This window comes from Euprymna scolopes, chromosome 1 (genome assembly GCF_053919585.1).
Source record: "Euprymna scolopes isolate OS-2025 chromosome 1, ASM5391958v1, whole genome shotgun sequence".
Taxonomy (NCBI): Eukaryota; Metazoa; Mollusca; class Cephalopoda; order Sepiida; family Sepiolidae; genus Euprymna; species Euprymna scolopes.
Genome location: NC_136482.1, coordinates 33,504,542 through 33,648,720, shown reverse-complemented (window position 1 = coordinate 33,648,720; position 144,179 = coordinate 33,504,542). Strand labels below are relative to the sequence as shown.

The following is a 144,179-nucleotide window of genomic DNA, read 5'->3' as shown; positions in this document are numbered from 1 at the left end:
ATAAATTTTTTTAAAATCATACTTTATAAATGTAATTTATAATCTGTTTCAATTTTTAAACTATAGGAAAAATATAATAGTGTTAATATACTAGGAAAATCCATTAGGCTAGATAAATACTCACTTCGCCAAACCTTGAAAGAGTTGAAATTTTTAAATAAATTTTTAAACGTATTTCGAAATTTTTAAATGTAATTCAATATAATTAAACGAAACTTCGAATTTTTAATCGATATAAATGTTAAGTTTGAATTTTTATATAAAAAAATAGATTTTTAAATTAAATTTTTTAAAATTAAAATCGTTTTATATATATACAAAAATTTTATAGAAAAAAAATTTCAATCGAAATTAGATTTTAAAATTAAAATAACTCAAATTTTAAAGTTAATGAAATCATCAACCGATAAATAAACAAAACGAGAGTTAAACGTGAACTCATGAGGTATATATATTTTCCACTTCCGGTTATAAAATACATGAGTATTGGCTGAAGAGAGCTTGATATGGATATCTTAAATGGTCCTAATCATCGGGCTTGAAACCGACGGTACCAATGACTTGGAAGATATTCTTTGTATTTTTATCTCAGTTATTTATTGTCCACGAGCTGTCAGTTCAAGTCTCCATGTTCTCACTTTATTTTCAAATTGATAGTCTTATCTGGTATTTTGTACATTTTCAGGCATTCTATTATTTATGCTTGTGAGATCCCATAGTACGCTTTCTTGTAGTCGATCCATGCCATGGCTATATTCTTTTTACTACTTTTTACCTCTTTCAGGATCTTTTGATTTCTGTATAGTAGATAATGTGTTCATCTTTTCCTTTTTGCCATCCTTTCTAGTCCACGATTATTAAGGAAGTGGTAAATTTGTTTTCTCTGTTGTTCCCTTTTCTGTCTATTTGTATCATCCATTCTGACACTTCTCTTTTGTGAATGCATCTTTCATGTAGTGTCGTGAATTTTTTGAACCAGTTTGCGTGTATTCCGTCATGATCTAGCGCTCTCCAGTTTGCCATTTTTTTGTAGGGTTGTCTTAAGGGTTTCCTTGCTGATTTCATAGCAAAGAAATGATTTTGACAATGAAAATTGTATTGCTCCCAAACAATGCCGAGTAAAACAAAAGTGTCTATTACCTTCATCGTCATTAATAAATATAATACTTTAATGTCTGTAAGGATGCCTACACAACACTGCCAAAAGTACGGCTACAATCAAAGTATATAGAGAAATAATGTTGATAATGATTAGTGATTCCGGACAACTCCAATTAAAATAAACAGTCTTCAATGCTTAGCAGTCTTTTCCCCCTTTTTTTCTTTTTTATTATCATCCTTCAGATAAAGTGCATTTCTCATGATCATTAGTTTCCTGGCTCTTGAGTTCTTTTTTGTGTTCGTCCTATAAAGGTTGAAACAGAAATAAAACAAAAATGTTTTCTCCAAATAAACTGAGTCCAATTGATAAACTGAGTCCTGTTGATAAACCGAGTCCAATTCATTGAGTCCAATAAAACAAAAATGTTTTATCACTTGAGTTCAATAAACTGAGGTATGTGCCATGCTATGCCAAAAAAACAAACAAAAATATGCATAGAGTGGCATAGGCCTCGGTTGATACCGGATAAAATGGTTGTAAAAGGTTGATAAAGATGTAAAAACCAAGGAAAAACAGCGCCAAGCAGACCTTCATTGGAAGTATGCCGATAATAGTCGGATATAGGGAAGATGTAATGCCACCCAAATTCCAATGAAGATCAGTGAGCAATTAGTGGTAAGAGGCTATTTCGATAATGCAAGGTTATTTACAAAGAGATGCAGAGTGCTGGAAGTCTGGAGAGCATTGTTGTCACTCAGACTTCAGAGATCACAACTTGCTGTTGTTAGTGAGCAATCACTCACCTAGTCTGTTTTGTTTAGTCTGTGAAGGAGAAATCCTTCTCTACTGTGACAGTTTTAATCTTTGTTCTAATAGAAAGTGTCCCTTTGTAGAAAGCTGGATTGTCTCCACATTAAAAACAAACTTCATTGGCTAACTTGGCCCTCATGGGGAGGTAAATGATGATTGTAAAAAATCGAATGAAAATTAATATTTACGTGAATATTCTAAGGGAGATAAATAAGATTTACTTATTTTTTCTATATTAAGAATTACCTCCCTTGGAATGTTATTGCATCATCCGCTATTGCAAATAACTGCCTATATGGCGGTTACTATAATGTAATTCTTGTTGGGTAGGTCACCATTTCGGCGGGTCCCCCTTTTGGGGAGTCGTCGAAATTAATAACGGGAGTAGAAACCGACCTGGTAATAATAAAGAAATAAAGGAACTTCCAAGCGAAACGGTTTTATATTCATTTCAGCGTACAAGTGGTATCGGGTTATAGAAAGTTCGTGATTTTCAGTTTTGTCCCCTGACACTGGAACCTCTCGCGTCTCCGTCTTTTTACTTCCAACACTTTTTGTATCTCTCTTTTTGTCTTTCCCACCAGACCTGTTCTCCGTCCTGATTGGTTACAACCTCTGGTCACATTTTTGAGGAAAGGAGAAAGGAAGGAAGGAAGGAAGAGAAGAGTAGAGAGAAAGAAACATGTAATGGAGAAATAGTAGTCTTGGCTTCACTACACCTACTATTAATATGTGTTTTTTATGATTATTATTATTATTATTATTATTATTATTATTATTATTATTATTGTTATTGTTGTTGTTGTTGTTGTTGTTGTTTTTTTTTGGGGGGGTGTTTGTTTATTTTGTGAAAACAAAATGTTAATGTCGAATTGAGTTTGTTCCATTCTGATGATTTGGTAAAAAAATTTATGCTTCAAGTTCTTTATGCCTTAAAATATTTATTCATGGTTATTGGGTTTGGTTATTTTGAAGAGGAAAATCTATGTTTTTGTTTTTGTCTTTAGAGAACATGGTTGAGTTTTGCAAAGAAAAAATAAAATAAACAATAAGATCAATGTTTGGTGCATTTTAGGTTAGGAAGCCGGTATTTTCAGACATTCTGATCTGATAGCACCAGCATTTTTGATAGACGATGTACACTCGTTTTGATATATTGTAAGACCAAGATTTCTGTAAATATCGATAACTTTCTTATCGATTATTGAGGTATGTGCGTTAATTTTAAAAATTTCTATTGGAAAACATATAAAGTCATTTGTTGTTGAAAAGTGTTTTTTAGTTAATTATTAAGTCAGGGCTAAACTGTTTGAATCAGAAAAAGATTTTGCAGAGGAAAGAGGTCCACGATCTACTACAATTCCTCAACATTCTCTACAACAATTAGGAATATTCTGAAAGATTACAAAAATAACATGAATAGATTTGGCAACATTTTTAAGAAAGAGACCAGGCATGTTTTAGATTGCTAGAATGATAGCGAGAATTCTCCTGGAATCACCTGGAGGTCACCATTTATAAAATTTGGTCTTGTCAGTGAGGTGTTTAAATCAACTTCTATATTTTATTAGTATATAACGAAAACCGTCACACAAAAGACCGTGGGCAAATACTGCCGAAGCAATCACCTGGTTTAAAAATATAGAAAACAAAGATAAATGTACGTTTATACAGTTCGACATCATAGACTTCTATCCATCGATATCCGAAGAACTTTTTAACATTGCCCTAGAATTTGCTGAGGCATTCACTGATATATCTTTGGAAGAAATCAACATCATTAAAAAATGTAGAAAATTAGTTCTAATAAATAACAATAACCAATGGATAAAAACTAAAATGACAAATTCGTTCGATTTGGTGATGGATGCCAGGGATTCTGCAGAGGCATCAGATCTTGTGGGATTATTCATTCTATATACCCTCACAAGCATATTTGATACTAAGGATATCGGCCTATATAGAGATGATTGACTAGCTATAATAAAGGACTCCAACAAAGTCAAAGGAGATAACTTTAAGAAAATCATACACAAGGAAATGAAAAAATTAGGCCTAAAAGCAGACGTATCAGCTAACATAAAAATAACAAACTTCCTGGACGTCACGTTAAATTTAGATAAAAACACATATGAACCCTACTTAAAAGATAACGCTACCCCAATATATGTAAACCCTAAGTCCAACCACCCACCATCAATTATAAAACAGATTCCTAACTCGATCGTAAGTAGACTCAGCAATAACTCAAGCGATCAAAATGCATTTAACAGGTCAACCAATATCTATGAAACAGCCCTAAAAAATAGTGGATTAAAAAATATCGATATCAAATATAAGGAAGAAAACACCAAAAGTAAAATTAAAAATAGAAGAAAAAGAACTATAATTTGGTATACGGCCCCATACAATCAAATGTTAAAAACAAAACTTGGCAAGAAATTTCTAGATCTAATTGAAAAACACTTTCCCGCAACCAACCCCTTACACAAAATTTTCAATAAAAATACCTTAAAGTTATTCTACAGCTGCTGTGAAAATTTAGAGATTATAATTAAAGCACATAATAACAAAATATTAAATAATAACAATGTAAATAACAACAAAATAAACAATAAAAAAGTAGACACCATGACAAAAATAAAACTAACACTAGCAGAAATAATAATAATAATAATAATAATAATAATAATAATAATAATAATAATAAACCAACCCCAAACATCAACCATACTAGAAATAAAAATAAAAATACTAATAACGAACAAGATAAATGCAACTGTGCACACTACACACTTTGCCCACTTCCAAATAAATGTCTAACCAAAAGCGTAGTTTACCAGGCCACAATATTTGCAAAAGAAAACCCAAATAACAAGAAATATTACATAGGTATGACTTCCTTAGATTTCAAAACTCGATATTATGACCACAAAAGTACATTCAACAATAAAAAACACCGTATGAAAACAACGCTAGCAAATAAATACTGGGAACTCAAGGAAAGCGGGCATTTGCCGGTAGTCGAATGGAAAATAATAAGACAAGCTACCACATGTAGAGAACTAGACGACCCATGTAGATTATGCCTTCATGAAAAATTTGCTATCCTGTACTTTAAAGAACCCCAACATCTATTAAACTAGAGAAGAGAAATAGCAAACACCTGTGTTCACATGATGAAATTTACTCTAGGATAGCAATACCAAATAATTTTAAAACTAACAAAAACAATAGAAAATAAACAAATTAAATAAACATAAATACACATAAATTATCACACATATATGTATGCATATATGTATATATATATATATATTTAAATCAAAAAGATCAAAGAAACAAAAAAACGGGCAGGTGGGATTGTTAAAATTTCCTTAAGGCCTTATCGTCTGACCCTCCAAGAGGAAACGTCAGAATGATAAATTAAAAGCTAAGAATCGAATGAGGAAAGAGGGAAATTGGTTTCAGTTGGAAAACCAGTGAGAGAAAAAAAAACTATATGATTCAGGTGGTTTTAAATCAGTAAATATTTCCAACTGATGTTTCAAAATCTTTTGTCTACACAGGCTAGGTCGAGAGTTATTAATGACTAACGCCTCAATGATATTGAGATGATAGTTCGACCTAGCACTGTATAAAACAGAAAACCAACCATCGGAATATTGGTCAGAACACCTATTTATACTTATCAGGTGATTACCGATGGCAGACTCATGAGCTTGGGAGTGCCCGGATGTTCTCGAAACCTGGTGTAATCGAATATCCCGAGGGATGTGTTGGGATATTCTCATTTCCAATCTTTGGGATGTCTTGCCAACATAGTCGGCTCCACACTGACAAACAAATTTATAAACAACAGAATTCTTTTGAATGGTTGGCAAAACATCTTTACGAAAAGAAGAGAAAAAGGTTCGAGTTGTGTAAACTACTCTAAGCATAGTAGCTGGAAAACAACGTTGAGTAGCAGAAGAAATCCTTTCAACAATATGAAGGCCATCAGGACCTAACCATGGTAATTTTAAATAAATAGGACAACGTGATGGACCAATACGTTTAACACTATTAAATGTAGCAATTTTACGTTCAATAGTAGTTTTTATTATATTTATGGAATATCCATTGCTGAGAAAAATATTTGTGATTTCACCAAGTTCCGCATCAAGACGGTTTGGTGAACAAATCATGAGTGCACGATGTGTAAGAGCACTAATGAGGTTTATTTTTCTAGACTGAGGGGCAAAGGAAAACCAATTAAGATAGAGCCCTGTAAATGTAGGTTTTCTGTATACAGAGGTCTCAAACGTAGAACCAACTTTAGAAACGCGAACATCGAGGAATGGAAGAGAGCCACAGTCCTCGACCTCCATAGTAAATTGTAACGATGGATGCAAGTTACAAAGAAGATGAAGAAACCATTGGTATTTGTGCTGACTATCTATATCATGGCCCCTCAAAATCTCCACAATTTCCTGAACGAATTTTCGTTGAACTGATGGAACTTGCCACTAAATCAGTTTCCTTCAGTTTCAACAACATTATGTACCGGCAAATTGATGGGATATCTATGGGTAGCCCTCTTGGTCCTTCGCTAGCCAACATTTTTGTTGGATTTTTGGAAAACGAATTACTTTCCAAAATTACTAAACCAACATTCTATACACGCTACGTTGATGACACTTTTGCATGCTTTCCCTCACGTAGTGAAGCTGAACAGAGGCCCAGAGTATTAATGCTGGAGTCCCTCAGGGGTCCATCCTGTGCCCAACTCTCTTCCTGATCTACGTCAATGATCTCCCTAAACACATACTAAAATCTTTCATTGACATCTATGCTGATGACATGACCATCTATGGCAACACATCAAAAGCTGTAAATGACAAAGTTTTCTCTGGTTCTCTCTCCTCTTATCTTGAGTGCATGATACAGTGGGAGAAGAGGTGGCTGATTACTTTTAATCCATCTAAAACCAAGCTCCTATCTTTACATCATCAATGCTCTGATCCCCATATGGTATCAATTGAAATGGATGGCTCTCGTCTTGGGGAGGCTCCATGTTTTCATAAGCTTCTGGGATTGACCTTTACTCCTGATCTGAAATGGAACACATACATCAAGTCTGTTGCCAAGGTCGCTGGAAAAATGGTAGGATCCTTCTACCATTCCAGAAGATATCTCACTGCTGATGCAATTCTCTATCTATATAAAAGCCAAGTATGTCCAAAGATGGAGTACTGCTGCCACATCTGGGCAGCCTATCCTGCCTTGACAGAGTACAAAATAGACTTTGTGGTTCAGTGGGGGATGCCGTTTTCTCTTCCCTCCAACCTCTCTCTCCCACAGAAGAAATATTGCAAGCCTGTCTTTCTTTTATCGTTATTTCTATGGCAAGTGCTCATCTGAGATCCAATTTCTGGTCCCCCTTCACCAATATTTTACAAAAAAACACCTGTTTAGCTGAAACCACTGTCAATAATTTTCCCCACTCTTTAACTGTGCCTAAATCAAAACATAGATTCCATGAACAAAGCTTCTTTCTTAGAAGTGTGTGAATACTAAAATATTAATTTATTGTAATTTGTATATTAAAATATTACTTATAAAAATAACTGAAGCTCTCTTTCAAAAGAACTCTGAGAAATATAAAAAGCCATTAACTAGGCAATATTATCAAAGTTCCCCCTCGTGAGAGAACGAAAAGTTTTGAAGGTTTACGATATTCGTTACAATAGCAATGGGTTTTATTTATCTTCTTTTTTATATAGCTGTTATGAAGACCATGTGTTGTGAGATGGAAATGAAACAGTTGTATGTAACGACACTGATGGGCCTTGATTAACATGTTATTTGAGGATATATTTTAATACTAATAAAACAAATGGAGAAGGGGCAGTTTAGAAACTAGTGCTTCGGACGCCTCCTTGTATAAATTTATGATCTTTCAACCCCACACATTTCAAATGAAAATATTATTACGTAGTTACTGTCATGTCAAAATTAGTATAAATTCTGAAAATTATGGAAAATGAATGAATAGAAAAATAATTACAAGAAAATATAGACTGCTTGTGTAGATTAGTGATCTTTTAAATAAACGCATTTCAGGTGAAAACATTATTCTGTACTTACTTGTCATGTCGAAATTAGTATAAATACCAAAATTATGTAAAATGAATCAGTAAAAAATAATTTGTCTTCTGGGAGGGAAGAAACTGGGTTCTAGCAGTGCTTTGGATGCTCTCTAAATTCAGTGCTTTGAAGGCCAAATGACTTTTATTTTTTTCACTACTCACTTATGAAATTGTTTTTATTTTTTTTATTATATTTTGCTTGAAAGTGATACATAAACTTGAAAGTGGTACATGAAAGTGGTACATAAATTGGTTTTAAAAGAAATGAGTTTCAAGCTGGTCTGCTTTCCAGCTGACTACAACATTGTCATCTTCAAGTCCAACATAAATCATTTCTTATTGAGCTGTCCTCGTAAATAATCTAATTATACCAAATTTCCATCACAAACGATTACTATGCCACATACCTAATGACTACCATGCCCATATTAACCCTTATTCTCAAGTGGCTTCTGGACCTTGATATGCAGTGACCCTTTGTAAAATAAAATGGATAATGAGAGATAAAGAAATAAGTTTTAACAGAAATATGTTACGCACACTTTTTAATATTGCTTTCTCATTTATGGCCTTGATCAATAATCTGAAACAACTCTAGAGCAATAGATTATTAATACATTAAGACTCTCGGTAAATATTATATGCGACATAAAATAGTGCCCAATTCCCTAGATGTAACATTGTAAATGCAGAATCCAAATGTACTTAATACTTTAAATACAGCTATGTATAATAATATAATTTTACTCTTATTTAGTCTTATGTTGAATTGAACAGTGCTCAATTACCTAGATAGAACATGTACATATGAAAGCTGAGGGAGAGAGAGAGAGAGAGAGAGAGAGAGAGAGAGAGAGAGAGAGAGAGAGTAGAAATACAAAGGAAAACTAGAACTAAGGAAGGTGCTGGAAAGGCAGAAGAGTAGATTTAATTGTATAGGTTTTTTTACTTTTTTTATGTTTTATATCAGATTTCAACTACGTTTTTATTACACAAAATTTTACTTGTTTAACCGAATAGAATATTGAAACAAAAAATAATTTCAACTTTTTACAGTCATGCATATTAACCTTATTTAATTTAAACTAAAAAATTAAGTAAAAGATAATCTTAAAAACTGAGATACAAATTAGAAAACCATTTCTTGCAAGGCATACAAATGGTTGAAAAAAAAATGTTGATTTTTTTTTATAAATTCAAAAAATAAAGGTACAAAATTTAATTTGTAATTTATCCATTTTTAAAGTGCACTTTTATACATTTTACAAAGTAAAATATAAAATTCAATTTAAATTTTGAATCTAAAAATTACCTTGGATTTATTTTATGTTATGTACATTTTGTTGCATTTTTAAAAAAATTATACGATTAATTGCTAAATGATAGATAAATTTATTTTTTTAAGTGCAGAAAAAAATCTCACCCACTCCACAACGCTATACACATTTTGAAATGCCAACAACGTTTTCGTTCTGAAATAGAACAAAGATTCTTTTCACTACAAGTATATTTTCAAATATTGTACTGCTATTTTATTTCCTCCAATTTAGTTAAAACTGGATGGCTCACATAGGGATGAGTGGAGCAGTGCTCAATTACCTAGATAGAACATGTACATATGAAAGCTGAGAGAGAGAGAGAGAGAGAGAGAGAGAGAGAGAGAGAGAGAGAGAGAGAGAGAGAGAGAGAGAGAGAGAAATCTTGAAATAAAGGTAAAATATATATGTATGTATGTATGTATGTATGTATGTATGTATGTGTGTGTGTTTGTGTGTGTGTTTTACTTTTCATTTTAATCAAATTTAAATTATAGGCAAATCACATAAAATTTTACCGATTGTGTAAAATTGAAGTCAACTTCCATCCTCTTATCAGTTCTTTTTACAGTTCATAATTTTAATTGCATTTATTAAATCCATGATTGAACGGGTATTACAACTAGTAATCATGCAACACTAGTACAGAATTGATGTTCAATTTGAAGATGAGTAAATGACAATTAAGTGTACCTATTTACTATGCCTCCCCACGGGACAGAGTTAGACACCAGGGTCGTTTTTTAATGACAATTAAGTGTAAATGATCTCTCAAATTCAATCAGAAGTTGTTGCTTTTTTTTTCATGGTGATTGATACGATTAAATCAGTCATTATTTAATCAATCCGATAAATAATCAGACTGTGTGACCTTAATCTTAACGGCATGAAAAAATGTCTGCTGATAACAAAATAAGCATTAATTTTTTTCACATGCATAAACAATTGCAACCTTATATATGGACTAACACATGCCCACATAAGTGCATATAAACATGTATATACATACACTGCTATAAGTGTAAATCCTGACAGATTCTGACACAGAGGTCAGGCTTGTTTAGGGGCCTGACCCTTTTGTTTGAATTTGATACAGAAACAATTATCATCATGTTATGTCATAACTATATCTATCTTGTAATGTATTTTTTGTAGTTTCTATATAATCTTTTCTTTTATCACCGTGATTGATATGAAATTAATAATCAGGTTGTGAAACTTCAATGATGAGAAAAACGTCAGGCACTCTATGATAAAGAGCAAATATGTATTTATTTGTAAATATGTATCCATCCTATCGTATGAAAATATACCTGATGAATTAGAGAATTGAGGACACTAATCTATTTCCATTATGAGACGTTTTCTTTGTTTTCCTTTCTACTTTCTATACCGATTTATGCAGGGTTTTTTTTTTTCCGTTTTTCTTATTATGCTTTCCAGTTTGATACGTTTTCTTTCTGCCTTCGACGTCATTTTTTTTTATGTTTATCCATGTCCTACCTCCCAACAATCAAAAAACAGAGTCAATGATCGGTGTTCTTTTTTTTTATAAGGTTTTATGGCGTTTTTTATTAATGCACGATCAGTCTTTATTGAAAAAAAATAGAAGTATTAGAAATATTTACATTGGAAAACAAATAACAAGTTAGACAATCCCACCGGCTGAAATAAATTCAGAAAGAATAACACTATAAATAAAAAGTCAATGATAATAATTTATAATGTACTCTTTTCTGCCCCTTCATCATAAATGTTGTAAACTCTAGCTCAATTTATCTGCATTTACAAAAAGATAACTGCCCTCTCTTTGATGTAAAACACAATCTCGTTAATACTACGAAAATAATACATTCTGAAAATAATTTTAAAAAATGAAAAATACTGGAAGCTATCTTTATATATCTTTATATATCAACAAAAAGAAGTGGACATCTGAAATTTATTGAGAAAAACTAATAAAACAAGAATGATGATGCAAAACGGGGTGTTTGAAAATCTGCAGCACATGCAGAAGAGATTAATTAGAAAAAGGAAAAGAGAAAGAAAACGAAGAAAAGGAAAAAAAGGAAAACAGATAAATAGTGATCAAAATAAGAATAAAAAAGAGTTGACAGTGCAATAGTGGGTAATTGACATTTCTTGCAGAAGTTTGGTTAACAAAACATCAACATGAAAGACCTCATCATATCCAGTGTAGACCTCAAATCTCTATACACTAACGTCTACATAGCAAAATGTCTCGGATTCCTCAAAATACATCGAATCATATTTAATATTAAACTACATCTCTCCTCATAAATCATTAAATTATGCCATTTAATCACTATTTAAAGAAAACTAATAATGCTGAGAGAAGCTGCAACTGTAGAACTTTGTCCAACATGACTAGTGAACTATGACTGGGAACTTAAAGAAATAGATGCTTGTCAATAATCAAATAAAATAATATGATAAATCAATACCTGTAGTTATTTAGAATCTGTGTAGAGTGTAGAATATATTTGAATGAGAAGCAAAAAATGTCATATTTTAGAAATCCCCAAAACTTACTTCACTATAAAAGCGAAATAGCAACCAACTGTAGACATAAAATAAACTTTACTATAGGATAACTATACACATGACAAATAAATAAAAATAATAAATTAAATAAAAACAAATAAACTATAAATTAAAAACAACATCTAAAGTAGCAACAATAACAAAATAAGTAGAAAAGAAATTATTCTAATAAAACATGTGCTAAAGTAAGGTCACTTGTTAATTCAACACAGTCACAAAAAGGATAAACCACACTCAAACAAAAGGAAAAAAATTGGAAAATCTTGCTTAATTTGTGTTTAATGACTATAAATAATATTTTATGCAAAGCCTATATATTTAAATTTTCAAATAGGAGGTTATGTCAGTATTATAAATCCTAAAAAGCCTTTAAAATACAAAGAAACTGAAAATTTGGAAATATTTATTAATAGAAGTCTAATTTTTTACTGCTATTTTACCTCAAACAAGGCATAGTGCCACTTTGATTTGTGGATTTGAAACCAAATTTACAATGATACTATGTAGGAAGTTGAGCTTTTGCATATCAGTGCAATCAGGGAAATAGTGACCATAATTCCAAAGTCTAGCGGTTCAAGAAAAGAAACTACTTGAGTAGAAGGCATTCCAACATTTACAGATCTCTAGAATTTAGGGGTGGGATTTTACCATTAGTTGGGTTAGTCGGGAGTATTTACATCAAGGATGTACAAGTGCTTAAAATTCATTGAGAAAGGTTGACCATACTTTTTATCTGGGAGTGAGAGACTAGTGTCTCCATTTCATTACATATCTGAGGTCTTTATCTAAGATTTCAGCCATATTCTTATGTATGTGCTCATTCATTTTCCCCTCATGTCTGAACATAATGTCATAAGCAAATATACACATCCAATTTTATCAGAGAGATTATTCATAAATATGAGGGATAATAAAAGTCCAAGAATCGATCCTTGTGACACATTTATATCCTGTTGTTTGGACGTACAGCCATCAAGGACAACCTAATTTTTCTCTCATTTAAGATTAATCAGGATTTGATTATGTTAAGTATTTATCCAGTAATATTATATGATTTAATTTTCATGAGAAGATCATCGTGCCAAACTTTGTCAAAGGCTGTAGGTATATCTAAATTTACTGTCTTAACCTCCTCTGCCTTATACAGTATGAGGTTTACACATTCAGAGATTAGAGTTAGAATATCTACAGTATAACGAGCTTGCCTAAATCCATATTGTTAGTTAGAAAGTATTTTAGTATCTATGAGGTGGTGGATTAGTGTTTGATTGATTGATTAAGGACTAAAATACTTTGGTAAAGAAAGGGAGGAGGCTAATAGGACAATAATTGAGTGAGTCAGTTCTTTTGTCAAAATTCTTGAAAACTGGTACTACAGAAACAATTTTCCGGCAGTCAAGAATCAAGATTCAGTAAGGCATTTGTTAAAGAGTTTTGAGAGAAGAGGGATAACCTCAGTGGAGCATTTTTTTCATATTTTAACTGGGATGAGAACAGGTGCAGACGCCTTCAAGGTATCAAGGTTTTTATGATATCACAAACATGGGAAAGGGTGAAAAGAAAGATCATCGAGAGTGGTTTCTGTCTGCAAAGGAAAATCTGAGAGAGAGAGTGGAGTTGGAGGCTAACTATTTGGCAAGCAGGCTACTCAAATATTATGCAAACAACCTCAAGGCTGTTGGATAGTGGGGGAATTGTTGACTGTCCATTATTTACTACACTGTCATAAATTTTCCAGAAATTGCAAGTTCCTAATTTCTGCGACTCAATGCATTTTCTGGTGATTTCAGTATGCTTTCTCTTGAGTGCGACCATTTCACTCTTACAATTATTTCTAGGTTCTATATACTTTTGACTATTTGTACTGGACTTATGTCGGATAAGTCTGCTGAATGCATGCTACCTTTGAGTGATGGCAGCTATGCAATTAGAAGTAAACCATTGTGAGGAGTGGAGTTTGCTATAAAACTTCTGTGTGAGAACTTGCACTTCAACTACTGCTTTGAACCATTCAGTAGTCTCATTGGCACACTGCTTAGCAGGACGAGAAAAGATACTACCCTATCGAGTATCTCTGATGTAATTCCTGATGACTTCTAAGTCAACCTTCTTGAAATACCTTGTCGTTTTGAACAATGGCTCTTTAACTTGGGATTGAGAGTTTAGGTTGATGTCTACCAGTATCGCAACAACTGAATTCCTAAGTGGGCTATGGGCATTTGTTATACAATCCTTGGGAACTGTAATTAAAAATATGTCTAGAAGTAGGCTTGCTGATCCTGTTGATCTGGGAGATGGGTCAAGAATGTGACTGTCTGTGTCAAGGAATGGGATATAGAAAAGCTACGTGTGATGCTAATAGTTGTGTCTGTGTAACTAGAGAAACCAAGCCAATTACTGTAGTAGACATTAAAATCACTAAATACATGTACTTAAGCACTAGTATCCAGGGAGAGCGCTGCATCCCTGCTGTCAGAGACGTGGTTGATTAAAGTACAGTCCTGGGTCAAAATATAACTAATGCTATGTTGCAGATTTAGTCTAAAGCACATGAAGTCGTCCGATTCTAGTTTAGATTCACCAGTCAAATAGAAGGTGTTAAAATATTAACTCCAGTTCTATACATGTGTCTGCTTGAGTCCTTACGGCAAAGAGGGAGATAACCAAACATGTTAAAATGGTTAGAGGGGATGAAGAAGTGTAGGTTAGTTACACTTAATGCTAAGATATACAAAGAGTTTGCTAGGAGAAATTTATAACATTTCACAAAAACCTTATAGGGCCTTAAAACTAACCTTTTCACTAGATGTCAATAGCGTTGTATGCAGAAGCCAGGAAATCAAAGAGTTGGCAATGTTGAGCATGGTGCATAGCATCAGCATCCTTGCGTCAGCAAACTTCAAAACCAGGTATGACACTGCTCAAGGTAAGTCCATGGCTCCGAACTTGGCTAGTTTGATGCAAGGGGTTTGAGGTCTTGAAACTGGGTAGCTCACATAGAGTGGAGCAGGCTGGTCATAGCCAATATTATCTTCAAAGGTTTTGTATGTTGGGTCGTTGCACTTTATGTGACTAACACCACTCAAGAGGGTCTCCTTTTTTCAGGATCTCAATGCATTCAGCACATGTCCAAAATGTATGGTTTTAATGGGGGATTAGAATGCTATCATTGATCCTAGGATAGAAAAGGTAGAAAGGTCAGCCAAATAGACAGAGAGGCGTTAGACTAGCCTGGCTGATCTAATGGCTAGATGGACTTATCTTGAGCAGTGTCACACCTGGTTTTGAAGTCTGTTGACAAGTCCTTTCTAGCAGCTTCTGCCCAGATGTGGCAACAGTATTCCATCCTTGGGCGTACCTGACTCTTATATAGATAGAGAATTGCATCAGCAGTGAGATATCTACTGGATCGATAGAAAGATCCCACCATTTTTCCAGCGGCCTTGGCAACAGATTTGATGTATGTGTTCCATTTAAGATCAGGAGTAATGGTCAAGCCCAGAAGCTTGTCAAAACTTGAGGTCTTCTGAAGACGAGAACCATTCATTTCAATTGATGCCAGATGTGGATCAGAATGTTGATGATGTACAGAGAGAAGCTTGGTTTTAGATGCATTAAAAGTAACCAGCCACTCCTTTCCCCATTGTACTACGTGCTCAAGATCAGAGGAGAGAGAATTGGAGAGAACTTGGTCGTTTACTGTCTTAGATGTGCTACCATAAATGGTAGTGTCGTCAGCATAAATGTCTACAAATGATGTAAGGATGTGATTTGGAAGATCATTAATGTAGATCAGGAAAAGAGTTGGGCCCAGGATGGACCCCTGAGGGACACCGGCATTAATACTGTGAGCTTCTGATTTTTGCCCCTCAAATACTACTCTTATGAACCTATCAGAAAGAAATGATTTAATAATTGAGAAGACTTTTCCAGCTATACCATAGCTAGCGATCTTATGAAGTAAACCTTTATGCCATACCCTATCAAAGGCTTTAGATATGTCAAGAGCAATTGCCCTAGAAAGATTGCCACCGTCGAGAGATTTGCTAATCCTATGAGATATAACTGTAAGCACATCTGCTGTAGATCTAGCAGAACGGAAACCATATTGAGTGTCACTAAGAAGGTTATTTTTGTTGAGATGGTTGATTACTTCTGTATTTAACACAGATTCTAGCAACTTACTCATGACGCACAGGAGACTTATTGGCCTGTACTGAGAGGGGGATGAGCGATCACCTGAATTCTTAAATACAGGGCATACTGATGAAATTTTCCAGGGAGATGGGAAACTATTCTCCTTAAGACAACGTTTAAACAGTTTTGTAAGTATGGGCGCTAGTTCAGGTTGAAGTTTTTTGAGTACTATAATTGGAATACCATCAAGGCCAGTTGCTTTACTGGAATCAAGGTTTTTAATTAGCTTGGCAACATCACGTACAGATATACGTATATCACATAGCATGTTTTCTGATACAGGAGGAAATATTGGGGGTTGGCGGCCTTGGTCGCAAACGGTAGAATTAGCTGCAAAGTTCTTGACAAAGAGTTTGGCTTTGTCTGATGCTGACGAGATTACCTCAGGTCCATTGATAATAGTTGGGATAGAGCACACGCTTCTGTTCAGGATTCTGTTTGCTATTTGCCAAAACTGGTGGAAACCAAGCCGCTGCTCAGCTACTTTGGACTTAACGGACTGAGTATACAACTCTCTTGCATTCTTTATTACTTTCTTACAATGGTTGCTGGCAGTCCTGAAAGCGGCTTTAGTTTCCATACATCTATTACGTTTGAAGCAGTGGAAAAAGTGATTTCTGTGCGCAATGGCAGCAGCACATTCTGGAGAGAACCATGGCTGGCTGTTAGGTTTTTGCTGAACCTTTTTAGAGGGTATGAAACGGTTAATACCAACAATTAACCATTCAGTCAGGTCTAATACTATAGAGGACACATCCTTTTTAAACATGGAATGCAGAGGTAGATCAGATATAAATGTACGGAAGCTATCCCAGTCAGCCTTAGTGTATCGATATACTGTACGATGGAGAGGTACGTCTGGGGACTTATTACATTTCATTTTTATCTTTATTGATACAACAGAGTGGTCAGAAGATCCAAGAGGAGACAGAACAGAAACTGAACATAGTTCAGGGCAAGTTGTGAGAAAAAGGTCTAGTAGGCTCACATACTGGCCGTCATTGTCGGGCACACTGTCGGGTTCCTGAACAATCTGAGTGAGGCAATGGAGAAATCATGACAGAACCTCCCCTCATCATCGGTCTTGTTTGAGTAGGTCAACCATTCGATGTTGTGAACATTGAAGTCTCCACATATGTGAATGTTAGCTGAAGGATAAGCAGATAGGACTTGTCAATTTTCTCAGATATGCTTTTAAAGATAGTAACTCTGCTGTTGTGGGAGCGATAGAGAGTAAATATAAATGCAGTAGTGTGAGCTAAAGCAACATGGAAGCACATATAGGGTAAGTTAGGATCTTCCCTGGAGATGTCCCTACCACATGGAAAGCTATCCCTAATATAGGCACATATTCCATGCCCATGGCGATCTTGGGGGTCAGATTTAGAAGTTAAGTTAGAGTATCCTTTAATTGCGAACTCTTCTAGGGAAATAGCCTGTCCAATGCCAGTTTCGCTTAAAATTAAAAGGTCTGGTTTAGTCTCCAGTAATTGGTTTCAACCTCTGGAAGGTTAGAACGTAGACCCCTGATGTTGGAGAAGGAGTCACGGTAGTAGGGGTCTACGTTGGAAGTTGGAGAACCGGGTTTAATCGTGTATTTTTTCTTGAAACTTGTCATGATCAAATTTAAAGAACTATTTATACTATTCAAATCAAAACAGTTGTTGAATAATAAAAAGAAAGCAATGTCAAATTATAATTAATTAATGATCTTTTTTCATAACAATGTGTAAATTAGTTAAATTTATTACCACTAAATAGATATGGTGCTGCTATTGAGTAAACACGAATTAACTTGAAATAAGCTGTTTTGACCTAAAGCGTTAGTGCGAGAAATTAGCCTGCTTTTAGCATTTAGATATTAAAGTATATTCGTATCATGTAATAAAAGTGGAATTATGAAAGAAGCTATTGTATTTTAAAGTGTGTTATCTAAACCTATAAAAATTGAAAGGTCAGTAAGTTAAGTGCACTTATTTTAAACTACCTCTACCTTCCCAACGTTGCCCGGGAGTTGCTTTGTTTCATTTCTGTTTCGCCTTTGTTATTATTTATTTATTTTTTACTAACTAAATTATTAATATTTTTCAATAAGATTTTAAATGCTACATCGAATTATTACGGCGCCATTTGATTATTAAATTATTAATTTAACACAATTTTGATAACACTCTATAACCACATTTGTTAAGGTATTGTTATTTTAATCTTGATAACGTATCGACTCTGGATTAGATATGTAATACTTGGCTATTTAATTTGCTTACGGCATTAGATGGCCTCTCTGAAAAAGAGTCCCTCTTTCTCTAAATGCTTGCAAAAAAAAAAAACAAAAAAAAAAAACAATATTAGATAGTGGTTGAATCAACATAGAGTTAGAGAAGGCGAGAACAATACCTAGATAACTTAAAGAGGGTCAGTATGTTCAGTTAACTGTAAATTATGACTAATTAAAACAATTAAAACAGAGTTTGTTGTATTTTTGAAACATAACTCAATCCCAGAACTAAATTTATTTTCGCATGTATTTTTTTAAAAGTATTGGTTCACAACTTGCTACTCTTAACAAGATAAAATTATTGTCAGCCGAACAATAAAATGGATCAATCAAATGAACTAAGTTTATTACTTACTATTAAAAACTTCCCGGCCTTGCCCGGGTAAAATGTGTAACATATTTCTATTAAAATTTTCTCTCTGTCTGTTTCTGTCTCTTTTTTTCTTTCTTTCTTTGCTCAGACCCTTTCTCTCTTTGGACATACACATACACCTTTATAGAAATGAGTCAGCATGAGAGGAATAATATTTTGAAAAAAAAAAAAAAATGAGTAGGTAATCATCTAGAGAAGGTGTTTCAGTAAAAATACTCGTCCACATCACCTTACTCGGTTGGCGTCAGGAAGGGCACCCTGTGTATAAAAATCTTGCCTTAAATTAAGGAAATGACTTCTTAAGAAAATGTCAACTTTATTTAGTTTAAATAAAGACCTATCCAAAGATGTTTTAGTTTGGAAATCAATTTATAAAAGCCGTTCAACACATGCCCAGTAATTCGCCTACAACTCTATCTTAGACTATTCCCTTTTCCACTGTGGAGAGAAGCCACACTTAATCATCACCCTTTCCCAGACCATCTGATCTTATCCTTGCTACAGTAATAAAAAAAATGCTCTACTGAGCAAGTACTAGTATTCTCCAAACTCTACAATAAATGTCTCTTTACGAGCTGGAAAATTGCTTCAGTGTTTCAAGTGAAAGAACTGATCTGATCTCCCTTTCATGTGATAGTTTTCATTACATACTACTAATATAGAGAAAGGTGTCGCATTTTTATAATAATGCGCATAAGTATGTTCTACAACTCAGATATGATAATAGTGATTAGAAATCGACTCCCGGTGTATCTAATTCCCCTTTAAAGCAGTTTGGAATCACACAAATAAAGCATATTTGGACGGCTAACACCAGAATAACAACAGGGAAAAGGTATGTTGGGCATCACTAGACAAAATGACATCTAAAAATCATAACATTAATCCTAACACTAATCTTAAGTAAGTGAGGCAGTCAAGAAAACAAACATGCTCTTTATTAATCCCAACACAAATCCTATGTCTGAGGTAGCATTTAAGAAATAAAAAGCAATACAGTAACTCCAACAAATCCGGGTTGACAGTTAAGAAAACACATACTATTTCTGGACTCAAACTTAATCCCAACATGGCTTTCATGTAGTATAATTAACAGTAGAAAAATCAACAACAAACAAAATATACAACAAATGACATTTACCAAACCCAAGAAAATTTTTTCTATAGACCTGTATAATTTTTACATTCTGAAACTGTTTTAGTGTTTTTATTTCAATTAAAATTCGTCTATATCTTTTGGAGACACTAAAAATTCAATATGGCCCATCCATGTGTGTGTGTTTGTTGATGTTTCTTTCTTATATAAAGAAAAAAGACTCACTTTATTACTTATCCTCAATTCGACTAAACCCATCATCAAACTTAAGGTTAGTGGTAAGTCAAATGTTTTTAAGTCTGAAATTAGTGATCATCCCCAAATAAACTCAACTACCATTTTTGATTGATTGAGATTGTCGGACTGACTTCCTTATCTTGGTTGTTATTGTCACAACGTTTCGGCCGTTTTGCCCTCCGGCCTTCGTCAGGTGTTTTGTATCGAACTGGGGAACCGTTTGTTAGGAGTCTCGAACCCAACCCTTTATTATTATTACGGGGGTACCGTGTTCGGACTCCAGCTAGGCTTTGGGACATAGTTGCTGATTCTCTGTTTTTAATGTTACTTTTTCACTGCCTTCGTTCAGGATTGAACTCAGGTAACTTTAAACTTTGATACAACGTCTAGGACCACTCGGCCATATGCCACTAGGACAATTCTTAGTTGGTTTTTGTTAATGTTAAACCTATGTTGTTATTCAAGGTTTTCTCTCTCTATCAGAAGTGTCCAAATTGCATTCAGCTCTATGCTTGGTTTGCTCAGTAGGCTGTTATGTCCGAGCATGTGAGCTGTTTCTTTAAGTTTTCTCACTTTCCAGTGGGTCTCTCTGTTTATTATTTTTACTTCATCCCATAGGGAGCGATGGTCCCCCCCTCTCCATCCAGACATGGTTGGCTATACCCGATTTTCCGTCTCCCCTTTAGTTACCGCTTTTCGGTGTTCTTCCACCCTTACTTTAAGGGAGCGGCATGTTTCACCAATGTAAACCTTTCTGCAACTGCATGGGATGGAGTATATGCCGTTTTTGGTCATGTTCTCCTCCATGCGGGGCTTCACTCGTACCAGGTGTCGTCTGAGTGTTGACTCGCTCTTGAATACCGTCCTGATGTTGTAGGGGGCACATATTCTCTGAATCTTTTCGGAGATACCTCGTATGTATGGTAGACAGACCGTTGGAGGTTTTTGGGTTTCATTATCCTCTCTTATACTATCAACAGTAACTATGTCCCAAAGCCTAGCTGGAGTCCGAACACAGTACCCCCGTAATAATAATAAAGGGTTAGGTTCAAGACTCCTAACAAACGGTCCCCCAGTTTGATACAAAACACCTGACGAAGGCCGGAGGGCAAAACAGCCGAAACGTTGTGACAATAACAACCAAGATAAGGAAGTCAGTCCGACAATCTCAATCAATGAAAACACCTCATCTCAAAAAACCAGACAATTACTGCCATTTTTGACTTTGACTTCACCAAACACAAAGTGTTTGGTGAAGTCAAAGAGACGATAATATATTTTGGGATAATAAATCTTACAGTCAGTTTCCACACTTTAAAATTATATAGTTCAGTAGAAAATTAAATTTCTTTTCGTTTAGTAAAATATATTTGTTGTATGTCTTGTTTGTTTTCGATTTCTAGGTTGTTAACTATACTGCATGAATATGTGATGGTGTCAATTACTTTGTTTAGATTAGAACATCTCAAATACAAATATTCCATCTGCAGAGATCTAACAATTCTTCAAATACATTACGACTACACATGCTAAAAATAGCAACGATTTTTTTTTTAAACAACAAAGGAGAAACACAAAAGCTCAATTTTCTGTAACTAAACAAAAAATGCAGGTAATAAATGCAACAAACATTTTATTTTTGCCTGTTAGAAATCCGGTCCCAAAATTATATTTATCCCTTTGTTTAGCAACACCATCGTCTGTAACATGACTTCATAGCAAATCTCCCAACTTGGTCTGGGAACTCTTCCATCTCGACTTGACTCTCGTCAGGTTGGCAAACCAAGTTGCTGTGGGTACCAGGGACAGTACCCAAACAGCCCTTTACAGAGCTTACTACCTCAAACAAATAATTGGATTCAAACAGCCCTTTTCAGGACTAATTTTCAACAAATTACCTGAATGCGATACAGACTCCATTTGCTACTGCTGCCTGCCTCCTGGGACTTCCCCTCACAGCCTGAAACTTGAGTTCTTGCATCTGCTTTGATTCCAGCTCATTCCCAGTGACTCCACTAGTTCCAGCTACCAGTCGCAGTGCCCACTGACATCTAGTTATCTGTTCTAGTACCCATTGACGTCCAGCTACTAGTTTCCAGTTTCCCAACGGCATCCAACTTCCTGTCTCAGTCCCCACCAACGTCCACCTACCCATTCTAGTATCTACTGACGTTCATCTACCTGCTCAACATAAGGGTATTGGTGTTTGCAAATGATAATAAAATTTTGCCCTCATTAGGGCATTAAAACGTCTCAGTGAGACAAAGTGATTTTGAGGCTGCAAGCCTCAAGTGAGTTTCATACATCCATTTTAACCTGTGTCTATGTCACAACTAGTGATCTGAAAAGGATAAATTTGATGCCAAAAATACCCTCGGCAATTAGTAATAACAAGCAATCTGATAAGTTAAAACAAAATCGTGAGTGAACAAACCGACCAATGAGGAGCCAGCTTATTTTTGCAGTAGAAACAAAAAAGTCGCCAGTCTATTTATCCAGAATTGCTTCTATATTAAAAAAAAAAAAAAAATCTGTATGATACACATACCCGTAACAGAAAGAAAATATCATATTCTAAAAATCATATAAATTGATCAAGTAGTTTTATTTTTTTAAACTAGCACGTAGCCCGAAGTTTTCCAATCATAAAATACACAGAAATATGATATTTCAATTCATTCAGATTTCGTATTTATCATTATAGAGCCAATTCTCTATTGATTATTATATTGTACCCAATATATATAGTAGTGATTTCAAAAGTTAAAAAATAATAGAGTGCAATAAGCTAGAATGAAAACCAAAAACTGATAGCTCACCAGCATTATTTGTTATCATTTTTGATAAGTCCATATGCATATCAAAACATTAGCAATAACATTTTGAAGAGTATAAATGTATATTTGTGCATACGTAAAGCTTCTATACTACATCGAACTATGTCTGCCAAGTTTCATTTTTTTTTAATAAATTTTGATCCCTTGACAGTTATTTTTTAGGAAAAAAAAAATCAATTTTGTTACATGTATCTGAATACCCCACATATCAAGTTTCAAGTACAGGGTGTCCAAAAAGTCACTGAAGGGTTTTGAACTTAAATAAATTCTTTATTTTTGATATCTTTCTGTAATTTTAACACAATCTGACTAAGACATTGAGAAATTAAAGTAAAGAAATGCAAAATTCAAACAATCTTTATTTATGAAAACTAATGTCTTTTAAATGTTGCCCATTTTCAGCTTCGCATACGTTTCCCCGACTTGACTAGCCCCGACTTTTTCTTCTAGGAATATCTTAAAAAAAGAGTCTATTGTGGAGGACTAGGATATATAAATCCCAATCCCGTTACAAAAGAATAATGAAACGAATGGAATTGAAGGAAACAAAAACTCAATTGATGGATAAGATAAACGTCGTTTATTTACTGTTGAAAGAATGAAGGTTTTAGATATAACATGTGTTCATGTCTGCGCGGGTGTAACCATCGTTCGTAGAGGACTGGTATTGTAGAAGGAAAAAGGAAATGTGTTTTCATCTCACTATCGTTTGTTTGCGCATGTGAAGAGAAAGGAGTAACGCAGTGAAAATGAGAATGATAGTCCAACGTGTAGACAAAGACAAAGAATAGAGGGTTGACGTCACTTAGCAGTCAGCTACGTGAAGGCATTCTCAGGTACCAGTAGTAGATATAGAGAGAAAGAGTGAGAATGTGTACGTACGGTCTGTTAGCTTTTTGTCCCACATAGTAGTAAAATGGCGTGAGGTAAAAAAGGCCGAAAAAAAAAAAAAAGGGCCGGTTGTTACTCTTTGTTTTATACTTGTTTCCAGTGGTCTTTGCGCATGTGTGGATTTCCTTTGAAAGGAAGTGACGTCGTCCATCTGTGTGCGTACGTGTGTGAGTACATGTGTGTACGTTAGCGTGTGTGTATATACACGTGAATGTTATTATATGTACGCGAACGTGAATATATGTACGTGTGTGGACGTGGGTGCGTATGTTTGTTTGCGTGTATGTATGCGACAAGTAATATAGCTTGAAATGTGAATGTGTGTTTTTGTGCGAGACTAGAAAAGGCTCGCACACTATGTTAACAAACCCCAAACCCTGCAAGAATTGAAGGAAAACATCAGGAACGATATAAGGGAGTTAAATCGCAATCCAGAGTTCTGCAATCTGTCATGAATAATGTTTTGAAAAGAGCACAAATATGCGAAGCTGAAAATGGGCAACATTTAAAAGACATTATTTTTCATAAATAAAGATTATTTGAATTTTGCATTTTTTCGGATATTAACCAATGTAATTTCTTATGTTAAAAGTGGCGGCCATTGTTGTACGCGCAAGGGTATATTTTTTGGCATAATTAATATAATCACTATTCCATTGCTAACCATAACATATACTGACTCAACGGGTCACGGGTAGTTTATTTATAAACTAATGTAATCTAAAGGAATTCCTATCTTAACACCGGCGCTAAATTGCAGACGGTTCATGACATCAGATTCACGTCAGACTGCAACCATCTTCAGGTGATGAAAAGTTCAATTTATCCGAAATATTATTGTTATTTTAATTTATGTTTATAGTTTAATGGAATCATTCATATTTTACAAAATTTTGTATGAGGGGTTCATTTGAATTATTTTAAACAGAATTGTTGTCATTTTATTTAATTTTTTTTTAAAAGGATTGGACTTTTTTTCTTTAAAAAAAGGAAAAGAGAAGGAATAATTAAATAAAAAGAAAGAAACAAAGAAAAGAAAAGAAAGAAAAACAAAGAATTAAAGAAAGAAAAAAAGAAAGAACGAAAATAAAGAAATAAAAGGAGAAAGGAAAAAACAATGACAGAAAGAAAAAGAGAAAGAAGTTCAACTTGATTCATTTATTCGCATTTTTTTGTTAAGTCGAGTGAAGAAGAAAGAGTTGCGACCGTTTGCCGCTAGGTGTCGCCCTCTTCTCTCCTCTTCAGTACATAATGGCGTCGGCGACGTCTACGTCGACGACCATCACGGACTTACTACGCGAAGCTCGAGATTATAATGATGAAAGTCCCCTATGGGAGATGGATTCTACACCAGGTCGCAGAGGTACATTAAATGGGGCTTGTAAGTATATACGCATACCCCTGGTCCATATTTATCTATCTATCTATTTAAAAAAAAAAAAAACTTTTTTTATTGCATAAAAACAAAAACAAACAAAAAAAAAAAACGATTATTTATGTGCTTTGTAGGCACAAAGCTGGCAAATTGAGGAAAAAAAAACCATCCTCGAGAAGAAGGAAGTGAAACTTTGGTTGGGTGGTTGTGTATAAAAGCAAACTAGGAACGGACCCGTTATTCCGATAGCGGCTTCTTAGGCAAACAACCACCGCTTTTCCGAAAGAAGAGGTAATGCTTAGGATCTAGAACCGAACCATACCTCGTTTTGGTATCTGTAGGGAATGGGAACCCAGTGGATTTCATTATTTTTACAGAAAATGACACGTCAGTGCCGGAAATAACAGACGTCGTTCACGATTTGAAAGCGTAAATAAAGGTTTACAAAATGAATAAATAAAATAAAAAATTAAAAATGGGACCATGATGCGAAAGGTTAAATTTGGATTAAAAAAAAACTAGCCCCTAAAAAAATAAAGGTCCTCATGCAGTGCACTTATTGATCCGTGCTGAAATAATAACGTTATTATTTAAAAAGCCATTCTTAACATGGGGAGCGAAGGGTGTATTGTACCTTTTCTGTATTTTAACTTTACAGTTGAATAAAAAAAAAACATATAAAAAATTAAACTTGGAAATACGATTTCAAAAATAGCGCGGATCAGTAAGTGCATTAGCACCAAAGTAAATACAAATTAAGTTGAGAAAAACAAAACAAAAAAAAAAACCTTTTCAGAGAAAAGGTAATTTTCACATCGTAAACTGTTTCGGTTACTCTCGGGACTGATTCTGGATACTAATCTACCTTCATCAAAATACTGAAATCTAGTTCCATAAGTGCATAAGCACCCAATCCTCTTTGGCTTCTCACTCTTTGAGAAACGATTAGTTTCTTGCTAATCGCCTTATGCGCCCCCACCGGGTAATGCCGATGGAGTTTCCCCATGCATTTTTTTTTTTTTTTTTTTGCAGGCTAGAGTGCTCGGGACCCTGACTTTTCCAATCCACTTTCCCAACCTTGTGTCACATCTTCCCGTCGTGGAAGAAATTGAATGAATGCGAACTTAGACTAAAAAGAAAACAAACTGTGTTTATATCTACTTGGTTGTCACGTGACCGGCCTTCACCGTTTTTATTATTTTTCTCTTAAGAATCTGGAAAGACTAAGATGAGGGCGGGAGGAACAACTTACAAAAATTTAAGAAATAACATGAATTGTAAATAATTTATTACTTGGGTTTGAAATTCCCTTGTTTACAAAGGCTTCCTCCTGCACTGCAATACTGACAATCGGCAAATTTTAATTTACGGAGACCAACGGTGTATAATCCGCCTCAAACTGTAACTTCTGTGTTTTTCAATAATAAAATGATATTACTTAAAATATTACTCCTAAATGAAACCTAAAAAAAAAGGGGGGGGGGGGGTTAAAACTTGCAGAAAATCCTGTTTTATGGTTGTTGTAAAAATGGAACGGAAATTTAAATTTCGTTCCGTCTAATTCCTTTTCTTTTTTCTTAGTGTGCCCCCCCCCCAAAAAAAAACGGAAGTAATCGAAAGAATAACATTCAACAATCATACTTTTTCAAACGAAAGTTTTTTGGGTTTTTTTAAGTCCAGTAAGTACCGTTCACATTGAAAATGTCGACTTTTATAGGTTTTCGGGTATGCTTACAACGAATAGACATCCCCAACCAACCTCGACATGTTAAGAACGGCTTTCGGAATAGACACATCCTCAACCTTGTCAGCATACTCGAAAACCTATAAAAGTTGACATGTCGAATGTGAATGATGAGTTGGACGTAATGTAAAAATGTACCAAATTTAAAACTGAATGCAATTTAAATTTCTGTTCCATTTTTACAACTAAAACTGAAAACCCACTACTCAAAACAACAAGGTATTACAAAAAGGCTGACTGGGAAGCCATCAGGGAACTCCTCAGAGATGCCGCATGGCAAAATATCTTTTCTCTTCCAGTTGAACAGTGTGCAAATGAGACCACTGAATGGTTCAAAACTGCAATTGAGGCACATGTTCCCCCACGGAATTTCTATAGCAAGCCCCACTCTCCCCAATGGTTTACCTCTGCTTGTGCAGCTGCCATTGCTCAAAGGCAGCATGCGTTCCAGATTCAACTGACATAAGTCCAGTTCAAACAGACAGAAGTATATAGAAGCCAGAAATAATTGTAAGAGAGTAACAGTGACAGCTAAGACAGATTACACTGAAACCACCAGGGAACGCATTGAAACACAGAAATTAGGAACTCGTGATTTTTGGAAAATCTACAACACTGTAGTAAATAGTGGGCAGTCAACGATTCCCCCACGATCAAACAATCATGAGGTTGCTTGCACGGCAACTGACAAGGCTAATCTGCTTGCCAGTCGGTTTGCCTCAAACTCCATACTGTGCCTGGCACACCACTCCCTCCCCGACTTTTCTTTGCGAACAGACACCTCACTAGATGATTTGAAAATCACCCTTTCTCAGGTGCATGGTATCATAAGAAACCTAGACACCTCAAAAGCATGTGGACCAGATCTCATCCTGGCTGTGCTAATAAAAAAATGCTCTGCTGAGGTTGCTCCAGTTCTCTCCAAACTTTACAATAAATGCCTTAACGAATCTTGCTTTCCTGACTGTTGGAAAACCGCTTCTGTGGTACCAGTCTTCAAGAATTCTGGTGAAAGAACTGACCCACTAAAGTATCGCTCCATTAGCCTCCTTCCACTTTTTGCCAAAATATTTGAGTCCTTAGTTAATCAAGCCCTAGTCCAACACCTAACAGCTACTAAACTCCTGACCGACAAACAATATGGATTCAGACAAGCCTGTTCAATAGCAGATATCTTAACTGTAGTCCCTGAACGTATATACTGTTTACTGGACAAAACGGGGGAGGGTAGAGCGGTAGCCCTTGATATATCTCGGGCTTTTGACGGGGTATGGCACGATGGGCTTCTAAGGAAAATTAGATCCTATGGTATCACTGGAAGAATACATAATGTAATTAAATACTTCTTAAGAGAAAAATCCAAGTTGTCCTCGACAGTCGTACATCCAAACAATGATATAAATGATAAATGCAGGAGTGCCTCAGGGGTCTATCCTTGAACCTTTATTATTCCTGATTTTCATAAATGATCTCCTTGATAAAATTGTTTCCAAGATGGGTATATTTGCCGATGACACCACCCTCTATAACAGGTATGAGGGGAAAACAAATGAACACGTATCTAAGGAAATGGCAGAAACACTAGAGGATGACCTCCAATCTGTAGTGAAATGGGGACAAAAATGGTTGGTCACATTCAATGCTGCCAAGACTAAGCTTGTTACCTTCAATAACTACAAGAAACCTTTTCTACCACCAATAGCAATGGCCAAGAACACACTGCCTGAAAGTACTTCCTTTAAACTCCTCGGCCTAACGTTTACAGGGAACATGAACTGGAATATATACATTGAGAGCATTGCCAAGGCTGCTGCAAAGAAGGTGGGCTCTCTCTACTGTGCCAGAAAATTACTTGCGCCTGAAAGTATCCTGTACCTCTATAAGGCCACCATTTGCCCATGTATGGAGTACTGTTGTCACATTTGGGCTGGTGCATCTGCTGCTTGTTTCTCACTCCTGGACAGGGTTCAAAAGAGTTGCCAACCTGATAGGTTCTGAACTGTCATCTAAGCTTCAGCCTCTGTCCCATCGGCGAAATGTTGCATCCCTCTGCCTGTTCTATAAATACTTTAATAGTGAATGCTCTCACGAACTGCAAGCACTTAAACCTCCTCGACGTGACTACCCCCGACAAACTCGACCAGCAACTAAGCCCTACCCCTTTACAGTAGAGATCCCTAGGTGTAAGAAAGCCTTTTACTCCAATAGTTTCTTCTCCAGAACTGCAAGTCTTTGGAACTCCCTTCCAGGATACTGTTTTCCCAACTGTACTGATATGTAGAAGTTCAAGTGTAATGTCAACAAGCATCTTTCTATTCATCTCCCTTCATAATGCTCCTGCAAATTATGTCTCCAATAGTAGCCCCCTACTTTGAAGTGGCACTTGCTTTGTTTGGGGTGAAAATTGAATAAAGAAAAAACCAAAAAAAAAACAAAACATTCTCCGCAAGTTTTACAAAAAAAAAAAAACAAATAAAAACACAGCTTGTTATTAACCGTGTTTAATTTGTGCAAACTATGTACTAGTTATCATATGTTGGTGAAAAAACAACTTTAACTTGCGGAGTTGAATTTGCTTAACTTTGTTTCTAATGTTATTTTGGTAACCCATTTGAGCTATTGCTTCATAACACCTCGTAGGAAATTTGGTGCTTATGCACTTATGTTACTGTGCTATTTAAAAAAAAAGTGTTTCAAGCTTTACCCTACTTTTATTAAATTGTTGGGTACATAATAATTACAAAACACTCTCCCCTCTCATGTTAAGAATGGCTTTTTAAATAACGTTGTTTCAGCACGGTAACATAAGTTCATAACTATCGAAAATTTATTTTTTTAAATTAATCACAATTTTTTTTTTTTTTTTTTTTTTTTTTTTTTTTTCAAATAAATGTTTATTTAGTGCTTAAACCGCTGGATTATACCGAGCTCGCAAAGAGACGCGAGGGAGCAGATGGTAAAACTGGGAAAAAAAAAAGGAAAAGAAAGGGCAGAGTATTATTGCGCTTCTTTCCTCCAGTTTAATATAAACACCTCCAACTTCTCCATGTTAAAAACGGCTTTCAGATAAACACCGCCAACCTCGAAAACCGTTCTTAGCATGGAGAGGTTGGTAGGCACCAAACTGGTACTATGCTGGGACAGGTCGTAAAAAAAATACCAAAATTGGTGTCATTTTATTTAATTTTTTACAATAAATGCCTTACACAAACAAAACAAAACAAATCTTTTATTACCCCCCACCCCCTCCCCGGAAAAAAAACCCAGTTGCCATAAAAATAAATAAAACGGTAAAATTTATGAAATTATCACGGTAGGTTGTTTTTATTGACTTCTGTTTACCCCACCCTATATGTAACATGTAACTTTATTATCTTCTATATAAATAAAATGAACTCATTTTTTCCCCCCCCGTGGGATTTTGACCTTAATAGGATTAAAAATCAAGATATTTCATGCAAATACATTATGCACAAACGGCAGAACAATATCTGAGGTTTGTTATAGGCTTATTAGTTCTCAAATTCCTCGATAATCTTAGATGTCTATACTTTTTCTGCTGAGAAGTCACGACCAAAATCGGTTAAGATCAATGGAAGTGGTAAAATATTTTCTCTCTTAAAAATTCCTCCTCCCCCTGCCACCACTTAACACCGTTTGGAGATCGTTCACAAGGAACAGTTGAGAAGAGAACACCGGTTTGGCTTCGTAGTTCTATCATGTGAAGTTATTTAAAATCACTAAACTAAGCTGCAGTGCTCTGTGGCGTAGTGGTTAGGGTGCTGGACAATTCACATTATATTTTCACGTTCGCGCCGACCTACCATAGTGGTTTTTTTTTTTTTTTTTCCTAAACAACTGGAATGGACTTTTCTTGGTGGCCGAACTGTTAACGTTGCAGATTTTTTTTTTTTCACACTTTATTTTCCTACTTTTACTCATGACTCCGGGTTTGATCCTTCCTACTTACCTACCATAACATTTTTTAACCCCCCCCCCGTCCCGGAAACAAACACTCGGGCAACGCCGGGTACCCCCGCTAGTAAATTAATATTATCAGTAGAACTTTTGTACCATTTAAAAGGGCAAAATAAACCAGTAATAATTTAAAAAAAATCTTTTCATTGAACGAAAATAATGAAATTGCGAGACGAAAACTATGTTTACATAATTGCGCTTTAAAATAACGTTCTTATGTAGTAGACCTTCCGACCGTGAAAACATACCCGTGTTTAATAAATCTAGCAAAAATCAACTAATGGTCAGATTTTTGTGAAATTTTCGATATTTATCCATTTCAGAATGAAATTACCTAGAAAATGCAGTTTCCGTAAAATATGAGGGGAAATATTTTTTAGTGTGCCCCCCCCCCATATTTATTTATTCGAAATCCAAACAAAATATATTTAAATCTATTGAAATTTTTATTTATTATGAAACATAAGAGTTCAAATAAGTAAAAAAAATATTTATTTTTTAAAAGTTTAAATACACGTATTGAACAAAAATTTACCTTGAAGTTGCAATTAAAAAATTGATATAAACTTAATAGTTTTTTTTTTTTTTTTTTTTAAATAGCGTTTTTTCTAATTAATATATACTATAATCAGTTGAATTGCCAAGAAAAAGTAACTTCTTAAAAATTAAATTATTTTTAAAAGATTAAAACGATTAAAATTCCATTATTTCAAAATGTCCGCTACAACATAGATTTTTTAATTGTGTGAAAAATTTTTAACTATAAAGTTATAATATAAACATGACTCTTGCTACCTATTTTATGGCCAGATTAAAACAGATTCAAAATTAATATTACATTAAAATCCAGTTTTTGTACATGCACTGCGATATTCTTGTATGTCTTGTTTTATGAAATAAAATATGGAAGCATAGACTGAACAAAAATAAACTGGTTGATTGAAAACATTCACTTCCGCAGTTGCGTTCACCATTCTAAAACTTCACAGCTTAACTGGATTATTCTGTTAGTGTTTACTAAAAAGTAACCAAATTATCTATTAAAAGTAAGTTAAATTATTTTTATAAATTTTTTTTCTTGTTTTACGTTTAATTTTAAAGTTTATTAAACTTCTTTTTTTTTTTTCAATTTTAGATACTTTAAAAACTTCTTTCGTTAACGTTTGTTTTTCATTTTAGTAGTAATGAAGTGGTCGGATGCACCAAACTGGTAAAAGGGAAAATTATTCCCAAGTTGCATTCGGAGATGATCTTTTGTATAAATAATTTAAATTGTTCCAAAGTATCAAAAACTTAAATAACATGTGTAGTGAACTAACAAACTATTTTATCGTCACTTTGCTCTTCCGTAGATGTCAAAAAAGTCACGTGACATTTTATTTTTGTGTTATGTTTTCTACCCCCACTGAAAAAAAAAAGATTTTACTTAATCATTTCTAATGATAATAGTGCATCTTTTTTTACATTTCGAAAATTTAATCTTTAAGTAAACTATTTGAATGTAAAATAAATTCCTATTAAATTACAGTAGTAAATAATAGTTAAAAAAAATTGTTCGCCGTGGCTCCCATCAAGCACATCAATTGATGACGTCACCAGATCATGTGTACATTTTGGAAAAGTTCACATAAAAATGGTAGTGCCTACCGTTCGCTTAGTATAATCCGGGCGTTGCCAAGTGAGACTCTTGGAAAAAACGGGCTTTAACCTGCGGAAGTACCTTTTTATTTTATTTATTTTTCAAGAAAATTAAATTTTATTCCGTGTGAATGTGGTGGTGGGGTAGGGGCGGAACACCGTCCATGAAGGAAGTAAGGGCAGACAACCGACTTTCATTTCAAATTTTTTTTTGTTCTTGAATAATGTTAGACAATCAAAACATAATTTAAAACCAAACAATTTATTAATGTGTATTTTTAATCTTTTTATTTTTCAGTAGCATTACAAGTTGATTTTTTCTTTTTAGATAATTGTTATTTTATCAACTTGCATGAAAAGAGCCCTGTAAAAGTTGCTTAAAACCGTTTGAATTATCCAAATACCATCAGTAGTTCAAAAGTTAGGAGAATTTTAAGTGCTAAAATTTAGGCTTTTCCGTGGACATTTTACTTTATATTATTACGAACCTCAACATTTCAAGAAATTCGGTAATTTCGCCACCATTTATTTATTTTTCCAGCTATTCTCATGAAATTTGGCACTTTTATGTAAAATTGTGTGCTCTTTCTGATTATGCAGTCATATTTGATGTATCTCTTTACCATAAGCCATGAATGATAAATTCAGATGTACAAATTTCAATCTTAAGACTGGCGCATGGTATCCTACAGTGGATATCTATTTATAAACAAAACTAAGTATTATAGTGGTATTTAAATATAGCTTTATTGAGAATAGGCATTTTCCTGCCTCTGCACCAAAGGCAAGCTTAATCTTGGATTTAGTCATTGAATGTCTAAAGAGCATTCATGGCCAGTATTTACTACTCCCCTCAAAGAAAATGAAAATTTTTCATATAGATTTTGGATTTCTGTAAAAGATGAAAATTCCCATAGTCAACCAGAATTTATGCATTTTGGGACCAGTCCAATTTTCAATTTTGTAAATCCTCTCTATCTGGCCCAAAATATACCCCTATTCTCTGAGATGCAACCATAAATCGTACTTTACATGAATCCTCGATGTAACTTTCACAGTACCAGGATACCAGGAATCCTAATAAGCAACAACTATATATTCACCAGTTGATGGTCATTTTTGTCATTTCTATTCTGTTGTTTTACTGAAAATTCAATTATGTAAACAAAGAAATAAAATGGTAATTTTTTACCTTGTTTCCACCTAAACATTTAAAATGATTACTTTTCTCAGGTTTTAGGGTATGCTGAAAACGGATATCACATTTAAATTTTCTGCAAATAAATAGTTTTCCGGATATTAAGCAATGTCATTTCTTATGTTATCGCTGGTGGCCATCATGGTATGCGCAAGCATGCAAACCTAACCCCGAGAAACTATGCACAAACGCTCATACCAAGGTGGCTACCAGCAATAACATAAGAAATGACACTGCTTAATATCTGGAAAGCTACTTATTTGCAGAAAATTTAATTGCGATATTCGTAGGTAGTCATTTTAAAGAAAAATGTTAAGGTGGAAACAAGATAAAAATTTACAAAAGGCATCACAATGAAATTCTTTATCGAACCGCCCAGTTATTATCATTATTCAGATATCCTCAGTTTAAAAAAAAAAATGGTTTTGTTTCAGATTCGAAAATATGGTCTTGACAATAAGTTAAAAATAAATTCAATTCTGAAACTATTATCTATATGAAAATAGGTGGTATATGCCAATTTATCTTATCAATTTTGAAATATTCTTCGTCAACTTTGCTTGGTCATAACTTTGCTTCATGTGGTCGTAAAAATCAAAATCAAACACCAGTAAAAATGGACTTCTTTGTTTATATAGCTTGTAAAATTTAAGCCATATCCAATCAAATTTAACTTTGCGCATATGTATCCAAACGTAGCGTATAAAATGTAAACATTGAAAAAAGTGTTTCCCTTTTTGCTGCCGTCATTTTTTTACCGTTTTTTCATTTTTAACTTGGAGCATAAAAACATTGAATGCATAAAAGTAAAATAAATTAACATCATTGGAATGCTTATTTTATTCTCATTCTATCAATGTGATTCTTTTAAAAATTGACCAACAAATAAAAGATATGCCTTGAAGCACATTAGGTATTTAATATTGCCGCTGTCCACAAAAATACAACATACGCTTTTAATGCTATTTTCAGAACATAAAATTTTCAAGTAATAAAACATTATTTTAGAAGGGTCATTTTATATAAGTTAAAAACAAAATTTGATGAAGACCTACGCAGGATTCTTTCTTGGCCATCTTCCCAGCAACTGTTCAAATAAACTTATAGCAGATGATTTTAATCATCCATTATCAACTGGACTCCCATGCTCAAACTCCTCGAGAATATCAATCCCAGCAGCCCACCTTCTATGTGGAGAGTATGAGGGACATATTTCCTACCAGTATGTAACTGTACCCACCAGGTTCAGGAGAAACCAAACCTCCACATGTGATGATATTGTATTTTAGCAACAGGATAATGTCAGGACACATGCCCTGCTAGTATGCTATATTCCTTCATAAGTTTGCTAAAATTTTCATCCACCAATGTATTTTTTAGTTTTTTTTCAAAAAGAAAAATAATCATCAACGCTAACACTAAGTCTGGGATTATAGGAACAAAAAAAGAAAAGATAAATCAAATAACAACTTAAACATGTATTGTTTCAATTATTTGGACGACTGTTTTCATTTTAGTTTTTGTTCTCGCACCGTTTAAGCTGATGTAACCTCTGTCTTTCAAGTATATCTTAACAATAGCTCTTACTAATGAATGATGAAAATTATGCTTTTGTTATTTATTTTTTTTTATGAGACAAGACATCTGAAGGTCAGAGGTTACATCGGCTGAAATGTGAAAATATCAATCAAGATGGGAACAATAGTCCGAACAATATAAATAATATATATTGTCAGTCCTCATCTCAAAAACTCAATCATAACAATTTAAATGTTAAGTAAAAAAGACAAAGTACAAATATTTTATTTTTAATTTTTTCTTTTTGTTATAATTGTATGTAAAAAAAAAAAAAAAAAAATACAATAAGGATAAAATTTTAACCTAAATTTTAAAAACTCAAACTTTTATTTGGTCATATTTTTTTAAAAACTTGTCTATAAGATTCTAATATTAGGAATTGCATGTTTATGATGATCAAAAACCGGTAACCAATTTTTACGATTGACCTCAAATGAAAAATTAAATTTAGACAGTATATTGTGATTATTCAAGTGCAGAAGACTTTGTCAGTGTGATCACATTAAAAGAATGGATGAGAATTTTTGGGTTAGTAGATGTAGAACAGTATGGATGGGAGTGTCAATTAGCAGAGCTAAACATGGGAGGAAATGATTAGGATAGACTTGAAAGAGGGATAAATACCTGGCAGAGATAGGTTGGTTATAAACAGGTACGTCTAAAAATGGAAAAATATAGCGAGACATAGTTTTGAAAGCTGGTTTATCAATTCTTTTGTAGATTTCCGACTACTTTTTGATTGTATTCAAAAGATTTAAGATTAAAGTTAATGTCCAAAAGGAAAATAATACTTGTACACGTGAAAAAAGTTATAATGAAAAATGTTTTCACAGCTAAATTCATTGTAAAAATCCTTTGAAAGATAAATATTAGTTTTCTGGGTCTATTTCAAAGATAAGTAGTAAAATCCTAAGATATTGAATTAAATAAAAAAAAAATACCTTGTTTGTACAAAAAATAGCTTGATTAACTCCCAAAGGCGAGAGGTTTTGCCCTTTGCAGAATCACAACAAACGGAAGTTAAACATGTATTATACGGAAGCCCAAATATCAGACAATTGAAAGGCTGTCTGAAAATGATGTCAAGTACTTTAAAAGGAGGTGTGCTGTTTTTCTTTTTTTCCAGCCGTGCATTCCTATCGTGAACGTTTGTATAATTTTTACCATTTTTAAAATTTATTTTTCTATGTTTCTGCTTTTAAATTACAAAAAAAAATTTATTTTTCAATATTATATAAAAATTGTTACGCCGAAAGTTTCGCATCTAATCAAGCAAGGAATATATTAGAATCTTACATATAAAAATTATGTGAAACATGTAATTTAAAAATAAATGTACAAATATTTTTTGTAATTATAATTTTGTGCGAAAATATTTACTAAACAATGCTTAATTCAATGATAATATCAGTAGTTCGAAAAATTAATTTTTCTTTAAGTTATATCGAATTTATTAATACAAATTTTAGGGTCTTTTTTTCATTATGTTCCTGTAAAAATTAAATAATTGTTTAATTGCTACAATTTATGATGGTTTATTTTCATAAAAAAAAAAATTCATACATTTGTTTTTTTTACTGTTGAAAACCATAACTTTAGTAAAGATATTTTTTGTTTAAACAAAATAATACATGTCCACTAAGATTTAAATTAAAATAATGGGTTCATTATATTCTGTGATCATTATTTGCTAAATACTGAAAATTTCATTAAAATTGGTTAATTTTCTGATTTTTGGTAAATTTTTAAGTAAAGGGAGGGGTGAAAATGTTTATACATTTTGAGCATCGGCATTCATTTTGCACGTACTTAGTTAGAAGAATTGTACTTGAATGTAAAACACTTTAAACCGAATATGATATGATGAATAGTCATAAAAGAACGAACATAATTAATATATTTGAGCGGATAGTTATAGAATTGTCATAATTAAAAAGAATGTGTCAAAAATAACAAATGTTTTTATTTTCAATAGGGCAAATGCTAAACATTGTTGCATACCAAATGTTATTAATTAATCTGAAAAGATTAAAAAGTCTGTCATTTGGATTATTACAAAAATTTAATGACATATCTTTTTGGGACTCCAGAATAAGTTCACCTGGCCCTTTCATAGGTTTAACACTTTATCACTATGAGATGTATAGAAACAAATGAGTTTTTTTTTTATTTTTCTTCCTTTGAAGATTGTAATGCTGGGTATGGGGCAGCCAAACCAGCTGCCAACATTGCCCCGCTTTTTTATTGAAACCAACAGAGAGCTCTTTATAGTATCCTCGCTGTTCCCTTAAGTGCAATTGTCTGAATCTCTTTTGCACTTGGTTCACCACGAATATTAGTTAGGTAGGACTTCAGGTTCTTCTTCATAAATCCTGTGGCACCTATGATAACTGGTATGATCGATATCCCCTTTAGGTTCCAGTTTCTTTTCATATCATACATGAGACCTTAGTATTTGGTCTGTTTCTCTCTTTCAGCTCTGTTAAGACCGCCATCATTAGGAACACTCACTTCAATCAAGGTTGCAACTCTCTCTGACTTATTCCATATAACTATGTCAGGTTTCACAGCAGCATTTTCAAGGTCCGAGTGTTTCATGAAAGTTTTTTTTTTTTTTTAATCTCTTAAACACTGAGTTAGTGTATAACATTAATTTTTCTTGCCTCCAATTCACCCATTAATTATGTTATAGTATATTTTTATTGTGATCTCTTGGTCTTACCGGATTCTGGGACAAGAATTTATCTAGCTTAGTGCTGTTACTAAAGGCAACATCACTTGAAGAAGTGGACCATTGTTCATATAAGCCAGTATGTGGCATTAAGCGGATGTCATTATAATCCTCCCTTAATCATAGTGGCATGATCCTCTTGTTAGCCAGTTTATTTATAGAGCCTTTCTTATCTATACAGTCCTGGGTGAATTCATTCAGAAAATACTTAGCACACTGTTAGTTGGCCTGTTCTTCCATTTCCTTTTTTTACAATGGAAGTTCCTGGTGCATTTTTTGGTCTTTTTAGACTATTTCCATAGCAGACTTGTTTTCTGATTCTGTCTCATTTGTAAGACAGCCTTGTCCAAAATGTTTTACAAGTTTTGTGATGGTTATTCTGCTGGCTCTTGTTTCATGTTGGTGTACTATTTTGACATTTGCATTTTGCGAGCTCATCAGATATTGCTCGGTGCTCACAATAGTTGCACAATGCTGATGATTAATTTCTGAGAGACCCGTTCCTCCTGTTCCTCTGGGTGGATACAGTCTAGGTAAATACAGATTTCTGTATGTTATTCTGTATAGTGTTAACATTTTCCTCACTTTAGTGTATAGTCTCTTTTTTGCCAGTTAACAAGCATGGTTAATTGATTAATGCCAGTTACCTTGTTTTTAAGTTCTGTTTTACAGATTTTCCTGACACGGAATATATATTCACTGCTAATTTTTTCTTGTCTTGGCATGATAAATTGAATCGTTTTCTTCTATGCCAAGATATTTGTATTTTTTCTGCTCTTCTACGTCCTTGATCTCCGTATCTTCATCAAGCTGTATGTTTTCTGCTGGAATTTTCTTCCAAGCTCTGATGGAGAGTTTGGCACATTTGTCCAGACCAAACTTCATTCCAATAACTTTGGAGAAGGTATGTATGACCTGCAAGAAGAGTTAACTTGAGTCAGAATCTGAGCTGGCACACAGCTTGAGGTCATCCATGAAAGCACTTCTCCTTAAGGCAACGCTTAAACAGTTTTGTAAGTAATGGGGGCAAGTTCTGGTTGAAGCTTTTTTAACACTATAATTGGGATACCGTCAGGGCCAGTTGCTTTACTGGAATCAAGGTTCTTGATTAGCTTGGCGACCTCACGCACAGATATTTGTATGTTACCTAGTTTGTTCTATGTTATAAGAGGAAATATGGGGAGTTGATGGCCTTCGTCGCATAGGGTAGAATTAGCTGCACAGTTCTTGGCAAATTGTTTGGCATTATCTGATGCTGACGAGATGACCTCTGGTCTGTTGATAATGGTTGGGATAGAAAGCACGCTTCTGTTCAGAATCCTATTTGCTATTTGCCAAAACTGGTGGGAACCAAGCTACTGCTCAGCTACTTAGGATTTAACTGACTGAGCATATAGCTCTCTTGCATTTTTTTTTATTACTCTTTTACAGTGGTTGCTGGCAGTCCTGAAAGCAGCTTTAGTCTCAGTACATCTATTACGTTGGTAGCTATGGAAAAAGTGATTTTTGTGTGTGATGGTAGCAGTACATTCAGGGGAGAACCGTGGCTGGCTGTTAAGTTTTTGTTGGAATTTTTTGGATGGTATGAATCGATGCCTACAATTAACCATTCGGTCAAGTCTCATAGTATAGAGAACACATCTTTTTAAACATGGAATGCAGAGGTAGATCAGATATAAATGTATGGAAGCTATCCCAGTCAGCCATAGAGTATCGATATATAGTACGGTGGAGAGGTACGTCTGAAGACTTATTACATTTCATTTTTATCTTAACTAATACAACGTAGTGATCGGAGGATCCCAGAAGAGATAGAATGGAACATGAACATAGCTCAGGGGAAGTTGAGAGAAAAAGGTCTAGAAGGCTTGCATGACAGAACCTCCCCTCATCATCCGTCTTATTTGAGTGGGTCAGCCATTCCATGTTATGGACATTGAAGTCACCGCAAATGTGAATGTTAGCCGAGGGATGACTAGACAGGATGTGGTCAATTTTCTCAGATATACTCTTAAAGATAGTAACTCCGCTGTTGTGGAGGCGATAGAGGGCAAATATAAATGCGGTGGTGTAAGCAAGTGCAACCCGGAAGCACATATAACGTAAATTAGGGTCTTCTCTGGAGATATCCCTGCCACACGGGAAGCCATCTTCAATGTAAGCACATATATACCATGCCCATGGCAATCTTGGGAGTCAGATTTAGATATTAAGTTACTTGGACATGAGTCGAACATTTTAATTTAATTTTAGCCCAAAACAAATGTTAGAGTCAAAATTGAGGTCAAAGTTAAAAACAAATTTGATGTCTGCGGTCTCTACCAAGTTTTTTCTATGGTAGTTAACGAAGCCTATTATATAGAAAGGCATTACCGTACATATTCACACTTTTTAATATATACATATGCACATAAAGTTATGAACAGTACATAGGGCCCGAGCAAAGCCGGGCGGAACTGCTAGTATATCTATGAAAATGATATTGTGTGTGTGTGTGTGTGTACATTCCCCTACCAAACTACTCTGTCGATTTTCAGTCTACAGACTTGAGAGTTGACATAATGGGGTATTGAGATTTGGGAAAAATATTTTTTGATCGATTTTTGGCCAGAAATTTGGCTATCAAGAGGTCAAAGTTCAATGATTTGACCTTTGAAAACTCTACCAAGCTCCTCTGCTAATTTTGGGTCTAAACACTTGAAATTTTAGATGTAGGTAACTAGGACATCGATCAAACTTTTTAATTTGATTTGAGCCCAAAACAAATGTTAAGAGGTCAAAATTGGGGTCAAAGTTTAAAAAAAAATTGACCTCTGCGGTCTCTACCAAATTACTCAGACAATTAAACATTTGAAATTTTACATAAAGTGTATTCAGACATAGGGAAAGCTTTTTATTCAGTTTTTAGCTGAAAATTTGGCTACCAAGAGGTCAAAATCAAAAGATTTGTCCTTTGCAGTCTCTAGTAAGCTATTCAGCCAATTTTGGGTCTAAACATTTGAAATCTTCGATATATATAAAAGGCAAATTCGCACATGCATTTTTTTGTATGTCTCGAAAAGGCTTTTTTCGCCAACGGTCCTGGGGGGGGGGTTACTGTCACTTAGAACTCTTTATATAGCCCCTAGATAATAATATCTACGATTTGGGTATGCGGGTCGCGTCTAGATTTATTTATAGTGACTTTTACAAAATTATTACTATTTTGGCTTCTCACATGTTGATTCGGCTTTTTCGTATAAAAAGTGAAACCAATTCAAACACAACATTGTTCTCAGCTTTCGTGCCGAAACGTCCAGAAAGCAATCGGCTTTTGGTCAATGTGGAGTTTCTCTTTATATCAGACAATTGCTATTCGATTTGGACAATGGGAAGCTGCTTTTCCCCCCTTCCCACCACCATCTGGGGGAAGCGAAAACTAAAAATACTACCATGTCATCGTAACGATCGCACGATGACCTCATTTAGTGTCTTCCTGTCAATCAAACCTCTTTCACTCGCTTTATAAGCCTTAACTTAACACGCTAATCAATTACTCTCACTCGTGGTCGAGACGGTTAAGTAGTTGGCTTTTGTTTCCACCTCCGCGTCAAGGCTTCCTGGTTCAATCCTGCCTCCCGACCAAAACTATTTTTTTTTTTCTTTTACACCTTTAAAGACCCGGACAACAGTTTACCTCTACCCCCTATACACACGGCATTGTTATCTTAAGATTGCAGGTTCGATCCGACAGGTTTATTTATGCCATTTTTTTTCCGTTTTGGTTTTTCCGATTAAACATCTTTTTTATAATATTTAAACAGGGTTATTACTTACCCCCCCCCCCCCATACACACGCCTACAAATACCCGAGCAACGCCGGGTACACCCCGCTAGTTTTTGATAAAGGGTATTTAGACATGCAACAAGCTTTTTAATCAATTTTTGGGCTAAATTTTGACTACCAAGAGGTCAAAGTTACTCTACCAAACTCCTCCGCCAATTTTGGGTGTAAACATTTGAAATTTTAGATGTAGGTTATCTGGACATGAGTCAAACTTTTTAATATATATATATATATATATATATATATATATATATATATATATATATGCACATGAAGTTATGAACAATACATAGGACTCGAGCAAAGCCGGGCTGAACTGCTAGTAGTTAACGAAAGATGATCATCCCATAAGAAAACCGAAAAAAAAACTAATAGAGAATCAATTGAAATGAATGTTTAAAAGAATATGCAAATTAGCTAGATCTTTTGCTCGTAACTGCAATGCCACAACCCATATTTAACAAAGTTGTATTTTCTTTTTAAATAAATAGAAAAAAGGGTTTTTAATATGAATATCAATACACACAAAAACCCCAAATTTATAGGAATATAGATTTATTTATTTTTTTGGGGTGGGGAGTCCAGAGAATAGCTACTTCTCTTCATATCCCTTCTGCTGAAATATCTGGTGGGAAGATTGTCACATACTTCTTTTTTAGGGTGATTACATTTTCGTATTTTTATCCGTTAAGTATTTTTTTATTTTTGAAATTGTTCTGGGGGTAATGATGGAGTTAACATATAATGACAAAAAAAAAACTGCTCAATTTAATATAGCAGGTGTGTCCAAACGAAACTTCACGTCAACCTGGACAATGCTGGATATCCATGCTAGTATCTAATGTATAACAGGCAAAATGTGTATGGGTGTTTATATGTCTCGTAAAAACCCTGATTCACGCGACGGATCCTCACAAGATCGGTATCATTTTGAAGCTTAATGTCTTGGACGACAAATATCGAAAAATTGGCGAAAAACATTTGTTCCTTCACCTTCAACTCTGCCGTTTTGTACAAGGAGGGGTCGCTTTTTTCACCAACATTTTAGCAAGTCCTCGTCACTGTTTCATTGACTACGCTTAATTTTGACGTTTGCGACTTTTGGTTGTGCCATGGATGCATCGGCAAAGATGTCACTTTTTTTTTTTTTTTCCACCTTCTTTTCCTCCCTTCACGTTACAGGTTTGAGTCTGCCTGCCTACTATCGCTTTTTCTTTCTTTTTTTTTTTTTTTAACGGCTTTCTACATCCAAATTTCCTACTGTTGTTTTGATTCCCCCCCTCCCACCACTAACAATTTTTTTAATGAGTGAAAAGTATTTTCAAGATAATAAAGTGGAATGGAGCCGCAAATGGATGGTAACATTTAATGCTAGTAAAACTAAGCTGCTTTTCTTTAACAGTTACAAGACGCCTCTACAACCCCCTATATCCATGACAAATAGCATCTTAGCTGAGAATTTTACCTTCAAACTCCTCGGCCTAACATCTGCGGGTAATATGAACAATGTCCTCTATGGAGGACATTGCAAAGTCTGCTGATTCCTTCCATTGAGTTAGAAAACTACTTGCACCTGAGAGTATTCTGTATCTCTAGAAGAACACCATTCGCCCATGGAGTATTGTTGCCATATCTAGGCTGGTGCATCTACCACTAGTCTTTCCCTCTTAGATAAAGTCCAAAAAAGAGTTGTCAATCTAATCAGTCCCACTTTATCAACTAAAAGCCCCTGTCTCATCGCCACAATGTTGCATCACTGTATTTTAATAGAATATGTTATGATGAACTCATTGTACCCCCTCAACGTACATATCTCCGACAAACCTTCTTAGCAATAAGATCTTACTCCTTCACTGTTGATGTCCCTAAATGCTAGAAAGCTTTCTACTCTAATAGTTTCTTCCCTCGAACAGCTAGACTTTGGAATTCCCTTCCTGCTGCCTGCTTCCCTGGCTGTACCGATATGCAAAAGTTTAAATGTAACCTAAACAAATATCTTGTTAACCTTTCCTAGACATTGCCCCAAATAGTAGCCTCTTACGTCCAAGTGGTGATATGGTTTGTAAGGGGTGAAGATGGGTAAAAAATAAAACAAAAAAAAAAAACTAAAACATTGCAACTTAAATTAAAAAAAATTTTTTTTTATTTATTTTTTTTTTTTATACATTTTCACCCCCAGACAAGGCACATTGCCACTTTGATGTAGGGGGCTACTCTCCGGGAGCTAAGTTGCAGGGGTGCTATGTAGAGAGTTTAGCAGCAAGATGTCTGTTCACATTACACTTGAACTTCTATATGTCATTACAGTTGGAAGCAGGAAACTGGAAGAGAATTCAAAAGTCCTGTAGTTCTGGGGAAGAAACTATTAGAGTAGAAGGCTTTCTTACATCTAGGGATCTCCACTGTGTAGGGGTGGGACTTTGCTGCTTGTTGGGTTTGTCAGGGGTATTTTCGTCAAGGGTGTACAAGGGCTTGTAGTTCGTCAGAGCATGTAGGGAGTTTAACAGCATCAAGGACAACCCAGATTCTTCTCTCATTTAAGAAGGATCTAATTATGCTAAGCATTCGTCCAGTAATACTATAGGATTTTATTTTCATGAGAAGACTATCGTGCCATACCTTGTCAAAAGCTCGCTAAAAAACAATTAGTCATTTGCTTTTAAAAATAAACGTAAGAAAATAAAAAGCAAGACTGGTCACATGCTACAAAGGACTAACCCCCCCTCTCCCCAAAGATTTATAGCACATTGACAGATGAAAGAGGCTACTAAATTAGTGCCTTTATAGGCATGGTCCCTAAGTAGGAAATTGAACAGCAAAATGTAAGTTGCGTAATTAAAATGCTTGAGTAACGAATCCTGATGATTTGTTATTTCAAATAACTTTGAGCAAACTGTCTTCAAGCAATCTGAACCAGTTACTGTAAAATATCATATACATTTCTTTACAAAAAATAAGTTTTTAAAAATATTTCCTCTTAAGCCTAGAATGATTATTTACTTGTCTCCCCACGAAGGTAGTTACATACTAGATAGGTTTTAAGTGTGGGGAAAACCAGATACCAAAAAAGATGCATACTAGATTGGGAAAGAAATAATTGCTTCAGTTTTTAAGGATTTCTCCTTCATGCAGTAGCGATTATAATTTAAAAAAAATTTTTATTTATAAGTTACAAAACCAATTTCGATGTATATAATTACTCGTATTCCTATTGACTTTGTTTACTTTTTACAAAGATTTTCTACTTTTACATTACGTAGACTTGTTATTGTGTTGAAAACTTTCAAATGTTACAGAAAAAGATCACTTCAAACATTTTTTTCTTTTTCTCAGATTTAAAAGGAAATGTAAAAAAGAAAAAGCTTACTTTTGTAAATATCTTTTTACGTATAGACAACGATATTTGCTAAAATAAACTCTGCTGAAAGTTGTGACTAAATTTTTGTTGTTTATTTGCAAGAAATGCTTACACTATTTTGTGGTGACGGGCTCAGATCGCTCGAAGTTGCTTGAATAGTGAACCTCCATCAGCAATTAGTCATACATTAATCGTAACTAATTTAGTTGTACATAAATAGTACCCTCCTCTCCCTACTGCTGGCTTCGTTTACCACAATTTAATCATTCTATGCTTGGGTAAACTTCATTGTAATTGTTAAACATTTTGTGTTATAGAAATTGTTCAATGGAATTGTAATTAAAATAGCATGAAAGCATTTGTATGCCAGATACTATAATTATAAAAAAGTATATTTTATTAATAAAGACCAGGTTATGTAATTCAATTCAGGTGTATGTCCACATGTTGTATTATATTAGCACTGCCACGTATCACAAGTCACTGAAGTGATTATCATTGTTATCAAAATGTGTGTGTGTGTGTGTTTTTTTTCTTTTTTTTTTTTTTTTTTTTAATACAAACTATGCAAAGATGTTCACTGGCAAAGAGGAAAAGATAAAACAATTATTTTTTGAGTCGTAATGGAATTCGATATAAAGAAAGATAAATAACTTAGGAATTTTAAAACAATAACAGCTAGTAATTTGATTTTCATAAATAATGATATAAATATGAAACCAGGATCAGGTGGCTAATTCTTTGTGACATGTTGCAGATAATGATGTAGTTAGAGAAGCGTTGGAAAGTTAGTCATGAAACAGACTAATTAGGGTCAGTTTGAATCCGAGAGAGGGAGTTGACAGTCATAGAATTGGATTTTTTTTTTTTTTTTTTTTTATACAGTGATCACCACTTATCAGGCCCGGAAGCCACTCAGGGATAAGGGTTATTGCAAGTACATTAAGTTAGTGAGGAGATTTGCTGAAGTGTTTACTTAAGGGGGCGGTTCATTAGGAATTTGTTAACATTGAACTTGAAGACATCCAAATTGTAGTCCGGAGGGAAGCAGGCAGACGGAACAGAGTTCCACAGGCGTGCAGTTCTAAGAAAGAAGCTTTGTTCATGGAATCCGCGTTTTGATTTAGGCACAGATATAGAGTGGGGGAAATTTTTCACAGTGGATTCAGCTAGACGGGTGTTTCTTGTGAAAGATTGGCGAGGGGGGACCAGAGATTGGAGTTCAGACGAGCATCTGCCATGGAAATAACGATAAAACAAGGACAGGCTCGCAACGTCTCTTCTGTGGGAGAGAGGTTGCAGGGTAGAGAAAAGGGCATCCCCCACTAAGCCACGAAGTCTATTTTGTACTCTGTCAAGGCAGGATAGGCTGTTTTTAGCAGCTCCTGCCCAGATATGGCAACAGTATTCCATCCTTGGACGTACTTGGCTTTTATATAGATAGAGAATTGCATCAGTAGTAGGATATCTTCTGGAGCGGTAGAAGGATCCCACCATCTTTCCAGCGACCTTAGCAACAGACTTGATGTACGTGTTCCATTTCAGATCAGGAGTAAAGGTCAAACCCAGAAGCTTGTCAAAACACGGAGCCTCACCCAGACGAGAGCCATCCATCACAATTGATGCTAGATGGGGATCAGAGCGTTGATGATGTAAGGATAGGAGTTTGGTTTTGGATGCATTAAAGGTAACCAGCCACATCTTCCCCCACTGAACCACGCGCTCGAGATCAGAGAAGAGAGAATCAGAGAGAACTTTGTCATTTACAGCCTTTGATGTGTTGCCGTAGATGGTCGTGTCATCAGCATAGATGTCAACGAATGATTTAAGTATGTGTTTAGGGAGGTCATTGATGTAGATCAGGAAGAGAGTTGGGCCTAGGATTGACCCCTGAGGGACTCCAGCATTTATATTGCAGGCCTCCGATTTTTGTCCATCTACCACTACTCTTATGAGCCTATCGGAGAGAAATGATTTAATGATTGAGAAAACATTTCCAGTTATACCGTAGCTGGAAATCTTGTGAAGTAGACCCTTATGCCATACCTTGTCGAAGGCCTTTGATATGTCAAGAGCAATTGCCCTAGAAAGGAAGCCTTTGTCAAGAGATTCACTAATCCTGTGGGATATAACCATCAGCACATCTGCGGTAGATCTTGCAGAGTGGAAACCATATTGTGTGTCACTAAGAAGGTTATTCCTGCTGAGGTGGTTGACTATTTCTCTATTTAATATGGATTCCAGCAACTTACTCATAACACACAGGAGATTTATTGGTCTGTACTGAGAGGGAGATGACTTATCACCTGAATTCTTAAATACAGGGCAAACTGATGAGGTCTTCCAGGGAGTCGGAAAGCACTTCTCCTTAAGGCAGCGCTCTGAAACACCTAGTGGAGCTATTGGGTGCAAGAATAGAGAAATGTAGACTACAATAAGCGTGCAAACTCCAAAAGGATGCAATAAAAGACTTGTATATAAAAACGAGTAGTGTCTTGGTATTTTCTTTCAGAGAAATTCATTTGCAGCATTCACTAAACTAAAAAGGGAGAAATAGATATGTATCTCTTTGACTGCTGTCCTAACAATGTTACTCATCTGTATAAGAACTGTCCGTGTATGTTATTGCCTGCATATTGACTGATTGTTATTTATGTTTTAACACCACATACACAACAAACATTATATAGACACTAAAAATGCTCATGCATAAATCAAGAGACCTGTTTATATATAGTTAAGTATAGACATTGTTATATGTACAGGAGTATATAACAGATTACGATTTGGTCCTCATAAATATATACACCTATTTAACATGCACGTTTTGATGCCATTACCAGTTTAATAGTTTTTAAAATTTTCTTTTGTTTTCAAATATGTATAAATATGTCACTAGAAAACGTGTAACAACTAAAAATGTATTTCGATTAGCTCCTATTTACTTGCCACCATACAAAGGAAAAATATATTTTTTTCATTAAGACTTAGATGTTGTAGGATGATATATTGGATTATTTAGACTACTGTTCTCATCTTCAGCGTTATTCTTGCAACATTTCAGCCAATGTAACCTCCAACCTTCTTTTGGCATATCTTGTCAAACTCTGGAATCTTCTTGTTGAATTTTGGAATCTGTTTAAAATTTCAAAGGAATCCTTTATTTAATCCATAGCATACTGTTATTCCATAATCCATGATCGATTAGAAGTCTTAAATAATTTGTAATTGTATTCTTAGTATTGCATGCACTGAGGATTGAACCATCAATCTTCAGATGAGTGTCACTTAGAATTTAATTTTACTTAGTACTTTATCCATTACGCCATTGGTCTGAACCTGTCTCCTACAAATTATCTATCTTCATCTAAAAAATTTAGGAACTGAAATTACTTTTATTTAAAGTGTTCACCCATAAAAGTTGAGGTTAATCAACTATGATTTGAAGCCAATAATTAGGTAATCTTTAGCCATTTGCTGTTTTAGCGGCGAACCCCATATATATATATATATATATGGAGGCCCCAGATTGAGTTCCAAGTCAGTTTTAACTGTCATCAGGTTTTTCTTACCCTGTAGTTAAGATGGAAATTGGTTTGCATGAACCAATCAGCACAGCTATCATAATTGATAGCTAGGAACATGCGATGAAACTTTATGCATTTTCTTGGGGATCGTTCATACAAGTGTATATCATCTGTCCAATGTCTTGTATAAAACATGAAGTATCAACGCCAGTTTGCTCATAACATAAATCCAGCCATGAATACGCATCTGTTTATCCAAAGTGACATATTTGGTTTGTTTTTCAGTCAATAACCACAACACCACCAAGCAAAGGGAAATCACTCGTAGCGCAATAAAAGGGAGATAACTTAACGCCTATAAGCTGGAACTTATATATATATATATATATATATATATATATATGATGAGAATAATGGAAATAGTATTCTGACAAAATAGAGAAATATATATATATATTGAACTTTTTGTGAATTTCAATGCTAATTAAATTCAGTATGAAATTTCTCCTTAGGAGATAGAGGAACTACCTCGCTTAGATCTGAATAATAATCTCATATTTTGAGGTGTAAACATATGTAGTGACTACCAATCAATCGAAAACTGCTTTTTCTAAAGCTTATTAAAATCTATGAAAATCCGTTATTTTTGAACAACTTTTGGTTTTATCAGAAAGATAAAACCCTGAAGTTTATTATGTTAAAAGCAGAATATAATACTTTTCTATAATTTTTTATAGAATTTTAAGTTTAAAATTTTTCAAAACAACGCGTTTAACCCAGTCTTTGTAGAACGTAAATGAAACATATATTATTATTTTTATTTTTTTATTTTTTATAAATAAAGGTTTGCATACTGACCAGTAGTATCGGGCACATGGGTGGGCTCATGAACGATCTGAGTGAGGTCATAGGCAATGGCAAAATCATGACAGAACCTCCCCTCATTATCTGTTTTATTTGAGTGGGTCAGCCATTCCACATTATGGACATTGAAGTCCATCACTATCTTGGATTTTAGGTATGGGAACCCAGTCGCTTCTAAATATTTAAGCATTTTCATAACTTTTAGTGTAACTAGGCAGCAAATACATTTTTTTAAATAATTGAATTAAATTATAATTACAAACACCATTTTTGGTAAAAATTTTTAGCTTTATAATTTTTTTCTTCATAATAATTGATCAATCAAGCTTTACATTTTTCCTAATACTTGTTAAAAGTAAAGAAAACTGCATTTTTTCTATTTTTACATCAAACATAAATTTGTGGCATTATATTTCTCAGTTTTAATATCACTTTTAGTCAGTTTTTAATTTCATTGTTAAAATCATTTTTCCTTTCTTATTTTTCTAATTAATAATAACCAATGAGTCACACTCTTTTTCCATTAACTAGATCATACTGTATTTTCCCCAATTCTTTATTGCATAAATCAAGGTGACAAATTCTTTTATTAGAATTTGGTGGCCCTTAAAAGGGCCGTTTTTGGTAACCCTCTGGCAGGATGCAACATGTTGGAATGTCACAGCTATCATCTATGGAAACCATGTCTTCATAGTTATAGTTAATTTTCAAAATGGGAGTTAACAACTTTTGTAAACTGTAATGGGCTACCATATCTTGGAAAAATTTCATGTAAAATGACACTTGCAGATATAATTAATACTTATAATTTTCACACTTTGTTTTTTTTTTTTTTTTTTTTTTTTTTTTTTTTGTATCGATTCTTTAAAGCATTCTTTAGGTACTGGTACATGGAAAGTTTACGCATTCTAAAATTAAATTCTAAATTTATTTTTAAAGATTTAAAAGTATGCATATTTTAGCATTTTCCTTATCAAAAAAAAAAAAAAAATTATCCTCATCTGATAGATAATAATTATTGATGAAATATTCAATGAATCTTGCACTTCAAAACGCAAAAGATAAAAAAAAAAATGAAACACATTTAAATTTTGGATTTCAATCTTCGATATCGAAGGCACCCTGTGAAATTTTTGTTTTTGTTTTTTTACACTCCTTCACTCTCCTACCACAAAATGTGTGTGCTTAATAGATCGCTTGGACTTTAAGGGGTCGAGGAAGGGGGGATATGAAATCCCCCAAAATATATTTATATAACGAATATGAAAAGTTACATGCTTATAAGGTGCATTCTTTACTTATTAATCGATGAAAATTTTATATTGATTAGATAATTACCTGATTTTTGGTAGATTTTTAAAGACACTCTGTTACGAAAATCAAAAACACTCCAAAAATTTGGCGGTAACTATATATATGTTAATGTAAGATGCTTTCTCCTTGTGTATTTCAAACTCAAATATTTTTTTTTTTTTTTTTTTTTTTTTTTTTTTAGAGGGTTCATATAAACACTACAATAAGTGTTTCTTAAATTTGTTGCAGAAGTTAAAGATCTTTCCTTTTATCTACTATTATTCTTTACCAAATCCTTTTTCATTCCATATAAAAATTTTTTAAACAATTTTGTGGAACATATATTTGTCTCAAAGTTGTTTAGTGGTTCTCCACTATTACACAAAACATGTTTAAGACATACTTCATTAAAAAAAAATTGAATGGACACTTATGCCTGTGAATTGAATACATCTTTTGGTTTTAGAATGATAACTAATGATAGACAATTCCTTTGGTTCTGATGCTTTCTAATTTTCTGATGGGTTTTCTTGTTTCTCCAACTATTAACTGAGTAAATTTCAGTTAATATTTTTAAATGCCTTTAAAAATATTTAACTTATTTTTGGTATTGTTACTGTGATATGAATCATATTAAAAAGAGTCTATCTGTTAGCTGTTGAAATCAATTTTATATTTCTACTGAAAGTTGTCTTTCAGATTATAGCATACAAGGTGGCAAATTTTTAATTTTCAATGAATTTTAACCAGTCCTAATTTGGTAGCTAATTGTGTCCCCAAAATAAATTTGATATTGTTTTGCAAAGATCTATCTGTTCAGACTAATTTCTTTTTAATAAAATGAGAATAAAATTCGAGTTTGGGATACCTAGTACTATTCTTATTGATATTTATATGATCACTATTAATATCTATGATGATGGAAGTTGGCTATTTAAATATAGATTAGAGTGCAGGTATTGATCGCTTTTCGAATTAAAGTTTGACAATTTGTGATTTCTTCTATTTTCATGACAAGTGCTTGACTGAACTCCAATCTATGGTTTCCCCTTGCAAAACTTTCACAAAAAAACACTCAACTAACTACAACCACTATAAACGATTTCCCTCACTCTCTATCTGTGCCTAAATGTAAATACAGATTCCATGAACAAAGCTTCTTTTCCAGAACTGTCCATCTGTGGAACGGTTCTGTTGGCCTGCTTCCCTGTTGAATACAACATGGTAGACTTCAAATCCTATGTAAACAAGTTCTTGTTGAGCCATCCCCCTATATAATCAAATTCTACTCTATTTACACCATTTATGATTACTACATTACCACCTTACATTCATTAATGCTTATCCTCGAGTGGCCTTCGGGCCTTAAAAGTGGTGACTCTCAAGTAAAAAAAAAATTTGATATGGATTGTTTATGGAGCAGTGTAAACCCTCAAACCTACTAGCAAGGACATCTGCTTTACTTAATCTCCCAGGCACTAATTTTTATTTTGTTTCACTGTTTATTTGCATTTCACACATGTATATTCTTTTTTTAAATGATTTCCTCTGTAAATAAAACATTAACACTTTTGTAGCTTACTTGCAATAAATGTTTTCAAATTGTTTGAGATGTAGATTGATAATTTGTATCATTTGGATTATTCTAATTACTGTTATTTTAGATGTTCTTGCACTTCAACTCAATTTAACTTCTGACCGTCTCCATGCACATCTTTTCAAACTCTGGGAACCCTCGTCAAACTCAAGGACTTGTGGATGGAAGTGCAAAGTAATAATCGGATCTAAGTGACGGTTTTCTGGAGGTTGAAGGTTTAATCCTCAGTACAGGCAATACCAAGAATACAAATACAAATTAAAACTTCTACTTAATCATGGTTAACAGAACGAGAGCAAGATATCTCCATGGATTTAATCTTTAGAAATGTACAATTCATAACTTCATTGATGTCTATTCATGTAGTAAGTAGAAAACTTTGTCTAAAAAATTGCTATATCAAAATGTATAAAAAATGCAAAATATTCTGTAAGCAACAGCTACAGCTTGAAACATGGAAAATATTGGTTATTTTTAGTGCGACGGCTGTCATCGTTTTCTGACGTCATAGTTAGGATCTTTTCTGGTGAATAGGTGTTGATATGTTGTTTCCTACATATAAATAACAAAAATATCAGAAAACACTTTCTTCGAAATTTGTTCAGGGTCAAACCATATTTTGACTGGACTATATATTTATCCATCAATATATAGATATAAGTGAGAAACAGAAACAAAGGAAAATAAATTAAACACTGGAATAAATCCTCAAATGAGGCTTTGACCAGTTTCATTTGAAGTAATGCACATTTTCAGAAAAAAAATGATTTAAAATTTATTGAAGTAATGGCAAAACCCATAAGAAAAAATAGATGCAACAATCGGATGTTTTGAGTACACGTGAAACTATTTGAAAAATAGAGAGAATATCCACGATTTTTACTTTACAGAAAAACCTAATTCTACCCCGTATTCTGAAAATGTATAGAAAGTGCTGCACATTCTCTCTACACCATCTAATGTAATCCTTAGACTTAAATCTTATTCCTTAAGCAAACAGCTGGCAAAAACTGCACACAAATGATGCAATATATCTATCTCGCCACTGCATAGAAACACTTCGATCCCAGTTAAAATACTGGATTTCATCCATCTTACATTTTTTCTTTTATTCCCAATGCTCTCTTTCTCACTTTAACATCTTTATCACACATGCTGCAGAATTCGCTTTATTTTTTATATAGTTATTCTTTATTTTATTTATTTTTTTACACGGTCACCACTTATCAAGGCCCGGAAGCCGCTCGGATAAGGGTTATTGCAAGTACAGTAAGTTAGTGTGGAGATTTAATGAAGTGTTTATTTAAGAGCGCAGTTCATTGGGAATTTGTTAACGTTGGACTTGAAGACAAGTTTTGAATGTTCCTAAAATATCCCAAAGTTGCGTTTGCTTTTGTTATTTCAATAGATTTAAAATTAATTTTTTTTTTTTTTTTTTTCTGAAAATATTTGTTAATCTGAACAAAACCAGTCAATCTCTAGTATGTGATTTATTCCTGTGCTTATTTTTTTTATTTATTTTTTTTATTTTTTTCACATATCCTGTCTTCATGGCATTTTATTTTATGATATATTTTATCCTCTTATTTATGTACTAGTAGGGACACCTACTACCATGTCTCCTTCTCCAACATCAGGGGTCTACGTTCTAACCTTCCAGAGGTTGAAACCCAATTACAGGAGACTAAACCAGACCTTTTATTTTTAAGTGAAACTGGCATTGGACAGGCTATTTCCCTAGAAGAGTTTGCAATTAAAGGATACTCTAACTTAACTTCTAAATCTGACCCCCAAGATCGCCATGGGCATGGAATATGTGCCTATATTAAAGATAGCTTTCCATGTGGTAGCGACATCTCCAGGGAAGATCCTAACTTACCCTATATGTGCTTCCGGGTTGCTTTAGCTCACACTACGGCATTTTTATTTACTCTCTATCGCCCCCACAACAGCGGAGTTACTATCTTTAAAAGCATATCTGAGAAAATTGACCAAGTCCTATCTGCTTATCCTTCAGCTAACATTCACGTATGTGGAGACTTCAATGTTCACAACGTCGAATGGTTGACCCACTCAAACAAGACCGATGATGAGGGGAGGTTCTGTCATGATTTCTCCATTGCCTATGACCTCACTCAGATTGTTCAGGAACCCACCCGTGTGCCCGACAATGACGGCCAGTATGCGAGCCTACTAGACCTTTTTCTCACAACTTGCCCTGAACTATGTTCAGTTTCTGTTCTGTCGCGTCTTGGATCTTCCGACCACTCTGTTGTATCAATTAAGATAAAAATGAAATGTAATAAGTCCCCAGACGTACCTCTCCATCGTACAGTATATCGATACACTAATGCTGACTGGGATAGCTTCCGTACATTTATAACTGATCTACCTCTGCATTCCATATTTAAAAAGGATGTGTCCTCTATAGTATTAGACCTGACGGAATGGTTAATTGTAGGTATTGATCGTTTCATACCCTCGAAAAAGTTTCAGCAAAAACCTAACAGCCAGCCATGGTTCTCTCCAGAATGTGCTGCTGCCATTGCGCACAGAAATCACTTTTTCCACTGTTTCCAACATAATAGATGTATGGAAACTAAAGCCGCTTTCAGGACTGCCAGCAACCATTGTAAGAAAGTAATAAAGAGCGCAAGATGGTTGTATGCTCAATCTGTTAAGTCCAAAGTAGCTGAGCAGTGGCTTGGTTCCCACCAGTTTTGGCAAATAGCAAATAGAATTCTGAACAGAAGCGTGTGCTCCATCCCAACTATCATCAATGGACCTGAGGTAATCTCGTCAGCATCAGACAAAGCCAAACTCTTTGTCAAGAACTTTGCAGCTAATTCTACCTTTTGCGATCAAGGCCGCCAACCCCCAATATTTCCTCCTGTATCTGAAAACACACTATGTGATATACGTATATCTGTACGTGATGTTGCCAAGCTAATCAAAAACCTTGATTCCAGTAAAGCAACTGGCCCGGACGGTATTCCAATTATAGTACTCAAAAAACTTCAACCTGAACTAGCGCTCATACTTACAAAACTATTTAAACGTTGTCTTAAGGAGAATAGTTTCCCATCTCCCTGGAAAATTTCATCAGTATGCCCTGTATTTAAGAATTCAGGTGATCGCTCATCCCCCTCTCAGTACAGGCCAATAAGTCTCCTGTGCGTCATGAGTAAGTTGCTGGAATCTGTGTTAAATACAGAAGTAATCAACTATCTCAACAAAAATAACCTTCTTAGTGACATGCAATATGGTTTCCGTTCTGCTAGATCTACAGCAGATGTGCTTACAGTTATATCTCATAGGATTAGCAAATCTCTCGACGGAGGCAACCTTTCTAGGGCAATTGCTCTTGACATATCTAAGGCCTTTGATAGGGTATGGCATAAAGGTTTACTTCATAAGATCTCTAGCTATGGTATAGCTGGAAATGTCTTCTCAATTATTAAATCATTTCTTTCTGATAGGTTCATAAGAGTAGTAGTTGAGGGGCAAAAATCAGAAGCCCACAGTATTAATGCCGGTGTCCCTCAGGGGTCCATCCTGGGCCCAACTCTTTTCCTGATCTACATTAATGATCTTCCAAATCACATCCTTACATCATTTGTAGACATTTATGCTGACGACACTACCATTTATGGTAGCACATCTAAGACAGTAAACGACCAAGTTCTCTCCAATTCTCTCTCCTCTGATCTTGAGCATGTAGTACAATGGGGAAAGGAGTGGCTGGTTACTTTTAATGCATCTAAAACCAAGCTTCTCTCTTTACATCATCAACATTCTGATCCCCATCTGGCATCAATTGAAATGAACGGCTCTCGTCTTCAGGAGGCCTCAAGTTTTGACAAGCTTCTGGGCTTGACCATTACTCCTGATCTTAAATGGAACACGTACATCAAATCTGTTGCCAAGGCCGCTGGAAAAATGGTGGGATCTTTCTATCGATCTAGTAGATATCTTACTGCTGATGCAATTCTCTATTTATATAAGAGCCAGGTACGTCCAAAGATGGAATATTGTTGCCACATCTGGGCAGGAGCTGCTAGAAAGGACTTGTCCTGCCTTGATAGAGTTCAAAATAGACTTTGTAGCCTCGTAGGAGATGTCCTTTTCTCTTCCTTGCAACCTCTATCTCACAGAAGAGATGTTGCGAGTTTGTCTCTGATGTATCGTTATTTTCATGGAAAGTGTTTGGCTGAGCTTCAATCTATGGTCCCCCCTCGCAAAACTTTCACAAGAAACACTCGTCTAGCTGTAAACACTATCAATAATTCCCCCCACTCTTTATCTGTGCCTAAACCTAAACGTAGATTCCATGAACAAAGCTTTATTAGAACTGCACGCCTGTGGAATTGTCTTCCGTTTTCCTGCTTTCCGGCTGACTACAATATGGTTGTGTTAAAGTCTAACGTAAATAAGTTCTTGATGAGCCGTTCCATATAAGTTATCAAATTAAACAAATTTTCATTACTAATGATTATTATATTGTCCAATTTATACTGTACACTCTTTAACCCTTATCCTTGAGTGGCCTCTTGGCCTTGATAATGTGTTGATACCTATGAAAAAAAAAAGAAAAAGTCCAATGTGAACAAGTTCTAATTGAATCGTCCCCCTAAGTAATCCAAGTTACAAAATTCCCACTGTTTACTATGCTAAAATCACAATGACTAATGTATACCTATTAACCCTTATCCTTGAGTGGCCTCTGGGCCTTGATAAGTGGTGACACCCGTTTAAAAAAAAAAAAAAAAAAAAAAAAAAACTTGTCTGGAATTGAGTGAGGATAAATGAATGTTCCATAGTTCCAATACTTCTATTGTTATTAAAATCTGTGAAATCGTCCAATTTTCAATTAAATCGATTGATTGCCTGCTCTAGTCAGAAACCAACTGCCGTGCACTAAGAGAAAGCTTCACATGCCTCCTTGCAGATAAGTCCACAATACATTGTAGTCTATATTGCACTGTAGAGAACCTGCTGTTGATATAAAATTATTTGGTATTTTATTACATTAGGTCCACCACCACAATTTTCTTAAATGTTGAATGGTTTTTAGAATAAACACCCCATTTGGGTAGGGTGGGGGGCATTTGCCTCAAATTTAACTAATATTCCTTGTCAGCATAGCTACCCACAAATACTGCAACAAAAAAAAAAAATTGGGAGTCAGTTGCAGAAAAGTGGATTTGTTTAATGGCAGCCAATGAATTACAGAGCATAATACAAGTCTTTCTATCTCAAAAACTACTTTAAATGAGATTTTCTGCTTCAGCATAGTTGAAAACATAAAAGTCATTTTAAAAAAAATTGTGGAGGTGAACCTAATGTAAAAATTTACCAATTATTTTTATATAATAGCTTGAATTAAAATTCAGAATGCTAAAGTCAAATATCATGGTTTAATTGTCCTCTAAACAAAAGCATTAATTTTGAACGTGATCCTGTCTCATCAAAGAACATACTGTTGATTTTTATATACTGGGCCCTTATGCTTGTGTGGTGATGAAACTTTGCATTTGTGATGTTAGACTGCATAAGGGTGTTAACTTTCGTCAAAATGGGATTGTTTCTTCTTTAATCAGATTTTTCAATTATTGATTTTTGATAATTATTGGAGACATTCCTATATAAAACCTATCTAAGAACACTCCCAGACATAAATTACATTTGTATGAAAAAAAAAAAAAAAAAAAAAATTGGCCCAGCCATTTCAAAGTTTATTGGGAATGAACTCTTACACAACATGCCTTTTTATATATAAGTAGAGATATTAGAAAGAATGTGACTTGTTGAGCTGTGATTAAATTGTTTCGATCAGGAAAAAAGTGAATTTTCAAAACCAGTTAAATAAAAAAAAAAATAATGGCAATCCCAAATTAGTTTTTTTTTTTTTTTAATTTTTTTTTTATTATATATCACTCTACTCTCTCTCTCTCTCTGATGAGGATGAAATATATTTAGATAGAAAAGTTATTGGTGTTCATAAGTTTTATTACCTTAATAACACCATTAGAGCACACAGAGGAACTGATGTTGGTAGTCAGAATTAGGAGTAGATGAATCAGTTCAGGGAAAGTTTATCAAGTATTGTACCAAATATGATTAGCTTACAGAAAGAATTGTGAATTTTATTAATGATTCCATGAGTGATATTTATTTACTAGCAGGGTGACCAGACGTTGCCCAGGATTGAATGATGATTAACAAATGTTTTACACTCATATTTTTATTATCAAAATCTGTGAAATCGCCTATTTAAGGACCCATCGTGGTGCCCCGAGAGGAAGCTCACATGCCTTTTGCAGTGACTTAGTTACCAATTCATTGTCTACATTGCACTATAGAGAACCTACCGTTGGTTTTATAAACTTATTATATATAATGGCTTGAATTAAAGTCTGAAGTACAAAGTCAAGTTTCATACTTCAGTTGAGTTCTAAAAAGAAACATTCGTTTCGAATGGGCCCTTGTCATATCAAAGAACCTACTGTTAATTTTATGTTGAGCCTTTCGGCTTGTGTGATGATAAAAAATGCACTTATGATGTCAGGCTGTGTAAGATGTTAACTTTGGTCAAAAACGCCTGTTCCTTCTTTCATCTGATTATTTCGATTGTTGATACTTATTAAAGACATTCTGATACAAAACCCATCTAAAAGCACTGCCAGGCACATAAAGTACCTTTGTGTAAAATTTCATAAAAATCAGCCCGCCCGTTTTTGAGTCCATTGGGAATGAACTCACACACACACACACACACACACACACACAAAGTTTCTTTTCTATAATAGAAATTTTGGTCAGGGTGAGGGTGTGCGGTGTACTTGGTCGATAATCTTTGTGCATCTTTTCTTGCGCACCATTAAAAATCATTTTTGTGTGTTGCAATCAGGTGAAGATTTTATTGGAATTAGCATTTGATGAGAAATGCACATTCATCTTTAGATCTGACATCAGCATCTCTATGGCAACCAATAAAAGTAACCTAAGAAGTAATTTCATCAACGTCAAGTCTTTGCTGACTATTGTTGATGCACTAAACGACAATTTGTTTACGTCTTATTCTGCTGGATTTTTGATCATGAGTACATCTGGTTCAGTTGACCAGCAATAATATATGTTAATTAATATTGACCAACCACTTAAATGATTAACGTTGCGCTTCCAATTTGATGTGGAGTTGCAAGGGATTGTATGCTCGAATTAGGGATTTTTGAATAAGATTAAGCAAAAAATAATCTTTCTTTCCTTATAATTAGTTTTTTTTCTCATTTTTCCCTTAAGACACATTTAATGGTTTTCAGATTTCCATTTTTAAAAAAATTTTTTTTTTATTCGTCATTTTGTTTAAACAAAAACTGTTTCAGTTGTAAAGTCTTGTGATTTCATTTCTTTCTTAAAAACTCCTTTTTTAATTATCTTTTTATTTTCATCTAGCCGGATCCGTTTCTCGGCATTGCCCGGAGAATGCTAATTAAAAAAAAACAAAAAAATGAGAAAATGAAGTATTCTTCTTGAATGAATGTATATATTCATTTTTATGAAGGAATCAATAGGGACATCATTGCTACCATAGAATCAGTGATGCCATAATTTTTTGTGTACTTTATGAAGCTGTTTATAGGCATTATTTACAGATAGATAAAAAATGTAAAATATAAATAATGGAAGTAACGTCTAATAGAACAATAGAAAAAATAGGAAACGTTTACTCAAAATTCTGAACATTTTGGAAGACTAGAATGGAAATCATTTTAATGTTTTATACATTTTATATTTTTATTTTTTCCAATGTTTTGTTTCATTGCAATTCAACAGATCATAGTATGTTTTAAATTTATTAATTTTGAATTTATTTGTATTTTCTGTACAAATTTAGGGTAAACATAAGTATATGTAACTTGTGTATATAGTGTTAAAATTTAGGATTGTAATATATTTTTCAGATTGCATAAAAATGAAATATGAGTGTTATCAGGTACAAAGAAGACTATTTCCCCGGATATTTTTTTGAAAACTGCATGTCATTAATGAAAAAAAAAAAATTGCATGTAAATTAATATTATGGAAAAATTTCGAAAAATCTGACCATTAGTTATGTCTGCACATTAAAAGTGACCACTACATAAGGACATTAGAAATGCTTAAGAGGAATTTGCTGAGTACAAACAAAAATGCCGGCATATGAATTTTCCATAAAAAATAAGCCCCCCCCCCCCTAAAAAAAAAACTAAAGCAGTATTGTATGATGTTGAAACCATTGGTTTTTTTGTTTTACGTACTGTTTACACGAATGAGAAATTCTTCCAGACTGTGGTAATTGTACTGAAAAAATTGAGATATGCATCCAAACATTTACATTCTAGTTGTGCGTGGGGAAACTGGGGTTTTAAATAGTTATCTCTCCACTCTCCTCAAATAGATGTACTGTATGGGCACATGCCTTTTTAAATCTAATGTGTTACTCTAACCGTACACATGTGCACACACACATACACACACACACACACACACACACACACACACACACACACACACCTTCAATACACACAGATTACCTGCCCTTGGTAATTGGTAATCTTTTTGTCCAACAGGTGGCATTCTCTATTTCCTGTCCTGCTTCTCTTGCTCCTCTTTCTCTTTCCCTCGCTTGCCTTTGAAGTGTCAACACGTTTCTTATTGTCTATGTAAGGGACACTCTAATAGAAAAAAACCCTGGACTGGATTCTTGGCAACATTCTCTGCTCTAATACGTTCAGTCCGGTTCTCGAGGACTCAACTCTATCTCAACTCCATCCCAATTTCTTCACTGCCAGCCTTATATTCTCTCATTCGGTCCTGGATATGACCTTAAACTATATCCAGTGGTGAGGCCCCAGTTTGTGGGCTTTGGGGAGTGTGGAGCCACCCTTTAATTGCCATTGCTCCCAGGTCGACTCTAACCCGGAGTGGTAGTACCTGTTAGAGTCCCAACTATGGGTTAAATAGAAACCGACTTGAAAACAACAAATATATTCTATTTAAAAAATTTTCTTCAAAATCTTTGTATTCGGCATTAAATAACCTGAAAAGGGTTGATATGTCGTAAAACAACCAACCAACGAACCAACATATTCTCTCATTCATGCAAATTAAGACGCGATTGAACCTGATGATTTGTCGCCTTTCTGTCTCTCATAGGTCAGATTTCAAGTTCGCACATGTCACCCTTAGCAGTCCGCTTCCATGACTGCAGTCACACCAAAATTTTCCCTACAGACACCTTTTAAACATGCCTCGACAGAATCGTTTTTCCTTCTCCAAGATAGGATTGAATACTTGTGTATCATTTTAATGTCTTATTTGTACACGTAATAAATGCCCTTATTGTTGATTGTTTTCATTATGCTGTACGATCTGCAAACGACGACATTTGACCCTTCGAATATGCAGCCTTCACAATAATCGGTCCCATCAATCGACAGCCTTCTAATAATGAACAACTGGGCACATCTCCAAAACAGGACCTCCCACAACTGTAGTTTTAAAGCAAATAAAATCGATTTTTCTAAGTGTTTGTTCTAAGAACATGGTTATCTTTTTCAATTATAATATTAATAAAAAGGAGTAAATTAAATTCATTGCAATTCGTATTGGTGTCTTCATATACAAGTCGTCCCTTTTCATAATCTGTTAATAATTGAAAAAAAATCAATTTCTTTGACTGTGGAAGTCTTTAAACTTGGTAAAAGAAATCATAACACTTGATCTAAAATTTTGATTTGTAGCGAAAAACCATTTGGAGCATTAAAAGAAATGGTTTTGAAAAAATATAAAGGAGGAAAAATCCTATTTTCCCCTGGAATAGTAAGTAGCTAATTTTAATAATTAATAATAAGCAGAACCCATGGAAATTCCACAGTAGTTGAAATTTTTAAAATGCGTTATAAATAAAATTAATAAAAAATAAAATAAAACTAATAATGAAGTTAAAACAATTTTTTAGCAAATTCTTTTTTTAACATTTAAATCTAAAAAGAATTGATTTAAAAAATTGAGATTTTTTTTTTTCCAGTGAACATTCAACACACAATACATTGCTTTTCTAAATAGGTTTTTCAAATAAATTATAAAGGAAGATATCAATTCACTTGCACATTTTTTTTTTAATTTAAAAATCTATAATAAAAAAACCTCACTTAGTCTCCTTCCAACACGACTTCTTTAATCTATCTATATATCTATAAAAGCGAACGTGTATGTGTGTCTGTGTACATTTCCCTATGCAGTAACTCTGTCTTTTAGTCTACAGACTCGAAATTTGATATACAGGGTACTGAGATTTGGGAAAATCGATGTGATCGGTTTTTGGCTAGAAATTTTGCAAATAAGGGGTCAAAATTCAACGATTTGACCTTTGAAAACTCTACCAAACTCCTCCGACAATTTTGGGTCTACGCATTTGAAATTTTAGATATAGGTTCCTTGGACATGAATCTAATTAATAACTTGATTTGAGCCCAAAACAATAAATTTTAAGGGGTCATAATAGGGGTCAAAGTTAAAAAAAAAATCGACCTCTGCGGTCTCTTCCAAATTACTCAGACAATTTCTGGTCTAAATATTTGAAATTTTACATAAAGGGTATTCAGAGATATGGCAAGCTTTTTCATCAGTTTGGGTCGGAAATTTTTAGTTACCAATATATAAATGTATGTATGTCTGTTTGCATGACTGCCTTAAACTTTCAATAGAGGCAACGGATTTTATTAAGATCAGTATCGTTTTAAAGTTCGACCTTTCATACGACAAATATCGAAAAATTGGCTAAAAACATTAATATCTTCCCCTTCAACTAGCCACTTTTCTACAGGGGGTGGGGGTCCACTTTTTTTTGCCAATATTTTTTAAAGTTATCCTCTCCTTTAGATTGTCTAGCCTTAATTTAAAAAAATGTTGCTTCCGGTTTGGCGGTGGTCGTAACAGCATAAACGTTAGGTTTTACCCTGTTCTTTTCCTTCTTTGCGGTACAGGTTCGAGCCTGCCTTCCTACTACCACTTTTTTTTTTTTTTTTTTTTTTTTTTTGCTCAACATACACACATCCAAACACCCGGGCAGCGCCGGGCTGAAATGCTAGTTATAAAATAAAATAGCTAATTTGAAACCGTAAACAGATAGCAATGTTTTATTTTTTAATTTTTTTCAGAGGAGATGGTTTAAATGATTTTTAACTGATAAAGAGCAACTATAAAGGGAGGTAAATCGTTTCTCATTAATTTGTTTGTGATGGTGATTTTTTTTTTTTTTTTTTGTGACACTGGACAAGTAAATTAATATTTAGATAATGATGGCAATAAAATTGTTATTTTTAGGTGAAAATAAATGTTTACAATAAATTACACTGTAAGGGTTTTTTAGTAGAAATGGAAACAAGCATCAAACATGCTGGTATATCTTTTTTTTTTTTTTTTTTTTAAATTGTTAGACGAAAGTACAGAATATTAATCTGAAAGGAGGGGGGGGCTTTTTATTCAAGCCAGCAGCATCTCCTTTGCATATGAGATAACAAGAAATCTCCTTACTTCATGAGACTCACCCGCATAATTAGCAGCAATCATTGTTTTTTTTTTTTTTTTTTTTTTTTTGACTATGATTTGACACTACATGCTGTAAAAAGTCAGTTTTGTACCAATTTTAAAATATTATTTGGCTATGAGCAGCAATCAAGCATTTTATCTTTTTTATTTTCTTTTTAATTTAAAAAAAATTGTCTTTTTATTTATTTCCCAGTTGAAGTTGAGAGTGAAGATGTCTGCAACCGTGAAGGTGGGATAGGAACAAGCATCGTAGATGAGGTTGAGGTTTCCCAACGGACGCTTTACTCTTACAAGTGGAACCTTAATTATCAAGAAGCAGCTATATTTCTGCAAGAAGGAGAAAATAATGACAAATACGATACCCACCCAACAAGTTATGAAGCCCTCCCCACCTATCAAATTGCGCACAACAAATGGTTTTATATGCTCGACCTCTCAGCATCCATTGTTCTCCTCTCTTTGGCCATCTGTGAAAGACCTGCAACTGCAGGAATGGCACTGCCTGTTGGGGTAAGTTAGTTGCTGCAGAAGTGAGTTATTTGTTATGCTAAATGAGTTATTCAACTGTTTTGTTTAAGACGTTTTTTCTATATACTCTAATAATACAAAATACATGCTGACATATACTTTAGTTCTGGGATTAAGTTATGTTTGAATCCCCCCCTTTTTTTTATACCACAATTTATAATTAACTGAACAAGTAACATTTTTGTTTTAGTCATTCAGCCTCCCTCTCATATTTTGATATTAACCACATATTTCTTGCCCCTTGCTATTTCACTATGGAGTATGCTTTTCCTGTTTAAGAGAGTTCAATGCATGCTAAAAATATTACTTCGCATTGAACAAAACTGGCTGCTTGAAGCTTAACAACCTGCACTTCCTTGCTGGAATTATCCTTTCAGATGTGAGAAGGGAAGTTGACAGCCGAATAGATCACAAAAGCTATTTGATAAACATTGTTTTCTTTGTTGATGTGAACAGTTTGCTGACTGAAGTCAAGGAAAAGCTTCCTCAATCATGTTAAACACCTAACAACTTGAGGAGACCAAATTACACCTGTGAACCGGATGCTTAGAGAATGTCCCCCTCCCACACCCACTGACATGGAAGTCTCCCCTTTCTGAAGCCTTTCATCCTGGTCTAGAAGCGCCTTGGTTCCAGTAGAAAATTGCTCAACTGGCTGAGAACAGAAATGGGGTGATCAAAAGTTGCTATGACCAGATGAGGCTAAAAAAAAACAAAAACTGACCCAACCATTTGTGAATGTATGATGCAACACTGTCTTATCTGACCTCTACTGCCCAACTGGTGCTGCTTGATATTTTTTTGTAAAATATATCCATGCAATACTATTAAAAATGTTAAATTATATGATCACAAGCTTAAAGACACGTGAGAATATTTCTTAATGTCTCTATGAATGTTTAGTGAAAGAGTGGCTCTCTTTCTTGGTGTCATCATTTCACTGTTTGTATGTGTGTTCATACTCATTTTTAAGAAGATGAGTGATCTCAGGAATGACAACAAGTGCAAGTTCTTCCACACAGAAGTAGAGAGAGTGAGCCACTCGACATCCAGCTATAAGGTTCTGCTGGGAGGACAGCTATTATATAATGCAACACAATAGAGTGTTTAAATATCTCCACTGGACAATCTATAAAAAGTTAAATATCAAATGCAGCAACAAGTTCAGGGAACATACACCAGAAAGAACAGTTGGAAATAAATCACACACTATTCACTATGACTATGCAATTCCTACCGTTGCATGAAGACAGATACACTGGGATATAGGATAAAGAGAAATAAAAAGTAACCTTAAAAATTAGTGTCCTTAATGATGCTGGGTTTAAACAGCTGATAAGAATAATATAACGTAATACCAAAGTTTTATGTACGACCTGATAAAAAAACTAGAATCTTTGGTATCTTCCAGTAATTACAGGAGCAGTCGGACACGTGAAAAAGAATTTCTAAAGCTATCTGACAAATATAGGCAGTGAACCAAGTATAAGAGAACGACAAACAATTCCACTCAAAGGGACACTTAGAATCTTACTAAGATCTCTTAGTTTGAATGTATGAGATGGTGGGTGAATGTCTGACATCTTGTTGGATGTCTCATATCCAGTTAGGAAAAAAAAAAAAAAAGCAAGCATGAATACCATAAAGTAGATAGCAAAAGAAATAAATATTTCTGTATAATAATTGTAATGATATAGAAAACAAGGAACTTATTTTTAGTTCTGCAAGAAGAATGTCTTAAACTATGAGATGTCTATTTAGCAAGTTTTAAATGAAATTATTGTTGGATAAATTGTAGTTACTCTTTTTGTGCTTAGAAAACACTAGAATAACTTTATTTCTTTTAAATAAAAGGTATTTTATTTTTTTAAAATCTATTTTTATAGATCCATGGTTCGTTAGAATTATTTTGCCTTCTTATCCTAACGATGTCTCTTGCCATTCGACTTAAATGGCTTAAAGGAAAGACGTTTTTCAAGCATAAAAGAACTGCAATAAAGGTAAGTAACCTATCTTTGTAACAAGGTAAGTTCCAAAAAGTTTGTAAACAATGCAAGTTAAAAAAAAAAATGTAATAACATCAGAAATAAACAAATTAATACTGCAAAATTATTTTAGCACTTAAAATGTTTCGATCGACAAACAAAAATGTTAGCACTCTACACTTGAAATTGCTATATTGCTGATGATAATGCTTCTAAAATCTCTATATAAAGTTAAGTATGTTTATATTTTTGTAAAGAATTCAAATAAATAAATGATTATGACTTTTGGAACACCAACCATTGAGCTATGTAATATAGGCTATATTTAATTTAATTTTGTTTTTATACAAAACGGCAAAGAATGGGTGGAAATTAATTTTTTGCGAAATAAGAAATGTTCTTTTAAATTTCTTTTATTTCAAATTTAGCATTTTAAAGTGTTTTAGCATGCATAAAGAGTACAACTTCCCATTTGAAAATTGAAATTTTTTTAATTTGATCTCTATTAACAATTAAGCAAGTTTTTCTGAATTTCAATTTCTTATAAACACTTGAGTTTTAAATTTTAGACATTTATTTTATCAGAATTGGAGTAAGGATTCTAGACATAAGTTTTAGTATCATTACATCATGATCTTAATTTTTGTAAGGGACATAAACATTTTTAAACTATTCTATTGGTGGATAGATTAATTTTACATATCCAGGGACAAATATTCTACTTGTATGTGTAATATATATACACACACACACACACACACACATGAAAAAATGTTTAGCATACTTTATTTATTTATTTATTTATTTTTTTCTCAATTTAAAAAAAAAAATTCTCTTCCAGTCTTTTGTGCTGTTTATCATGATCATCGAAGCCATCGTAGTAATTTGTCGCCAACAAAATCACTTCCGTGTAACAAGAGCGCTTCGACCTTTATTCCTCATGGATTCATACTATTGCAAAGGTGTCAGAAGGTAAGCAAACCCTTGATTCATATATGGCCATCGTTAAAATACCTCTATTCCTAAACAAGTATTTATTTCACATCATATAAAATCTTGTGATTAATTCTTTCTATTAGGCCAGTGTTGAGTATCTGTTTCTGAATTTTTAAGATGAGGATTGCATAAGGACCCCATGGTGTAATGGATAAACTACTAAGAAAAAATTCAGTTTTAAGTAACACTATTCTGGAGGTTGAAGGTTTAATCGTGGGCGATACTAGTAATACAATCACAAATTACTTAGTACTTCTACCCAGTCATGGCCAATGGAATGAGAGCACATTACTCTTGTGGATTAAATAAAGGATCGATTCAAAATGCATATTTTTGTTAACAAGTCATTTTAAGATTTTCGTTTTTAATTCTAAAAATGATTAATTACTTGAAGACTCTTTAAAATTTAAAAGGAATTTGGAAACCTGCTAGTCTAAATGAGTTAATGCAAAGGTTTTGCCATCCAGCTGAACATAAAAACAATTCATATGTATTTAATTCTATAATGTTTTTCTTTTTTCTTTCTTTACTTTTCTTTTTCTTTTTCTTTTGTTCTTTTTTCTTTCTTTTTTCTCTTTTTTTCTTTCTTTTTCTTTCCTTTTTCTTTCTTTGTTCATTTCTTTTTTCTTTTTCTTTCCTTTTTCTTTCCTTTTTCTTTCTTTGTTCCTTTTTCTTTGTTCCTTTTTCTTTGTTCCTTTTTCTTTGTGCCTTTTTCTTTGTGCCTTTTTCTTTGTGCCTTTTTCTTTTTTTCTGTATCCTTCTTTCTGCATCTTTTTTCTTTTCCTTTTTTCTTTTTTTCTTTTTTTTTTCTTTTTCTTTTTTCTTTTTCTTTTTTCTTTTTCTTTTTCTTTTTTCTTTTTTCTTTTTCTTTTTTCTTTTTTCTTTTTTCTTTTTTCTTTTTCTTTTTTCTTTTTCTTTCTGCATTTTACTTTTTTCTGCATTTTTTTTCTTTTTCTTTTTAAACCGTTTTAATAAATAAAAGGCCTACATTATGAGCTCAAGAAAACTAGGTGATCATTATACATTTAATTCATTTTATCATAAAACAAATCTTTGCTATAAAATGTACAATATATAAAAATAATTAGTGTTAACATATGACCACATGAGAAAAATATTCATGTTTAGTTTTCTGTTGATGGTGGAGTAGGGGATAATAAAACTTTTAATCATAAAATAAATGGTAAATAAAAATGATGCAGATGAATTTAGATTTACATCTTGTATAATCTTGAACGTTGTCCTTTAAAATCTGACATTTTACTCCCCAGAATTGTTGTCTTTGTAAGTGTAAAACATGAAACAAATGTATATTGTTTTAAGAAATCAATATTTTCATCTCTTCCAGATTCACACGTCAGATTCTACAATCGTTGCGGCCAATTTTTGACATGTTGATGCTCTTGTTATTCTTCATGCTAATCTTCTCCATCCTAGGTTGGTTTACTCCTTTTCTTATATTCATTTAATAGGAGTATCTAGGATTGATAGGGTGTTGCAGAAAATGTACAAACTAATCTCTAATAAAAGGTGACTTTCAAAAAATGTTGCATGTATCTCCTTGCCAAGTAATGTTTTGCATGTCACAATCAAATAAAATGTTTATTATTGAATGTAAACCAACAAATCAGAACAGCAGAATGAAATCCTATCTCATGGTTTGCTCTTCTTATGATTGAAGCACTTCATTCTTGATTGTTTGTGTGGCATATATTTTTGCTGGAATATTACAACAACCAAAGAAAAAGAAAATATTTTGAATTTGGAGAAAGACTAGTTATGAAGCTGTTGACATCTCTTTCTCTTCTGCTAGTAGTGAATGTATCCTTTAATATTTATAATATACAGGGTGGCCGAAAAGTCCCAGGACACTGGCCGAAAAGATGTTCGAAGTGCTTTCACAGAAAGATTTGGAAAGCCCGCGCCATCAAGAAGTAATCTGTATCTGTGGGAGAAGAAAGTTTTTGAAACAGGTAGTGTTCTGTATCAGGCAAGAAGTGGCAGGCCTGAAACACGAAAGGAAACGTGTGCTGGTGTTCAAGAATCACTACAACAGTCTCCCAAGAAATCCACCAGAAAACGTTCTGCTGAACTTGGAATACCAAGGGCTACCATGATGGATCATATGAAAAAGGACTTGGATGTCAAAGCTTATAAGCCATGTGTATAGTGTCCTGGGACTTTTCGGCCACCCTGTAGAATCCCTAATAAAATCCTTTCTACAATTTTATCAGATTTAGTATCAGTAAACTTCAATCTATGCCTAACTTTATCAAGTTTAAGTCCTGAATGTGCAGACTCGAAAAAATAAAAACAGAAAAAATGAGTAAACTTTTACATAAAAATGTGAACGCTCCTTCTTGAATTTGTAAAGCATATGTATGCTCGTAGATTTTTATTTTGGTTATAAGAATATTAAGAACAAAGGAATATTTTTTTTGTGTCTATAACTGAAATAAACTCTTTGCTTTATTTTTATTATTATTTAAGATTAAGCTTCCTGTTGTTTACACATAAAAATTAAATTTGCATATATGATTATTACTTCCCCAAACAGAACAGTTTGCATCACTTTTGTCCCCATATGAAGACTAAAACATTGTGCATAGAAACCTTATTCAAATTTTGATTCAAGAAAGTGTCTAAAATTTAAGGTTTAAGCATAAGGGGTCTTAATAAGAAATTAAATTCAGGAAATTTTAACAGTTTAAAGACCAAACAAGTGCAGAAAAGCTGTTTTCGGATGAAGATTCTGTTATGAATTCAAATATCAAATTTAATTTTAATAAATAAATGTTTATTTATTGAAAGAGATTCTGCACTCGTTTGGTCTTCAAACCGTTACATTTTTGAATTTTGCATTCCATATCAGCAGTGTTTTAAACAGTAGACTTTCTATTACTTATCAGTAAGGAGATTTTTATTGATGAATCAAATTAAATGCAAATCTGAAACATTTGAATTTTCAAATGGGATATGTTTTGAAACATTTGAATTTTCAAATGGGATATGTTCTCTCGCATATTCCAAAGAAACTAAAATTTGGTTAATTTTATTGATTGCTATATCTATTTTTTAAATTTTACAAAAATTGTAGGCATGTGAGTTTTCATGAATGGCATCCACCTTTTTTTTTTGCATATATGATTATTACTTCCCCAAACAGAACAGTTTGCATTACTTTTGTCCCCGTATGAAGACTAAAACATTGTGCATAACACTAAATTAAACTAAATATGGTCCACATTACAACCCCTTTACACCTAGTAGCTGTGTTTCAAAATTTATGATTGGTGAATTGAGATATGAATCCTTTACATACAATTACATACACATATCTAACTTTTAACAGAGACTAGCCTGGGTGTCCGGCGTTGCCTGGGTGTTTGAAGGTGTGTGTTTAGCAAAAAAAATTTAAAAAGTTATAGTAGGCAGGCAGGCAGGCAGGCTTGAACCTGTGACGTGAAGGCAGAAAAGAAAGTGGAGGTGTGTGTAAGGGTGCTGGTTGAGCCAAAAAAAAAACAGAAGGAAAATTGCGAGCGTGGAGAGAAAAAAAAAAAAAAAAAAAAAAAAAAAAGTGGTAGTAGGCAGGCAAGCTCTCGAACCCGTACCGCGAAGGAGGAAAAGAAAGTGAAAAAGAAAAAAGTGACGCGTTAGCTGTTGTGTCCATTGCCAAACCAGAAGTGATGTAGGTTTAAATTAAAGCTAGACAATCGAAAAGAGGTGATGACTTTTGAAAATATTTGCAAAAAAAGCAACCCCTCCCTGTAGAAAAGTGCACAGTTGAGGGTGAAGGAATGAATGTTTTTGGCCAATTTTTCGATATTTGTCATCTGAAGGGTTGAGCTTCCAAACTATACCAATCTTGTTAAAATCCATTGCCTCTGAAAGTTTTTGCGAGACATACAAACATACATACATACATTTAAACAGACAGGTGAGATTTATATAATAGATTACCGAGGTGTGTTGAAAAAAAGTGTTAGTAGGCAGGCAGGCTCGAACCCGTGATGAACATGTGAGGGGAAGGTGGAACAGAAGGTGAAAGAAAATGTGACATCTTACCGCTACGCTAAGATGACATAAGTGAACAGCGTTCAAATTTGACGATGTCAATGAAATAGTTGACTTGCTAAGTGAATGAGTTCACACAGGTGCAGAAATGAACATTGGCCAGTTCAGTTTTCCGCTGATTTGTTTCCCCACAATGTTGGGGAAACCAAACTCCCCCCAAAAAGGGGAACTCTCAAATGAATAGCAATTGTCTGATATGAAGGGTTTTCCCCACATTGATCAAAGCTAATTGTTTTCGAAATGCCTTTGCATCAGTGACTTTTGCTTTATTTATATGAAAAAGCCGAACAAACATGCGACGGAACAAAATAGCGTAAATTTTGTAAAAGTCGCTCAAATAAAAGATATAGACGATCTCCGTTCGCAAATTGTAGATATTACAATCTAGGGAGGATATAAAAAATTCTAAAGAATAGTACCATCAGAAAAAGCCAGCCAGAGGCTTACTTGGCCAAAAACGTGGTGAGACAACAACTATGGATGGCAGTAATTGCTGAGAATGCAGTTAGGAAATTAGGAGTTCCTACCCCGTTGCGGTTACCAACTGACGAAGGCCAGAGGAATAGTTGTCTGAAACGTTGTGCCCCTAGTTTGTTGGGAAATAATTTGGTAGACTAGATTTTCTAGATTTGGTGAGGCTCCTAGTTGCAAGTGAAGGAAAACTTCAAAAGAACAGCCCTTTTCCATTTTTTTTTTAGTGTTGCTTCCAGCTGCCTTGGATTTCAGCATACCACTAGACACAAGGAAAGAGAAATGTTGTCTGAAATTGTGCCACCCTAGATCCATTCTTCTGTTACTGAAAACTTTATCTTAAAATAGACTATTTTTTTGCACAAAAATTAAATTTTTTTTCTTTCGTTCCAGGGTTCTACCTATTTTCAGACATCAAAGGATACACAGTACGTACTTTATTAGCATTTATATTACATTTCCCAAACTGATTTCTTAATTTAAAATATTTTTGTAAGTTGAAAGATGTTTCTAGTTTAAGTAATTCTTTTCACCAAAAACTGTGATGACATTTGCTCATAAAATCAGCAGTGTAATTTGATTCTTGTTTCGTTTCTTCACTGACAACACAAGAGATGAACAACATGGCACCAACCAAAATGTACTTGATCCTGGATATGACCTAAAACTATATCCGATGGTGAGGCCCCACCTTGCGGGCCTTGGGGAGTGTGAAGCCACCCTTTAATTGCCATTGCTCCCAGGTCCACTCTGACCCGGAGTGGTAGTACCTGTTAGGGTCAGAACTATGTGTTAAATAGAATCCGACTTAAAAAACAAATATACTCCATTAAAAATCGTTCCTTAAAATAACTAGATTCGGCATTTAATAACCTGAAAAAAGTTGATATGCCGTAAAACAACCAACCAACCAAAATGTACGTGAGCAAAAGAGCTGTCTCTTTATATTTAGCCATTTTGAACTCCCAATATGCACCTATTTTTGCATAATCACCCTCAGTTCTAAGTTTGATCCTGTGTGCAGCCATTATTTCCTTGCAGCAGGTGCATGCTAATCATGGCCGTTTATTCTTTAGTCTCTCTGCATAAGTATATCAGAAATCTTTATGTAGTGATCGAGAATGTTTTAGTTATGATCATAACGTTTGGGAGAAATTTTGCTTTTGGTGATACTGACAAGATACCAATTTTAGCAATGCATAAAATTGTAGAAGCAGTATCTGGACCAGCTATAAGAATTAAGGAAGAAATGGTATGGTAAGATGGTCTAAAGGTCTCTCAGGTGATGTTGTAGAAATGTTGAAGGCTGCAGGTGAAACAAGCATTGGGATGCTCAGACTCAAAAATGTCATAAAAGAGGTTCTTCCAAAATACTGTGAACTTTGTATGATTGGCTCTATATTTATCCTGAGACAAATATGAGAAGTAACTTGGTAAGAACATGTATTTTGCTTTTGTGGATCTGAAGAAAACTTTTGTCACATTAGTAAGAGAAGTTGTCTGGTGGGCTTTTTGTAAATTAGGCTCAAACAAGTAGTTGCTTAAGGCTGTTTAAGAAATCTACAGAAATGTGGTGTTAGCTTTAAGTGACAGCTTTAATGTTAAAGTGAAAGTACATCAGACTTATCATCCATTGCTTTTCATTTCTTAGAAGCATTGTCTAAGGAGTTTTGTATATGTTGTTTAAAAGCTAATGATTTAGTACTTGTTTCTAAGACAGTGGAAGACATTGTTGAGTTAAAGACTTGGTGGAATGCTATGGAAAGTTAAGGTTTGATAATGAATGTTACTAAAACTAAAGTGATGGTCAGTGATTGTAGTGTTGAAAATCTCTCCCATAAAATGAAAGTTGCCCTACTCAGTTCGCGGGAAGGGAGTCTGGTGCAATTCAAATTTTTGTACTTGTAAGTATTGGGTACACAAGCAGTGCATTGGGATTATTGGTTAAGAGGATACAGTTTTTGCACAATAAGAGATGGATGAGAACTTATTTTGGACAAAGTATAGTGTTGCTAAAAAGAAAGTCTGCACTTGTCATTTTTTTTAAAAACCGCAAATTTAAGCTAAATTAAATTTAACTGTTTCGAGCTGTTGAAAGGTTTTGTTTGCTTAGTGATATCATTGGAGCACAGTGTAAGGATTATTTGATACTGGAAATATTCATAATTGTACATTATTTTCAAAAGTCCCCTTAAGTAAGACACTCTATCAAATCTCCAATACTAATGATTACTACAATACTATCTCATTGATTACTGTACACACAATAAGCCTTATCCCTGAGTGGCCTCCGGGCCTTGATAATTGGTGACCCCCATGTAAACAAAAAAAAAATGTAACATGAGAAATATTTGGAATCAAGTCTCCCCTTGGTGTTATTTCAGATCATTTGAAACCGTAACAGCAAGTTTTAATCTCTCCCCCATCAAGGCCAGAGTTTTTGGGGAAATACATATATGTACGTATATTAGCAGGCCGCCCGGCATTGCCCAGTCATAAAATACATTTAAATATGATACTTTGATTAATGCAGATTTCGTATTTATTATATTATATTGGACTCCATATATAGTAATGATTTAAAAAGTAAAAAAAATAAGATGACTCGTGCGCCACCACTGAGAATTAAAATCAAAACGTTTAGCTTATGATTTACTTTTTCCTTTTGATGTTAATGCTTGAGTTATGAAGACATGTTTGCCGCAAGGCTAAAAATTAAAACCTGAACCAGTAGCTATTACGTTACGCATGCATATTCGTAATGCCGTCGTTCGACCTTCACCTGACATATGCCATGTTTTTAATGTTCACTTTTGTGCCGATTTTCCCTAGCTAAAACCCAAATATAAAGTTTTGCATGGGTTCGAATGCCCTATATATTAAGTTTCATGTCTGTAGACCAAAAACTGACAGGAGTTTGGTAGGCAAAACTTTTTAAACATATATACTAGGATGGGTACCCAGTGTTGCCTGGGTTGACAAGAAGTTCTGTTTGAAACACACTGGTATACTAATCATTTTCATTATGGGCAACGTGAATACTCCCATAAATAATATTTATTTAAATAATAAAAGAACGGATGTAAATGTAATCGTCCCAAAAAAAGTATGTGATACCCTCTCCATCAGATATTTCGGCAGAAGGTTTACAAAGTGAAGAAACTATTCTCCGGATATTGAGCACTGGAAAGACCCCCCCCCCCCCCAAGAAAAGATAATTAAAAATAAATCATTACAACTTTTGTTTCAATAAAAATAGCAGTGAATGCCCGTGCGATCGCAAAAAAAAAGAAAAAAAAAGGTCTACCAAAATTAATTAAAAAAACAATTAAATGACATTTTCGTCATTTTATATTTCTAATGTAATCCCCCCCCCCAATTGAATTTGTCATATTTTAAGGTTCGTTCTGTTTATAAAATTGTTAGGTGAAAGTACAGAACTGTTTCAAATGTAATCCCCCCCCCTCACCTCAGAAAAAACCAAAAAATTTTATTTGTCATGTTTTCTCTCCCCCCCCCCTACCCCACCTTCATCGCCAAACTTGAAAAAATGCTAGAGATGACATGTCTGGTTGAACGCTTTGTGGCCAAAAAGTGGGTGCTCATTTTACGTTAAATTTATATAGAAAAGTTATCCCCCATGCTAAAATGTTAAATTTATTTTTTTCAAAATTTTTTCTTTCATATTTATAAAAACTGCTTAAACGTATTAGACCACAAAAAACCAGGTTTTAATTTTTTTGGTCAATGTCACTTTAAAATGACGATTTTTTTTAATGGTTTTCGGTGGTGCTGAAAACGAATATTACATTTAAATTTGAGGCAGATAAGTAGTTTTCATGATATGGAGAAATTACTTTTTTTCAAAAAGTGGGGGGATCACTTTCCTATATAAATTTAACGTAAAATGAGTACCCACTTTTTGGTCACCTCGTAATTTCTTCATATAAAACAAATTTAACTGATATTCATTTTCAGCACCCCCGAAAATTGGCGCTATTTTTTTTTTTTTTTTTTTTTTTTTTTACTAAGAGATGCGTTCATTTTTTCATATCATAATTTAGGATGCTAATTGTGCTGTTGGTAACTTTACAAAAGCATACTTTTGTTTTTCGTTCTTTTTTCATTATACAACTTGTATAGTTGTGAACAGGTGCCTCTGCAGTTTAACATTTCACAAAAATTCTGTTTACATTAGGAGGCGGTTAAGTAAACTACAGAAGCACCTGGTAAAAACTATACAAATTCTATAATTAAATACCCACCTCAAAAAAAAAAAAAAAAATGAAAAACAAATATATTTTTGTAAACTGCTCGTGTAAGCTTACTGACAGCATTATTTACATCCTAAATTATGAAAAATAAACAAATCTCTTAATAAAAAAAACAGTGCCGGTTTTCGGTGGTGCGGAAAACGAATATCACAGTTAAATTTGTTTTATGAAGAAATTATTAGGTGGTTAGAAAGTGGGTGCCCATTTTACGTTAAATTTATATAGGAAAGTGACTGATCCCCCACTTTTTGGAAAAGCAATTTTTCATATCATGAGCACTACTGTGATATTCATTTTCAGCACCATCGAAAACCATTAAAAGTCGTCATTTTCAAGTTTTTGGGGTAGTTGGAAAGAAATTTTACATTGACCATTTTTTTCTAGAGGTTAAACGATGCTGGGTCACGTCGTAAAAATTGACCATTTCTAATTTAAGATATTAAATAAATTATAAAGAAAATCTGTTTTGCAGGCAATTAAACACACTTGCTATGGTATAATTATTATAATAAATCCTGGGCAACACCGATTAAATTTTATAAACGAAAAGAGCAGGGGATGATGGATTTTGTTCACATGTGTCTCTGACTAACTATGCTCTCGTGAGGATGCAAGTAAATGAGGACATTAGTTTTAATTATTTTTCTCTAACAAATAAAAAAAGCTACTTAAAAATTTAGAATAAGTGAAAAAAAATTTCCTTCAAAATAAAAATAATAATTCAGCTTAGAATAATATTTCGAAATGAAAACAAAAACAGGAAATATTTAATAACGTGTCCGTTTATAAGATTTTTTTCAATTAAACTATCAGTTATTTCCCCTTTTGGTTTTCTGGGTTTTGGTTTGAAAATAAAACGATTTCAAATAAAATAAGTTAAATCAAATATAACTTGAAATTTAAATAAACTAAATAATTAAAATTGTTTTAATTAGCACAGTTGAAACAAAGCTATTATGTCGAATAAGTAATATCATCGAGGTAATTATTTAAATAGATTTCATTTAATGTAATATGTTAATGACCGTGACTCAATGTAAAAGTGGTTTGAAGAATGCTATATATTGAAAGTCCATATACAATATAATGTTTCCTTTGACAGAAGTAGGTATCCTAACATGGGCATTAATATTTCTTGACCAGGAGAGGTGTACACACATATGGTCTTTACATTTCTTTGATGATTGGAAATTGTACACACACACACATACACGAATGCTACTACTTTATATATATATATATATATATATATAGATACATGCATATAAGGTTATAGTAAACACAAACTTTTTTTCTCTCTCATATATATATATGCATGTATAAATAAGGTTTGTGTTTACTATAACCTTTTTACGCAAGTAGAAACCATGTAGAATATCTGCATGAATATAATTACATGTGATAGTGAACTAAAGATGATCATCTCATAAGAAAACTAAAAAAACTAATAGGGAATTAAAATGAATGTTTAAAAGAATATGCAAATTAGCTAGATCTTTTGCAGATGAATGCAATTCCATGGTCCATATGTAACAAAGTTGTATTTTCTGTTTAAATAAATAGAAAAAAAAAAGAGTTTTTAATATGAATATCAATACACAAAAATCCCCAAATTTATAAGAGTAAAGATATATGTATATCTATGAGAAGTCTGGCAAGGCCACAGGAGAAGCTGCCTTGTTTGAAAATAGGTTCTTTTTATTTATTGTCATAAAATTTTAATCATAGAACAGTATTATAATCTTCAAAAAGCTTGCTAATTTTCATGGAACCAAAGATATGAACATTTCTATATTTAATTTGACTACCCGTATAGATATATCCATATATAGATATACCACCTTTTTTGGCAATTTTATAAGTTTAAAATCTCGGCCACTATTGAGCAAAATTTAACAAATGAAGGCTCGTTAGAAAGCTAATGACCTGAATAGTATACAGGGGCTATGTGACATTTGCCCTTAAGGTTGCACATGGTTCGTATTTTAGCTAATAAAGTTCACGTTTTGTATGAACTTGAAAATTTTGGTCAAAATTGATGGATTTTCCACTTTGAATTTTTCCAAATTTGCTGAATTGATCTGCTGCTCTTTGATAAATGTAACCACCTTATAAGACTGATCTGATAGTTTCTGAGCTTTTTGGAGAACACTAGATACAATATGGAGAAGTAAGGCTCAGATAAGTTTTTGACCCATCGATACATTGTCAATCAGAGCTATGTAATGTGATTTATGTTCTTGTTGACAATTAATAGTGATTTCTGATATTCTTATTAAAAAATGCTTTTATTTTTATTTTTTGAATAAAAAAAAATTAATCTATTTTTCTTTTTTCAGTATTTTCATACGATACAAGATAGTTTTGTTAGTCTGTTTGTTCTGATGACCACCGCTAAGTAAGTATTCGACCTAACACTTTTATTGTTTTGAAGAAATGTGGATGTACACAATTTCAAAATGGTTAACAAAATGCTTGTTGGAAGTAAATTGTCTTCCTCTTTCGATTAACTTACCATATGAAGCATAGACCAAATATTCAGAGGAGTTTGTTTAAGGCTTCTCAGCCCCACACCAACAAGGTCACTTATATATTTAAATAAATATTTCCGTGAGACAGAACATATTCATCTTAAATTCTATGGAGAATATAGAAATTGTGCATAAATAGAATTCAGCATAAGTGTAATGAAACCAATCATCTAATAAAAAAAACATAAAAAATGAATTAGTAACTACTTAATGCTCATTTTTCAAAGGAATATGCAAATTGATTGACCTCGGGTTTTAATATTAATGTCAGTGAGAAAAAATTCAACTTATATGTATATATATATATACACACACACACAGATATGAAGGAAGAAATATAATAATGGTCCAAGTTTGTTTCATTTGTAACTAGTAGGGAAACTTGGTGTTGCCTGGAAGAATAGTAAGTTTTTTTTATATCGATAACAATTGATTTCCTACTATCATCACACAAAAAGTAACCAAAATAACTTATCAAAAACTTGCACACAAAAAACAGCAAATACACAAGTTAAATCTTAAAAAACACAATGAATACACAAGTTAAATCTTAAAAAACACAATGAATACACAAGTTAAATCTTAAAAAACACAATGAATACACAAGTTAAATCTTAAAAAACACAATGAATACACAAGTTAAATCTTAAAAAACACAATGAATACACAAGTTAAATCTTAAAAAACACAATGAATACACAAGTTAAATCTTAAAAAACACAATGAATACACAAGTTAAATCTTAAAAAACACAATGAATACACAAGTTAAATCTTAAAAAACACAATGAATACACAAGTTAAATCTTAAAAAACACAATGAATACACAAGTTAAATCTTAAAAAACACAATGAATACACAAGTTAAATCTTAAAAAACACAATGAATACACAAGTTAAATCTTAAAAAACACAATGAATACACAAGTTAAATCTTAAAAAACACAATGAATACACAAGTTAAATCTTAAAAAACACAATGAATACACAAGTTAAATCTTAAAAAACACAATGAATACACAAGTTAAATCTTAAAAAACACAATGAATACACAAGTTAAATCTTAAAAAACACAATGAATACACAAGTTAAATCTTAAAAAACACAATGAATACACAAGTTAAATCTTAAAAAACACAATGAATACACAAGTTAAATCTTAAAAAACACAATGAATACACAAGTTAAATCTTAAAAAACACAATGAATACACAAGTTAAATCTTAAAAAACACAATGAATACACAAGTTAAATCTTAAAAAACACAATGAATACACAAGTTAAATCTTAAAAAACACAATGAATACACAAGTTAAATCTTAAAAAACACAATGAATACACAAGTTAAATCTTAAAAAACACAATGAATACACAAGTTAAATCTTAAAAAACACAATGAATACACAAGTTAAATCTTAAAAAACACAATGAATACACAAGTTAAATCTTAAAAAAACACAATGAATACACAAGTTAAATCTTAAAAAAACACAATGAATACACAAGTTAAATCTTAAAAAAACACAATGAATACACAAGTTAAATCTTAAAAAAACACAATGAATACACAAGTTAAATCTTAAAAAAACACAATGAATACACAAGTTAAATCTTAAAAAAACACAATGAATACACAAGTTAAATCTTAAAAAAACACAATGAATACACAAGTTAAATCTTAAAAAAACACAATGAATACACAAGTTAAATCTTAAAAAAACACAATGAATACACAAGTTAAATCTTAAAAAAACACAATGAATACACAAGTTAAATCTTAAAAAAACACAATGAATACACAAGTTAAATCTTAAAAAAACACAATGAATACACAAGTTAAATCTTAAAAAAACACAATGAATACACAAGTTAAATCTTAAAAAAACACAATGAATACACAAGTTAAATCTTAAAAAAACACAATGAATACACAAGTTAAATCTTAAAAAAACACAATGAATACACAAGTTAAATCTTAAAAAAACACAATGAATACACAAGTTAAATCTTAAAAAACACAAACTATCTGCTCTGTCTATTTTGCTCATGAATCTGTAAATGAAGCATCCTTAAAGATTAATTCCTATTTTACTCTTTAAAAATATTAAGAATATTTTCCTTTGTGTATATTAAAAGTGAAAGAAAATTCCCTTTTTTTTATTATCAGTTAAGACTACTTTTCCCTTTCTTTGCTCATAGTAAATAAATTTGCATATGTGATTATTAAAAATAGTGAAACATACCCACATTCGATTTTATGATATAGATGATGGCAAAAACCTGTTTAAATTATGTCTGACATGATTAGTTGTGGTCAGTGGAATTTAACTTGCAGATGAAATCTTAGTCATCAAAGAAAAAAAATTACTTTTTCCTCAAGGTAGTTTCAATTTTAAAAGAAATAGTTGTATTTAGAAATACATAAAATAACTAAAAGTCTTCAAGACTTGTAGAAAACAGAAATTATTGTTGAATAAAGTTGGTTAACAATAGCATTTTTATGTAGAATTTTATAATAAAATGCATACATGTTAGTTTATTAAAAAGAAAAGTGATTTCACAAGCCAAGAAAGATCATTTTTGTTCACATCTTACCTTTAAAATAAATTTGGACCAGGAAAGTATTGGGTCATTGCCTTATAAATTTGATTAAAAAAAGTTAGTCTAGCATTATCAGTTTTTTTCTTGGTGATAATTGACGAAATATATTTTATTGTCTATTACATTTGTTTTGTTTTTTTTAATATTTTTTTTTGTTATTTTCCTTTTCTTTTATTTTCTTCCATTTTTTTTTTTTTTGTTTTCGTTTGTTTTGTGAAATTATTGGTGCATATTTTACGTTTATTGAAATTTTCTGTTTGCTTGTATGACTAAAGTACAAAAATTCCTAAAACTAATGATTTCTCTTTTTGAAATGTTTTTCTATTAACAACCAATTCTAACTTATTGTTTAAAAAGTTTGACCTTGAAATTTATGTTGCTCAATATTTTCTTGATAAGTTATTTGGATTTAAATTAAAGAAAAGTTTACTAAATTATTGGTTTTTCACTATAAAATTTCACAAGATTTGTTAAAATTAAATTTTTTTTTATTTTAAACAATTTTGAAATCTTTATTTTTATTTTCTTTAGGAAAGTGAATTGGTTTTTAGTTTTTTTTTTTTTTTCAACTCTAAACAATCATGAGGTTTCACTTTAACATTTACAAAATAATGCTTAAGAGGAGAATTGTGGACTTTTGCAAAAGTAAAAAAAAAAAAAAAATTCTTTTAATTCTAATTGCAGAACTTCAATATTAATTATGTGAAATGTTTCTCCTGTTTATTTATTTCAACTATTTTTTTGCAAAAAATAGTTGAATAGTAATCTGATGTAATCTGATTAAAACATAACCTCCTTTGTCCGAGCTAAAAAAAAAAATACCAATCAACTATTAAAATGAGTACACGGAAAAAAATTATGGAATATGAAAATAATTGCGAAAAAAAAAAAAAAAAAAAAATTAAAAAAGTTACTTAAAATAACAGCTGAGTGTCAAAGAATGGATGAAAAGAAATTGCAAAAGGAACAAATGAAAAATTAGAAGATTGAGTATATTATTGTCACTGCGGATTTAATATTAGACTAGATGCATGTTCAGGAGAGTTGGAGAGACAAAAGATTCTTAGAAAAAGAAAGTGATCCTTTGGGTCATCCATAGATAGTGTTAGATTATTTAAATAAGGAAAGGTGAGTTTGCAACACCAGTTAAATATAAACAACTATAAATATAAAATCTGTTACTAGCCTCTTTCTGCTTACTATACTTCCTCCCTCTTTTCCCCCTCTATGCTGCAGAGTTAAATATTATTACTATTTATGGTGATATTCCCTTTTGTAATGGTGGATTGCAATCTTATTAGCCTTTCCTTATTTACCTTAAACAAAGTGATGGAAGCGAGAATGATAGATGTTGTATAAAAGGTATCAAGCAAGATAAAGAGGGTGATAGATATAAAGTTAGTAAAAGATTGATCATTTGAGGAGTTACTGGCAAATTGCTAATTAAAACAATTCAAATGAAAAACTTTAACACGTTATCTGTTTAATATCAAACGCTTAGATGAACTGAGGGTTCAGTGTAATCTTTGACAGATTTATTCAACAATTTACTGAACAAAATGGTACAGTAGAAAGTGCTGGTGCGTCAAGATTAAAGTCTTTGTTTAGACCTTCGTTTACCGTTTCACTTTTATAGAAATTTACTTTCTCCCCAAAGGGCGACAACTCTCTCTTCAGTCTAAATCCAAGGGAAATAACTATTAGATTAATATATAACAAGTTATCCCCAATCAAGGAATACTTAATGTATTTTTTGTGATTAAAACATGTAGGCAAAAGCTTTAAAAAAAGCAAACGTTTATTAACTCTACTTTAGTATAATAAATAATAATAAATAAGGGTCTTCCATAATTAAAAAAAAAATCTTATATATATATTTTCTTTTTTCATAAGTGTTTAATAGTTGTTGTTTGAAATAATTAATATGCATATGAATGAATTTGGGAGAAGGGAAAATGGAGTGTTTGGCAGCAAAAGGAAAAAGTCGAATTTAAGAAGTCATGCGAACGATGTCAATTATTTTTTTGTTTATTATTAGATTACAGGTCAAAAGCAATTTTTTTCTAACTACAGTTTTTCTTTTCATGCATGTTATTTAACCTTTTTGTTCCCCTTTGACCTTGCTAGTTACCCTGATGTGATGATGCCAGCATATAACGAATCACGATACTATGCAGCATTCTTTATCATTTACCTCAGCTTGGAACTTTTTTTTCTCATGAACCTGGTAAGTATATTAATAAATTTTATCTTTTTTCTTTTTTTACTAATTCAGTATAACCCTGGGATATGGCATTAAAAATGAGTAACAAAATACAGTACAGTATATAATACACATGTATATTATCAAATAACATTATAAATAACCCCATAAGGTGGGGCAAACACTGTAACCAGGGGCTGAAAAAACATTGTATTCCACATCGTAATCTGGAAAAACTGTATCCTAGGGCCACCGTATCCCGGGGCTCTACTGCACTTAAAAATCTATTTAAATCCACTTTACTAATTAACCACGAATAACTGAATGATATGACCTAATCATGTTGACACACCAAAGTTAAGCAATGTTGAGTTTATTACCAACCTGCTGGGTGATTATATGGGAATACTAGGTACAGTATGTATTTAGGTATCCGGATATACTCCCTCAAGGAGCTGAGTGCCCTTGCTTCATACAGTTCTAGACCACCCTTGGACAAGCTGCAGCACCTATTAGTCTCCATCTAATATTCTACAGGGCCACCATACAACAGGTATAGAGTTTCTTAGCTGTGGGTACGGTAATCCTCTATGAGAAGGCAACTCTGATGAAAAATTAAAAATCGAATAGAAAGAGTCCATCAGCTCTGTAAGACCATCTGCTAGAGATGGTGTTACAAACAAAACACCTGTTCCCAAGTTGTTATAACTATCACACAAAAGTTGGTGAGTACAGAACTGTCCAATGAATAAGAAAAGGGGAAGTTCCTCATTTTCACACTATTTTGATGAGACTTTTTTCTTTATCGGACGTAAGGTTAGTAATAGGATTAGGAAACTTTTTTGTGGGTCTTCACACTGAGATTGTTGTAGGTTGAGTAATTTTTTGTTCCTAACTTTTCAGCATGTGAAAAATATAATGTAGAATTTATCTCCAATTGCAGAGTTTTTGGTAAGTTTCCTAAAAAGCTAAAATGGACAGAAATGGAGTAAAATTTTATTCAATTTTACATATGCATGATGGTGGAAATGGGTTAGGACATTCATTTAAGATTTTTTTGCCATTCAGTATTCCCAATACAATCACAAATTAACATTTCTACCGGATCAAGAGTGATGGAAGAGCAAAGTACCCTTTTAAATCCAATAAAAGTTTTCAAATTCTGTACAGATTCCAGAGTTCAGCTAAATGTGTTTTTAAAAAAAAAAAAAAAGTTACAAAGGCCGAAACATGAGAACAACATTAAACATGAGAATAGTAGTCCGAATAATCCAGGTAAGAATTTGTAGATCCTGATCTCAAAAATTCCAAAACATGAAATCTTTTGATAATTTTTCATTTAAAATTTTTTTAATGCATCTGGAATTTATTGTCTCCCTTTATTTGTCCTTTAAACTCTTATCAAATTTTTTTTTTTTTTTTTTTTCCAAAGCTTCTGGCCGTTGTCTACGACACTTTTTCATCGCTTGAAAAAGAGAAAGTTCGTAAACTTTTCTTTCACAAAAGAATCGGATGTAAACATGCATTCCGTTTACTTGTCAGCAAATCTGTGAGTTAAATATTTTTTAATTTTTTAAACTTGTATTTTAACAATTAAAATTTTAAATTCCATCTAACATTTGAAAAGAATATTTTTTTCTTGATTTATCAAGGAAATCAGGATTCTTCAAACTTAAAAAAAAATTTTTTAAGGATGTTTTTTTCTATATTTCATCTATATAATAAAGTAAAGTATGTTGGATCATCGGTTTTGGTCATCAATAAGTTTCATTCTACAAAATCATTTGATTTTTATTTAAGTTTATCACTTTGTTTTCTTTTTATGTAATGTTGGTACATGTTATTAGAAAGAAAGAAAAAAAATGCAGTTTGATCAAATTAGTTTGAGAAATTATTTTATCTTACTGAAGAAAAGGGAAACCATCTTCTACCATTATGGGACGAAGTAAAAATTATAGACAGAGAGGAACGGTGGAGAGTAAGACGACTGAAAGAAGCAGCACATATGCTGGGGAATAACCAACTGCTAAGCAGACCTAGTATATAATTCAATACAATATGGGAACCAGTAATTATAAACAATAGATACTATGTACAAATAATAAGTAAAAACATTGATATATACAAGTAATAAGTATAGAGATAGATATATAGTAATAATTAGTAATAAATAGTGATATTTACAACTAGAAATAAAAATAGGTTTAAGGCTTCTAAAATTCATACTAGACTTGTCCGCAAGGACCCGTGGCGCAATGATTAGAGTACTGGGGAAAAATCGATTGTAAAAGTGACCTTCTCCTGAAGGTTGAAGGTTCAATCCTCAGTGTGGGTGATCGAAATCTACATTTGCGAATTACTATCCAGTCATGGCTGATGGAACAAGAGCATACTACCCCCGTGAAGTAAATAAAGGGTTTCACTTGAAATTCCGTCCAAATTCCCGAGTCCGACAGAAACATTCCCAAATTCGACAAGATACACCTGAAGGTCGGTTGGAGGTTATATCGACCGAAACGTTGTGAAAATCACACTCAAGATGAGAACAGTAGTCCGATGAATCAAAATAATACGAATAACCAATCCTCATCTCAAAAATTCAGAAACGTGATAAAAAGTGGGTTTATACTTAAATCTCAATGAGATGAGATTCTGATTTTTAGTTGGAAGATGAGCAGCTAAATGCTTCCCCTCAGAAGAGCCAGAATCATACAAAATGCAAATATAGAAAAACTGGCTTAACAACATTTCGATATGAAACGAGAATGAAGGAATAGGATAATATGGTAAAAAATAATTAAAATATATTTTTTTTAATTATTAATTTTATTAATGGGCCTTCATTCCTTAAGAACCCTTCATAAAAACAAAACAAAATACCTCCATCTAAATGGATTTCTCCTTTATCGAATATAACCAGCACCATGGTTTTACACCTAAATAACATGCTGTCTAGGATTTTTTTTATTAGCAGGGTTTCATTTCTTATAAACCACATCATAAAAACAAAACAAAAATATATCAGTACTATGAATATATTCTTTCTGGTTTTGTGTAATCATTTTGCCATCTTTCCACCAGGCAATGCCGGTACATTGGTCCTGCTAGTATTAAAAATAAAATATTGTAGTATTAAACAGTATTTTGTTGACATGTATTTTTTTTTTTTTTTTTTTTTTTTTTTTTTACAGAAACCTATGCATATTGAGTTAAAACATTTTATGGGAATGATGAAATATTTCAGACCAAATAAAAGTAAGTATTGCACTATTGAGCACTCTGAATGAGCTCTATTCATTAATTATCTATACTTGAATACAGAATTCTTGATATCTATGTTTGAATATAGGATTCTTAATATCTGTTGGTGAATACAGAATTGGAAATGTTTTATTTTAATGGTGTGTATGTATATATTATATAAACTCAATATTTGTGTATGCCATATAGAAAAAGGATAGAAAATGTTCATGAAATGGACAAGTATTATGTAAAATTAATCAGGGAAGATAATGGAAGTGTTTTTTTTTTAATCTTTAAGTGCACTTCTCAGCTGTTTACGTAACCTATGTAAACAGCTGTAGATGTACTTAGAAAAGATGCAGATGTGAAGTTGCTGGAGGTTGAGTTATAAACTGGATAAGTACCTGTATTTATTCTCTTTAGATCTACAAGGTCTACTCTCCCAGGCTTTTCCTTCTCAATTTGAGGAGGTAGTTTTTAACTAAGTGCCTTAGATAGCCTTAACAGAAAATGCTAAAAGAGCTGCTCATGCAATTTTTGTGTTGTCTTATCCTCTTTAAACTTTGGTTTCCTGTCACATTTTCTCATGTATCAATTATTTCACAAAAAAAACAAACAAACTTAAACCTGTCTGTTTTCATGAAGACATTTTTTTTGTACCGAGATCGCTCAAAACAAGGCATGAAGCCACTTGATGTAAAGTGCTAACAAGAACAAAAGATGACTATAGTAAAGTCCCTAGATGCCTATTGACCTTAGTCTTGAAAAAATTAAGGTTGTAGGTTGAAGAAAAACGGTGAGCAGGAAGAGGGTTCCACAATCTTGCAGTTCTTGGAAAGAAGTTCCTGGAATAGGATGCTGTATTAAATGAAGTATTAAAACAACGAATTGGAAACGTCTAAACCAGCGAGTCAAACGAGCTGGATTGATAACGCGAAACGAAAAAAATATGCATAAAATTAGCATGTCATCCTCACCTTGTATTTTTATGTTCTTTTGAAATTTGTAACTTTAAGTTTAAATAATTGTGTTGAATTTATTTTTGTCTTTAGGTCGCAAAGATGTTTATTTGCTCTTCAAAGGAATGAATATTCGCAAAAATGGTACTTTGAATCTAGAAGAATTTTTTAGCATTTACCAATATTGCAAGTTAAAATGGAAGGTAAGTCTCCCATTGCAAAAAAACAAAAATAAAATATTTATGAGACTGTAAAAGAGTTTTTTCTCATTGTTCTTTGAAGTCTAGGGAAGAGGAGAATAGAACCTGCAACAGGATTTGGGATCATTCGGACTACTGCTCTTATGTATCAAATGTTATTCTTGCAACGTTTTGGCTGGGGTAATCTGACAGTCTTTTTGATGATCGTCTCTTGAAGTTTCTGGAATAAAATCTCCTTGATATGATTTCTTTACATAGCTGGATTTTACGCTTATCTCTTTCCTCGAATAACGGATCTATTAATATTAAACCTTCTTTTACATATATTACTCCATCTATCTCACAAAGTTTCTCCCAGTATAGCTTTTAAATATCTAATTTCCAAGATATTGAGTTTCCTCTCATTCTCTGTCAGTATATAATCCATATTTCACCTGCATATACTATATTAGAAGAAACTATTAATGCATTGTAAAGTCTTAACATCAGACATGTTATATTTATCTTTTAGATGTCTAAATGTTTCTATTTCTCTGCTAATGTCAGATGAGGATCTTCAGGTGCGTTTTCTTAAAATCATCTGCAAGAACCTAAGTAATAATTAATTCTAAATGGATCTTCTAGAAGTTGATGGTCTTACTCAGTCGTGGTTGATGAAATGAGTTTTGCATGTACTCCTCCTCCAAGGAGAGGTCTAATTTCTTGTATATCACAATCAAATAAAATGCATGTTTGTTATCGAGTGCAAATCGATCAAATCATACCTTGTGTTTCTGCCTTTCTTGTGACTGAGGCACTTGAAGCCTTTTATTAAGCTGTTGACGTTGCCTTCTCATCTGCTAATGGCAAGGGGAAGGCCTTCCAGAGCTACAAACATCTCCTTGGCTCTGTGGTTTATAATAGATTCTTCAGTCATTTCTTTTCAACAAACATGCACCCTTTCTTTTTGAGTTATGTGACATCACATCAGTTTCTAGCAATAGAATAGTAGGTTAAGGTAACATCTAAGTGAATATGCCAACTCCATAACCTCAATTTCCTGCATATGTGGCAGCGTTGCTCAGTTAATCCAAATCATCAGATATGTACTAGCAAATATACCATTTACTATTTAACAGAAGAGCATACAACTCTGTGGATTAAATAAATTCCAAATAATTAAAAAAATCAGCAATATACACCTGTTCCAAACATGATCATTCTCCTTTGTTAAAAAACAAGATTTTATCAGCTTATTTGTTACATGTCTCTGAAGACTTTGTGATGCAACATTATAGTACATAGCTCTAATTCTACTCTTCACTTTTAATGGAAGTTTTCAATTTCTCCTTACTCTAACCTAATGTGTAAAATTCCGTTTTCAACATTTTACAAACCTATATTTAATTTTTCTACAAAGCAACAGATAATGAAGCAGCATCTCCTTGTTTTTGAAATTTTGATATCTAAAAAATATCCAGTTCATGAATACCTTTTCGTAATTTTGTGATCGGGGATCATTTCACATTAAACTTCCATAAAAAATGGCCCTTTCTAAAAATTGAACAGAATAAATTGAATAATCCTGGAAAAGGAGTAGCACCGTTATTTACACCTTTGTGTTTAACTAATGAAAATGAAGTCTTTATTTACATTTTATATCCTGCATATCTTAGGTGATTTCCTATCTGTGGTGAAACATCTTGAATATGTAGCTCTCTTCGAATGCAATTTTCTGATTTCTCCTTATTCTCGCTTAATGTGGAAAATTCTGTATTTAACATTATTTTTATACACTTACATTTAAGCTTCCGACAAGGCAACAGATGCTGAACTGGCATTTCCATTTTGTGCAATGGAGAAAAATACAGTCTAGTAGGATGACTACAAAGAATTTGTATAGCACCAGTAGACAGTAGGACAAATTAATAGAGCATAAGGACGTTTTTAATAATCACGAATGCCACTTTTTTTTTTTTTTTTTTTTTTTAATAGTATAATGGTACATAAATCTAACACAAACTGAATTAATGATTGGCCTTGTTAACATTTTACTTTCTTCACTATCACAAAAACAAGAAACCCAATCTACCTTTTATTCTCCTCATAAAAATATTCTATGCAGGATAAAAAAATGTATTTTTGTTTTATATTTGAGAATTTTTTTTTTTTTTTTTAAATTTATTTAGATAAAAAATGATGACTCAATTTGGTCTACAGGTTTTAAGCCTCCATTTAATGTTCTCTTCAGAGGTAAGTTGGTTTCTTTTTATATCTATAGAAAATATTTACTTGACTCCTCAGTGAGTGCAGATATTAAATAAGATTGGAGTGTAATCTAGTTCAATCCATTGGATCAACAATGATTGTCTAATCATTTTTAATAGATTCATGTAAATCTAACCATTAAAATGTATTCAGTATGAATTGGATGATTCTATTTTTGGCATTGGTTTCACTGATATCTTTTTAGTTAGAATTCTTTCTAGAAAGACATTGAGTACTTACAAAAAGGACCATGTAAAGGTTGCTTAAATGAAAGTAGAATGAACTGAATTCAAACTTGGCTTGTCAGTCTGTGTTGTTGACCACTGAGCCACTGTCACCTCCCTCATTTGTCATGAGTGTGCATTTACTATATAGACACTAATCATCGGGTTGTTTTTACTTAAATTACCTGATTTTGATACTTATAGTAGTATCGATTAAGAAGGGAATTTTCGGTTGAGTTTAATAAACTTATTTCATTTTGATTTCCACTTTTTGTTTAGCGAAAGTTGGGCATTCTGATTAGTACTTGCATGATTGGAATTTAATTTTAAAATTGTTCATAAAAAATTAACCTTTAAAATTGTCTCTGAGATGCATATAAGATGCTGATGACACTATGCTCTCTAACAGACTCGGGGAGAAAACTAATGAATACATATATATAAAGAAATGGGCAAACCTCTGGAGGAAGACCTCTAGTCTGTAGTTGAATGGGGCTGTAATGTTCAATCCTGCCAAGGTAAAGCTTATTTCCTTTAATAATTACAAGGAGCCATCTCAGCCACTGATTACCATAGCTAATGATACACTACCTGAAAGTGTTTCGCTCAAGCTCCTAGGCTTAATTTTCACAGACATGAATTGGTACAAATACATTGAGGTAATCGCCAAGGTTGCTGCGAGGATAGTGGCCTCTCTACCTTGCTAGAAGGTTACTCACACTTGAGAGTATCCTGTGTCTCTACAAAGCCACTATTCACTCATGCATTGAATATTGCCACATCTGGGCTGGTGCATCTGCCACTAGTCTCTTGCTCCAAAATAGTGTTCCAAAAAGAGTCACCAATCTAATATGTCCTGTACTGTCGGCCAAACTCTAACCTCTGTCCCATCGCTAAAATGTTGCATCCCTGTGTCTGTTTCATAAATACTTTAATGGTAAGTGCTCAGACGAATTCAAAAGCACTAGTACTCCCTTGACGTAAATATCTTCAAACCAGACAAGCAGCAAAATCCCACCCCTACACTGTAGAGATCCCTCAAACTGCTAGATTTTGGAATTCCCTTCCAGGCCCTTGCTTCTCTGACTGTACTGACCTGCAGATGTTCATATATAATGTGAACAGACATCTTGTTGCTCAACTCCCTACATAGTATCCCAGCAAATCTAGTCTCAAATAGTAGCCCCTTATGACCTAGTAGCACTGTTCCTTGTTTGGGGTGAATAAACATTAAAAAAAAAAAAAAAAAGTTGAATAAAAATATTTTTTAATTTTTACTTTAAAATGTTAGTGTAATCATAAATTCAGAACCATGCAATGGGCAAGCAAAGGAAGCTTCCATTGTCATCTGCAAAAGTTCCTCTGGTGCTGGCAAATTAAAGTCAATATTTTTTGTAATATTTATTGGATACGGGTTTTTATATGTAATAAAAAAAACATTTAAATGTAAAAACTTTTTTATGTAAATTTTTAAAATATAAAATCATTCTTAAAAAAATTTTTTAAAGTAAAGACTAAAAATGTATTTTGATTATAACATTTTTATTAAAGATAAAACCATTTTGAAACGCAAAGCATTTCAAAGACTATTTTTTGTTTATATAGTTTTAAAATTAAACTGGAATTATGTAATTATTAATCAGAAGGAACTTGTCCTCTGTATACATTGGCATGATTTTTGTTAAAAATGGAAGTCAAAATAAGTTCAACTTAATCAAATTTTTCTTCTTAAAAGTAACAATGTTTTATATTGAATTTTTTTTTTTTTTTTTTTTTTTTTTTACATGGAAGTCGTCACTTATCAAGGCCTGGAAGCCACTCGGAGATAAGGGTTATTGCGTGTACAGTAATCAATGGGATAGTATCGTAATCATTAGTATTGGAGATTTGATAAAGTGTTTTACTTAAGGGGGCGGTTCATCAGGAATTTGTTTATGTTGGACTTGAAGACATCCAAGTTGTACTCAGGTGGGAAACAGGCAGACGGAAGAGAGTTCCACGGGCGTGCACTTCTAAGAAAGAAGCTTTGTTCATGGAATCTACGTTTTGGTTTTGGCACAGTTAAAGAGTGGGGGAAATTTTTTACTGTGGATTTGAAGTGATATTTGGTTTCTGTACCAAATGACTAATTTGCCATCAAAATAATCCTTTTCACAAGACACATAATGATTTTTCTAAAATCAGTGTTGCAACTAGCAGACATTATATGAATAGATGTACATTTTAGTCAGATTTTTGTTAAATAGATTTGTTGAATGTTTAGAATTTTCCAAAAGATTCAAGATTTCTTTGAAATGCATTGTTTTACTGGTACAATAAAAAATTTAAGTTAAATCATAATTTACTAAAATACTTTTTTTTTTTTTTTTTTCAGCTTTGTATAAATTGGTGACCCACAAATGTTTTGAATATTACATCTGTAAGTATATGGAGTTATATTTTGTAATTTATTTTGTACGTTTATTATTTTTCCTTTGACAAAGTTATTCTTGACTCTGACAAGTTGTCTCTTCTACTAATTTAGTTATCTCCCTTGAACTGTACTGGCTACGAGTATGAATCTTAAATCAAACCACGGTTTCTTTCCTACTGGAAGCTAGCTGGATGTGTCTGGCTCAGTTCCTCATTTTTATATGGTTACAACCATAGGACCAGTAGATTTCTTTGTTGGCTCTGCATCTTTTAGTACTGCAAGAACCCATGGCATAAAGGATGAAATATTAAAAATTCAGTTCTATGTAACACTCTTCTGGAGGTTGAAGATTCAATCTTTTTTATACAAAGGAGGCATCACTTATCAAGGCTAAAAGCCACTTAAGGATAAAGGTTAATGAGTGTACATTAGTCAATGGGACAATATCGTAGTGAAAATTTGATAAATTGGATTACTTAAGGGGACGGATCATCAAGAACTTGTTAATGTGGGTGATACTTGTAATATAATTTCAAATTAAGTCTTCTAACTGATCATGGCTGACAGAACGAGAGCATGTTACCACCATGAATTAAATAAAAGGTTCCATTCATAATACTGTACAAATTCTAGTTTGACAGAAAGATTCAGGAGTTCAACAAGATACACCTCAAGAAGGTTGGAGGTTATATCAGTTGAAACGTGAGAATAACACCCAATATAAGAACAGTAATCTAAATAATACAGTATCTATTTCTGCATTCAAAACTGTTGGGGGTCGGTAACCAACTGTGCGCCAGATCTCATTAAAACCAACTTTCCTTTTTCAAATATTCAACTTTAACTCCCGTTTTTCCTCCTCTTTCTCTGGAGTGCCAATCACGACCCCCCCCCCTCCATCCAATCCCATCTCCTGGGATCTCTTCATACCCTGACTAACTGTGGCCTTTTGTTGGCAGCCACTGTTTGGTTGCTCCCAACATCCGCTGGAGATCCTACTGTCTCCATTCCTAGGCTCACCCACAGATGACCTTAGACATTGTTTTTCTCACAAAACTGATCCCAGTGAGACTTTTGCCATTCAATGAAGTACTTCTCTTGTTCAAACAAAGAGACTATCTCTTGGGTGATCAGATTCTGGTTAAAGATATTCAGTTTTCTGTTCCCCTCTCTTCCTTTGACCATGCATCTATCACTGCAACGTCTACAGCAGCAGAACATACTGCTGCACAGGACATGTTTACAATAACAAATGAAAATTGATTACTCAAAGCCAAACTTTAATTTGTCAGTTTGAATGCTATTTGGGCCTGACTTTGAAAATTTGACAAAATAATTTTATGTTTAATTTGGATATTACTAACTGCAAAACAGTGTAACTGGTATACTTTTTGTCCATTTAAAATTATGTTAAAGGCAATTCCTTTTTTTCTTAATTTTCTCTTATGTTTCAGATCTTACCATTGCTGCTAACTTTGTTTGGATCCTTATAGAAACAGTACATCTATCAGGTAAGGCATCCTGGCTTTTATTTGTGAGAGTATTAAAAGCTTCTGTTAAGGTGGGAAAACATTTTAACTCCATGAAGCTTAGCAATTGTATTTTGAAAGAAAAAAAAAATCTGTAGACATAATGAGAAAAATAAAGTCTTTTAGTAATTTATGATTTAACTACGATTTTTATCGTAATGTTTAACTATACACTGCAAAGAAATCTTGAGTCTTCAGGAAAATTTTAAACATTTAAAACAAATCTATTTGCATTAACATAAATTTCATATTAGATGTATTTGCTCTTTGCATATAATGTGAGCCATTGTATGGATAAGACTGTCAGTCTTTTAAAAAAAAAATTAGTAATACAGAAAATTACACATAAAGCAGAAAACTTGGTTTTAGTAGTGCTCTGGAGGCCTCCTGGTTTTTAGTTTTTCACTGCTCACTTATGAAATGTTTTGTTTTTTTTTTAATTTTTTTTTTTATTCATTACATTCTTCTACAAAGTGGTAGATAAACTTTGTTTTCAAACAAATACATTCCAGGATGATGAGAGATAAAGAAATAAGTTTAAAAAAAAAATATGTTAAGCACACTTTAAATATTGCTTTGTTTTTTTGTTTTTTTTACATGGAGGTCACCACTTATTAAGATACGGAGGCCACTCAGGTGCAAGGGTTATTGCGTGTACAGTAATCAATGAGATAGTATTGTAGTAATCATTAGTATTAGAGATTTGATAGTGTCTTACTTAAGAGGGCGTTTTGTAAGGAATTTATTTATGTTTGACTTTAAGACATCCAAGTTGTAGCCAGATGGGAAACAGGCAAAAGGAAGAGAGTTCCACAGTCATGCATTTCTGAGAAAACTCTGCTGATGGAATCTACGTTTTGATTTAGGCACAGATAAAGAGTGGGGAAAATTATTGGCAGTAATTTCAGCCAGACTGGTGTTTCTTGTGAAAGATTGGCGAGAGGGGGGGACGAGAGATTTGAGCTCAGACGAGTACTTGCCATGGAAATAACGATAAAAGAAAGACAGGCTTGCAATGTCTCTTCTGTGGGAGAGAGGTTGCAGGGAAGAGAAAAGGGCATCCCCCACTAAGCTACAAAGTCTATTTTGTACTCTGTCAAAGCAGGATAGGCTGTTTTTAGCAGCTCCTGCCCAGATGTGGCAGCAGTACTCCTTCCTTGGACGTACTTGGCTTTTATACAGATAGAGAATTGCATCAGTAGTGAGATATCTTATGGAGCGGTAGAAGGATCCCACCATTTTCCCAGCGTCCCTGGCAATAGATTTGATGTACGTGTTCCATTTCAGATCAGGAGTAAAGGTCAAACCCAGAAGCTTGTCAAAACAAAACATGGCACCTCCCCAAGACGAGAGCCATCCATTTCAATTGATGCCAGATGGGGATCAGAGCGTTGATGATGTAAAGATAGAAGCTTGGTTTTGGATGCATTAAAAGTGACCAGCCACCTCTTCCCCCATTGTACCACGCGCTCAAGGTCAGAGGAGAGAGAATTAGAGAGAACTTTGTCATTTACGGCCTTTGATGTGTTGCCATAGATGGTCATGTCATCAGCATAGATGTCAACGAATGATTTAAGTATGTGTTTAGGGAGATCATTGATGTAGATCAGGAAGAGAGTTAGGCCCAGGATGGACCCCTGAAGGACTCTGGCATTAATACTGTGGGCCTCTGATTTCTGCCCATCAACCACTACTCTTATGAACCTATCAGAGAGGAATTATTTAATGATTGAGAAAACATTACCAGTGATACCGTAACTGGAAATCTTGTGAAGTAGGCCCTTGTGCCATACCTTATCGAAGGCCTTTGATATGTCAAGAGCAATTGCTCTGGAAAGGAAGCCTTTGTCAAGAGATTCACTAATCTTATGAGATATAACCGTTAGCACATCTGCTATAGATCTTGCGGAGCGGAAACCATATTGCATGTCACTAGAAGGTTGTTTCTGTTGAGGTGGTTGATTACTTCTTTATTTAATATGGATTCCAACAACTTACTCATGACACACAGGAGACTTATTGGTCTGTACTGAGAGGGAGATGACTTTTCACCTGAATTCTTAAATACAGGGCATACTGATGAGGTTTTCCAGGGTGTTGGAAAGCACTTCTCCTTAAGGCAACGCTTAAACAGTTTTGTAAGTATGGGGGCAAGTTCTAGTTGAAGCTTTTTCAGCACTATAACTGGAATACCATCAGGGCCAGTTGTTTTACTGGAATCAAGGTTCTTGATTAGCTTGGCGACCTCACGCGCAGATATTTCTATGTTGCATAGCGTGTTGTCTGTTATAGGAGGAAATACAGGGAGTTGATAGCCTTCGTCACATAGAGTAGAATTAGCTGCAAAGTTCTTGGCAAATAGTTTGGCCTTGCTGACGAGATGACCTCCGGTCCATTGATAATGGTTGGGATAGAACGCACACTTCTGTTCAGGATCCTGTTTGCTATTTGCCAAAACTGATGGGAACCAAGCTGCTGCTCAGCTACTTTGGATTTAATGCACTGAGCATATAGCTCTCTTGCATTTTTTATTACTCTTTTACAGTAGTTACTGGCAGTCCTGAAAGCAGCTTTAGTCTCAGTACATCTATTACATTGGTAGCTATGGAAAAAGTGATTTCTGTGCATGATGGCAGCAGCACATTCTGGGGAGAACCATGGCTGGCTGTTAGGTTTTTGTTGGAATTTTTTGGATGGTATGAATCGGTCTATGCCTACAATTAACCATTTGGTCAGATCTAATGCTATAGAGGATACATCCTTTTTAAACATGGAATGCAGAGGTAGATCAGATATGAATGTACGGAAGCTATCCCAGTCAGCCATAGAGTATCGATATACAGTACGGTTTAGAGGTACGTCTGAAGACTTATTACATTTCATTTTTATCTTAACTGCTACAACGTAGTGGTCGGAGGATCCCAGAGGAGATAGAACGGAACATGAACATAGCTCAGGGGAAGTTGTGAGGAAAAGGTCTAGAAGGCTTGCATAGTGACCGGTAGTATCGGGCACACGGGTAGGTTCGTGAACAATCTGAGGGAGGTCATAGGCAGTAGCAAAATCATGACAGAACCCCCCCCTCGTCATCGGTCTTATTTGAGTGGGTCAGCCATTCCACATTATGGACATTGAAGTCACCGCAAATGTGAATGTTAAGCGAAGGATGAGCAGATAGGATGTGGTCAATTTTCTCATATATACTCTTAAAGATAGTAACACCACTGTTGCGGGGGTGGTAGAGGGCAAATATAAATGCAGTGGTGTAAGCTAGTGCAACCCAGAAGCACATATAAGGTAAATTAGGGTCTTCTCTGGAGATATTCCTACCACATGGAAAGCCATCTTTAATGTAGGCACATATTCCATGCCCATGGTGATCTTGGGGGGGGGGTCAGATTTAGATGTTAAGTTAGAGTATCCTTTAATTATGAATTCGTCTAGGGAAGTGGTTGGCCCTATGCCAGTTTCACTTGGAAAGAATATGTCCGATTTCGTCTCTTGTAATTGTTTCAACCTCTGGAAGGTTGGAACATAAACCCCTGCTGTTGGAGGAGGAGACCTGGTAGTAGGGGTCTACGTTGGAGGATGGGGTTCTAGGCTTTTTTGAGATTTGTCATGTTGAGGTTTTGGGATTTGTGGAACAGGTTGATAGACTTGGTTGGAGCAGGACAGAGAGGGAAAGTAAGAGAAAAAGACAAAAGAATTTTTTTTTTTGTAGCACCAAAGCCGTAACAATTACCCACTAGTATGGCATAGAGAGGCCCTAGCAGAAACTACTTCATGGTCCAGAATCCATTCACCAAATGGCAATACAGCCGCCCCGGTACTTTGCACCTGTTGATAGGACAGCCTCTTTAGTGGTTAATGACATGACCACAAGGATAGACATAGAAACAGAAGTTTTCCGACTTTTCTTAGGCTACTGTTCACAAAGTTCTACCGACCTGGAAAGCAGCTTTTTATTCACCCTTTGTCAGAAAAATTACTCATTGGAAATGAGGACTGAAGGACAAAAAAGGAGAAGCGAGAGTTACTGGAGCTGCCACATGCATTATCTACCCTCCATTTAAAAAAAAAAAAAAAAAAAAAAAAGGTGAGAAGGACTTATTAATATCTACTTAATATAAGTCCATTGCCCCATTCCGAGTTTAGGATATTACTTGAAGATAGTCTCACCTCCTATATTAATGCGTGGATACTTTTGCCTTCATCTACCTGGAGCTAGAATGTACGAGCATTCCAGCTCCACCCCATAATAAATATGCTATAATGGAACTTTTATCAAATTGGAAAGTATGGTTATTTAAACTTGTTTAAAACAACTGGTTAAGAAGTAATACCTTTAAAGTTACGTATTAAGTTTAGACTAGCTAGAAGTAATGCATGTTTTAGAGAGAAAAAAAAAGCCGCATGTTTTTGAGTTCAGATAATATGTAGGTATAATTTGGGGAATGTTCAATTTCATAGGAGACTTCTTTTTTTTTTCTTGTTTTAAATATAGGAAAAAAGTATTGGTTAATAATAGTATATTTGACAAAAACATTTAGGAAAAAAGATAAAGAAAACGAGACAAATATTCAGGATTAAAGTCAAAGCTGGAATAAGGAAAAAATAAAACAAAAGTTTGCAATACACAGATGTTAGTAGACTTCAAAAGTTATGGAGAGAAAAGTGACTTAGCTTCTTGAGTTCATAGCGTAAAAAGAGGATGCTAGTCAGTCTGTTTTTATGCCGATATTTAAAGGGTATGGCAGTGGTGGTGGTGGGGAAATCTTGGTGAGTTCTGTATTTTTATTTATTTTTTTTAAATTTTTAAATTATTTATAGTACTGGTCAATAATCTGAAACAAAATCTGGAGCAATAAATTATTAATATAGTAGAACACTTGGTGAATAATATATACAACATAAAATAGTGCTCAATTCCCTTGATGTAATAGGTGCATGCAATAATATAGTAGGCTATTTGGAATGTGGTGGATGCTTGATTCAAATGTACTTAATACTCTAAATGCAGCTAGTATGTGTTATAATATAATTTTACTCTTAAGTCTTGTGTTGAATCGAACAGTGCTCAATACCCTAGATAGAATATACAGATGTTAGCTGAGAAAGTAAGAAAATAGAGATACAAAGGAGAAATGGGAGTAAAGAAAAAAGGAGAATAACAGAAGAGTAAATTTTATTTGTTTTTTTTTTTTAAATTTAATTTTATATGCTTTTCTTTTTATTTATATTTTATATCAAACTAGCAGTGGGTGGTGGTGCCCGGTCGTAAAATACACTTAAATATGATTTTGTATATATTATTATAGTGGTGATTTAAAAAGTAAAAAAAAGTATTTGGGTGCCATCAGCTAGACTCGAAACCGAAAGCAAAACTGTAGCATTCAAAGCTGATGACGTTAGTATTGTACCAGCATGACATGCATATGAACTGATTAAAAATAAACTAAGATGAATGTACAAAATGTATAACGATTTTTCAATTTTTACCCCTTAAAAACTATTTTAACCAGCTTACTTTTACCCAGAAAAGAATGGCCCATAAAAAATCCAATCATTTGAAGGCCCCTGGCACCGATCTGCAACTTTATTTTGAAAGAGATAGTTTTAAAATATGGAGACATAGTGAATTTTATAAATTAGATTTTAATCATTTTTTTTTTTAATTACAAAAAATTTTTTCTTTTTCTGCCAAGTAGAATATTTAAACAAAAATAATTTCAACTTGTTACATGCAAAACCATATTCATTTTTAATTTTAAATTAAAAATTAAATCAAATATAATCTTAAAAATGAGACACCAGTTAGAAAAGCATTTCTTGCAATACATGAAAATGATTAAACAAAATTTTTTTTATAGACTTTAAAACTTACAAAGTAAGATATTAAAACGTAATTTAAATTTAATCTAATTATGTACATAATTTTGTATTTAATTTATGTACATTTTGTTGCACTTTTGAAAAAATTTTAGTTGAAAATTATATATCTATATCATTAATTGCTAAGTAATAGACAAATTTTTTTATTCTTATTTAAGTGCAACACAATGTACATAACATAAAAGAAATCCAAGGTAATTTTTAGATTCAATTTTAAGAAAAAATTTTGTTTAATCATTGTCATGTCATGCCTTAAGAAAAATGCTTTTCTAACTTGTGTAAAATTTTGCATAGTAATTTTTGAGCAAAAGTGGAACAGACAAATGGAAAAAAATATAATATAGATTATTATTGGCAAATAATCTGCAACTTGATAATATTGTAAAGGACTGCATAAAGTGGAAAACTATCGTATGACCACTTGCTTCAAAGTCAGGCAAAGAAGGAGAAATGGCTATCCACAAGATTTAATTGTTGCATTAGAATGAATTATAATTTTAGGATAAATACTGCCATGAATCTATAAAAACTTTGCCCCCCCCCACTAAATGAAAAGTAGTGAGATAGAATCTAAATTTAATTTGTTAGCTTAAATACTATTTAGGTCCAACCTGTAAACACAGGATGATCTCCTGATTTCTAATAAAATATGTATTTGTGTCGCACAAAAGTTAGCAAGTAAAAAATATATTTAAGGTAATGATGAAAGCATTTACCAATTCAGATAGTTCTCCTTCTCCAATCTATTTCTGTGATTTTTTTTTTTTTCTGTACCAATTTGTTTTATAGTTTTTTTAATTTTCAGTTTGAAATATTTTTTAATTTCCATTTTTTTTTTTTTTTTTTTTTTAAATTTATTTAAAAAAATATATTTTTTTAACTTTACCAATTCAAACGCTATTTCATATGAATATTAATATTAAAGGATAATTTAGTTATTTTTATGTAGAATATATACTCGTGTGTGTATATTATATATATATATATATATATATATATAATCAAAAAAAGGTTCAGACATCAATCACAACTTTTGTTTATATTTTAGTTATGTTTGCAAAAACTTGTATGTTTTCCTTTATCATCTTACGCATGTTTTGCAACCCATAGTGGAAAATACTATCTTCAGTTTATTTGGCTGCTCTTCAGAGATGATCACATTAATAAAAAAGAGGCATAGTATTTTAAAACCAAACAAAAGGAAGACAGTTTTGGAATACTCTTTTTATTATTATTATTGTTTGATTGTCTCTGAATAGCAATCAAATAAATCAAGAACCATATTTTTTGTTATGGGTTCTGAAACGGACATAAGACGATAAAGGAAAAATATAAGCATTCAAAAAGAAATATTGATTGTGTACTGATTCTTTCCTTTGATCATTAAAATAAAATCGATCAGTATATATGCTCAGAAGCCGGAAACATAACTTCATTGAGCTTATTATTTTAAACACTTTCTATGACATAAGGGGCATATACCTTTTAACAGATATATATTTTTATATAATCTCAGAAATATATATAAGTGACCTTGTCTGTCTGAAGAACGGTCTCTACCAAACTTTTTCTAATTTTTGGTATAGACTTGAAACTTGATATATAGGGGATTTGGAACTGTGGGGCATATGCAGTTTGGTTTTTAGCCAGTAAAAATATCTTCTAAGGAATCGAATTTGAAAAAAAAAATTGGAACTTGGCAGATATAAGTAAACTTAAAGTGCTCTTCTATACATGTGCAAACATACATTTATAGGTTAAACAATGTAATTTTAAAGTTGTGTATGGATTTAGATCAAACGGTAACAAATAAGGCTGTAAAACTACAGGTTTTGGTTTAAATTCTAGCTGACTGCACCTAAATCACTTTTTTTTTTTTTTTTTTTTTTAAGTTACTACTATATATTGGGTGTAATACAAGCATGAATAAAATATTGGCTCTATAATGTTTATGAAATTTGCATAAATTAAAATATATTTCAGCATATTTTATGATTGGGCAATGCCAGGCGGCCTGCTAGTGTGTGTGTGTGTGTATATATATATATATATTGGATGTTTTACTTTTGTTTTTATTGACTGAAATGGGCAACCAAATTTTCCTTTTTTTAAAAAAATTAATAAAATCTGTCATCTTGCAGAGAATTGTACTTTAAAGTAACAAAAACAAATCAAAAGTTTTTTTTTGCTGAATCAAATAATTTATTTATTTTACAGTTCAAAATACAGATGTGAAAAAATATAAATTTCCGTCCACTGGAGCTTCCATTTTCTTTGTATACAGTAAGTAATGTGTGTTCTTAACTATTGTCTTTATTAGACTAACATATTTTATAGTGTTTACATTTTTAGTGATCACATTTTGGTATATCTTTCTGATATAAGTGTTTTTTATTTATTTTGTGATTGATGGAAGAAGCACAAAAGTAAAGTTGATTTCACATGCACATTATTGTTGAACATAAACGTAAAAAAAAAGATTATAGAAACATCGTGCATCTGCTACTAGTCTCTCGCTCCTTGACAAGGTTCAAAAGAGAGTCGCAAACCTGATAGGCCCTGAACTGGCATCTAAGCTTCAGCCTCTGTCTCATCGACGAAACGTTGCATCCCTCTGCCTGTCCTACAAGTATTTTAGTGGTGAATGCTCTGACGAACTGCAAGCACTTGTGCTCTCACAACGTGAGCACCCTCGACAAACTCGACAGGCTGCTAAATCCCACCCCCACACTGTAGAGATCCCTAGATGTAAAAGATCTTTCTACTCCAACAGTTTCTTCCCCAGAACTTGGAATTCCATTCCAGGTCCCTACTTCCCCAACAGTACTGACATGCAGAAGTTCAAGTGTAACGTGAACCAACATCTTGCTGCCCAAATCCCTACATAGTACCCCAGTAGTTGTTGCCCCTGATAGTAGCCCCCTACACCAAAGTGGCAATGTGCCTTGTTTGGGATGAAATGTAATTAAAAAAAAAATTAAAAAAAAAAAAACAATACAAAAAATATATTACTGTTACAAATATTATGAGTAAAGGACACATCTTGCTAGGGCCTGAAATAGAGAATGATGCATGGACAATGAAAGTAAATGTTACCTACTTTGTGTTGTGTGTGTCTGAGAGTCTCACCCTTTAATGACCTGAGTATCTCAATCTTTGTAGTCCCCCCTACCACATAATACAAAATCTGCAATTTCTTATGTTGTTTAGTTGATGTTTCTTTAGTGCATGTCATACTTAATTGGTGATATGATAGATACATTAATATATTTTGTACTTCAAATATTAATGAAATTAAAATATTGATGTTTCTAACCTTTTCAGTTATTTTGTACGACTGCGCACTGGCCATCAACAAAGAAGACCTAAACTTTGTTGGGTGTCTACTTCTTTCATATCTGTAAATCTTTCAAAGTTTTAAGATTAAGCATGTCTTCAGGGGGTAACCATTGTCTCTAAATACCAAAGAACTTAAAAAAAAAAAAAAAATTCAATTCTGTTATTCACTCTTATTTTAAACTTTATGCTTATCGTTGTTTTTTAGTGTATGTAATTGAAGCTTGTCTCAAGATTCTTGGAAAAGGACCGAAGGAGTATTTTACAACAGGATGGGATTTGTAAGTCTTTTTAATATCAATTTTTTTAAAATGCGTGTCATATAATTTTTCTGATCTTTGCAGTGGAGAGAAAGTTTGAGGATTCAGTTTTGAATAAATGCTTAATGCTTGTGTGCTAGGATTTCAAAAATGCATCTTAGGTAAAAAACACTATTACGTACATGTAATGTCAAAATTAGTAAAAATTCACAAAACTAAAATGATCAAATAAAAGGTGTGCTACAAGTATTTTTTTTACAAAATACAGATATTAGTGGTTTGCCAATTTCTATTTTGAAATGGTGGATTTGTCAAAATTATAGATTACAGTTACCTCTCTTGGTTTTAAAAACTTTTAAGATTAACCAATGTAATAATTCGAGAATTCTTTATAATTATTTTTCTACTCAATCATTTTTCGTAATTGTTGAAAGTTTTACTAATTTCAACATTACACGTACGTATGTAATTGTTTTTGCCTAAAATACATATATTTGAAATTCCATTTATTTCCCAAATATTCTTTAATATTTTCATCTACAGATATTAGTGTTTCATGCTTATGCAATCATCAGTGTAAAAAGTTATAATTACTGCTGGTGTGTGTATATATATATATATATATATATATATATATAAAAAAAATCAATACAAAAAATATATAAATGTTTATATCTTTTCTGTATTTATTTCCTGTGTGTTGACGTGTAGGAATACAAAAAGTCTTTTGAAAAAAAAAAAAAAAAATGTTTCCTTCAAAAGCACATAATTTTCGACCGATCCTTTGATCTTCCTCAGTGTGTGTGTGTGTATGTATGTATATATATATATATATATATATATATATATATATATATTAAATGTATATATATGACTACTTCATTTAATCACATAAATTAATATATGAAAATATTTTATGCGTAAATTTTCAGTATTTACTTCAACAGTGCTCAATACACAGAGCTAGGTAGTAAGTTATAAAAATATATGTGGCAATTTAGGTACACAGAATATTCTGTGTACCTGAATTGCCATATATATATATATATATATATATATATTGCAGGTTTTATATTTAAATTTCTTTCAGAAAATATAATTTTTAAAACAAAAATTTATTTGAACAAGGAATGCAACATTTAGAGTAATTTCCGTAATCCATGGATTTCGATGTAGGCTCATCTCCTCAGGGAAATCATTAACAAAATATTTATTCTGAATTGATATAATTTTGCTATTTAGCACATACATTGAAAATATATTAAAGATTAAAATCTTTTAAAGGGACATGGCAGAGGAAAAATGAACTGAAACAGAAAAGGGACATAGGTTCAGGTATCTGACTAGTCCTGGAATAGAAAATAATGTTAAGTTCCGGACTAGTTGAAGATTGCCAACTATGTTCAATCAAGTATCCAGAATGAAAGAACAGATGCTACTGATGGCAAACCCCTTTATTATACTTTGCTGGAGCCAAGGAAATAAGGAAATCCTCACAAGCAACTACACTCGCTGTTTGAGTATATCATCCTTCTATCTCTGAGATGCTTTGGGCGAACCATCTCCCAATATAGGGCTCTGAGGAGGGTGGGGAGCAAGGATGATGAGAGAAAATAATACTTCATATGACTTCCAAAAAAATGAAGACTCTATCCAGATTCAAACACAGAAAGCAATAAAGATAAAACTGCAATCGTTTCTGAATATATAATCTTAGAATCACAAGACAATACACAAATAACTAAAATAGCGCTATTACTACAAAGAATACTGCACCAGGAAAACAGTATGCTCAAAATGTAGAAGTAATGAACACCATGAAACAGAATACCCAAACTATGGTCAGAATCATCCAGCATACTCATCTCTCTGCCAAAATTTGATCAAAGAAAAAAAGAATGAATTGAAATATACAAAAAACATAAGCTTAACCGAAGCCAGAAAGATCATTGACTCAGCCTCCACAACAGAACCAGCTACATTGTACATGGGTGCAACCAAAGACAACAGAAGACACGGTACTAAAGGGAATCACTACCTTAATAAAGACACTTCAAGAACTAGTTGAGGCATTGAGCGCCACCTTATGGCAACTGCTGTCAACTGAAGCTGTACTTGAAAAAACTTCAAAACAGCTGAAAGTAAAATCCCACCAAACCTCAAAAACCGAACACAACATTTAGATAAAAAACTTTACGGAAACTAACAACATCCCAAAACCAAATGAACAAATGCCTTGTACACCCTGAAAAGGGAGAAAATCAAATCTCTCACCAACCAAACAGAAAATAAATGAAAAATTAAGACATATCCTGCTCCATGTAAAAACAACTACAGACCGGAATAAATTTAAAACCTTGGAAACAATGGAAATAGATGACAGACCCTCCCCCCAATCAAATAGTAGAAAAAAAACACCCCTCTTCTCAATAAGACCAAAGGAAATCAAAAACATAAAACTAAACTATGGCCAACAAAATAATCGAATGGAATTGCAGAGGTATATAAACCAACTGGAATGAATTACTTCTAATATCTAATCTCTGCCCTACTATAATATGCCTACAAGAGACCTTTTTAAAACTATCTGAAAATATCAATCTCCATAGCTTCACTGAAGACAGCCACATAACAAATAACACAATTAGAGCTTCTGGAGGAACATTCATTCTCATTAACAAAACCACAGAACAAAGCCAAATAAATCTACAAACTAACTTAGACAAGTGCTGTCACAACCAACCTACATAGAACGGTCACAATCTGCTCCATCTATCTACCTTAAAACAACCCTATAGATGAAATAGAAAAATTTATCAACCAATTTCCTTGTCCCTTATTATTAGACGAGGATGGATGCTCAGACAGAAAAAGGAATCATTATAGAAAATATTATCAACAGCAATAATAATCTATGCATATATATAACAAAAAGCAAACTTTATTCACTCTGCTACAAACTCATACTCTGCAATTGACCTATGTGATCCTAATATCTTTATGGATTGCAACTGAACTGTGCATTTGGACACCTGTGGAAGTGACTACTTTCCAATAACATTAGAACACTTTAATCCTGAAATTACCTCAAAAATTGCTTGCGGGAACCTTAAAAAACACTAACTGGAACAAACTCAAATTACTATGGAAACACAAACTCCTGTATGGAAAACATGAGAAAGACTCGATCACTCACTTTACAGATACCATCATCTCAATAGCCGAGGAATGCATACTTAAAACAAAATCATCAAACAAGTATAATCGGCCTTGGTTTAATGATGATTGCAAAAAAGTTATTAGGCTACGACATGCTGCATTAAGAAAATTCAACCAACTGCTCAGAATTTAAATAACTTTAAAATATGCAGAACTAAAGCATGCTGAACAATAAAAGAAGCCAAATGGGAATCATAGAAGAACTTAGTATCCAAAATCAATAATAGCACCAAAGACATAACCATATGGAATATGATATGGAAAATATCAGGAAAAAACACTAGTTCCTCTCTCAACCACTTCTGTATAAACAATAACAAAATAATCCCCCCCTCCCCCCAAAAAAGGACATGGCCAACATGCTCGCAAATAAATTAAAAAATTACAATAAAAAATTCCAGGCTATTAAACAAGTAATGAGGCAGAATACAAGAAACCTTTTACCATTCATGAACTAAGAGATTCATTAAAAAAGCCAATAACACAGCTGAGGGACCAGATGAAATAACATATGAATTCTTTAAACAACTACCAGATCAACCATTAAAGTATTTACTTTCCATTCTTAACATCTGTATCAATGGTAATCTTCCAGCTATATGGAAACAAACCAGTCATTCACAGTCAAAGGGAGAGGGAAGTATTTATAGGACAACAGAATGCTTAAAGGTAAGAGGAAAGTGGGGTGGGAAGATTGTTTGAATATTATTAAGATTGAGCGACCTGTAAATTTAGAAATTAAAGTTGAATTTAAATAATTTCAATTTTGGCTGGTTTAAATTTCGAAAAGGATAATAATTTTAATCAGATGAGTATGGTAAAATAATTTTTTCTGAAAAAAAAGGAAACGAAATAATTTGACCTTTTTGAATTCCCTTTTTCTCATTGAAATTTGTGTTAATATATTTTTTTATAACTGTTTTGTTGTTTTGTAACAGATTTGACTTTGTGGTTACATTAGTGAGTATTATTGGGGTGCTTGGCGAGCTGTTTAATGACAACTTCTACTACATCATGGTACTACGACCTTTCCGACTCCTCAGGTAAGTAACCTGTCAATTAATGTACACTTTGGATTTTGTTTTGGGATCTTGTTTCAACAGAAGAAAAGATCTATAAATATATTTTTTAATTCACTCTAAGCAAGTTATAATGCTACTGAGATGTAAGGGACTTCTTTGATTAAGGGTCAGATTTATAGGGAGCATCATAAGTGGATAGTTATCCAACATGTTTGTTAACATTACATTTACATTTCTGAATGTTGATTCAGTCAGGGGTAGGGAAGGAAAATGGCAAGCAGTCTTAATGAGATAAGAGGGTTTTCCAGCATCTGGAAACTCTACAGTGAAGGTGAGATTTTTGCTGTTTGTTGGGTATGTCAAGATATTTACACTGAGTGGGGAGTGGGAGGTACAAGTGCGGCAAGTTCATTGGAGCACATTCCATGGAAGAACTTGTACGAGGGACGTTAAAAAAAAAATGTCTCCTATTTTTATTCCATTCAAATGGATCAAAGGGGGTTGCAAATTGCATTGTTGTGATGACTGAATTTGTGCATTCATGACCTGAAAGTTTCATCTCCCTGTTGTAGATATCAACAGTTTGAGACTAAGAAAGCAACCTCTATCCTGGACATGTCAGAAGTAAATACATCAATGCAGAAAAAAATTAAGTCATTGGCACCTGCTTGAATGTCTACGAAACCGGTGCAGTTAATGCCAGCACAGTTAGATGGGTTTGTCGATTTCAGAATGGTGACAAATGTGACAAAGCGTGCTCTAAACTTTTACAACCAAGGCATCAAAAGAAGCTGGCAAAAGTGCATTGAGAATGGTGGTGACTATGTAGAAAAATAAATTATAGAACGTTGTCGCTCGTTTTAATAATTCCCATCTTTATAGCTCTTCAGCATTTTTGTTTTCGAGTTGAAAAATAGGAGACCTTATTTTGGAATGACCCTTGTAAAAATAATCCTGGAGATGTAGTGTTACCGTGATGGGAGACCTTATTTTTGTATAATGCCTTTTCTTCTCTTGTGATGAGAAGTATTTAGCTTCGAAATGCCATGGCTTAAGCTTTCATCTTTCTTCACCTTTTGTGTTTTTCTTTTTCTTATTTTTTGCCCTTTATTAAATTGATAATGTAATAAACTTCCTATATAAATTTACCCTTTATCTTTTTAACTTCTATTATTTACTCCTCTTAATCGAGCAAATCTTTTTCTCTGAACAAGTTTGTCTTATTTGATAATTTACTTTTTCGGGTTAGTTTTGTGGTTGCATGGATTAGGAGTGGATGTACTAAGTTCAAGGAACAAATGTGCAAGGTCTTGGATTCAAAAACCTATCCTTCAAATCTAAGGGAGACAATTTATAGTGTTGTCTAAAAGTATAAGGCAGTTTCTGTAGCAAGTGAGAGCTCAATGAAAAGCATGTATGACACGTTTCAAGACTCCAAGCATAGTTTTGGGACACAATTGCCATTTTAGGTCAATTTTCAAAACAGATAATGTATAAGTGTTATACCATTTTTCTAAACCAAAATTTCACGAGGAATTCAATAAAACAAAAACGAATACAAAATTTTGATGGGAAACCATGTTTTCAAGCAATTCTTTCATGACGGCTGGAATCGCACTTCCCGTTTTTTTGTCCCAAGGACCGTATCCTGTAGATTGCGAAAGTATTTAAAAAAATTACTCAAAACCTATCAATCATAAGTGTTAGGCCATCTTTCTTAACCAGAATTGTTCTTCATCTGGCGCTGATACAATGATTTTTCGTCGTTTTCAGCAATAGCATACAAAACTTTCCGTGCAAAGCACCAGGTACATGATGTTGCCGAGGCCAGATGGTCGATATCCTTATGGTTGTCTCTGGTGAGCCCACACTCCTTGGCCACCCTGACAACGTACATGGTGCCAATGTTCTTAATCTCCTGAGACACATTTTGTCGACTTGTGACCATTTCCTTAGCAATGGAGGCAGCTTTGGTTGAGATTGTTATGCTCTGAGGTATGTACTCTGGTGGAATGACAACAGAGTAATCATTAAGAAGCTGCTCTACCAGAACATTGTCGAGCAACAGTCCAAACCAATATCTCAGCAAAGTTTTTGATTCAGTCTCATTCATGTTGGGAAGTCTGTTGAGAAGTTTATCAACACGATAACGGACTTGTCGGATACTAAGGTCTCCGCTCTTGATTTGAATCTTCTGCAGTTCAATTTGCAAGGGGCCAGGAAGGATGGACAGGTTGACCAAATAGATCATCATCTTTAGACTGTCCATACTGTTGGTTGGCAGAAGACCCTGCAGCACAGTCCGATGTCTGTAATACTTTTTATGTAGGGCTTCGTCAGATGGTTGCGGTGGTGCTTCTGTATTCTGCTCGTCATCAACATCGGATGCAGGACGACTAGAATTCAACTCTTCCTCACTTGCAGAACTATCAGAGTCTCTCTCCTCCTGTTCAGTATTTGCCCCCTTCCTCTTCTGCCAAGTTGCTAATTGCAGCAAGCGACGAACTGTTGACACTCTTTCGGTTTTGCGTCGCTTTCGTTGCTGCTCAGTCTTCCGGCGTGATCGCGTTCTTGGTGTCATCGCTGCTGCTTCTAAAGGTGGTCTGCCACGTTTTCCAGATGTTGAAGTCGTTGGTTTTTCCTTATTTAAGGGTGTTGATGCATTTGATGGAAGTTTTGTTGGAGGTGGAGATGGTGGATTTGCTGTTGCTGCCTTCTCACGATGTTTATGTACTGCATCTTCGTGGTATTTTACTTTCTCCTCCTTCGTCAAATTGGAGTATCCTGTTGTTGTAGATCCCTTCTTTCGCCCTCTCTTTTTTTCAAAAACCATAGTTGTTACTAGAGAGGGTCGCTATGTGAATTATTCTGAAAAAAGAAAAAGTATTAATCAGAATGACATAGCCATCATGACTATTTACATACAGTTAAAAGGACTAAGTTTTTAGGTCAGAACTGTTTCTCCTCACTACTGATACAACACACATACAAGTGAAGATCTCACACAACTTCCTTCATGTTAAGGGGAGGATTTTTCACACCTGCTCCACGTGAAAACCTTCTTTTCAGTTCACCCATAACACTTGAATAATTCATGAGGGTATTCCTTGACTTCAAACAATACGATGGAGCTGTGAAATGTTACTTCTATACATCCAACCTATACTGCCTACCATGACATATAAATCATTCACAAGGGAAACCCTCAAAGCAAAAATGAAGGGTGAGTCACTTAGTTTTCAACCCTGTTGGAGGGAATAGTTGTGGAAACCTATCAGAAGTGATATGACCACTTTGTTAGCACATAATTTGGTATCAACTGTGAAAAATACTGGTGGGGGACAAATTTGGAGAAAAAAAATATTACGGTAAAAAAAAATGTACGTCTTCAATTTGGCCAAAATCAAAAATTCCTGATATACAAGTTGTTCAGATTGATATTAGTGACAAGTTGTATATAAGGGATTTTTGATTTTTCGAAAATTGAAGGCAGGTTTTTTTTTTTTTTTTTTTACAGAAAAAATTATTTTCGGCTTCACTTTTCACCCGGTCAAACAAAACATGCAATATTTTGGGAACCGCTAGCCGGTTGCTGCTGTTCTAAAGCTTAAATGAAAGCTAACTGATCAAGGTTACTGAGAAATGACCATAGGGACAGTGTTTGCTTCGTTTGTCATCATTTTAGAGGGATCTTTGCCAAAAAGACGCATTTTTTGACCAAAATCGGGGAAAAATTGTCACAGCCTGTAATTGAGGAAAATGGGTAAAATTCGAAGAGTTCTATGAGCAGCGTTTTTTTTTTTTTTGCACAAATGCAATTTTATACTATTGTTGAACGAAAATGATTATTTACTTCCCTTAGTTTCATGTCTAAAAGTGATTTTTGGCTCTTCTTTGTGGTGAGGTAACAAAAATTGTCACTAAAATATCTCCATTTTAGGCCTTTTTTTCAGTTATATCGTTTTTTTCCGGTTGAAAACAGGTATATTAACCATATAAACCTATGATTTTCTGAAAGACAATTTAGTTTTGCCTCACATATCACAAGAATAGCTTTGTAGATCATTGTATGACTGATCAGTGATTTTTGACTTCAATTGTCCCAAAACTATGCTTGGAGACTTAAAACATGTCGTATAATGGTTAAAAGAACACAAAGAAAGGGTTAAGTTTGTGTTGTATTCTTACATTGTGTGTGTGTGTATATATATATATATATATATATATATGTTTTGAGAAAAATAGAAAGAACTGAATGAAATTATTAAAATAATCAACGTTTTGTCCTTATTTCAGAGGACATCTTCAGGATATTGAAGTAAAAATGCATTCAGAGGACATCTTCAGAATATTGAAATAAAAAAAATATATATATACATACACACACACACACACACACAGAGGTTAGACCAAAGGCTGAACCCATGGGCAATTTATTATAATTTACATTTTAGATATAACAATTGATTTACTTATGAGAATGTAACTACAAAATAATTCAGAGTTCAAACTGATTTCTATCTTATTCCAAACACTCAGGAGATGCATGATCTTTTCACATTTCTGAACATAGAGTAAGCTGCAAATTGTTATGTAATAAATTGCCTATGGGTCAAGACATTTGTGCCACTGTGTGTGTGTGTGTGTGTATGTATATATATATATATAACTCTGGACCTTGTGCCCTTGCTTGAATCTTATCTTTGATGATTGGGCGATTCCATCTTTTAAAACGAGAGCTGACAGATGGATATATATATATATATATATATATATATATATATAATATTTATGTATGGGCGTGACTTGGAGGATAAGGAATGCGGGCTGAGTTTGGTTTCGATTCTACCTGATGGCATCCAAGTTATATATTTTTTACTTTGGTTTCACTACTATATATTGGCTTCAATATAATAATTGATAGAAAATTGTCTCTATAATAATAAATACGTAATCTGCATGAATTAAAATATTGTATTTAAGCGTATCTTATGACCGGGCAATGCCGGGCAGCCTGCTAGTTTATAAAATTTTCAGAGTAAGCTCTCTTGAGTTTACTCTTTTATACTTTTTTTCTTTAAATTAATAAATTTATTTAAGTAGATTTAGTTATCTATTTCTAAGTGCTCTGGAATGATAAATTAATATCTATTGAGCTTAAACACTGAAGTTTTGACTGCAAAAATAAATATGTACATTCATGCATACTCAGTTACATCAAATATGTTAGATATGTGTTTATTTTTTATTTTAGATTATTTAAAATCAAGCGGAGATACAGAGATGTATTGGGCACATTTTTTGTTATCTTTTCACGACTAGTCAGGTAAGTACAATTCAGTTGTTTGTACTTCCCTAACCCTCCATCCCCAGGAAGAACATATCAATACCTTTTGAAATTAACACTTAATGAAGTTGTTTGAAAACGGAAAATGGTTTGGAAATGTTTTTCAGCTAACAATCTCTAGTATGGCATAATCACGCTGACACACTGGTTCCTGCAGAATCACCAAAGTTAAGCAATGCTGAATCTGGTCAGTATTAAATGGATGACTATTTGGGACTTCTAGGTGTTGTATGTGTTCTTCATTTATCTCTGCATTGTTTCCAATCGCCCTGGACTTCTCCTTGCCACTAGATCCAAACAGTGCCGATTCAGGAGAGGTGTGGTTGGGATTGTGCAACCTTTGCCTCACAATTAGATGTGCAGCTGCCCTTACAGGGGGTATCCTTTGTTTTTCCAGACTGAACAGAGGCACCAATATATTATCAGTCTCCAGCTATGTAAAGTAAATATATAAAAATTTCATTTAAGAATAATCACGAGGTCAACCACTAAAAAGATGAGCTGACCAGATAATATTGATACTGATATGCTGTGGTTGATAGCTGAAAAATTGATCCAAGATCAGAAGTAATGGAATTTTGTTTTCAAGCATATAGTAAAGCTCCCTGGAGTATGCATACAAGTCAAGTAAGAAAAAAAAATTTACAAAATTTATTTTTGGCCTGAATTTGTGTTAAAAATCTGTGTCGGACAAAATCTACGTTCAGTTTGAAGGTCCCATCGATAAAAGGATTAGTCTTGTTTTGACTAAATAATCATGTGGTGGTGAGGGTATCAAATTACATTATTGTTGCACGTTCAATGTTGTAGCAGAAAAATTAAAATTTTTAGTCCTTTACTAACCAAAGATGGAAAAGATGAAGTGCAACTGTAGAACAGATACTACACTTTGCTCTCAGCTAAAATACCCAAGACCCTTATTCACTTGCCATGTTTTATTTTTCTGCTAAAAGAATGTTTATATAATTTTTATTTCAGCATTTCAATCACAATTATGATGCTCTACTATTGTTTTGCGATCATTGGAATGGAAATGTTTGGTCATATGGATCTAACTAATTGCTGCCAGTAAGTAGACCATTTTTTTGCTTGCCTTTTGTGCAGCAACTTAAGGCATAATGACAGTGTGATAGTCGATAAAGAATCCCTTCAACTGTGCTCTATCAGAAGCATATTCTTTTTATTGCTTTTTCACCCCAAACAAAACACAGTGCCACTTGAATGTAATTGGGACAAAATTTGCAGGGAATTTGTAGGGAGTTGAGTAGCAAGATGTCTATTCACAATACACTTGTACTTCTGCATGTTAGTGCAGTCAGGGAAGCAGGGACCCTGCAGAGAATTCCAAAGTCTAGCAGTTCAAGGCAAGAAAACATTTGAGTAGAAAGTTTTCAGGTATTTCGGGATCTCTACAGTGTAGGGGTGGGATTTTGTTGGTTTTGAGGTTAATTGGAGGTGTTTATGTCGAGGGAGGGGGGAGTACAGCCTTGGAGTTCTTCAGAGCATCTTCTATTAAAATACTTGTAAAATAGGTACAGGGAGGCAACATTTCATCGATGGGACAGAGGTTGGAGTTTGGTTGATTGAATGCCATACATGCTTGGCATCTGTGATGTATTTTTTTTTTACAATGGGTCACCACCAATCAAGGCCCAAAGGCCACTTGAGGATAAGGGTTAATGAGTATCAGACAACTGGTGAGACATGATGATTGATAATGATGAAAATTGGGCAGAATTTGATTAAGAAGACGGCTCAACAAGAACTTGTTAATATTGGACTTGAACATAACCATGTTATAGTCAGCTGAGAAACAGCCCTGCAATATTGTATCCTAAAGATGAATACTTCTAGGAAAGAAACTGCTCATGAAAGTTTCGTTTTGTTTTAGGCACTAATAGATAATAAAAGGGACATTGTTGACAGTGATTGTAGCTAAACAAGTGTTTATTGTGAATGTTTTATAGGGTTTTGTTATGTACAGTTTGCTTTGCTTTTTGTCTTTGTTTTGTTTTAAATTTTATTGCATCATTTACATTCATTGTCCGTCATTTGATTTAACATCTATCTTACATGCTGACATCCATTGGATGTCTTTTAGAAATCTACTTCCAAACTAAACTATTTCTGGTCAGTACATTATTTATCCCGCTTTCTCTCAAGACCATTTTTATAACTTGTTTGACCTTCTCCTGTGAACTGATCACGCTACCTCAACTATTCTACATCTACTAACCCTAGAACTCTCATCCCTTCTTTCAATGTGGCTATACTATCAAAGTCTCCTGTTCTGCCAACAACTCTTTATTCAGTTGAGATTTAATCTTACTTTGAAGTTATCAGATCTAAATATATCTTTAAGATTCACATTACACATTCATCCTATGATTCTTATATCATTTCTCTCCATGCAACACATAACCTTAACCTTTAACCAAGCTTCACTTTTATACATTATCTTTTAATCAAAGGGATTCGGTTTGTGGCACTTTAAGTTTGAATTTCCCTTTTTATTGATTCTCATTTTAAATTATCACTTAGAAGGTATGATTCAAAGAGGAGCATGCCAGAAAAAGAATAAGATCTTTAAAATTCTGCATGTGGAATGAAATTTCACTTGTACAGTGTAAGATTAAATCTCAATTTCCCCACAATCCAACAATCATGTAATTGTTTGCGTGGCAACCAAGAAGGCTATACTGCTTGCCAGTCGGTTTGCTTCAAACTCTACATTGAACCTAGCAAACCACTCCCTCCCTGATTTTCCTTTGCGGACTGACACCATACTAGATGATCTGAAAATCACCCCTTCTGCATGATATATAAAAAACTTAGACACCTCAAAAGCATGTGGACCTGATTTCATTCCGGCTTTACCATTAAAAAAGCTCCGCTGAGGTTCTCCAATCCTCTCCAAACCATACAACAAATGCCTTAACTAGTCTTATTTTTCTGACTGCTGGAAAACTGATCTGAAAGAACCACCCCATTAAATTATCACACCATTAGCCTCCTTCCTCTCTTCGCCAAAATATTTGAGTTCATAATTAATCAAGCTCTAGTCCATCATCTTACAGTTGTTAAACTTCTGACCAACTAACTCTGGATTTAGGCAAGCCCTTTTTACAGCAGATATCCTATCTGTAATCTCTGAACGTATATACCATACACTGGAGAAAACTGGGCTTTTGACAGGGTATGGCACAATGGTCTTCTCAGGAAAATCAGATCATGCAGTATCACTGGACGAATACTTAACATAATTAAATCCTTCTTAAATAAGAGAAGAATCCAGGTTGTCCTCGACAGTCGTACATGCCTCAGACTTTCAGGATCACAGTTGGTGTCATGCGCAATTAACACTGTTCATAGCATACAGGTGTATGTGCCGGCTTGCTTCCTTTCTAGTCTTTTGGTAAGTGTCCAGGTTGTAGCACCATAAACAAGGACAGACTTCACCACTGCTCTAAAAGAGTGCCTTTTCAGTTTGTCAGTTGAAGTCTAATTGAAAAAGTTTTTCGTGGATTTACTCACTTTAAACCATTTCATCAGTTTGAAAATCATGCAGTGTTTATCGATATGTGGGACTATTAAATGTTTGAAAAAAATGAGTTAAAACTAAAAAATTATACAAAATACTGTTAGAAACCTGTCCAATGTAAACAAGTTTTTGATGAGCCGTCCCCTTAAGTAATCTAATTTACCAAAGTTCCACTACTAATGATTACTCTGATATTGTCCTATTGTCTACTCTACACTCATTAACTCTTATCCTCGAGTGGCCTTCGGGTCTTGATGAGTGGTGACTTCTATATATATATAAAAAAAAAAATCTAAACACAATATGATATAAATGCGGGTGTACCTCAGGGATTGATCCTTGGACCTTCATTATTCCTAATATTCATAAATGACCTTCTTGATAAAATAATCTCTGAGATGGGTATATTTGCTGATGACACCACACTCTATAACAGACACAAGGGGAAAACGAATGAACACATATCTAAGGCAATGATAGAAACACTAGAGGAAGACCTCCAGACTGTAGTGGAATTGGGACAAAAATGGATGGTCACATTCAATACTGCTAAGACTAAGCTTGTTTGCTTCAATAATTACAAGAAACCTTCTCAACCACCAATAGCTATAGCTAAAGATACATTACCTGAAAGTACTTTTTTCAAACTCCTCGGCTTAATGTTCATATAGAACATGAGTTGAAACAGATACATTGAGAGCATTGCCAAGACTGCTGCAAAGAAGGTGGGCTTTGTCTACCATGCTAGAAAGTTACTTACACCTGAAAGTATCCTGTACCTCTATAAGGCCACGATTCGCCCATGTATGGAGTACTGCTGTCACATTTGAGCTGGTGCATCTGCTGCTAGTCTCTCACTCCTGGACAGGGTTCAAAAGAGTCGCCAACCTGATAGTTCCTGAACTGTAATCTAAGCTTCAGCCTCTGTCACCCCATGAAATGCTGCATTCCTCTGCGTGTTCTACAAGTATTTTAATGGTGGATGCTCCAATAAACTCCTAGCCCTTGTACCCCCTAAATGTAAATACCCCTGACAAATCTGACAAGCAGCAAAGTCCTCCTCCTGCAGAGATCCCTAGATGTAAGAAAGCCTTCTACTCTAATAGTTTCTTCCCCAGAACTGCTAGACTCTGGAATTTCCTTCCGAGTTCCTGCTTCCTGGATAAAGAGAGGGTTAGTTGGAGGTCAATTTTTTAAAGTCCTTCAACACTTGCAAACATGTAAAACTGATGTTAAACCAAATACAATGAGATTTTCCTACTTTTTGCACATAAAATATTGAAATTGTTTTACCGTTTTAACTGATATAATCTTGTTTCCTTTTTTATCCAGAAATTCCACTGTTGAAGATTTCTATCGCTCTGACAATAGCACCAATCTACAAGGCCTTTATTATTTGAACAACTTTCACAACATATTTTCAAGTGGAGGTAAATATACTAAAAAAATACTATTATCAAATTAAATCAGTTAATCAACATTTCTTAACCTAAGGCATTTGTATATAATTTAGTACACAAAATATGTTAAGACTTTGTGGATTATGTTTGAAAAAAGATTTCTATTTTATTGTTTTAATTAGCAATTTGCAATAAATATCAATACCTGACGACCATAAAACTCTTTGGATAAGCACAGATTTCAAGGGGAGTTTACTAAAATAGTTATATTTTAAAACTAAGCAGGGCTCTACATTGCGAGTGCAACAGTTGCATTTGCGAGTGATTTTTCAAAGTGACAACTAGAAATAATGTGTTTCTTTCACTGACAATCTTCCAAAGCTCACTACTCGGTGAAAAATATATTTTCAACTTTTTTTTTTTTTTTAATAAAACAAATGAAGTTAAATTATTCAAACAAAAGTTTAATAGAACAATATACATTTTTTTTAAAGAAGGCTATTTAAAAAAACATCTGAAGAAATTAGAATGTTTATACCTTCAAGTATCAACATAAAATTTGTTGCATATTTAGAATTACACTTATTAAAAAAAAATACAGAAAAACTTTATGCACATAATCATCACAGAATGAAGATGTCATATTCCCAAAATCACGTGAATTTGGCTAGTAACTTTTCTATTTGGCTAGTAAACAAAATATTTAGTTGTCAAAGGTCAACTAAAAATAAATTTGTCCATAGAGCCCTGCTAAGGCATTTTAAGTCCTCAAAATATCACCATTTGTTCAGAAGTGAATAACCTTTCACATGCATTAATAATAACCTGTATTATATATTTGAAGCAAATGAAGTAATAAAAATGTTAATACCATTGGATGGCTATTTTCGTTAGTTTTTTTTTTTTCTTAAGAATCCCCTATTCTTTTAAAAGTTTGTTATCACACCTGTTAGGAATTTCATTATAAAACTTGGAAACCAACCAAGACACATTAATCTTTGTCAAAGATGAAATAAACTAGCCCATTCCTTTTTTGCTGTCTTAAAAATAAGGCCTTGAGATGATGAGTATCAACTTATTTTTCATATCCCATCTAGTAACTCAATCAATCCTTGCATTAAAATTAGAATTTTGTTTTCTCTTTTCATAGTGTCAGTTTTTAATTATCCTATCTGAAAAGATATTGTGCAAATTTCTGCAAAAGTCAACAACTTGAATGTTTCACTAAGAACATTATCAAAAGCTGATTTTTACAAACTTTGTTTCATAGAATAATGACCCTTTCGAGAAAATGTTTTTGAACTCTAATTTTAGTCAGAAATCCCTTTCTAATCACCAATTAAAAAAAAAGTAAAAAAATAAGATTCTACTTTTTTTTTATTTTTTAGGTGATTACATGTTAGCACCCTAAAAATCTTGGAAGAAAAAAAACAACAAAAAAAATAATTTAGAATTTAAAGTGGGTCAGGGAATCAATTTTGCAAATGAATTTAAGGTACTCTTGCATAATTTGACCCGAATTCTCATGATTCCCATCAAGCATGGATTGGGTGAGACTGGCAATCATCAGTGTCAGCCGAGCATTGTTTAAATGTTGAAACGCTAACTCGTGTTATTTTATTTATTTATTCCTGTTATGTTTTTAGTAATTTTTACGGTGATATTAAGGAGGGGAGTTTTTATTTTCTGATTATTTACTTTTATTTCTTTTTGTAATTAATTTTCTGGGTGTTTGATTAGCCAATTAAAACTCGCTATCGAAATAGCAGACAACATTCGAATTGGAATAAAGTAAGTAACCCCCCACCCTGCAAAAGCTGACAAACAAATATATTTTCAAACTTGCCAAACAGAAAAATGACAGGCAAGGAAATAAATCGGTTAATGTTTAGTTTAGCTATATATATATATAAATTATTTGACAATCAAAATTTATAAAAACTATTTATTTTTTTATATAAAACATTAGACCGAAAGGCTGAAATGAAACCAGAAAAAATTTCATTATTTTTTCATCATTTTTTATTAGACTAATTGTATGACAATCGAAGCTGCTGTATTGCTTTTAAAATTTGGCCTTTCTAAGGTTTGATAGATTGGACTTTTTAGTAGCAATACCCACGGATGTTAAAACGCTTTGGATAATCACAGATTTCAAGGGGCTTCTGCTAAAATAGTTATATTTTACAAACCAAAGCGCTATAAGTTTTCAAAATACATCGTTTTGTTCGGAATTGAATATATTTTCAAATGAATTAATAAATAATAACATACATTATATGTTTTTAGAGTTTTAAGCAAATAAAGTGATAAAAATGTTAACATCATAAAACGGCATTTTCGGTAAGATTTTGTAAACCCCACCCCCCTGATTTATAAATGTCTGTACTGTGTTTGTAGTAAGAATTTTTTTATGAAATTTGGAAACTAGCCAGAAGGAATGTCGATTTTAATAGTTTTGGCTGTCCAAAATATATTTGGCCACTCGTTTTTTTGTTATGTTAAAATAGATTTCAATATACCAAGTTTGGAAAATTTTGAAAAAAATTTTCTTTGGACACCCACTTGTAAATAAAACAATCTTTTTACTATGTTTATCCGTTGAAAGAATAATAGTATATTGTTTTGTCTTGTGGTACGTAGCAATTTAAAAACATGATATCGGGGGGTGGGGGGGAAATCGTTTTTAGTTTGAATGTAGTATTAGTAATAGCAGCAGCAATGGCCTGGTGTAAACAGATGCTTTTTTTTTGCTGTTGATTTTTATTTCAGATGAATTTTTTTTTTTAAATTGAAATTCTGGTTATAAAAAAAAAATCTCTTACATGTTTAATTAGAGCTATTTTGTTAACCATATAAATATAAAAAAAAAAATTTGGATAGTCAAATTTAAAAAATATGGTGTTTCACTTTGAACAACAGAAGATGTGAAATATGATTTTTTTTTTTTTGCTTCACATGTACGAGCGGTACCAATCCTTTATATTTTTTTCAATTTTCGTCTTATGTTTTCAGCAAATAATTATTGAATGGAAACTAATCTACCCGATTATAAAAAAAAAAAAAAAAAGGCAAAATCGATATTTAAATATTTGTCGAAGAAGGGACAAAAACAGTAGAAAAAGACATTAAATGTAATTAAAAATAAAAATAAAATTCACTCATTTTCAATTTTGGCAAAAAGTTTTTTGGTACTTCTACAGTTTATCGCTGAAAATGGTGATGCCTTTTTTTCTTCGGGCACCTGTCGTTAAAATCAGAGGGAGAAATCAGTATTTTAAATTATGAGCGAAGTAGGAAATAACAAAAATATTACAAAAGTATAGTACTTAATAAAGTCCAACTGGCATGTTTTTAAAGGGAAAGTATGGTGATGAATTCACCTCTCACGCACTAACAATGAATACAATTTCCTAATCTGTTTATGCAATCAACTTGGTAGATATAATAAACATTTATGACGAGAAAACGCTATCAGGAAATAAAAATATAAATTAAGTACTGAAATAAAATGTAGTTATTAATATTTGAAATTAAACATAAAAATTAAAATAGCAGCCACTTATCTCGAACACACTCTGTCTCCAGAGTGCAAACTGATTGAAGAGAATTTTAGCTTTAACAACATCAGTGTTCCAAAAGACTTAATTTTTTTTTTTTTTAAATTGTATTTTCTTAAAGAGACTTCAATAAATGTCTTTCTATTATATTTTGATACATGTTCATACAAGATGTTTTGGTTTTCAAATGCGCTCACCCAGTTTAAATAATTATGAATATGTCATTTTCATTTTCTGTTTTTAATAATATATATATATATATATATATACACACACACACGTTTCATGAAAAACTTTCCCGTTTCTCCATTTTAAGCAATAAACTGAAGAAGTACTTTTTTTTTTTTTTTAATATTTAAATAGGTGGGACAACAAATACTTCATACTTTACCAAAGGTCACGTTTTCTGAATAACATTTATTTTTGACTGTTTGTTGTAATTCTTTTAAAGTTTCACAATAGATGTCAAACACTCTTCACAAAAAAAAGAAAAGAAAAAAAGTTGCTTAATCTTACGTCTAATTCTAGGTACAAGTAGCAAGCCTCCTTCTAAAAGCTTAGCCCTAATAATAACACTAAGTCCGAGTGGCAGAGCTCCTCACCAAATAAAATTCCCCGGTAAGCTACATAAGCATCAAAAAGAAGACTTTTCCTTTAAAAAAAAAAATGCACATGATTAATCTCCCACAAAATATAAATTGGTCAGCTGTCCTAAAATGCTAGAATGGTTTTGAAATGGTGAATTATTTTACATTAAATTTATGTGAAATCAACTGTCACTCTAAATTCTAAAACAATTTCCCTTAGTCTTATCATTAACCCAACCTCCTCATAATTGCACAAAGACCCTCTTAAAACCACACATAATCGCCTTTTAGAAAACAAAAAACTCCCAGTATTTATCTATCATAGAAAAAAAAAATGGGTTAACTACCCTAAAACACTGGAATGGTTTAAGATGGGAAATCATTTACATTAAATTCCAAAATAATTTTTATTTATCTTTCATTAAAGTATTTCAAAGTGTTTTCGCGTAATTGTCTACAAAGGTAGAATCACATATTTTGGAGAGGTGGTCAAATGGGGAGGAGTAATAGAAGATATTAATCTGCTTTAATATCAAAGAAATATTGCAATATATTCATTTTTAAACAGTCCTAGAGTTAGATTTCAGTTTTTTGTGCATAAAATGCATTAAAATTCAGCTTTGAGTTCTTTAACTTTTCTTTTAATGGATACATGGCATTTTTAAGGAATTGCAGCATATTTATGTGCATTTACTGTAGATTATTTGGAAACCATTAATTTCTGGAGATTTTCAGTAGCATATTCTGGTTCCTTGCACAGAAATACACTTACATAGCAAATTCCATTGCTTAATCTTGTGTTTTAACAAAGATATAGCATTTTTACTGAAAAAGTAGTGTAAAAAATGTGACGAAATGCATATGGTCTTAAAGAGGGAAAAATATCCAAACGTGCAAGGTATAAAAATAGTCATAATTTCCTTAATTTTAATTGGATTTAAAAAATTTAAAGATTCTTTCTTAGCTCACCAAGTTCTTTCTATCTATGCCATTATTGAAATATTTTAAGCTATTTTAATCTTTTTTCATGTGTATTCTATTTTTAGGCCAAATTTGACCTTTTTTACGCTCTATACAAAAAAGTTTAAAAAAAAAAAAAAAAAATTTCTGTGGAATCCCCCCCTCCCCCCAAAAAAACTTGACTGAACAAAAAGTCTTAAAAGAAAAGGGTTACAAAAAAGGAAACAAAAAACTTGTACTTACACCTAACAATTTTACAGTTAAAATAATTTTTCTTGAAGAAAAAACAAAAAAAACTTTGCAAAAACAAATAAATAAAAATAAAATAAATGTGGAAATAAAATATTTTCAGTCCTTTAAAGGTAGGTTTTTGTTATTTTTAATTATTTGTATTTTTTTTTTTTTTTCTCAATTAGTCTGCGTCTGTTAGAACGCTCGACTTAAACCGATGATTACCAGTTTTGCTCAATCCATGCTTGACGGGAATTCACGAGAATTCGGGTCAAATTATGCAAGAGTACTGAATTTAATGTTAAATGATCTTTCATTTCCTGGTCATTGTTATCCTTTAGAGCAATTAGCCCTCCAAATTCATTTGATATTTTTTAAGGCTGAATAGTTAGTATGAAAAAAAAAAATAATTACCCTCAATGAAAATAACTCCAGCTAGCAGCAAAATCTCATCCCCTTTCACGATAAAGATCAATAGATGCTGGAAAACTTTACTTTAAGAGCTTCTTTGAATGGACCGCTTATCTTTGGAATTACTTCCTGCTCCCTGTATTCCTACCCGTACCACAGTTCAGATTTTTAAATGTAATATGAACAAATGACTGCTCTATTATCTGCTTAGCGGCCAAATTTATAGGGAGCAACCTATCACAACAACCCCTTAAATCTTACTAACAATTTGCTTTGTTTGGAGTGAATAAAAGCAAAAAAATTGGTACGTGCAATTTTGGCTATATTTAGTTTTATGTAAAGAGTTAGAAGCCCCTCTTAAAAATTCAGATTTTTATTAAATTTTAACAATGGATATTAGACATCAAATAATAAACATTTCCTCAATTTCAATGATTATTGCAAATAATGGTTCTCTCTTTTTTTTTTGTCTTTTCTTTTTTTTTGTCTTTTCTTTTTTTTTGTCTTTTCTTTTTTTTTGTCTTTTCTTTTTTTTTGTTTTTTCTTTTTTTTGTCTTTTTTTCTTTTTTCTTTTTTTTTGAAACACTTTTCTTACTGTCTTATCAGGGTGGGGGTTTCATCACCATATTGACTGATTATGTAAAGAAAGGTTTTGTGCTTAACTAAAGATTAAAAACTACAAAAGATACATCCACAAATATAATTTATTTATATTCTTTTGACCATTGCTTCAGACAAAATATAATGAGTTTTTTTTTTTTTTAAATTTCAAAAATAGTTTTATCTTCAGTTGAGGAGTGGAGTGTATAAGTTCTCTCCCACTGCAAGAACTGTGACACCAGAGTTGGAAAGTAGGATTGAAAAAGTCTATGCTCGAGAGAAGGAACCCTCTGACTTTGCAGAAGATGCATCGGCAGGGCGTCTCAGGCGATTAGTAGTAAACTAACCCTTCTCAAAGAGAGAAGACAAAGCCTGGGAGGGTAGACCTCCTAGAACTGCACAGAATCAACATTACACTGCAATAGGTCATTACAGGAATAGTCTAATCTCTGTTAGGGGCCAAGGATAAAAATTCTTAGCCGAGTTTTAGTTGGGGAAGGGATATATATTTAATCTTTTACATACATAAGTTATTCATGGATGCATTTTTCTTGCTAATTAACAGTCATCAGCCTGGCTGAACTTTGGTAAAGATAAAACCCATAACTATATTGTAGTCTAGCATTTTCTCACTGGGCTACAAAACCTTACCTGAAAATGTTTTTTATCGTATAAGTTATTTAACAACAAACATCTCTCTCTCTTTCTCTCTCTCTCTATAGAGATATAAAGATTTTATAAGAAATAGGTTACACATATTTCTTAACTGTTCCATTTTGTTGTCCATTCCCACAAACAACCATGCTAGTTAATTATAAAGTAATTATGGTTCGTAAGAGTGGTGACTCCTATATAAAAAAGGAAAAGCGAGTTGTTAACTCAGAACATTTAAGAGTTATTGTCGTTTAACCATATTCAAGTTATCTACCCTGAATTATTACTTGCCAACTGAAGCATTCACTCTCCCATTTAAAAGTAACACGGCAATAATAATCATTAGTAGGCATAAATAATTAAAAAGAATAATGGTTGATCACCTGAATTATACTATATAATACTATATAAGAAATTAAAGCTTCAAGGCCTTCAATTTTTTTTTAATCGTTTTCTTTTTATTTTCAGTGACATTATTTGAGTTAACTGTAGTCAACAACTGGTTTATTATAATGGTAAGTTACAATGTTGATAACGTGTCATTAGACTTTCTGTTTCTGACATGATCTTGCATTCAGAATTTGTTTTTGTAGGAACATGCGGGTCTGCAAGAATGAGTCCTGTGGTGGTGTGTTCATTGAGAATTGAACACAGTGTTTCGCTTATAGGATAGAATCTTGTTATTTTTGTGCAATTATTTCAGGTGTGCAAATAAGCATTGCGTACGTGAATTGTTGTTGGAATAAAAACAGAAACTTAACTAGTTGGAACCATGTCAGGTGTTTAATGAGAGAAAAGATTGAGTCTGCGATGTTTGTGTCAGGTTACTTGATTAAGGAGATTTGTATTTTGGAGAATTGCTAATTACAATTTGAAAGTTAGACATTTTGAAAGTTGGTGTCATGTTTTGGAGAATTGTTAATAGAATTCAAGAGTTGACTTTTTGATTTTTTTTTTTTTTTTTTTTTGTGCATGTTTTCAACTAATACCTAATACAGTTTTTTTTATTTTTGTAATAAGAAAATTTATATTTATTTCAACTAGCAAATAATACCCTCTTTCTAGGCAGCAATTATTTATCTATTTTTGTTGAGAAAATTTTTCTAGAAAAGCAAAGAAACTATTTTCATTTCACATTTTGGTAATTCAGAGAAAACAAGAAAAAAATGTCACGGTGTTATTTGATATATTCAATGTTGAGGAACTTTATTTTGTATGAACATAGTCAAATTTTATTAAGATAAGACAACAGATTATTGTCTTATTTTATTTGTTTTTGATTATTCAATCTACGGATTTGATTTTCTTTTTTTTTTTTTTTTTTATAACTTAAATGAAAACTAATTCCCCATAAAAACTGAAATGAATAAAAGCAAAGGTGGAATGCTGATTGGTTAAATAAAATGATTATATATTGCTGCATACTTTGAAATGGTTACTTTGTTTTTCACCTTTCTTATTAAAGGTTAAAAATTATGAAAAATAGATATGGAGATATAAAAATATGAGCTCATTTTTTATTTTGTAATTTAGAAAGAAGAGAGGGAACGTTCTTTTATCAAAATAAAACTAAAATTATCATTTGGAATTTAAAAATTTTTCATGAAATCACTAAATATATTATTACTGCTAATAATATATGAAAAAAATTATGGCATATAAGAAAATAGGATAATCAAATTATAACTGAATCGTACAGAATATTAATTTATTAGAAACTGTTTATAAAATAAATACGCAAATGAAATAGTCTTGACTGTAAGTTTCTGATCCATAGATATCATGTGCTTGAAAGTATTTTGTATCACTGAACTAAATAAGCCTAAGGTGTTTTGATATAAATGAACAAATGTAAAAAAAAACAAAACTTCTGCATTTATTCATTTAGAGGATGCGTAAAAATTAAACACTTTTTAGAAGGATGTTTTAGTTTGCTTGAAGCATTGTTGTGAGAAGTTGAATGTTTTGAGGACAGTGGCAATGCAATTTGGTTGAAAACACCAGTGGATATGCAGCAACAGTGACAACATTGGAGAATTCAATAATTTTCAATTATTAAATCAACATAATGTATTGAATTGGGTTGGTATAGATGATTTTATTCAAGTTTCCAGAAGTCTAGTTTAGTTTCAAAAAGAAAGGACCACTCGATCTAGGATGTGTTCTTGCCTGGAAGTTGGAGAAAAGATTATGGAATACCCTTTTTATAGTATTTTCATAGAAAATAATTATCATTTACTTATTGTTGCAAATATTAGTTGATATTTTGTATTTGTTTATTAAATTATGTTTAATTACTTTTTTATTAATATATTACTATTACGTATTTCTGTTTAAATATATTTAACATTTTTTATGTGTTTATTTTACTTAGACTCTAAACATTAAATTGATTTGTGATATAAATGGAATAACTTGTGTTAACTAAGTTGCATGTTACTACCTTTGATGGATGATAATTTGGGGTTTTAATTATTTTGTCCAAGATTTTTGTTGAAGCTCAAACCTAAAATAAAAACTGATAAATTGATTGGCTAGTCTAACTACGTAACATACAGTATAAATATCAAAACCCTGATGTATACATTTTTTTCTATTCTTTTTACAGGAAGGTTACGCGATACATGCAAGTGAGTGGGTTCGAGCATATTTCATGATGTTCTACATTGTATCTATGGTAAGTTCTGAAAAAAGGGATTTCATATTTCTAATCATCATTTGTTAAGTATGTTTCACATGGTGACATGCTTTGGACAGCTTTAAAAAAAGTAACTTCTTAAGTAACCTATCTCTGGCCTAGTCTTTATTTATCCTTCTTTCTTCCAGGTCCATTTTTATCACTTTCTTCCACACTTCTGAACTCAACCGGCTACCTTGATTGTTCTTTTGACCCGAGAACTATCATCCATTCTTTTAACGTGGACGTACCATTGAAGTCTAAGTTTCTGTATACATGTCCCTGTAGAATCCAGATTTAATGTTTCTTTGAGGTCATCAGATTTTACTCTGTCTTTAAGACATCCATCATATCATTCTTATATAATTTCTCTCCATGCAACACATCTCTTCGATCCTCACAGCAGGTTTTACTTCCATGCATCATTACAGTGTATGTACATGCCTAATAGACTTTTTCTTTGGTCGACAGTGATATGATAAGCGGCTGGCTAATAATGGTAGAAGTGCCCTGAACTTACTCCATCCATTCTCAGTTGCAATTAAGCCTTTATGTAATTAAACTTATTTGCAAGAGTTAAATTCTACCCAACCCAAATAGCATGTAACCACTCTGATTTTCACATGGAGTTTTCACCTTTTGTTTCTAATTTACTTATTCTCATTCTAACCCAGTATTCAATTTCTTTAAATTTTCTTTTAAGTTGGAGTACACTAGTAGGCTGCTTATTCATAAAATATGCTATAATTCTTACAAATTTTGTATCATTATTATAGAGCCAATTCTCTATTAAATATTATATTGTACCTAATATATAGTAATGCTCTCCCTCTGTGTGACCTGGTTGTAAAATACGCTTTAATATAGTATTTTAATTTGTACAGATTTCACATTGATTATTATATTGTACCCAATATATTGGAGTGATTTCAAAAGTATAAAAAAAATGACTTTGGTGCCATCAGTTGTTACCATTTGAGCTATCGTCAGATGGGTAAAAACAAATTAACCTGCTTTAATGTATATAAATGTATACTTGCGCATGTAGTACAAGAGTACTTAGTCAGGTCGTCAGAAGAGAATACACACTGTTTCAGGGCCAGCCTCTGCAGTTTTTTATGCATACCGGCTTCCCTTCACTAATTTGAAGCTATATTATCTGAATTGCAAATAAACGAACTGTCAAATCAATAAAAAATGGACATTTAATAACATAGTGGTTTCTATTTCGGTTAATGGATAGCTTTTCATGTTTCAAATTTAAAGTTTAACAGTTACGTCTAACATATGTGTTAAGACACAATTCTATCGAAAGGAAAAAAGAAATAAATAAGCAAACAAATAAAATAGAAGTTCAATTATTTATTCCATTGAATATTGGAGAAAATTTGTAATCCATAAGCTATGTTTCTGACAAAAGGGAAGAATTGCTGTTTTCTGGGTCAAAATCTGTTACATCTACCACCTATCATTGACAAATTTTTGACCTTGAAGTAATTTTTTTTTTTTTTTTTTTTTTTTCAAGCTCTTTACATCAAGTTGCTTCATGTCTTGTTCAGAACAATTTACATAAAATAAATTCTGAAAATTTTTTTGTTTCTTCTGAATAAAAACTAAAGCAATGCTGAAAGTTTTTTTATATTTTCAGGTGGTGATGAACATTGTTGTGGCTTTTGTACTTGATGCCTTCATCTTCCGTATTCAGTACCGACGGGCAATGAATTTAGAAAATATCGATGGTAGGTTTGAAAATTCAATTGTTTTAGATTTGCATTGAACTTGATCCAGAATAATTAGACGACAATTATGCAAATTTCCTTGAATTTCAATTTCTCTTTAAAACATCTTAGAATCCAATTGTATGATAAATCAAAATTGGAATAATTATTTAAGACATAAGCAACATTATATCTTAATTTTAATCTTTGTAAGGAGACATAGAAGTGGCACAAAAGTATTCTGCTTGTGGAATTAATTTTACTCATTCCAGTATAGTGTATTAAATATAAAATAATTTGGCTCTATTGTAAAAGTTGGATCTCTGTAGCATTTAAACTGACAAATGAAACTTTACTTCTGACAAGCCAATTTTCATTTGTTATTGTTGTACCATATTATTTGTAATACTTAACCCAATCCAACAGTTTTATAATATGCATACTGGTGCAGTTTATGACTTGTGATGAAACCGACGGCATCTTCTGGTAGTGTATGTAAACTGCCAGAAGATGTCAAATCACTTAGCCAATCAAATTGTAGCAAACAACAATCGTCAATTGCAAATTGAATATAAGATAAAGTTCAATAAGTTAGAAAATTGATTAACGCGATCATAAATTTCATCAAGTAAGTACACATGTTGAAGTCTCCTGAAAGAATTACTGAATCTTGTTAAAGAAGAAGGCATATAGACCAAAAGTTAAATTGCAGTACGTACGCTTTTTCAAAATAACTCTATAAAAATTAGCCTAGTTGATTTGCTTCATTACTAACATGTGAGACTATCCTGCACCTTTACAAATCCACCATTCGCCCATGCATGAAGTATTGTTGCGAAATATGGACTGGTACATCTGTCACTAGTTTCTTGCTCTTAACAAGGTCTAAAAAAGAAAGCATATGACCTAACAGGCCGTGTACTATCAGCCAAGCATCAACCTATGTCCCAACACTGTGTCTGTTTTACAAGTATTTTAATGGAATGTGCTCTGAACTCAAAGCACTTGTACACCCCTCCCCCTCCCTTGACATAAATACTCCTGACTAACCTGACAAGCAGCAAAATCTACACTGTAGAGATCCCTAGGTGCCAGAAAGCCTTCTACTCGAATAGTTTCTTGCTTCAAAGTTCTACACTTTGCAATTCTCTCCCAGGTTCCTGCTTCCCTGGCTGTACTGACTTGCAGAAGTTCAAGTGTAGTGTGTATGTATCTCTGTAGATTTGGTCCAAAATAATAGCCCCTTATGTCCAAGTTGCACTGTGCCTTGTTTTGGTATGAAAAAAAAAAAGAGCTGTATCAGAAAAAAATTCATCAAAATAAAAAATCTCTTATTAATAGTTGTTTCATTATATTTCTTTTGTAAAATCTTTTTTTCATTGAAACTATGATGACTTTTTATTTATTTAAATTTTGTTTCCTTTATTTTTTTCAGTTTGATAATGTCTTTAGCTGATATTAATAACTTTTATTCTTTTAGTAAGAATTATTGTTTCTTTTTATTTTTTTCATTATTTATTTATTTTTTCCATGTATTTATATCTTGTTTCCTTAAAGCAAAACCAGGTTTGCATAGATGCTGAAGAACAAGACATGAGAAATATTTACAAAAGGAATTTGAACTTAGTAGATCAGACAATGCTGGTTTGATACAACTAGTGTGTGTGTGTGTGTGTATATATATATATATATATATATATATATATATATATACACACTAGTGTGTTTGAATATATGGTTAAGTGGCAGTTTTAATCATTTAGTACTGCATTAAAGCTTCACTACTCACTCATTTTTCAAACAAATTTCAAACAATTATTACAGTTTATAGATTACCTTCTCTGCTATATTGTGAAAAAAAAAAGATTTTCAATTTTCGTTCAGTAAAACAAAAGTTATGATGAATTTAGTGGTATTCAAAATCATAAAAATTCATAAGGAGGTAAGCAACGTTTTTTATGACTGGTTTCTATAGCAACCATGTCGTTTCAGCGACTGCTGTTGTTACCAATTCACCACTCTCACGAAAAGAAGTAACAAGTGAAACAGTATGAAAGCAGACGAATGCCGTACATTGTTTTACGTATGTTATGTTTAGGGGGGCAAAAATAAGACTGAATTTAAAGAAAGAACAAGAGAATTTACTGGAATCCTGGAAAATCAGGGATTACAATTGAAAAATGTGTGCATGAAAAGTAATATGGTTAAACTTAAATATGGAAAAGTAAAGGACTAGTTGTTAAAACTGAAAAAGAAAAGGGCCAGATATTCTAGTAAAAAAATATAAATTTATATCTGAAAATATTGCAGCATTAAGAATTTTTTTTTTAAAATTCAATTAACATTATATAATCAATTTTTAATGCTGCAATATTTTAAGTTATAAATTTATTATATTTTTTACTAGAATATCTTGTCCTTTTCTTTTCCCTGTTTAAGTTTAACCATATTACTTTTCATGCTCACATTTTTCTATTGTAATCCATGATTTTTCCAGGATTCCAGTAAATTGTAATATATATATATATATATATATATATATATATATATATATATATGTGTATATATATATATATATATATATGTATATGTCTTTTTATTATACAAACATTATTGGTTTCATTTCTGCATACGTGTTTCAGTGGAGTTGTAATTTAGGAAAAACACTTCATCAGACCAAAAAAGAATTGATATTGAAATGGGTGTCAAGAAATGGGTCTTGTAGTCCGGTGGGAAGCAGGCAGACGGAACAGTTCCACAGGCGTGCAGTTCTAAGAAAGAAGCTTTGTTCATGGAATCCGTGTTTTGATTTAGGCACAGATATAGAGTGGGGGAAATTTTTCACAGTGGATTCAGCTAGATGGGTGTTTTTCGTGAAAGATTGGCGAGGGGGGACCAGAGATTGGAGTTCAGATGAGCACCTGCCATGGAAATAACGATAAAACAAGGATAGGCTCGCAAAGTCTCTTCTGTGGGAGAGAGGTTGCAGGGTAGAGAAAAGGGCACCCCCCACTAAGCCACAAAGTCTATTTTGTACTCTGTCAAGGCAGGATAGGCTGTTTTTAGCAGCTGCTGCCCAGATATGGCAACAGTATTCCATCCTTGGCCGTACTTGGCTTTTATATAGATAGCGAATTGTATCAGTAGTGAGATATCTTCTGGAGCGGTAGAAGGATCCCACTATCTTTCCAGCGACCTTGGCAACAGACTTGATGTACGTGTTCCATTTCAGATCAGGAGTAAAGGTCAAACCTAGAAGCTTGTCAAAACATGGGGCCTCACCCAGATGAAAGCCATCCATCACAATTGATGCCAGATGGGGATCAGAGCGTTGATGATGTAAAGATAGGAGTTTGGTTTTGGATGCATTAAAGGTAACCAGCCACATATTCCCCCACTGAACCACGCGCTCGAGATGAGAGGAGTTGGAAATCGTAGGTGGAAATGCATTGAATGTTTCCTAGCAAAATACCCAGCTTTGCCTTGGATCAGATAAGATTGGTTGATATATGTACTAGCCTAATACCCGGCATCGCCTGGGATTGTATTACATAGCTGGATTTATGTCCTAGCAGAATACCTGGCGTAGCCCAGAATTGGATAAAATTGGTGTATATGTACTAGCAGAATACCCAGCGTCGCTCGGGATTGTATTACATAGGACTAGCATGACATATACACTAGCAGATTACCCGGCATCGACCGGGATTGGATAAAATTCATGGAATTTTTCCTAGCAGAACACTCGGTGTCGCCTGGGATTGGGAAAAGTTAGTTGATATATGTACTAGCCAAATACCCAGCATTGCCTGGGGTTGGATTACATATGGGGATATATGTACTAGCAAAATACCAGGCATAGCCCAGGATTGAATGAAGTAGGTGACGCTGGATATTCTGCTAGTACATATCCACCTATGTCATACAAGCCCGGGCAACGCCGGCTGTTCTGCTAGTACATATACACCTACTTCATTCATCTCTCTCTTTTTCTCTCTCTCTCTGTGTTTGTGTGTGTCTCTCTCCCTCCCCCTCTTTCTCTCTTTCTCTCTCTCTCTCTCTCTCTCTCTTCGTCTTCCTTACTTGTGAAATTTTGTTCTGTCTGCCAAAGATTTTTGGCGGACATACAAACACGCACACATACATACATTTTCACTTTTATATATATATATATAAACTAGTCTGGGTGCCTGGCATTGCCTGGGTGTTTGTAGGTGTGTTGAGCGAAGAAGAAAAAGAAAGTGAAAAAAAAAAAAACGTGACTCGTTAGCTACTGTGCCCATTGTCAAACCGGAAGTGACATAGGTTCAAATTAAGGCTAGATAATCAAAAAGACGATGACTTTCGAAAAAATCGGCGAAAAAAGCGAACCCTCCCTGTAGAAAACAACCAGTTGAGGGTGACGGAATTAATGTTTTTGGCCAATGGCCATTCTTAAGTCATATATATTATGATTTAGACATTATATAAAAAGTTATAAGAAATAGCAACCTCCTCCCCTCTGCGAGAATCCCGGTGAAAAAAGCCTTTTGCGGGCATACACACATTTTCGCTTTTATATATATATATATATATATATATATATATATGACTAGCGGGGGTACCCGGCATTGCCCCGGTGTTTGTTGGGGGGGGGGGTTAAAAAAAAAATTTTGGTAGGTAGGTAGGATCGAACCAGGAGCCTTAAGGTGAAGATGGAAAAAAAGTGAAAAAAACCTGACATGTTAATTAAAGATTAAAAAATGAGGTCAAATATCATGCCATAGAAATCGCACAGTTAACTTTTACTGCGAGGCAGTTTTTGGGGTTTGTTTACACAAATTGACATGTGCGCGAATTTAAGATCAAATAGAAATCCCGCAGTTAACTCTGTGTTCTTGGTTTTCGTTCCCCAACTTTGGTCGTTTGCTTCCCTCAGATGTTGGGAGGAGTGGGACCAGCTCCCCATAAAAAGAGGGAGTGTCCAATTGAAGAGCAATTGTCTGATATAAGAAGTTTCCCCCGCATTGATCAAAAGCCGATTGCTTTCTGGACGTTCCCGGCATGAGGGCCGGGAACAACTGTCTTCACTTTAGATTAGTTTCGCTTATATACAAAAAGCCCAACACACAGAAGGCTAGCTGAAATAGCAAGAATTTTGTAAAACGTCAATATAAATATATCTGGACGCGACGCGCATTCGCAAATCGTACATATTATGATCTAGGAGGTATATAAACAGTTCTAGAATATAGTAACCCCTCCGAGAACCCCAGCGAAAAAAGCCTTTCTTGGACATACAAAAATGCACGTGTCTGTATATATATAGAGAGACTAACGAGGATACCCAGCGTTGCACGGGTGTTTGGAGGTGTAAAAGAAAAAAAATAGTTCTGGTAGGTAGATAGGCTCGAACCCAAACCCTTGAGGTCAATAGGCTGATAACTTACTGCCATGCTACGCGGGCAGAGAACTGAGAATGGGTGAAATTAAATGGTTAAGAAGTGAAACGATTAAAAAGTTTAGTGACAGGTGCGTGAATTTAATGAGGTAAAACGTCACACCATAGTAGGGGAATGAAACGCACTTAACTTTGGCTGCAAACCAGTTTCTGCGTATGTTGTGTTTCCTCACCAAGATGTTGGGGAAAACCAATTCCCCCATAAAAAGGGGAGTGTCCAAACGAATAGCAGTTGTCTGATATGACGAGTTTTAGCCGCATTGATCAAACCTTGTTGCTTTTTGGACGTCCCGAGCACGAGTGCCAGGGAGGCTCATTTAGCTTGGGTTCATATTCGCTTATATACGGAAAAGCTAAATAAACACGTGGAAACTAAGAAATACTGCAAAAAGAGCCTTTTGTAAATCGTAGATATTATAATCTAGGAAGCATATAAAAGGTTCTAAGAAAGAGTAACCACCCTGACCGCCACTCCTCCAAAAGCCTTTGCCGGACATACACAAAAAATGCACACACACACTAACACACATTTTGCCTTTTATATATATATCGATAATATATATATATATCGATAATATATATATATATATATATATATATATATATATCATTCCTGTTTTTAATTGTCCTGTTTCTTTTACAGATCATGGAATGCAGCAGATTGATATAGAATTGACAGAAGATGAAATGTTGATGTGTGAACATAACGATGCACCACTTATTGGACGTTATATTCCTGATTCAGTCAATTCTCAAGTAAGAAACATTTTTCGCTCATTAATTTTTTTTATGGTTTTTGATTTTTGTGTCTTAGGAACATTGTCCAGGGAGTTCCATATGAATTGTCTATAAAGAATGTTGTATGCTGATTTAGTACTTGCCTGTGAAACTATGAGAGAACTACTTATTATTGCTATGGAAAGTAAAAATCTAAGATTGATTATGATCAAGACCAATGCCTGTAGTGTTGGAAAGTGTTCACATAGGGGAAAATTCTCTTCATCAGTTAGTGGAAAAATTATTGTATACAATTCATTTTTTTTTTTTTTTATCTATATATATATAAAAGCGAAAATGTATGTGTGTTCGCTTTTTCTGTATGTCTACAAAAGGCTTTTTTCAGAGAAGCGGTCGGTCGCCTAACAACTTTTTAAAACTTTTTATATCACATATAAATCGTAATATCTCAGAGTTAACAATGAAGCTCGCCTGTCTATTTAATTTGCTCGATTTCGGGAAGATAAATATTCAACATTTGTCGCTCGCCGCATGTGGGTTAGTCTTTTTCCTATAATATCTTGGGAAAATAAAAATAAAAAAAGCGTTCCGCGGTTAATGAATACTATCCCGCAGTCAAAATTGACCTCATTAACTCATTAAAACGGGCACCTGCCAAATCCAAGTAATTAAATAAATTCAAACGTGTTTCTGTTAGCATCTCGCGGTAGGGCAATGGTTAACATCCCACGTTTTTTTTCTTTCACACTTTAATTTACAACTTTGCTTCAAGGGTTCGGGTGTGATCCTCATACTAACTTTTTTTTTTTTTTGCCCCATCCCCCCTCCTGGAGTTTCCACATACACCTACAAACACCTGGGCAACGCCGGGTACCCCTCGCTAGTCTGTAAGAAAGCAGTGGAGTTACTAGCAGGTTCACATGATGAGCTGTTTGTGTGCAAGAGGTGTAATCTAATAAAGATGGATGACAGATGTGGACAAAGCACATCTAAACGGCAAAGATATTGGGTTTGTCCCAAAGTTACCATTGGAACACAGAGTAAAGCAGGTACTCATGTGATTACAAGATTTAGGAGTGTATAAAGTAAGTTTAGGGGGTCTTCTGCCATTACTAACCAACATTACTTACCACTGTGGACCAAAGAAAGAGTTGTAACGATGTATGGAAGTGAATCTCTTGGCCAATGAGCATTGAGAATGTGCGTGAAGAGGAATAAAATGAAAATGATAAGATGGATATGTAGTGCGAGTCTTGAAGCAGGCTTAGGTTTGATAACGAGAAATATTAAATTTGAACAGTATAGGGAGTATGGTATAGTCACATTGTAAGAACGTTTTTGAGTCCATGGATGTACAGTTGAGCTAGCAGATTCAGTTCATAATGAGAGGTCAAGGAAAACATGGAAGTGATAAAAATGAGCGTTAGGAATAAAGATTTGGGCAGAAATAGATTATATATTATTTATTAGAATGCTTTTGAGATGAGCAATTTGTATATTTTTATATGTGGACTGTTATCCTTATCTTTATAATTGTTATTTCACGACATTTCAGCCAACTATTCCTCTGGCCTTCGTCAGGTTGTTAACCATGATGAGATAGGAATGCCGAATCATCAACTGTATTTTCAGTAATTACTGCCTTCCATAGTTGTTGTCGTCTTACCAATTAATCCTCTGGCCGGGTTTGAGTAGGATTGAAACTGCTATCTTCAGACAATTCTCACCCGGAACTGTAGAGATTCAACATCTCTATCCACTATGTCACGGGCCCCAAAGGGCGTTCAAGGGTGAATTTTTTGATCTTATAAATCCAACTATAAAAAGATGAGGAAAAAAAAAAAAAAATAGAAAGATAGATTACTTTGAAAGTTTATTTCTTAAAGTTGTCCAACACCTGCCAGCATGTATAACAAATGTTAAACTGAATATGATCGTGATAATTTAGCTAAATTATGAAGAATATTATGAAATGATTGAAACTGATGAATGGAATGAAAAAAATTGATTATTTATGACAAGTATTTAACATAATTTGAAGATTAGCATGTTATAGTCTGCAGGAGAGCAATCCAACAGCAATGAGTTCTACAGATAGGAAATTCTTGGAAATAAACTCTGTAAGTGTGATAGTTATATATATAGTTATAGCCTTATGATAAACTTTTGCAAAATTAAAATTTAATGTGTTATTTTCCTTACAACAGAGTTCCCAAGTTGTATTTCGTGGAGAACGTCGAAAGAACCGAGAAGATTTCAGTTTACAAATGTACAAAGAAGAAGTAAAGGTAAGTAACAAGAGCTCAGATCAAAGTGCAGTGTCTGTTTCCATATTTGGTCTTGTTTTTTCTGGTATCTCCGGAAATGGTGAGCATATGCTGAAAAGACGACAATCTTTTATCTTTTAAAAATGATCTCTATTAAAAACTGCCTTCTCACTCCCTAGATTAAACACAAAACATCCTTTTTGTGTGTGCGGAGGAGGAAGTTAATGTCAACAGGAAAATAACAAATAAAAATGTTTTTAGGTGGTCCAACTAATTTTGTACTACTCTTTCGCATGTATCAAGAAGAGAGCTGGAATCTAATGACCTCATGGCAGACTATTTCAGTAGTAAATGGAAAATAAAACCATATGAGTTTGATTTTTTAAAAGAAAAAAAAAAAAGCATATGAACATAAAGTACTGGAGCACACAAGTAAAATAAGTAAAAGTCAAGTGATATTGTCAGTATGTATGCAATGAAATAAAAATAAATTTTAAATCGAAAAAATTTTTTTAATCTTCTCTTTTTTTTTTCACTCCAATCATAAAGCTGATGTCTAAGTTCACATTCCACCTTAGCATAGACACAGATGAACAAAAAGGAGTTAATAGAAATATTACTCGGCTTATTTTCATAAAACTCTGAGTGGTTCCATTGCTTTGTTTGTATTTAAAGATCTTGTTTCATGTCGGAATATGATAGTGAGTTTGATTCCCACAGGTTACATCTGCTGAGGTGGTTATGTTTTTGGGTCAAGTTTTGTTTATCAATATATTTGCTTATTTATGGACAGCTCAGCATATACATCACTTGATCAATTGTCAAAAAATATTGGTCATTGTATAACTTAGATCAGATTTAATTTTGGTATATTCAGATCTAAAGTTATTGTTGCAGAAAACGTGACAGCCACACTTTTGACAATCAGTTCTGTTCGCTGTAGTCGAACCTTATTGTTAATTAACTCTGTATTTTATAACATTAATTTTAAACGTAACCTTGAAACTGATTGCAATGTTAATAGAATTTCAATTTCTGACTTTTTCCAAATCAGATGCTCTTGATAGTAGTAAACACCATGCAACAATTTCAACCTGGTCAAATATTTTTTGAATTACAAATATTTCCGTGGCATAACTTTGAAAATACTTTATATAATACTAGCAAAAGTACCTGTTGTTGACTGGGTTAAAAAAAAAAGCCTACATAAAATGGACTCTGATTTATGAAAGTATGATAGGTTATGAAAAGGAAGGGTTGTAAAGAGATAGCTTTGAATTTGGGGGTATCAAAACCAAAGCAAAATATGATGAAAGTAAAAATAAAATAGATAAACCCCATAATTTATTATATCATAGCTTTTCACACTGAAACACTTATCACAATATTCTGTGAATCTATATTAAAAAACCTTGTTAAACTTTGTGACATATTTATATTCTATGGAAGTCAGGCGCGAACGAACACCCCATAATTTTATACCATATTTCTTCAAACTGAAACATAATTATCAAAGTATACTTACGCAGATAGATATGAAAAGTCTTTATTAAAGTTTGCGCCTATTTCCATTCTATGGAGGCCAGCCGCGACGAAGACCCCACAATTTTATTATACCATCCCTATTTAAGTTAAAACATAATTAGAAAAGTATTATGTACATCTATATCAAAAACACTTGTAAACGTTTTTTTTTAAATTTTTTATTTCCATAATTTGCGGACCAGGTGCATACGCAGACCCCACAATTTTAATGAAGCATCATTATGCCAGATCAAACATACCCATTCCTGTGTCTCGATACATCTTCTATCATTGTATGTGATCAGTTTTCTATAATAGTCAACCATATAGGAGCCTATTCGTGACCAGACACATACACAGACGTTCAGCTTTATATTATAGATGAAGAAGGTGATTCTAAATAAGGCTTTGGCCTATCCTTACATTGTCAGGACTGACTTACATTGTTGTTTCTCTATATTATTTTTCTATTCCCAGGACTGACTGCCTGACTAGTTGTAGACAGGTTTCTATGGCTGCCTTTTGGTGACTGCTTGAATGTCTGTTTGCCATTTAGTTTATTACAAACTTATTTAGAACAGTCATTGTTTCAACTGAAAATGTCTTTTATATAATTAAACTTTTTATTTACCAGGATTGGATTGAACAGGAACGCATTGAACGTTTGGCAACAATTAACTGTATGGAGAGTCTTCGCATTCGTCAACGACCCAACACGTTTTCATGATTAAAGAGTGCAATCGCGGATTTTACTGTGAAAACCAAATTCTAAATGAAAAACATGATTTGATTATCAAACTTATTTATTTCATTGTTTCCTTTTTTTTTCTTTAAAATCTGTAAAAAATTCGGCCATTATTAGTTGTTTGAATTTTTTTTTTCTTGAATTTTTTTCATTTAATTATTTAAATGCATTTTTTTTATTTAATATCTTTTAAATTGTTTTAAGTGAAGACAATATTAAGTGTTTTGGGCCAGCATTACAGTCTTAAAAGTATTTTATTATTTTAAAATATTACACAATCAATTATTTATGTAAAACAAAATGCAGGTAAAAGAGACATGGAAAAAAATAATTTATTTTTCTACAGCAAAATGATAAAAAACAACTTAATTCTTTGCTTTTTTTTTTTTTTTTTTTTTTTTAAATTAACTGACATGACAGCTTCACAATGTTATCATGTTTGTCTTTTTGTTTATTTATTTAGTTTTTTTTTGTTTTTTTTTTACAACTAAAGCAAAGAGGAAAAATGTCTTATAAGGGCTGAAGAAACTAAATGCTTCCTTTTTTTTTCATATAGATATGAAACTGTATTCTAATAACTATGACAGATTACAGTGACCTTTTTGTTTTCCTCTTCATGAAAATAAGTGAAAACTGAAGTAACACCTAATACTATTGCAAGAAAGTATAAAACCACAATTTCTCCAGTTATCAGTTAAATAATGTGTATTCAATTAATCATATTTTCTTTAAATATTTTATTCTCTTTAAATATTCTATTTATTAACTTATCACATGAAAGTTAAAGACACTCAAAGATAATTGTTAATTAGACAGATTTTTATTTGAAAGATGAAGAATATTATGAGAGGATTGAAAATAATGAATTGAATGAAATGTAAATTAGTTGTGAAAATGGTTTATGCAATGAATTATTTACAAGGAAAATACACTGATATTTTGTAACAAATATTGGTGCAAAAGCAGGTTTTGTAGTTCATAATCCAAATTGCCAAAAAAAAAAAAAAGAACCAAAATTCAATTTTTTTTAATGACATGATTTGCACAGAAGTTGCCAAGAAAGATAACTGAAACTAAAACTCTTGAACTGGTTGAATGGAGTTGTCATTCTTGGCAGATTTGTTGAATTGTGGAAAGAGGTGACATTCCATTAAGATAATGAGGTGAACGTCTCAAATAAAAAATAAAATATTTTGTTTGCACTAAAAGTTAAAATTTTTCTCTTTCAATCAATGTAAAATTAGGATCGTCTTTATAAGATTTTTAACAAATCTTCGCTTGCGTCATAAACTTTGAGCACCAAACTGCCTTACATTTTATGACAACTGATTATCGTGATTTTCACATATACGTTAATTTCCATTTGGCATTATCGTTCATTCCATTTTCACTCAATTTTAGAGATGCATAAGTTTTCAAATGAAATTCATGATATCCAGTATTAAAACATTTGACTTTTTCCTAACTTTAATTATTTTCATAATTGATAAAACTAAAAAAAAATCACTTTATTTTCATGATTCACTTAAAAGGAACTCATAAAACATTCATGTTTCATCCCCAAAATATACCAAAATAATGTTTGTGATAAAATTATTTTTCATAGCATCGATTTAAGTGTTTTATATTAAAGTATATGTAATAAACCGGTGTAGTTTGCTTGAAGCATTGTGGAATATGTATATATATATAGAGTTGTCATAGGTAATCAAAATGCAGGAAGTTGAAATACAAATACCGGTGTTTCTTTTAGAATTAAACTTATTTAAAAAAAAAAAAAATAAATTGCAGCAAAATTTTTATGATGTACCTGTTACAAAACAAAGATGTCATATTCCAAAAATCATGTACATTTATGAAGTTGTTTTTTGTTTATATAGAAAATCATTTTTTATGATTTTTAGTGCTCTTTAGATATTGTAGTAAAAGGTTGATTTGAATCTTAATGTTCAAGTTGAGTTGTCTTCCCTTTATTAAACATGGCGAATCAAAACATAACCTTTCTCTTTGTCATAAAATCTGATTTCCTCAGTTAAAAGAAACTACTTGATCAATTTATGTGATTTTTGGAATGACATCTTCGTTCCATGATGAGTACATACCATCATAAAGTTAGATTTTTGTGTATTTTTGTTTTTAAAAATGGGTTTAATTCTAAATAAGCACTCAAATATCTTTTTCACAACTAACCAAAAAAATGGGTCTTGTTTTTCTATATATAACAATAATTATCGTTTATGAGATGTAACTAAAAAATAAAATTGCACTTTCGTTTGTTTCACATTTCATCTAAAATTCCCAAAAAGTGGATCTAAAAAAAAAAAATGTTATATAAGCAACAACGAAAAAGACAGTAATATATGCCAAAATCATAGAATGAATGCCAAAACGAGTAGACACTGATACGTTCAGGTTTCATCTAAACAAAAATAATGTATTCGGTGATCGCATGATTAAAGATGTAAAAATGATAATCTCATATTATCATTAATTAAAAAAAGCTTAAGCTGCAGTTAATCAATCTCTCAAAGGCAGTTTTCACTATATATTTTTGTCATACAAAATGTGTCGAAATATTCCTTGATTTTAGAATTGAGTTATATTTAAAAAAAAAAAAATTTTTCTTCATTATTCTAATAAACCATAATTAATCTCCTCCTTTCTCACTTTATGTTGTTTGACCCCCCCCCCCCGACAAACATTTATTGTATACAGTCTCTATCACTCTTCCTTCTCATGACTCTCACTCTGTGTTTATTTACTAAGGTAATAAAACTAAGTATAAAAAGATTAAAATGCTGCATTATGGACAGTAGAGAATTTATCCTTCATGCTGCTATTCTGTGCTGGAATGGTCTGCATTATGGTCTTGGGCAGTTCTTGGAGATCTACCTTTCTCAGTAACTTTTTACGTTAGATTGACCCAGATGAATCGATTTTTTTTATAGCAATTATGATCAACTTCATTTGTAAGACAATAAATAATAAAGTTTCTGAAAATCTGAATTAATTTCAAGTTAAAATTGTAAATTGCAATTATGTCTTTTTGCTATTCTTTTAAATATAGTAACTTCATAAAATCTTGTGAATGAAAGCAAAAAAGAAAATGTTAATTTAAAAATAAAAGAATGTTTAATTTCAATGTTTGCTCATACAAAAAAAATTATATTTACATTTCTAAAAATATTTTTGGATTTAAACTTTGCTATAAAATATCCATACAGCTGTTTCAGTGTCTATGACTCATCAGTATGGTTAGACGTAGCATGTGTATTCTTACCAAGATTAGAAATTCTATGAATGCGACCAAAGAGTCCAATTATCTAACCTCCTGTGCCAACAAATATAGCCACAACCAGTTCAAGAGATTCAACCACTATATATGTAGTTTACATATTTTTATTATTATGCTTGTTGAAAATGTGAGAAATTGATTTG

General features: G+C 33.1%; 1 protein-coding gene across 1 annotated transcript; it reads left to right on the top strand.

Annotated features, from left to right (window-relative positions):
• The first annotated feature begins 24,803 nt into the window (after window positions 1–24,803).
• Window positions 24,804–140,854, top strand: LOC145292385 (two pore channel protein 1-like). Its single transcript, XM_080138724.1, has 26 exons — window positions 24,804–25,214; window positions 64,329–64,645; window positions 66,550–66,663; window positions 67,490–67,620; window positions 68,993–69,081; window positions 72,583–72,617; window positions 78,803–78,861; window positions 83,722–83,821; window positions 85,230–85,346; window positions 86,989–87,052; window positions 88,093–88,202; window positions 90,368–90,431; window positions 93,045–93,089; window positions 94,538–94,594; window positions 102,722–102,787; window positions 104,049–104,121; window positions 108,258–108,362; window positions 113,596–113,667; window positions 114,667–114,756; window positions 118,562–118,659; window positions 126,101–126,147; window positions 128,241–128,309; window positions 129,958–130,048; window positions 136,111–136,223; window positions 138,413–138,493; window positions 140,631–140,854. Exons 1-26 carry the CDS (start codon window positions 25,085–25,087, stop codon window positions 140,721–140,723), a joined length of 2,430 nt encoding a protein of 809 aa, XP_079994850.1. The 5' UTR covers window positions 24,804–25,084; the 3' UTR covers window positions 140,724–140,854.
• The last annotated feature ends 3,325 nt before the right edge of the window (window positions 140,855–144,179 follow it).

What these genes read in the sequence shown, in the direction of transcription:
- LOC145292385 (XM_080138724.1), top strand. Translation starts at nt 25,085, where the DNA reads ATGGCGTCGGCGACGTCTACGTCGACGACCATCACGGACTTACTACGC. An exon ending in GATCTAACTAATTGCTGCCA is followed by an intron (nt 114,757 to 118,561) that starts GTAAGTAGACCA and finishes TTTTTTATCCAG; the next exon opens with AAATTCCACTGTTGAAGATT. An exon ending in GAATTTAGAAAATATCGATG is followed by an intron (nt 130,049 to 136,110) that starts GTAGGTTTGAAA and finishes TTTCTTTTACAG; the next exon opens with ATCATGGAATGCAGCAGATT.